The 107,317-nt window shown below is 43.4% G+C and overlaps 4 protein-coding genes across 10 annotated transcripts; 2 read left to right on the forward strand and 2 right to left on the reverse strand.

The window, feature by feature from the left end:
- Nucleotides 1-15,194: 15,194 nt before the first annotated feature.
- LOC112069026 (echinoderm microtubule-associated protein-like 1) lies at nucleotides 15,195-28,274 on the reverse strand. Of its 3 annotated transcripts, none has more exons than XM_024136277.2 (7): nucleotides 28,062-28,274; nucleotides 24,894-25,079; nucleotides 18,583-18,727; nucleotides 18,305-18,421; nucleotides 17,745-17,773; nucleotides 16,841-16,867; nucleotides 15,195-16,146 (listed from the first exon to the last, which is right to left on the reverse strand). In XM_024136277.2, the coding sequence occupies exons 1-7, from the start codon at nucleotides 28,210-28,212 to the stop codon at nucleotides 15,854-15,856; spliced, it is 948 nt and encodes a 315-aa protein (XP_023992045.1). In that variant the 5' UTR covers nucleotides 28,213-28,274; the 3' UTR covers nucleotides 15,195-15,853. The 3 variants fall into 3 exon arrangements, with proteins under 3 accessions (XP_023992045.1, XP_023992046.1, XP_023992047.1); XM_024136278.2 differs by having other exon boundaries at nucleotides 18,583-18,724; nucleotides 28,062-28,271; XM_024136279.2 differs by lacking the exon at nucleotides 28,062-28,274 and adding an exon at nucleotides 25,932-26,581.
- Nucleotides 28,275-32,636: 4,362 nt separating this feature from the next.
- LOC111954164 (bromo adjacent homology domain-containing 1 protein) lies at nucleotides 32,637-68,886 on the reverse strand. 4 transcript variants are annotated; one of them, XM_024136282.2, is made up of 8 exons: nucleotides 68,458-68,886; nucleotides 43,999-45,792; nucleotides 42,898-43,187; nucleotides 42,535-42,694; nucleotides 41,297-41,376; nucleotides 40,833-40,924; nucleotides 35,385-38,133; nucleotides 32,637-35,337 (listed from the first exon to the last, which is right to left on the reverse strand). In XM_024136282.2, exons 2-7 carry the CDS (start codon nucleotides 45,770-45,772, stop codon nucleotides 37,944-37,946), a joined length of 2,586 nt encoding a protein of 861 aa, XP_023992050.1. In that variant the 5' UTR covers nucleotides 45,773-45,792; nucleotides 68,458-68,886; the 3' UTR covers nucleotides 32,637-35,337; nucleotides 35,385-37,943. The 4 variants fall into 4 exon arrangements, with proteins under 4 accessions (XP_023992050.1, XP_023992048.1, XP_070294475.1 ...); XM_024136280.2 differs by having other exon boundaries at nucleotides 32,637-35,321; nucleotides 35,413-38,133; nucleotides 42,898-43,256; XM_070438374.1 differs by having other exon boundaries at nucleotides 42,898-43,256.
- ora6 (olfactory receptor class A related 6) lies at nucleotides 54,753-79,787 on the forward strand. The gene is given in 8 exon segments (XM_070438371.1): nucleotides 54,753-54,833; nucleotides 60,259-60,314; nucleotides 68,950-69,046; nucleotides 77,194-77,440; nucleotides 77,443-77,546; nucleotides 77,821-77,910; nucleotides 77,913-77,971; nucleotides 77,973-79,787. Coding segments are annotated over 8 exon segments (867 nt in total). The 3' UTR covers nucleotides 78,106-79,787.
- A 4,118-nt stretch (nucleotides 79,788-83,905) lies between these two features.
- On the forward strand, nucleotides 83,906-104,716 carry magl (MAX dimerization protein MGA-like). Of its 2 annotated transcripts, none has more exons than XM_024136283.2 (24): nucleotides 83,906-84,165; nucleotides 85,449-86,794; nucleotides 86,954-87,707; nucleotides 87,878-87,956; nucleotides 88,169-88,273; nucleotides 88,406-88,522; nucleotides 89,357-89,927; nucleotides 90,179-90,404; nucleotides 90,489-90,717; nucleotides 90,852-91,042; nucleotides 91,244-91,405; nucleotides 92,683-92,722; nucleotides 92,835-93,076; nucleotides 93,280-93,516; nucleotides 93,769-94,048; nucleotides 94,256-94,615; nucleotides 94,715-95,604; nucleotides 95,738-95,832; nucleotides 95,937-95,982; nucleotides 99,618-99,800; nucleotides 100,001-100,112; nucleotides 100,267-100,410; nucleotides 101,080-101,217; nucleotides 101,460-104,716. In XM_024136283.2, exons 2-24 carry the CDS (start codon nucleotides 85,548-85,550, stop codon nucleotides 103,028-103,030), a joined length of 8,019 nt encoding a protein of 2,672 aa, XP_023992051.1. In that variant the 5' UTR covers nucleotides 83,906-84,165; nucleotides 85,449-85,547; the 3' UTR covers nucleotides 103,031-104,716. The 2 variants fall into 2 exon arrangements, with proteins under 2 accessions (XP_023992051.1, XP_023992052.1); XM_024136284.2 differs by lacking the exon at nucleotides 83,906-84,165 and adding an exon at nucleotides 84,204-84,523.
- Nucleotides 104,717-107,317: the final 2,601 nt, after the last annotated feature.

Raw genomic sequence — 107,317 nt, forward strand, 5'->3', positions numbered from 1 at the left:
GTGGTTACGAGGGACTGAGTCTGTTGTTGTGTGTGACGAGGTACTGGAGTCAGTTGTTTGAGTGTGATGAGGGAATGACTCTGTTGTTGTGTGTGGACGAGGGACTGACTCTGTTGTTGTGAGTGACGAGGGACTGACTCTGTTGTTGTGTGTGACGAGGGACTGACTATGTTGTTGTGTGTGACGAGGGACTGACTCTGTTGTTGTGTGTGATGAGGGACTGACTTTCTTTTGTTGTGTGATGAGGGCTGACTCTGTTGTTGTGTGTGATGATGGACTGATTCTTTTGTCGTGTGATGAGGGACTGACTCTGTTGTTGTGTGTGATGATGGACTGAGTCTGTTGTTGTGTGTGATGAGGGACTGACTCTGTTGTTGTGTGTGATGAGGACTGAGTCTGTTGTTGTGTGTGATGAGGGGACGTCTGTTGTTGTGTGTGTGATGAGGTACTGAGTCTGTTGTGTGTGTGATGAGGTATGAGTCTGTTGTTGTGTTGATGAGGTACTGAGTCTGTTGTTGTTGTGTGATGAGGTGCTGAGTCTGTTGTTGTGTGGTTGTGTGTGATGAGGTACTGAGTCTGTTGTTGTGTGTGATGAGGTACTGAGTCTGTTGTTGTGTGTGATGAGGTACTGAGTCTGTTGTTGTGTGATGAGGAGAAGCTCAGGTTATCCCAGAGAGGTTCCTCCCTCACCAAACTGCTCCCCTGACAATAGAAGGCTCCTGTAATAAATGTCTTGGTCTCAAGCCACACACATACAGACACACTACAGCAGCTAGGGATCAGCTAGAAATACAACCTTTCAACTATATTGGTTCAAGCTGAGCCAATACTTCAGTCCAGTCTGCCACCGTTTCTCTTTATTGAGCTAACATTTCAACCATACTGGTCAGGTAGTCTCGTATCCAAGCTGAGCAGACAATCCCTCTGTCAGTCTGCCATCCTTTCTCTTTATTTATTGAGCTAGTAGTAATACAACATGTTGAACCAAGCTGATCACTGAGCATCCTAACCTTCTGTCAGAGGGGAGTATGTGTCCAATCAGAACCAAGTGATGTGTGACTGCTGACAGTGAACTCTCTATGTGAAGGCAATGGGTCTAAAGACATGATGTAGTCTTTAATAGTGTGTCTGGTGGACACCCATAGGGCCGCAAGTGTTTCTATGAGTTATGACAGAAAGAGAGGGAGGCCAGGGCCTCCACAATCACCTGACCTCAACCCAATTGAGATGGTCTGCGATGAGTTGAACCGCAGAGTGAAGGAAAAGCAGCCAATAAGTGCTCAGCATATGTAGGAACTCCTTCAAGACTGTTGGAAAAGCATTCCTCATGAAGCTAGTTGAGAGAATGCCAAGAGTAATTCATAATTTGATTTGTTTAATACTTTTTTGGTTACYACATTATTCCATATGTGTTATTTCATAGTCTTGATGTCTTCACTATTATTCTACAATGTAGAAAATAGTACATATAAAGAAACACCCTGGGATGAGTAGGTGTGTCCAAACTTCTGGCTGGTACTGTAGCTTCCACAGATCACACAGACACAAAGAATTAGAAAACAAATCAAACATCGATAAACTCCCATATCCGTTAGGYGAAATAACACAATGTGCAATCACAGCAGCAAGATTTGTGGCCCGTTGCCATGAGAAAAGGTCAATAAGTGGAGCWCAAACAACATTGTAAATACCACTAATATCTGTCTGTTTATGTATCTTCCCCCACTGTTCGTACTGCAACTATTTTCACATTGCTAAAACAGTGTACATACTGGAGCTGATAATATAACGCTTGAAATGCCTTTATCTTTTTTAAACTGTTTTAAGTGCAAAGTTTACTGGTAATTTCGAATAGTTTTTGGTTGATGTTATTAAATTTGTTTCTTCTCACTTTTATTTATTACTTATTTCCCATGCCAATAAAGCCCCATTGAAATGAATTGAAAGAGAGGGCAAGAGAACAGGTTAGAAAGGGAAAGACACAGACAGATGGAGAAACAGGTAGAGAGAGGGGAAAGCCAGGATGGACTGGGCAGGGAGAGAGAGAAATAAAACATAGGAAAGAGGGGAAATCGAGAAAGAGAGAGAGAGAGAAAAGAAACCCTGCCATGGTTTGGTTGCATACTGGGTCCCTCCCCCCACCTCTCTCTCTTTTTGCTCTCTCTCTCTCTCTCTCTCTCTCTCTCTCTCTCTCTCTTCTCTCTCTATCTGGTTAGTGGTTGGCTGCAGATTGCATTCTAATCCTTAAAGAGACACACCTTCATTTGGTCTGTGAGAGAGAGAGAGAGGGTCTGTATTTGTGTGTTGTTCCGTGTGCGTGTGTGTGTCGGAGTGCTAACAGCCAGTCCATTAAAATACTGCAGGGGAATAGCCATCTGTCTGACACATACCATGAGATGGAGGGAGAGAAAGAGGTAGAGAGTAGAGAGGGAGAGAGAGGAAGAGATAGGGAGGATAGGGAGAGAGAGAGAGAGAGAGAGAGAGAGATGGAAAGATAAGGGATGGATAGCGAGAGAGAGAGAGAGAGAGCGAGAGAGAAAGAGAAAAAGGGAAAGAGATAGGGAGGATAGGGAGCGAGAGAGAGGGAGAGGGAGGATAGGGAGAGAGAGAGAGAGGGAGAAGGAGAGAGAGAGAGGGGAGAGAGAAGATGGAAAGAATAGGGAGGATAGCGAGAGAGAGAGCGAGAGAAAGAGAAAGAGGGAAAGAGATAGGGAGATAGGGAGAGAGAGATGAAGTGAGTCAGTATACAGGAGAGACAGCAGGGGGAGTAAGAAGAGAGAGGGAAGAGTATAGAGAGAGGTGACAGAGGGTGAGAGTGTAAGGGCCAGGGAAGTGACGGGAGGGAGGGAAGTGTGTGTGTGTGTGTGTGTGTGTGTGTGTGTGTGTGTGTGTGTGTGTGTGTGTGTGTGTGGTGTGTGTGTGTTTGTGTTGTGTGGTGTGTGTGTGTGTGTGTGTGTGGTGTGTGTGTGTGTGGTGTGTGTGTGTTGTCTCGCAGCTGGTGTCTCTAAGCGCTGATCTCTGGTCAGGTTCAACGGCGCTCTCCAAGGTCAGAGACCGGGGAGCTGTGGAATTGGCAGGAGTGACAGCTGCAGCAGCCAATCAGATCCATCGCCAGTCAAACCCCTGCCACAGCGATTTTTCAAAACTCTCATATGGGGGAGGGGCAACATCAGGTTTAGAGCAGACGCCTTTTGCTTGTGCGTTAAATCCAATACAGAAACCTTCATTCCTATCTGCTTCATTCATTTCTCCACCACTATATTAATGGCCTGGTACACTAACTGGAACCAGAGGGGTCTGCTATGGGGACAGCCGAAGAACCCTTTTGGAACCTTTCTTTCTAAGAGTATAGGAGTGTGGAGCAAGATGAGCCCATGTGAAAAAAAAGAAATCAGCCAAGACCTCAGAAAAAAATTTGTAGACCCACAAGTCTGGTTCATCCTGGGAGCAATTTCCAAACGTCTGAAGGTAACACGTTCATCTGTGCAAACAATAGTACGCAAGTATAAACACCATGGGACCACGCAGCCGTCATACCGCAAGGGAAGGAGACGCGTTCTGTCTCCTAGAGATGAACGTACTTTGGTGTAAAAAGTGCAAATCAATCCCAGACAAACAGCAAAGGACCTTGTGAAGATGCTGGAGGAAACAGTTACAAAAGTATCTATATCCACAGTAAAGTCCTATATCGACATAACCTGAAAGGCAAGGAAGAAACCACTGCCGCAAACCGCCATAAAAAAAACAGACTACGGTTTGCAACTGGACATGGGACAAACATAGTACTTTTTGGAGAAATGTCCTCTGGTCTGATGAAACAAAAAAAGAACTCTTTGGCCATAATGACCATCGTTATGCTTGGAGGAAAAAGGGGGAGGCGTGCAAGCCGAAGAACACCATCCCAACCATGAAGCACAGGGGTGGCAGCATCATGTTGTGGGGTGCTTTGCTGCAGGAGGGACTGGTGCACTTCACAAAATAGATGGCATCATGAGGAAAGAAAATGATGTGGATATATCAAAGCAACATCTCAAGACATCAGTCAGGAAGTTAAAGCTTGGTCGGAAGTGGGTCTTTCAAATGGACAATGACCTCAAGCATTCTTTCCAAAGTTGTGGCAAAATGGCAAAAGGACAACAAAGTCAAGGTATTGGAGTGGCCATCACAAAGCCCTGACCTCAATCCTATAGAACATTTGTGGGCAGAACTGAAAAAGCATGTGCAAGAAGAAGGCCTACAAACCTGACTCAGTTACACCAGCTCTGTCAGGAGGAATGGGCCAAAATTCACCCAAATTATTGTGGGAAGCTTGTGGAAGGSTACCCGAAACATTTGACCCAAGTTAAACAATTTAAAGGCAATGCTACCAAATACTAATTGAGTGTATGTTAACTTCTGACCCACTGGGAATGTGATGAAAGAAATAAAAGCTGAAATAAAGCATTCTCTCTACTATTATTCTGACATTTCACATTATTAAAATAGTAGTGATCCTAACTGATCTAAGACAGGGAGTTTGTACTAGGATTAAATGTCAGGAATTGTGAAAAACTGAGTTTAAATGTATTTTGCTAAGGTGTATGTAAACTTCTGATTTCAACTGTACATGTATTAACAGAAATGTATGTAACCAAATGCCAGGGATTAACGACCGATATTACAAACGGTAGGCTACCACATTCATTAAAGTGCATTGTRGGCCGACACTGTATAGCCTAGGCTACTATTCTACTTGGGGATAGGAGGGTGGCRTGTCGGCCAGGACTGGGCTGATAACTTAAGAAAATATTTCGCATTAAATGATTCCATGCCAGGTTGGAGGTGATTGGAGCATCGTCCATTTGACACAACATTAGCACATTATAGGCCTCAGAAGTAGAACAACCGTGTCGACCGCTGTTGAATAATTCATGAATAGTCAGACACATCCAACCCTTTTTAAAAGACTGATTGATATATTTACTAGCAAGCAATGAAAATGTGCATTGTATAAAAGAAAGTCCACAGAAACAATYGTTTTTACTGAAGTGCCATAGTGCTATACACCCCCGTGCATCTAGCATCTAGCACCTAGCATCTAGCACCTAGCATCTAGCACCTAGCATCTAGCATCTAGCACCTAGCGAAGTAGCTGCTGTAGCAGGACAGTTGGAAAGAAGAGGAGACGTGAACACTTTAATAGACATACTAAGTTAGCAAGAACAATTGCTTATAATCATTAGTAAACACTCCCTCTATTAGGTAAAGTTTACCTACATGAAAATAAAGTTAATAAAAATAAAATAAATGATACATGAATGTAGGCCTATTTAAATGGTTTGGACGGTTATTTTATTTTCATGACTGTCTTCATCCTTAACCATCAGTTACGTGGTTATTCACAGCCCAAGTGCTCAGCCCTCCATTTCCTGTAGTCCACGATCAGCTTCTTTGTCTTGCTGACGTTGAGGGAGGGGTTGTTGTCTTGGCAGCACACTGCCAGATCACTGAATGGCACTATGGGCACTATGGTGTTGAACGCTAAGCTGTAGTCAATGAACAGCATTCTCAGCTAGGTGTTCCTCTTGTCCAGGTGGGAGAGGGCAGTGTGGAGTGCAATAAAGATTGCGTAAAGAAATAGAAGATTTCTTCCTAGGTTTTGGCCTTTCTAGGAAGTTTTTCCTAGCCACCGTGCTTCTACACCTGCATTGCTTGCTGTTTGGGGTTTTAGGCTGGGTTTCTGTACAGCACTTTGAGATATCAGCTGATGTACGAAGGGCTATATAAATACATTTGATTTGATTTTGATTTGATGAATTCGAAAGATACAAATTCCACAGCTTGGAAGTGTACTGTATCTCTCAGCCATGCCTCTGCTTCATTTCTAGGAGTTAAAATTTTCCAACAATGAACTATAGTTTACTTCAGAGCACACAGCTGTGGAACTACAAAGCACTCACCTGTGCCAGTTAAAAGTGCACAGTGAATAGATTCCACCTGGAACCAAGCCTTACAGTAAACCTCAAAGGACCAAGAAGATCCATATAATTCAGCCGCAGGGTTTGAATTACAGGGGTGCTCAGGCTAGGGGTAAAGGCTTGAAAGGTAGCATCATGGTACCATAAGCAAAGGATATTCCAGAAGCAGTGAATATAAGCCCAATAGTTTCAGGGTCTCTGTGCTGCATCGAGTAGTGAGGGGGCTGCCATGGAACTGGAGTTACAGTCACTTGAATTATACTTGGTAGTCACCCCTAACCCAGCTGAAACACACACACACACACACACACTCACACACTCACCAGCACACACACACACTCACACTCACACACTCACACGCACACGCACACACGCACACACACACACACCACTAACCGCACACTCCAATACACATCAACCCAAACCATTACGCTTCGGGCTAGATCGATGGCCCGCATGCTTTCAGTGCTAAATTACATTTCAGAATTCTCTCACAGGGAGGTTTAAGTGCATCATTTATATATATATATATATAAATCAACTACAGCTGGCTAGAAGCGTTAGGCTATTAATGGGACCTGCTGGAGACAGAGAAATGACCTAAACCTGTCTTTTTCATAGTATGTATACTGACACCAACACTACCTAAAATCTGTCTCTTCTATACTCCCTTCTATACTTCCCAGCAGTAATGAGTGAGTCTATTCTCATGTTAGTCTGTGGTTAATGGTTGGCTTACTCGTTAAATGGTTTAACTCACCAGTGTGAGAACAGCAGATTAATTCGAGACGACACTGCTGCTGTCTGATCACAGTCACAGTAAAGACTATCAATTAGAGGTCGGCCGATTAATCGGGATGATTAATTAAGGCCGATTTTAAGTTTTCATAACAATCAGTAATTGGCATTTTTGGACACCGATTGTGGCCGATTACATTGCACTCCACGAGGACACTGCGTGGCAGGCTGACACGTCAGCACGCAAAACTATGTCCACCACATACCCACACATCCTGAGAGAGCCACCTTCTCCAACACGTTCACATCTCACCTTAATACACATAATGTTACTACTCTAACTGATAACCTGCTAATAGACTTAACATGTAATAACATGCCTCAATCTGGTCTCAGAGAATTTCGTATTATTCTGTACGTAAATCCAATARAGTTTATTTAGTATGATATGTTGGGGCATCCGGAAAAAAGCTTGTCCGGAGAAGACAAGGTGAGCGCTACCATCAGTCCTGTGTCATGTCAACAGTAAAGCATCCTGAAACCATTCATGTGTGGGGTTGCTTCTCAGCCAAGGGAGTGGGCTCACTCACAATTTTGCCTAAGAACAGAGCCATGAATAAAGAATGGTACAAACACATCCTCCGAGAGCAACTTCTCCCAACCATCCAGGAACAGTTTGGTGACGAACAATGCCTTTTCCAGCATGATGGAGCACCTTGCCATTTGTCTAGAAACAAAACATTGACATTTTGGGTCCATGGCCAGGAAACTCCCCAGACCTTAATCCCATTGAGAGCTTGTGGTCAATCCTCAAGAGGTGGGTGGACAAACAAAAACCCACAACTTCTGACAAACTCCAAGCATTGATTATGCAAGAATGGGCTGCCATCAGTCAGGATGTGGCACAGAAGTTATTTGACAGCATGCCAGGGCGGATTGCAGACGTCTTGAAAAAGAAAGGTCAAAACTGCAAATATTGACTATTTGCATCAACTTCATGTAATTGTCATTAAAAGCCTTTGACACTTATGAAATGCTTGTAATTATACTTCAGTATTCCATAGTAACAACTGAAAAAAATATCTAAAGACACTGAAGCAGCAAACTTCGTGGAAATTAATATTTGTGTCATTCTCAAAACTTTTGGCCACGACTGTACTTATAGCTTAGCTACCCCTTCACCGAACCCTAACCCTAACCTTACCCCTTCACCGAACCCTAACCCTAACCTTAACCCTTTAACCTAACTCCTAAACTTAACCCTAACTTTAACCCTAACCCCTAATCCTAACCCCTAGCCTAGCTAACATTAGCCAGCTAGCATACATTAGCCACCTAGTTAGAATTGTCACGCCCTGACCGTAGAGAGCTTTATATGTCTATTTTGGTTTGGTCAGGGTGTGATTTGGGTGGGCATTCTATGTTCCTTCTTCTATAATTTGTATTTCTGTGTGTTTGGCCGGGTGTGGTTCTCAATCAGAGGCAGCTGTTTATCGTTGTCTCTGATTGAGAACCATACTTATGGTAGCCTTTCCACCTGTATTGGTGGTAGTTGTCCATGTTTAGTTGCCTGTGAGCACTACGTTAGCTTCACGTGTCGGTTGTTGTTTATTGTTTTTGTTGGCGACATCGTTAAATAAACAAGTATGTACGCTCAAAACGCTGCGCCTTGGTCCACTCCTTTAAACGGCCGTGACAAGAATTTGTAGCATATCATACATTTAGCAAATTCGTAACATATACATTTCGCAAAGTCGCAACATATAATATGAATTATAATTCCTAACATATTATACAAAATGGGTGATGGACATCCACAAATGAATACATACCATACGAAACGTAACATATACTAAATGGATGTTGCTCGGATTTATATACTGAATAATACGAAATCTCTCTGAGACCAGGTTCCATGACTGGGGCACAGACTTAAATATTATCATGCCTTATTTTAATATAATCCGTCCCACCCCCCTCAACACACCCTTTGGGAAGTTTAATTCAGATAATTAATTTATTTGGTTCCATTTAAGCAAAACCCATACACTTGGTAAAATAGAAACTCTATTAGTGATGTGAAATTCACCATGAACGTGACTGATGCAGTTCAGTGTGTGACAAAGCTTTTAGTCCAGTATACTGTAGGTTAACTCTGAAAGGAAACAGTGTCTGCACTCCAAATGGCACCCTATTCCCTATGTAGTGCACTTTATAGGGAATAGGGTGGTATTGGGATGCAACCAGTGAGGTTCTGAGTCTGTAACCTTGACTAATGTATGTTTGACCTGTAGAGATGACTTCATCTGGTTAGAATCAATGGCCATTAAGTTCCTGTTAGAGAGACCAACAATCACTTACTGGCCTACACACATAGCATGGAGAGGCTCACATGTTGAACATTTGTCAACAATACACAAACACACAGAGACACAATCAATCAAGAGCATACATGAAAGTGCATGCACACTGACACGCGCAAACAACCACGCGAACACACACTCACACCCTAAAACACCCATACACATTACTACAGATGAAGAATAATTGAACCACAGTCAATGTTGCCACCTACTGTACAGCTCTATAACAGTGTAGGCTACATGAGTTTACATCCCCAGCCAGACATATGTGACGGTCACAGACATTATATAACCATTGAAGTCAGTCAGTTTGTTAGGGTCAGCTTGGGTTAGCTAATGGCACAGTAAGCCTACAGGGTTCGAGCATACAAAAACACTTGATGAAAAGTGTCTTAGGTAGGGTATATGCTATGCTCAATGCCAGGGTGGCAGGGAAGGGGAGAGGGTAAAGGAGAGACAGGGTGCATGGGAGAAAGGGGAGGAGATGGGGGAGAGGGAGCAGTGTGATAATGGAGGGGGAAAGAGTAGGCTGGAGTCCTAGGTGAAAGAAGGGGAGACAGAAGGAGAGGTGAGGAGAGGACAGGGAATACTGCCCTGTGGGCATAGATAGAGAGCACTGTCTGACTGTGGGCATTCTGGCACACTCCCACTCTGACCTTGGGAGATACGCCTAGACACACACACACACAACACACCACACAACACACACACACACACAACCACACACACACACACCACACACACACACACCACACACACACACACACACACACACACACACACACACACACACAGCACAACAAGAAAGAGAGAGATGGCTGCCCAAACACTGCCAACAACAATTAGCCTCAACCTGGGGTTCCTCTGCCTGCAGCAGACCTGTGCCAAAGGCTGGCAGTCACCACAGAGCGACAGTAAAACCTTGGCGGATTGGCCACGATCAGTGCTGCACTACAGTAAGGCCAGTTCTGATTGGGTTGGTGATCTGATTCGCAGGAAGAACTGTCCCTATTGGTTAGGGTGGCTGTGTTCGGTGTGAGATTTGATAGAACAACTGAGTTCTGGGTATGGCTCAGTGAGATAATACTGGAACTGGCTCAGTGAGAATATACTGGAACTGGCTCAGTGAGATAATACTGGAACTGGCTCAGTGAGATAATACTGGAACTGGCTCATTGAGATAATACTGGAACAGGCTCAGTGAGATAATACTGGAACTAACTCAGTGAGAAAGACTGGAACTAGCTCAGTGAGATAATACTGGAACTGGCTCAGTGAGATAATACTGGAACTGGCTCAGTGAGAAAGTACTGGAGCTAGCTCATGAGAAAGTACTGGAACTGGCTCAGTGAGATAATACTGGAACTGGCTCAGTGAGATAATACTGGAACTGGCTCAGTGAGATAATACTGGAACTGGCTCAGTGAGATAATACTGGAACTGGCTCAGTGAGAAAGTACTGGAGCTAGCTCAGTGAGAAAGTACTGGAACTGGCTCAGTGAGATAATACTGGAACTGGCTCAGTGAGATAATACTGGAACTGCTCATGAGATAATACTGGAACTGGCTCAGTGAGATAATACTGGAACTGGCTCAGTGAGATAATACTGGAACTGGCTCATGAGATAATACTGAGAACTGGCTCAGTGAGATAATACTGGAACTGGCTCAGTGAGATAATACTGGAACTGGCTCAGTGAGATAATATGGAGCTAGCTCAGTGAGAAAGTACTGGAACTGCTCAGTGAGATAATACTGGAACTGGCTCAGTGAGATAATACTGGAACTGGCTCAGTGAGATAATACTGGAAACTGGCTCCAGTGAGATATACTGGAACTGGCTCAAGTGAGATAATACTGGAACTGGCTCAGTGAGATAATACTGGAACTGGCTCAGTGAGATAATACTGGAACTGGCTCAGTGAGAAAGTACTGGAACTAGCTCTGTGAGAAAGTACTGAACTGGCTCAATGAGATAATACTGGAACTAGCTCAGTGAGAAAGTACTGGAACTGGCTCAGTGAGATAATACTGGAACTGGCTCAGTGAGAAAAGTACTGGAACTGGCTCAGTGAGAAAGTACTGGAACTGGCTCAGTGAGATAATACTGGAACTGGCTCAGTGAGAAAGTACTGGAACTAGCCTCAGTGAGAAAGTACTGGAACTTGGCTCAGTGAGATAATACTGGAACTGGCTCAGTGAAAGTACTGGAACTGGCTCAGTGAGATAATACTGGAAACTAGCCTAGTGAGAAAGTACTGGAACTGGCTCAGTGAGAAGTACTGGAACTGCTCAGTGAGAAAGTACTGGAACTGGCTCAGTGAGAAAGTACTGGAAACTGAGCTCAGTGAGATAATACTGGAACTAGCTCAGTGAGATAATACTGGAAACTAGCTCAGTGAGAATATACTGGAACTAGCTCAGTGAGAAAGTACTGGAACTGCTCAGTGAGAAAGTACTGGAACTAGCTCAGTGAGAAAGTACTGGAACTGGCTCAGTGAGAAAGTACTGGAACTGGCTCAGTGAGATAATACTGGAACTGGCTCAGTGAGATAATACTGGAACTAGCTCAGTGAGAAAGTACTGGAACTAGCTCAGTGAGAAAAGTACTGGAAACTAGCTCAGTGAGAAAGTACTGCTAGGAAGCTCAGTGAGAAAGTACTGGAACTGGCTCAGTGAGAAAGTACTGGACACTGGCTCAGTGAGATACTACTGGAAAACTGGCTCAGTGAGATAAACTGGAACTAGCTCAGTGAGAATACTGGAACTAGCTCAGTGAGAAAGTACTGAAACTGGCTCAGTGAGATATATACTGGAACTGCTCAGTGAGAATAATAACTATGGACTGGCTCAGTGAGATAATACTGGAACTGGTTAGCTCATGTGAGAAAGTACTGGAACTGGCTCAGTGAGAATACTGGAACTAGCTCAGTGAGAAAGTACTGGAATGCACTGGCTAACGGCAGTGAGAAGTAATGGAACTGGCTCAGTGAGAAAGTACTGGAACATGGTAAATTATTTTGAACCAGTAGGAGCTGCTGGTCACAAAACGGAGACCACAATCAACACAAGACACAGAGGGGAAAGCATTCCCTATATTGGAAGTAAACACTGATCACAGACCAGTTGACCTGGGTCTGTGTGTCTTGGGTGTGTGTTCACCTGATCATGTTGCAGGATCTGATGGCCTGATAAAATTACATTTGTAGGTTATTTTTGGTGATAAGAAATCCTATGAGTTATGAGTTAATGTGTGCCCTACAATCCAAAAAGGCCCATAGAATCAAAACCATAGAATCAAAATTCCAATTCCATGGCATTCTGGAACCATTTATAACCCAGAATATAATTAGAATGGATTTAATTATATTTATATGTTAGAGCCACCACTTATAACCATGTTACACATGACGCACGTGTAGTCTGGTTTCTATGACAACAGATCCATCTGCAGACTACTCCCTCCGTGTTGGTGACACATCACAGAGATTGTATGGGAGCACGAGCAAGAGCTGGGTTGAGACGTTTGCTGCTTGTGTGTTTTATCAATGCTTTCTCCCCTGTGTCTATGGCCATGCTCGTTGCTTTTTGACACTGAAGCGGATTCCTTTTCCCCTATTCACATGGATAATTCACAGCCCCACCTCATAGGCTCAAATAAAGGTAGAGTCGCCGGTCATCCTAAAAACAAAATGTGACTATAATAAAAGCCTGGCTTTCATTTTAAGAGCGGTATATTTGCTAAGTGCGTCCTCGACAGCACGAATAAAATGTTATACTATGAATTTGATATTTTCGGTTTATCCGACTCTATCCCGTACAATCCCATTCAATCCGTCCTCGAATCTCATCCAGCCTTGCAGTAGCAGCAGCGGCAGTCTCTCCGTGTGTGTGTCGTTCATTGTGCATTAATAACGCGGACGGGCTGTATCAAAAAACCAGAGCATGCTTTGCTTACCTCATCTTCTTCTCTCCAACGTAATGATAAATGAAGAATGACCTGTATTCAATATGTCACCCTTTCTGGACGATTCTCTCAGTCCAGAATATAGTCGATGTAAATATTATMATATGTATTATCTAGCTATAGCCTAGGCTACGCCAATGCTACGAAGCCGATATGCAGAGCAAGGCAGATGCTAGAAAGGCGACAGGGTGGGGTAAATGCCACAAAACGATGCCACAGTTTTAGTCTCTTTTAAAGTGTATCTCTAACCAGTCCCTCTTGAGGTCCTGCCAGTGTTTTCGGTGCCATTTCAGAACGCTACGGAGAACTGTCCTGGCGAGAGACCGGTCTGTGCGGCTGACAGCGGCTTCTGGGGTGCCATCTTCCCTTCGTCCAGCACACGGAGAGTGGACGCGCGGGAGGGAGGGATATAGAGAGGGGGGGGCATTCACAGTGGCTTCGTTCCGCTGAAGGCCTACAGCTGCTGTAGCTACTGTAGGCTAAGTCCATACCACCCTTCTGTTTCCTCTCCAAACCAATGATATTCAATGGTCGTCGGGTTCAAACTGATGTTTCTTTTTTGAAGTGTGACCACTAAGCCTGTGACCCTGACAACACCACCAGGTAATAATGTAACATGTCTAGCACTTAATGAAAAACAGTATTAGGCCTACTTAAATCCATGATGAGAGGAATTGGATGTCCATGTGATATCCATCCTTGTTGAACCCATCTTAGTTGGCTACACTACAGRGAACAGCTGTTCCCCTCGGACAGGTAAACAGATGGGGTTGTAAGGTCAAAAGTGAATGCCTTTCCCTTTTGTAGGCTAGGTTTTGGGTTAGGACACCTCAAACCTATTTTTATTTTATTTATTAATTTAACCTTTATTTTACACGACTAAGATCTTCTGACCTGCATACAGACAAAGTACAGGGCCAAGGACATAACATCAATCGACATCGACGGAATCATTGAACATAGCCTGCAAGATGGCAGGTGTGAATGATCTGTACCCAACTAAGATGTTGGTGTGGTCACAGACTTTCACTTCCGCTGTCTAGCCTTGATTTTCAAGCCACATATTCTTCAGATACCATTAAAGAAGAAATATCCTTGAAGTTGAGCCCACTTAAAGGGGCATTCCAGTTAAATTGTGATTTTACAGTTTTTTCTTAAATTATATTTCCACACAATGAGGTCGAAATAACACTGAAATTGTGAAAATTATGATAATGTCTTTTTTGTTTAAGAGCCTGGAATTTCAGCCTGTTCAGGTTGAATGGAACTTTTGGCCCACATCATGATATTCACAATGTGACCTGTTTATAATAGGCCAATGACTGTTCATCTGGGAAAGGGGTGGGCTCTAGACCATCCTATCAGCCAATCAGGTCTGTGCATGTAAATATTTTCTATTTTGTTTCCTAATGCCTACACCATTAGACCGAGCGTTTCAAGGGCCAATGAGGCTCAGGGAAATGAAGTTGTTTTATTAGACATACAGTGAAGATTTAAAAATACATTTACAAAGATTGCATGGGGGCTTTAAAGTGTCTGAGAAAGGAAACAGAGGCCCAATTATCTTCTGGCCAGCAGAGAGCATCCCTTACCCACTTGAACTCCATGTTGCAAGTGTGAAGACAACACACTAAGTTCAAGGGGGGTGCATACGCAATTTAGATAACTACTGAAACTAGCCTACCCAATGTCTTGTTGTCACCGAGTTGGATAGCATACATCTAGCCTTCTGACCCTCACGTACACTGAGGCCTACAGTTTCTGTGAGCCGACGGCAGAGATTTCTGCCCCACTATGCATCTCCATMGAGGTTTCTAACAGAACTTTTCCACAATACTATGTACAAAACACACACACACACATTCACTCACACAGAGTAAAACTCCAAACACCATGGACATATCTTGTAATAATTTGTTATTACATTGTTATTATTACAGCAGGCCATAGGGGGCGCCAGGTAGCCTAACGGTTAAGAGTGTTGGGCCAGTAACCGAAAGGTCACTGGTTTGAATCCCTGAGCCGATTAGGTTAAAAATCTGATAATGTGCCCTTGAGCAAGGCACTAAACCCTCAATTCTCCGGTAAGTCGCTCTGGATAAGAGCGTCTGCTAAATGACTTAACATTTGTGTTGTAAGAGAAAGGAGAAAGAAAAAGTAGTCGAAGCAGGTGATCACTGAAATGTTTATTAATGGCTGTCAACAGAGACAGAGATACACACAGAAATCGAATAAGAGAATCCACTCATACTGTACATCCCCCTCAAAGTCAGGGAGATTTAAATGAAAACTCATACATCCATATTTTACTGACATAAAGCTACAAAACAAACAAAACTGCTAAATTACTAAAATGTAAAACATAAATGACACATTAAGACARAAAGAACCAGCAGAAAAAAATAGAGGCTTCCAGTTGACAGAGACAGAAATATGTAAGAAATTACAGAGAACAAAGTGAAGAGGACTATGGTCACTGATGGTGCTAGGAAATTCAACAAAACAATCAAATAAACTCACTATTCTCTTGTCTGGTCAAACAAAAACCTCAATACCCAAACTTTGTAACTATGAGTCCATCTCAAACATTACTAAAGACAACCTCCACTTCTACAGTAAGTACCTCACATTGCTATACATTTTCAAACATCTGGAAAACCGATTTCCCTTACAGGCCTACACTTGTAATAGCCCAAATATAAGTTGCCCTTAACCACAGATCTAGGATCAGATTATCCAACCCTAAMCATTATGAGGATTAGAACAATATCTCACCCCAGACCTGTGTTAAGGAGCAACTTCTACATCCTCATAACCTACTCTATTGCCTAGTAACAGATCTGGAAGTAATGGCTGGGGGATTTGAAGGGGCTTTTGTAATTGAACGTGTCCAGAGGAGAATACGTATTTTGATTGGTGCTTTTCTGCAGGGGGAGGGTGAAGGCGGGGGGTGTTTTGCATGTCTCGGGCTTAGTTCGGTCTGAGGTGGGGGGGCCTCCTTTGGTCTGAGGAGGGGTGGGGGTTCTGGTGGGTCTAGAGTTGGGGACCGTGGGGGCTGATTTGGCCCCTTCAGAAGACCCAGTCCTTTTTGTTTGGGGGCTCAGATAGATCTGCATAGTCACTAAGTGAAGAGGTGAAATGAGGGGTAAAGGTTGAGGGTGAAAGTAGGGGACGAAGTGATGTATGTTAGTGTGAGCAGATGGTGAGGGGTTGAAGTGTTGGGGTGTGAGGGAGCAGGTGGTGAGGGGTTGAAGTGTTGGGGTGTGAGGGAGCAGGTGGTGAGGGGTTGAAGTGTTGGGGTGTGAGGAGATGGTCAGGGGTTGAAGTGTTGAGGTGGGAGGGAAAGGTGTGGATGTGTCGTGGAGAGGGAATGGGAAGGGAAGAGAAGTCATGATGATACATGGTGAGAAAATGAGAGACAAGGATAAAACAAGTGTTCAAATACAGTGCTTACTTGTACTTTAGAAACCAGAAGATGTATTTGCCACAGATTAGATTTGAGCTTTTAGTAGATATTATTCCATAAACTTGACAAACTTGACAGACGCTGTCTCTTCTGAGATAGATAATGCATGGGATCAGTAACAGGCGGTGGAGAATACAGTCATAGTATGTAGAACTCAGTGGAGGCTGCTGAGGGAGGACGGCTCAAAGTAATGGCTGGAATGAAGTCAATGGAGTGGTGTCAACAACATGGAAACCAYRYGTTTGGTACCATTTCATTGACTCCATTCAGCCATTACTAGGAGAGCTAGACTAAGACATATCCAGTTGAGGTTAACAATGTTATTCCAGGAGGTTGGACTGAGRCCTACCTTTACAGTGCGTCACATGCCTCGACCCTGTAGAAAACAAACACAGAAACAGAGAGAGCAGGTCACTCTATGTGGGAGTTATAGTAGCCACTCTAACCATTTGTCAGTGGTGTAAATTACTTAAGTAAAAATACTTTAAAGTACTACTTAAGTCGTTTTTGGGGGTATCTGTACTTTACTATTTATATATTTTTGTCAACTTTTACTTMACTACATTCCTAAAGAAAAGAATGTACTTTTTCTCCATACATTTTCCCTGACACGCAAAAGTACTCATTACATTTTCAATGCTTAGCAGGACAGGAAAATGGTCCAATTCATGCACTTATCAAGAGAACATCCCTGGTCATCCCTACTGCCTCTGATCTGGCAGACTCACTAAACACAAATGCTCCGTATGTAAATGATGTCTGACTGTTGGAGTGTGCCCCTGGCTATACCTAAATAAAAAAACAAGAAAATTGTGCTGCCTGGTTTGCTTAATATAAAGAATTTGAAAAGATTTTTACTTTTAATACTTAAGTATATATTAGCAATTACATTTACTTTTGATACTTAAGTATATTTAAAACCAAATACTTTTACTCAAGTAATATTTTACTGGGTGACTTTCACTTTTACTTAGTAATTACTTTGTCATTTTCTATTTAGGTATCTTTACTTTTACTCAAGTATGACATTTGGGTACTTTTTCCACCACTGCCATTTATCAATGGTATGTTACAGTAGGATCAATCTAACCAACAGCTTGTTTCCCATTTCATTAACCTTAAATAAAGTTTAAATAAATAAATACAAATATTAAACCTGGCCATTACTCTACCCAAGCCCTGTTGTCCATCTTAGTGCTGCTCCCTGCTAGTGGGAAGAGCACACTACAGTAGACATTAAAKAATTGTCTTACCTACACTGGCTGCAGGCTCCTTGGTTTTGCTGCAAGGAGAGAGTGAGAAAGAAGAAGTTAGGCCCCATCCCACAAGCATGGAAATGTTTCTCAATCTCACATCTATTCTCAATCTCACGCTCGTCTAGAACAAGGATGGACAACTCCAGTCCATGAGGGCCACAGTTCTGATGCTTTTAGTTTTTACACCAGGTTACCAGATATAAACCAGTKTCTGATTGACGAACTAGGATGGAAACCAGCAGACCTTCAAGGACCAGAGTTGTGACTCCTGCTCTAGGGATGTATTTGAAACTACGTAAGAGCCTTATAGACTCAGTACAGAACAGTTATAGCCACGGGAAGATGTTTGGGCATGGGGCTGCCGCTAATGCAGGACTTAAAGGCCCACTGTTGTGAGAAATCCCAACAAAAATGTCTTGTGATTTGTTTCAGGGCATGCTACAGCCCCCTCATCACCCTTACTTTCCGTGGCTATGTTCAGAACACATTTTAACACCCCTTCCCTCTTACTGACACAGACGTCTAAGTTCCTGTGSAGTATCTGCCTACTAACATACCTATCGGCTTTCTTACTGCCGGGGGCCGCTGTTGAGCCTGAGGGGCCAGGTCGGGGGCCGGGCCGAGCTGTCTTAGAGGTACAGTCCTTCAGACTGCCTGCTGAACTCTTCACAMCACTGAGGGAGAAAGGGGGAGGGGAGAGAAAAAAGAGAGAGGCGGSGGAGAGAGTGGGACAACAGCAAGTGTATGATTAATTTGTTAAAATTTATCTAGCTAGAGTTACAGTAGAGGTTTAGTAATCATACTGTACCTCTCTGTTAGTGATTGTGTACTGTACCTCTTGGCTGATGCTCCTGGTAAGGGGCTGTAGTTCCGTGTGGTGGAGGTAGAGGGCATTGTAGAGCTTGTGGAGCTTTTCTTCAGAGAGGCAAGGCTGTTCATTGATGGTCTGGACAGCAGGGCAAGAGACACAGGCCTAGCTGCTGATGCATAGGGGAAATGTGGGTGAGGAGGGTGTGTGTGTATGTAGCATTGCCTCAGAGCTATACAAAACATACTATACACATTTCTGAGCACCTCCAAGACATAGGATACTGATGTACTAATGATTTTGTTACTTTAGACAGAAACAAAAGTAGGGTGGTTGGTCGTGAGGGATGGGTGGGTGTAATCAACGACTGTCTATCAATCCAAAGGTTGTGTTTTCGAGTCGCGTTGGGGACAACTGTAGCATTTTAGCTAACCCTTATTCTAAACCAAACCCAATTCACTTAACCTTTCACGTAAATTCACCTAACCTTTGTCTTAATTCTTTTAATGAACCTTTACTTAACTAGGCAAGTCAGTTAAGAACAAATTCTTATTTACAATGACAACCTAGGAACAGTGCCTTGTTCAGGGGCAGAACGACAGATTTTGACCTTGTCAGCTCAGGGATTCGATCTAATTCTCCCCATAATTCTCCTTTGTTGTTATGACGCAACAAGCAACTTGGTCTCAGAGAAAGACGCATAATACTATACATCCTCCAAGATCTATGTAAGTTACATCATCCAATTCTTGCTATTGTACAACTGTAAGACGCATGATACTGTACTTCCTCTAATTCATATGATATTGTGTGACCCCTATTCCATTCATAATGTAACCTAACAATGTAACATACAGTATCATACTATTTTTTTTATTTCACCTTTATTTAACCAGGTAGGCTAGTTGAGAACAAGTTCTCATTTACAACTGCGACCTGGCCAAGATAAACCAAAGCAGTTTGACACATACAACAACACAGAGTTACACATGGAGTAAACAAACATACAGTCAATAATACAGTAGGAAAAAATGTATATACAGTGTGTGCAAATGAGGTAGGTACCAGTGGGACGCTAGCATCCCACCTCGACAACAGCGAGTGAAATTGCAGGGCGCCAAATTCAAAACAACAGAAATCCCATAATTAAAATTCCTCAAACATACAAGTATTATAGGAAAAAATCTATATACAGTGTGTGCAAATGAGGGAGGTACCAGTGGGACGCTAGCATCCCACCTCGACAACAGTCAGTGAAATTGCAGGGCGCCAAATTCAAAACAACAGRAATCCCATAATTAAAATTCCTCAAACATACAATTATTATACACCATTTTAAAGATAAACTTCTTGTAAATCCAACCACAGTGWCCGATTTCAAAAAGGCTTTACTGCGAAAGCACAYCATGTGATTATGTTAGGTCAGCACCTAGTCACAGAAAACCATACAGCCATTTTTCCAGCCAAAGAGAGGAGTCASAAAAAGCAGAAATRGAGATAAAATGAATCACTAACCTTTGATGATCTTCATCAGATGGCACTCATAGGACTTCATGTTACACAATAGATGTTTGTTTTGTTCGATAAAGTTCATATTTATATCCAAAAATCTCAGTTTACATTTGCGCGTTACGTTCAGAAATGCATTGTCTCAAACAAACATCCGGTGAAAGTGCAGAGAGCCACATCAAATTACAGAAATACTCATCATAAACATTGATAAACGATACAAGTGTTAAACATAGGAATAAAGATAAACCTCTCCTTAATGCAACCGCTGTGTCAGATTTCAAAAAGGCTTTACGGCGAAAGCACACTTTGCGATTATGTTGGGTCTGCGCGCTAGCCCAAAACAAGAGTCCTTTTCCTACCAAAGGAGAGTTGCACAAAAGTCAGAATAGCATTAAAATTTATCACTTACCTTTGATGATCTTCATCTGGTGGCGCACCAGGTCTCCATGTTAGACAAAAATGTTTTTTTGTTCGATAATGTCCAAAAACTCCTTTTTGTTTGCACGTTTTGTCCAGTAACCTGAATGCTCAAGGCGCGGCACCAAGTCCAGACAAAAGTCCAAAAAAGTACAATAAAAGTTAGTAGAAACATGCCAAACGATGTTTAAAATCAATCCTCCGGTTGTTTTTGTCATAAATAATCAATAATATTTCAACCGGACAAAAGCTYCGTCAATAGAAAAAGAGAAACAAGAAAGGCGCGTTCCCGATCAGGCGCAGGACTCATGGCTGGAAATGTCCACTGGCCACTGAAAGTGCTGTATTTCCCTCATTTTTCAGAGTAAAAGCCTGAAACAATGCCTAAAGACTGGCCACATGTAGAGGAAGCCACAGAGCTCGTGAATTGGGTCCTAAGTCTTTGTATGGTGGATAGGCTTTCAATGGAAAAACAGCCTTTCAAAATAATAGTACTTCCTGGTTGGATTTTCCTCTGGTTTTCACCTGCCATATCAGTTCTGTTATACTCACAGATATTATTTTAACAGTTTTGGAAACTTTAGAGTGTTTTCTATATATATGCATACACTAGCTTCTGGGCCTGAGTAKCATGCAGTTTAATTTGGGCAYGCTTTTCATCCAAMATTCTGAATGCTGCCCCCTACCCTAGTGAAGATAAGGGAGGTAAGGCAATAAATAGGCCATGGTGGCGAAGTAATTACAATATAGCATTTAAACACTGGAATGGTACATGTGCAGAAGATGAATGTGCAAGTAGAGATACTGGGGTGCAAAGGAGAGAGATAAATAAATACAGTATGGGGATGAGGTAGTTGGATGGGTTATTTACAGATGGGCTATGTACAGGTGCATTGATCTGTGAGCTGCTCTGACAGCTGGTGCTTAAAGCTAGTGAGGGAGATATGAGTCTCCAGCTTCAGTGATTTTTGCAGTTYGTTCCAGTCATTGGCAGCAGAGAACTGGAAGGAAAGGCGGCCAAAGGAAGAATTGGCTTTGGGGGTGACCAGTGAGATATACCTGCTGGAGCGCGTGCTACGGGTGGGTGCTGCTATGGTGACCAGTGAGCTGAGATAAGGCGGGGCTTTACCTAGCAGAGACTTGTAGATGACATGGAGCCAGTGGGTTTGGCGACGAGTATGAAGCAAGGGCCAGCCAACGAGAGCATACAGGTCGCAGTGGTGGGTAGTATATGGGGCTTTGGTGACAAAACGGATGGCACTGTGATAGACTGCATCCAATTTGTTGAGTAGAGTGTTGGAGGCTATTTTGTAAATGACATCGCCGAAGTCGAGGATCGGTAGGATGGTCAGTTTAACGAGGGTATGTTTGGCAGCATGAGTGAAGGATGCTTTGTCTGCGAAATAGAAAGCCGGTTCTAGGTTTAATTTTGGATTGGAGATGCTTAATGTGAGTCTGGAAGGAGAGTTTACAGTCTAACCAGACACCTAGGTATTTGTAGTTGTCCACATATTCTAAGTCAGAACCGTCCAGAGTAGTGATGCTAGGCGGGCGGGCAGGTGCGGGGCAGCGATCGGTTGAATGTGTTTAGTTTTACTTGCATTTAAGAGCAGTTGGAGGCCACGGAAGGAGAGTTGTATAGCATTGAAGCTTGTCTGGAGGTTAGTTAACAGTGTCTAAAGAAGGGCCAGAGGTATACAGAATGGTGTCGTCTGCGTAGAGGTGGATCAGAGAATCACCAGCAGCAAGAGAGACATTATTGATGTATACAGAGAAGAGAGTCGGCCCGAGAATTGAACCCTGTGGCACCCCCATAGAGACTATATGGAGTGTCACAGAGTTACATACAGAATAATACGAAGATTCTCTGGTCTGATGAAACCAAGATTGAACTCTTTGGCCTGAATGCCAAGCGTCACATCCGGAGGAAAGCTGGCACCATCCCTATGGTAAGCATAGTGGCAGCATCATGCTGTGGGGATGTTTTTCAGTGGCAGGGACTGGGAGACTAGTCAGGATAGAGGGAAAGATGAACTGAGCAAAGTACAGAGAGATCCTTGATGAAAACCTGCTCTAGAGCACTCAGGACCTCAGACTGGGGCGAAGGACAACAACTCTAAGCACACAGCCAAAACAACGCAGGAGTGGCTTCGGGACAAGTGTGAATGTGAATCTGAATGTCCTTGAGTGGCCCAGCCAGAGCCCGGACTTGAACCCGATCAAACATCTCTGGAGAGATCTGAAAATAGCTGTGCAGAGACGCTCCTCATCTAACCTGACAGAGCTTGAGATGATCTGCAGAGAAGAATGGGAGAAACTCCCCAAATACAGGCTTGTCAAGCTTGTACTGTCATACCCAAGAAGACTCGAGGCTGTAATTGCTGCAAAAGGTGCTTCAACAAAGCACTGAGTAAAGTGTCTGAATACTTATGTAAATGTGATATTTCTGATTTTTATTTTAAATAAATGAACAAAAATGTCTAAAAAMCTGTTTTTGCTTTGTCATAATGGGGTATTGTGTGTAGATTGTTGAGGAAAAAAACTATTTGATACATTTTAGAATAAGGCTGTAACCTAACAAAATGTGGAAAAAGTCAAGGGGTCTGAATAATTTCTGATGGCACTGTATATACTGAACAAAAATATAAACGCAACATGTAAAGTGTTGGTCCCATGTTTCATGAGCTGAAAAAAAAGATTGCCGAAATGTTCCATGTGCACAAAAAGCTTATTTTCCCAAATTTGGTGCAGAAATTTGGTTACATCCCTGTTAGTGAGCATTTCTCCTTTGCCAAGATAATCCATCCACCTAACAGGTGTGGCATATCAAGAAGCTGATTAAACAGCATGATCATTACACTGGTGCACCTTGTGCTGTGGACAATAAAAGGCCACTCCAAAATGTGCAGTTTTGTCACATAACACAATTGTCACGCTCTGACCTTAGTTCCTTTTTTATGTCTCTATTTTGGTTTGGTCAGGRCGTGAGTTGGGGTGGGCATTCTATGTTTTGTTCTATGTTTTGTATTTCTAGGTGTTTGACCTGGTGTGGTTCTCAATCAGAGGCAGCTGTCTATCGTTGTCTCTGATTGAGAACCATACTTAGGTAGCCTCATCCCACCTGTGTTTTGTGGGTTGTTGTTTCCTGYTGTGTGTCKGCACCAGCCAGAACTGTTTCGGTCGTTATTCTTTGTTATTTTTGTTATTTCAGTGTTCATTTAATAAATATGGACACGTACCACGCTGCACCTTGGTCCTCTTCTCCTTCTCCCGACGACAATCGTTACAACAATACCACAGATTTCTCAAGTTTTGAGGGAGCGTGCAACTGGCTTGCTGACTGCAGGAAGGTCCACCAGAGCATTTGCCAGATAATTTTATGTTAATTTCTCTACTATAAGCCACCTCCAACGCTGTTTTAGAGAATTTGGCAGTATGCCCAACAATGTAGCATTTACAAAAATATAAACACAACATTCAACAATTCAAACGATTTTACTGAGTTACAGTTCATATAAGGAAATAAGTCAATTGAAATAAATTCATTAGGCCCTAGTCTATGGATTTCACATGACCGGGCAGGGGCCATCCATTGGGGAGCAAGGCCTAGCCAATCAGAATTTGTTTTTCCCCACAATATGGCTTTATTACAAACAGAAATACTCAGCTGTCCGGGTGGCTGGTCTCAGACGATTGTAAATAAGAATWGAATATATTTCTAAACACTTCTACATTAATGTGGATGCTAACATGATTATGGCTAATCATGAATTAATCATGAATAATGATGAGTGAGAAAGTTACAGAGCGTCAAAGATCATACTCCMAAGACATGCTAACCTCCTCTGTTATTGGTAATGGTGAATTGTTAGCATGTCTTGGGGGTATGATCTTTGACGCTCTGTAACTTTCTCACTCATCCTTATTCACGATTCATTAAGGATGACCCGTAATCATGGTGTCTTCAGAAACACATTCTATTCTGATTTATAGTAAAAGTGACTCCAAAATGACACAATACATGACTTACTAATTGGGCACAAAATAATCTGAAACACAACCAAAACAAACTGCAAATACATTCAACAAGTTTGTAGAGTCACAAGCTTGATGTAGTCATTGCTTGCTAGGAATATGGGACCAAATACTAAACCTTTGACTACTTTATTTATAAAGAATCCTTAGGGGTGTCAATCATTTTGACTCCTACCATTTTGAGAGAAAAAAAGATTACTTGTTAAACATAATCTCTTTCTCTGAGCAATTGTATTAGTATAAAACAATATCATTTCCCAAATTCTTTTTGGATACAATATAGCTCATTATTTGAATTATTTATTTTATACAGTCATTATTGCTCATCTTTATCAAGGGTGTCAATCATTTTGGACCCCACTATGTGTGTGTACCTTTCTCAGCAGGTCCTTTCTTGGCGTTGGTGGCCTGGTGTTCCTCTGAGATGTTGAGTCTCTTGAGGACGTCTGCCAGGGCCATCTTCAGAAGCTGGATCTCATCATCCTGTATCTGCATCCGCTGCTCCAGGTATGTCAGGCGGTCTGCTACATCTATCCCGCTCGCTGCAGAGCTGCAGTCATCTGGGGAGCACAACCACACASAGAGTTAGCCCACTGAGCTAAAGCCACTGCTTCAGGTACATCAGATGGTTCACTATATCCATCCCGCATGCCACCAAGCTACGGTAACATAGACAGCTAAAGCCATTTGTACCCAACCAGCGCCACTAACACTGTCTTAGCCCACTGAACTAAAGCCACTGGCCATTGGGCAATTCAAGACCATGTTAGCACACACACACACACACAGCGTTACTGATGCTTCCAGGTGATTGATATAGACTCAAACAGATTCATTAAAAAAGACTGAACAGTCAGACTCAAACAGACTGAATATTCACACAGATTCATCAAACAGACTGACCAGTCACAGACTCAAACAGACTGAATATTCACACAGATTCATCAAACAGACTGACCAGTCACAGACTCAAACAGACTGACCAGTCACAGACTCAAACAGAATTCTTCACATATCACACAGACACCTTACACAGTAACATAAATACTGTAGACATAAAAGCTAAAACAAACAATAGCACATRCACTATAATTCACACATAACAAACACCACACACACATGCCACAGACACACACATCACTCAGATAAAAACCAAGAGACAATTTTCTATAAATTACATCAATAGGAAGAACACTCCTAATAAATTGTATCATTTTGTATATATATATAAAAAAATTACTAAACCATATGAAAGCACGACCACAGAGATCAAATGAAATACATCTGCTACTACAAAGACCAAGACAATAGGTGCCATCTGTGTCCTTTTAGTAGACTCTAATCCCTATGASAGTGATGCTAGTAAGTGACTGGTGGAATGGTAAACAAAAAGAACAGAAGCTGTCGTATACCTTTGGAAACCCTGTGCAGTGAGGAGATGTCATAAAGATTCCTCATACTGGGTAACCCTTCCTCCACTCCAGAACTCCTCCTCCTCCTCTCTTCCACTGTCTGACAGACAATATCTTCCTCCATCCTAGTGATTGCCAGCTCTCTCCCTCTCTTTTTCTCTTTGTTTTCCACTGGCTGGTGTTCTCATCTCCACTGTTCCATCCTCTGTTCCAGTTCTGTCACACAGTAGAACACGGAGCTCCCTTCCTCTCCGCTCCAGCCAGCCTCACACCAAGATCACAAAATGTATATCACAACAACTGTTCTCTTACATTTTACATTCTCTCTTCCTGTCCTGTTTTCCTCTGTAACAGCATCAAATCCAGGTCACAAAGACTTTGAGTCCATGGTGAGGTTATGAAACATTATTAAGGGTTTTTTCTCTCGGTCTCTCCTTTATCACGCTCCCTCTCTCTCTGGGTGGTGTCTGCTGTTGTGGGGCATGCTGATGTTTACAACATTGCTTCAAGCCTTGATCTGAGGTTGCGTGTGCATGTGTGTGTGTGTTAGTGTTTGATCATGCCTATACACTCCTATCCTCTCCAATTCGGCCTAAAGTGAGGTGTTTGTGTGTTTGTGTGTGTTATACAATAGCACAATGATAATCCCTCAGACTGAGCCTCTTTAGGCTAAGAGAACCCCACCCCACCTGATTAACCTTCTGTCAGACTGACAGACAGAAAGAGGAAGAGATTAGGAGGGAGAGGTGGACAGAAAGAGAGAGCTGATAAAGAGGAGGAAATAGAAAGGGAGGGAGAGAGAGGTGGACAGAGAGAGAGAGAGGTGGACAGAGAGAGAGAGAGCGACGGTGGACAGAGAGAGGAGAGAGAGAGAGAGAGAGAGAGAAGAGAGAGGAGAGAAGGAGAGAGAGAGAGAGAGAGAGAGAAAGAGCAGGAGTGGAAGAGGCGGACAGAAAGAGAGAGGAGGAGAGAAGAGAGAGGGTAGAAGAAGAGAGAGAGAAAATAATACAGATGGAGAGAGAGACTATGACAGAGAGAGAGAGTTAGACACAAATAGAGATGTAAAGTAAGAACAGAGAGAGCGAGAGACAGGTTGCATGGCCTTGTATTGTTCTCCTGTAAGAAGCTTGTCCAGCTCATTGATCACCCGCTCTTCCAGTCTTTTATTTACAATAGTACAGGCCACTCTGACTGATGGAGGCTGAACGTTACACACAACACATGCTAATACACCAGCAGTGACTGACAAACCATGCCAAGTGTCAACACATCTCATTTATTTAGGAGAGTGAATATGTGAGGATATACCATAGCATTTAGCAAATACAGGTTATTTTAGGCATAGTCTAGCCATATATGCAGATAAGCGTAGTCTGCTATATTTGGCATTGTGACCCGGTGTACTCTCTGACTTAGTGTTTCTCTTCCTGTTTTTGGCTGTGACATCAGGCCTGTGCCACCTCCAGAAACCTAATGTGGGATTGGGATTAGAATAGCCTGTAATCCCAGCCCTGGAAAAGGGAATTAGTAGCACCCAGCTCAAATCTCTATTGCTGCACTAACTCAACTATACAAAACCACAAACCCAGCCTTCACACACATACGCACAGCCTACAAACACACGCAGTCTACACACACACACACACACACGCAGCCTACAAACACACAGTCTACACACACACACACACACACACACACACACACAGTCTACACACACACGCTCAAGCTAACAGGATTGTGTAATAGAATCACACTACACAACATAGAAACAACCCTAAAACAAACATTTAGAAAACCATAGGCCTATAGCAATTATGTTGATGTAGAGGGCAGTAATTTGATATTCTCCTTTCCAAGATGGTGTGCTTTGAGAATGGCAGAATGAACATGTGTCTATTCATATCCCAAATTCACCACCCTCCTTGCATACCCACACAAACCCTCTGACAGACACCAATACCCCCCCATCACACAGTCAGGCCCCCAATTACTAGAGGTAAAGTGACACTTTGTAGCAATTGGAATTGCCCCTTCCCCCCAAAAATAATGTATGTTCAGAGGAATCTTCCCTTTCGTTGCTTTACCTATATGAATTGTACCCCACCCCGCCATCCCCCACACATACAGTACCGGTCATGAAGTCTGTGTCTGGAGCCAGCAGGGAGTCTTGGTGGTAGGTCTCCCTAAGAGAGGGCCTCCTCAGTCCCATCTCCTCCATCCCCAACCCCTGGTCCACCAACTCCTCCATGGGACTGTCCTCCATCGACGTCCCAGACGCCATGCCTACCCACCTCTGTGTGTGCGAGTGTGTGAGGGTGTGATCCTACAAAAGGGTTGCTTACACTCCTCCTCTTCCACTGAGCTCAGTCAATCACCTTCCCTTATCCGCTCCCCTCCCTCCCTCTTTCATCCCTGGTTCCAGAGCCATAGCGGAGAGTAGATGGAGCCTAGAGGGAGATGGGTGGGAAGATGATGTCATTAAGGAGAGATTAAAAGGCCCTGGTAAGCCATCTCAAGCCCTCAGCCAAGAACGACAGGACAGTGGAGTGATGGAAGAAGAGGGGGAGGAAGGTAGAGGAGTGGAGTGCTGGAAGGGAGAGAGGGGGGAAGAGGTGAAAGGGCACTTGGTCTCAAACAAGTTAACTTCAGCTTCCACCAGAGATGTGGGCAGGGGTTGCTATGGCTACCTGGGTTTGTGTAACAACACTCTCAGAGCCAAAGTGAGAATAGTTAACAAACACACAATTCATATTCCTCAACAAAGATGTATTGGTCTTGCACTGATACCAAACTGCTGATGTTTTCAAAATATGTATCCATCCACCCACACTAAAGCAAAGTGCTTGCATCAGACTGCCAGCTGGTCAGGCTGCTGCATCGTAGGCCAAGTAGGGCTGATGAGCTACAGAAGATTAGGAGGAATCTTGATTAATTAATTAAAGGCATCACAGGGACAATAAGCTGACCATGTTAATTATAATTATGGGGAAGGCAGCTCCGGATAAAAGTTACCCACTGATCTACGATCAGCTCTAACCCTCCCCAATCCTATCCTTAATCATTAGGGTGGAAACACTCAAACATACCTTATCAGTGTCTAGGGGTAAGTATATCCTACTATGCAGTAAAGGAAGAGTTGAACAACAGATGAAAGGGCATTAGGGTACACAAGGGCCTCACCAATAAGACCTAGAGTAAGCTTCTTCCTTTGTCTATTTTGCACTTTACTAGATTGGTATTCAAGCAGATGGTCTGCCATCCCAAGTGTGCTGCACTGCACATTATCAGTATGTTTGCACTGCCCACTGCTGATGTAGCGTAGTTAGTTTCAGCTAGTATTGCACACACACACATGTAGTGGCATCACCTTCCATTAGGCATGTGATAACACCGGTACCGGTCACCCTCATAACTGCGTAACTGTCCCCCATAGACAGCCCCCGCTTTCATTTTCCTAATAGCAGGCCTAACAGTACTGATGGGAGTGGATTGTGGGTGCTTGGAGGCTACAGTACTGATGGGAGTGGATTGTGGGTGCTCCGAGCCTACAGTACTGATGGGAGTGGGATTGTGGGTGCTTGAGGCCTACAGTACTGATGGGAGTGGATTGTGGGTGCTTGAGGCTACAGTACTGATGGAGTGGATTGTGGGTGCTCGAGGCCTACAGTAACTGATGGGAGTGGATTGTGGGTGCTCGAGGCCTACAGTACTGATGGGAGTGGATTGTGGGTGCTTGAAGGCCCTACAGTACTGATGGGAGTGGATTGTGGGTGCTTGCGGCTACAGTACTGATGGGAGTGGATTGTGGGTGCTTGAGGCTACATCTGATGGAGTGGATTGTGGTGCTGAGGCCTACAGTACTGATGGGAAGTGGATTGTGGGTGCCTTGAGGCCTACAGTACTGAATGGAGTGGATTGTGGTGCTTGGGGCCTACAGTACTGATGGGAGTGGGATTGTGGGTGCTTGGGCCTACAGTACTGATGGGAGTGGATTGGGTGTTGAGGCCTACAGTACTGATGGGAGTGGATTGTGGGTGCTTGAGGCCTACGTACTGATGGGAGTGGATTGTGGGGTGCTCGAGGCCTACAGTACTTGATGGGAGTGGATTGTGGCGGCTGAGGCCTACAAGTACTGATGGGAGTGGATTGTTGCCGGCTTACGTCACTATGGGAGAGTGGCTCGAGCCTACAGTACTACTGGGGGCGTGGGATTTCGTGGAGTGCTTCGAGGGCCTACATAGTATGGATGGGAGTGGTATTGTGGGTGCTTGAGGCTACAGAGTACTGATGGGAGTGGATGTGGGGTGCTTGTAAGGCTCAGTATGATGGGAGTGGATTGTGGGTGCTCGAAGGCTACCAGTACTTGATTGTGGAGTGAGAAGTGTGGGTTGCTCGAGGCCTACAGTACTGATGGGTAGTGGATTGTGGGTGCTCGAGGGCCTACAGTAATTGATGGGAGTGGAATTGTGGGGCTGTCAGAGTGCCGTACCAGATACTGACTGGAGAGTGGATTTGTTGGCGTGCTCGAGGCCGTACAGTACTGATGGGGCAGTGGATTAGTGTGGTAGCGCTCGTCTGTGGGGTGGATTGTGAGGGCTGAGGCAAGTACTGATGGGAGTGGATTGTGGGTGCTCGAGGCCTACAGTACTGATGGGAGTGGCTGTGGGTGCTGAGGCCTACAGTACTGATGGGAGTGGATTGTGGGTGCTCGAGGCCTACAGTAACTGATGGGAGTGGGATTGTGGGTGCTCGAGGCCTACAGTACTGATGGAGTAGGATTGTGGGTGCTCGAGGCCTACAGCACAGTAAATGCGGAAGTGGATTGTGGGTGCTCCGAGGCCTACAAGTACTGATGGCGTGGATTGTGGGTGCTATGAGGCCCTACAGTACTGATGGAGTGGAGTGTGGGTGCTTGAGGCCTACAGTACTGATGGGAGTGAGATTGTGGGTGCCTTGAGGCCTACAGTACTGATGGGAGTGGATTGTGGGTGCTTGAGGCCTACAGTACTGATGGGAGTGGATTGTGGGTGCTTGAGGGTCACAGTTACTCGATGGGAGGTGGATTGTGGGTGCTCGAGGCCTACAGTACTGATGGGAGTGGATTGTGGTGCTGAGGCCTACAGTACTGATGGGAGTGGATTGTGGGTGCTTCGAGGCCTACAGTACTGATGGGGTGGATTGTGGGGCTGAGGCTAAGTATGATGGGAGTGGATTGTGGGTGCTCGAGGCCTACACTACTTGATGGGAGTGGATTGTGGGTGCTTCGAGGGCTACCGAGTACTGATGGGAGTGAGGATGCTGGTGTCTTCATGCCAAGACATTAGGTTTATGAGCTGGGTGCTACTCAGAAACAGACTGGCCATAGKGCAGTTCAGGCAAATGCCCACTGGGCTGGTCCACCTTTAGGCCAGTGGGCTGAGCTCATGGGAGAAAAACATTTTGGTTGAAAAAAAAAGAGAAATGACGTGTGCCCATGGTTGTTAATAAATATTATAATGATTTTGGAGCAGAATGATCATAATTTAGATAATTGGTTGCTGTCCCATTTCATAAACGCTGTCCCATAAAAAAAAATCGGCCAGTGTTTCAGAAATGCCCGGGACRATTTCTGGTCCCAGTCCATCCTTACTGCTACTAAATGTTTGAAGTTTGAAATCAAATCGTGAAAGCCTGCTGGAGCTGTTGAGTTGTCAGATCCTCCACTGTAGTGTTCAGTGATCCCGCTCTGTACTGCCTGTGTGTCTAAGTCTKTGGGATGGACACCAGTAGCTATGCTGTGCTAGTGTCTGGCCACATAGAGCACTGCACATTCCTAATGCCCTGAGCCGGATTAAGCATTGTACAAAGATGAGCCGAGGGAAATATGTCTCTGAAGAGGAGGCCAAAGTCCTGAACCTGTAGTATATCTACTGTCACCTTGTGGTCGTTGGTTGCAACTTACATACCAGTATACCTTCCAAAAGCCATAATGACACACACTCACACACACACACGTGGCCATCTGATTGTTAGTTTTGCATTCAACTTTCAAAGCAACATATGGCAGAATCACAATAAAGAACACACCAAAKATTTTTTTCACAAAGGACTTAAACTTTATAAATAGTCTTTCAATGGAACATTAAATCAGCAGGGATTCTAGAATTCTTACCAAAAACCCAAGAGATTTTCAGAGAGCATGACAAAGTGACAGTTATCTGATACACACATCCTTTATCTACTCCAAAAATATCTAGACTTTTAGATCCCTCATTGTTAAATATATCAAAATATATGCTGACACTTAGCAGTAATACAGAATACCACAAAAAGCAGAGTTTCAGGCATTGGTCGGGTGATTAGTTTCGATTGGTGCAGAGATAAAAACACTTCCTGGGTAAGTGAGAAGTGGAATGGTGGAGATCAGAGGTCAGGAACATTTGACCCATGTTACCATGGAAACCATAGGTACACATGATATATCATGACCATGTCCCAATAGCCCAAACATAATATACYATCTCCTTTCCTCACTTCTCTTGCCATAGGACTTTAAATGTTTGACAGTTAAATATCACACAACACCTATACTATATAATTTCCCCCTCCTCAGTGACATAAATGAAAGGAGATGAGGAAAGTAAATGTTAAAGAGCTTTGGGACATAGCCAGGGTGTTCTATTCTGAAGTTGTCAGTGGGACACCCCATTTCTGTTCATGTAGTGCCCTCTACGGGCTCAATGCTGTAAATACACGTCTGGGAGTAAAGCCATGGTGGGTCTGTGTGCTGATGGTGCAGAACAGCTGATCAGGTCAAGTCTGGAGCTTCAACTCTCTCATGTGAATCTACCCATGAAACAATGTGACTAAGTCAAAATCCAAAATGACAATTTACGACGTCACAAAAAATATCAGCAGCAAAACTCCACTAGACAGAAAACTGCCGCAGAAAGATAAAGTTTATCGTCCTATAGCCAGGCCGTCTCAGGTGTAGAATGACTATGTCCTCTAATTGGATAGATCGATGAGGGGAGGGCTCAGGTGACCCCCGTTACCATGGCAACCTCCCAGACGTCAAACCCTAAGGTCAGACATGTAGACACTTCACTCCATAAACCACAGATCTAGGATCAGCTTAGATTCACCCTCCAACCACAACTCTAACCTTAACAAAACAGGGGGATGAGGACATATCTGATCCTGGATCAGTGGTTAGAGTGTAACTTCTACCTCCCCTAACTTTGTGTCAGAATGTGCTTTGGTCTTCTTTACCCCTGATGCCAAGTGGCACCTCTAGATAGAAACCAGCTCTGGTGCCAGTCTGTTTCTGCTGCAGCCAACCTGGCCTTGCCATTGTCTGGCTGGGCAGTAATATAGCATTGTTACAGAAACAACCTTCTACACCGCTAGCTATATAAGTACAAAATACTACAACCTCTGTGAATCTCCATTCAATCATTTCATCTCCAAACTCATAAATTACTAATAACAAGAAACCAATCGTTTTTCATTATTGACCACAAAAGTCTTATTAGCAAGAGGGCTTTTTTCAATTAATTAAACACATTATCCAAATAAGTTAAATTGAAATCTTTATATATTGTATTGGTTTACTCCATTTAAATATTTATGTATTCATTTTTAAATATAATCATCAGCTACAGGTCTTGCAAAAAAATACTACTACTGCACTGTGCAATTGCTGTCTACAGAGGGTCAGGGGTCACAGAGTCAGGGTTCAAATATGTACACTTAATAATTTCATAAAACTCTATTTACAGTCCTCTTTTAGCTGGTATTTATATAGTATTCAGAAAGATATTAAGTGGTAACACCACAGCAGAGTACAGAGTAGGTCACGTCTCAAATGGCACTTCTGCCTTCTGGTTATTATTTCAAAGAATTCAACTCAGGTTGGTAACTACTTGGTACCAAGTTATACTTTTTCCAATGAATCTTTAAGAAACTAAAATGTAATTACTAAGTAAATATTAGGTAACTAACTGCCATTTAACCATGCAAATTTAAAGTAAATACCAGGGCCCAGATTCACAAAACCTTTTTAAAGAAGACATTTCTTCTTAACTGACACTTTTTCCTTAACTATAGACTTAAGAAGAAAGTTATGCCAAGTTGCTATTCCTCAAAAAGGTTCTTGCACAATKTCTTATGTTTCTCCTTAAGTAAAAAGTTAAGAAATTAGATTCTTAAATAAAATTATTGGAAATGTTAATTCTAAAGATAGCCAAACCCTTGTCTTAAACTCAGGGCAGTGAGAGAAAAAGCTCATGAAAGCAATTGAAAATGTTTAATTCACTCACAAACGTATTATTTTAAACCCMAAAACATGTTTTAGAACAGTAATCTCAGGAAGAAATATGCTAACATGATTGGCATACAAGCTCGATAGCTAGTTAAAACGGTTTCCTTGCAACAAACATTTTAAGATGATTTGTAAGAAGATATTTGAGAAGTTCGTAAGAAAATCATTAAATCTTAAGATATTGTGGAGGAATTGCACTTACGACAATCTTATGAAGTGTTTTGTGAATCTGGGCCCAAGTGAATACTGGACTGTAAAATAAAGTRTAACCAACATCTTTTAGGTAGGGACCTCAGATCTTGCACCAACCCTTATAGTCAGAAATTAACCAAAACATAACCTAACCCTTCCCATTTCTCGTCTTCCAGGTTTTTGGTCAAATCTCAATTTATGACTTGTGATTCAAATTCAAAACTAAGCTAAAATAAAATGAAAAAGTTTTACTTCCTCGATTTACACATACATTTGTCAAAAATAGTCCCTCTGAAAAATATATTGCATATGCCATCTTAAGAAATTGACATAATAAAATATTTTTGATAAGGAAAAATTGTAAAGTAGGAGAATATATATATTTTTTTCAAAGAATCTGGGCACCACTAGCAACAAAATACCTATTGATAATATTTAAATTTAAACCTTTATATGATTTATCCGATACAAGCTTTGTTTAGTCGCTATTTTGGGGTATGATTCAAACTGTTAAAATGGAAAATGTTTCAGATGGCTTTTGGGTATTATTCAAAACTTTGCAGATTAGGCACAAAGTCCAGCAATAGAACATTTGCACAGTAAGAAAGCAATCCAAGGTAGTGTTTTAAGAAGTACTAACTCAGTCAGACACTGCCGCTTGTCTAGGACTACACGTGACGGACAGACACTTCTGCAGAAGGTTACAAGGCAATGTTGAATGATTGTGGTTAAAAACCAACACATCTCAATAACGCGTATCAAAAGGACATTTTTCAGAGATTCCAAGCCAAACCTTTGGAACATCACATTACGTCATTCCGCACAGCGAGTTACACCAACATGCCAACTCACCTGAACCCCCCTGGACAGCGAGTTACACCAACATGCCAACTCACCTGAACCCCCCTGGACCTGTCTCTTATACACATCTAGATGTGTATAAGAGACAGATTCCGCACAGCGAGTTACACCAACATGCCAACTCACCTGAACCCCCCTGGACAGCGAGTTACACCAACATGCCAACTCACCTGAACCCCCCTGGACAGCGTGGATGAACAACAATAATACCAGTGTGGAACCACAATCTACAGGAATGATTTTTCATTGTACATATTATTTCATTAGATGATATGACAGGTTGGTTGGATAGCAGGTAACATATAAACCAGAGGTGACCACCACTCCTCCTGGAGATCTACTGAATATGCAGGTTTTTGCTCCAGCCCTGCTCCGACTAACACACCTGCTTTTACTAATCAGTTGTTAGAGCAGGGCTGGAGAGAAAGCCTGCATACCCAGTAGCTCGCTAGGAGTAAGGTCGTCCACCCCTGAAGTAACACATAGATAGTATGCTGGCGGATGTCTCTAATAGTAAAACACATAAAGTAGTTATGCATTGATAAAAGTTGCCATGACACAGCCTTAGTTTCCATTCTCTACTAAGCGCACAGACAGTGATAATACACAGTATTGTCCCCAGTTATAATATAACATATTAGTAGCTTAACATAAATCAGAACACAATCATAGACGTTGTAATTAAGTAATGGATTAGTGCAATCTAACAAGGGAGGGAGGAGACGAGAGGAGGGAAGAGGACAAGAGAAGGAGAGGAGTGGTGGTGCTCTGCTTCGTGACATCCTTTGGTTTATCTTGGAGAGGGCGGAGCTTCGAAGGATGGAAAGGGATGGGGGGATAGAAGTAGAATGAGTAGAATGGACAAAGATCCACAACATGTGGACCAGCAGCCATATTGGATGTACCATGTTGTAATGTTGAATAAAATGCTTATCACTCGGAATTTCTGAGGAAACCAAGCCTTTCTCAGTATTCTACTCAAACAACAATGGCAAAGTGTTGACCGGGGTGAAATCTATGTGGATTTTGTCTGTGGTTTTATACTTTTTCCATTCTACTCATCCAATTTCTCATTRGGTGGGACTAGCTGCCTAAAGCTCTACCTGCAAGTCATAAGGCAAGTCATGGGAACAACAGGGTYGCGTTCAGGAGAGTGCAACATTACAGAAAGTTAAGATGGACATGTATAGTAAGCAATGGTCTCTGCAATACGTTACATTTCCATTTGAACGTTCTGGAATGTTTCAGCCTTCTGAACACTCCAAAGAGGTGGGCACTGACATCAACAACCCTCCTTCTGATAGGCCAATGCAGAGCATGTGAGAGGTTAGCCCTCCACAGTAAGGGGGCTCTCCATTGGACCGTTGGACAAAAGCATGACGACAGTCCTGTTCTTAGGAACAGAAAAAGGGGGTCGGGGGGATTTCATCTCACATGACCCTATTCTTCATATAGTGCCCTGTCTTTGACCAAAGCCCTATACAGCAGGGGTTCCCAATTACATTCAGCCGGGGACAATTTCTTCTTGAGCGGATGGTCGGGGAGCCGGAAGATGGTTATAAATTATTTGTACCCTGCAAATTGACCACATGTATCCCAAACAGATATAGTATTTGACAAAAACATAATTTCAAACCTTGATTCCACTGGGATATGATCATCTCCATTCATGCGCGGGAATACTTGACAGATTTCCTAAATTAAAATCACTTTGAGCTGATTTCACTGTTTTTTTATGTCCCACAACAACCATTATTTAAAAATAAATAAATAMAAATAATTTTGTTCAGAAAACTTGGGGGGCTGCCTATTGGGGAACCCTGCTATACAGTAACATTTATCTGCCAAGTAATGCACTTTATGGGGAATAGGGTATGATTAGAGACTCAGCCAGCGCTGAGGGTACTTCAGAATAGTGTGTCGTGTTCTGTTCGGACAATGCAGGAGGGGAAGGTGAGACTTCCACTTCCTTTGTGAACCTGCACCTGTGGTTTCACTGTAGCCAACAGACTGAACACACACACACACACACACACACACACACACACACACACACACACACACACACACACACACACACACACACACACACACCACACCACATTACTACATACAAATAACCTAATTGTGTGTGTGTTCAAGCTGCAAGTGCCCTCTCGATCACAGCTGCCTCAGAGACAAACACAAATGAAGAAGAACGTTGTCATCACATCAGGCTCTAACATCATCGTCATGACGAGCCCTGTACGGCTCTGGTAGCGCAGTTCTTCCTCTTGTTAGGTCACCAACATGGCTGTCCATGCACATGGTGATGAGCCCTGGTATAGCAGGACATGGTTAACCAGGACAGCTAGCAGATCTCTCCCTTCTGTCCAAGCCGGTACAGTTCTAGTTCCAGTTGAGGGGGTCAAAACTTCACCTCCCTAGTAACAGTTGTAAAAGGGGGTAAGGTACTTCAGTACCCACTCCTTCAACGCCATTCTGGGGATTCAGATATCAGTGGTCCCCCTCCAATACTTGATTCTTCAGCAGCCCTCCCTCTAGTTCAGGGGACCCCCAAAACCCTTCAGGGGTTCCCCCTCTCATCCTTCAGCCCCATGTGTAGGAGTGCGTGTGCTCCACTACGGTTGGTCTGTCTGCCTGTCCTCTGCTGTCCCCTACTGCAGGTTCTTCAGGATGCGTCCGTAGCGGAAGTCGTAGACGTGGCGGCAGAGGTACACCAGTTCAGGGTCTATGTCGGCGGGCACCTGGCGGTGGTCGGGGGGGTCAAAGTCTGAGGGGCAGGGGACCACTCTGGCAGCGCCAGGGGGCACACCCTCTGCACGCCGCTTCACCAAGGCACAAAATCTATAGATGGAAAATCAAAGTGAATTTTGAATGCAGTCGCGCCTTTTCTTCTCCCTACTTTACATTCCTACCTCCAGTCAAGTGAACATGCTCCAGTAAGGTCTCTCCCTAAGAGTGCTTCTAGTGTCAGTGATATTACCCACTAAAGAATGCCTTGACGATGAAAGGTGTAAATTCAGAAGCATCTTACCCTCTGCACTGGGCTAAAGAGAACAGCAAGGAGTTTCACCTACATTTGAAGTCGGAGGTTTACATACACCTCAGCCAAATAAATTTAAACTCAGTTTCTCACAATTCCTGACATTAAATCTGAGTAAACATTCCCTGTCTTAGGTCAGTTAGGATAACCACTTTATTTTAAGAATGTGAAATGTCAGAAGAATAGTAGAGAGAATGATTTATTTCAGCTTTTATTTCTTTCATCACATTCCCAGTGGGTCAGAAGTTTACATACACTCAATTAGTATTTGGTAACATTGCCTTTAAATTGTTAACTTAAATTGTTAACTTAACTTGGGTCAAACGTTTCAGGTAGCCTTCCACAAGCTTCCCTCAATAAGTTGGGTGAATTTTGGCCCATTCCTCCTGACAGAGCTGGTGTAACTGAGTCAGGTTTGTAGGCCTCCTTGCTCGCACACCACACGCTTTTTCAGTTCTGCCCACAAATGTTCTACTTGATTGAGGTCAGGGCTTTGTGATGGCCACTCCAATATATTTGATTTTGTTGTCCTTAAGCCATTTGCCACAACTTTGGAAGTATGCTTGGGTCATTGTCCATTTGGAGACCCATTTGCGACCAAGCTTTAACTTCCTGACTGGTGTCTTGAGATGTTGCTTCAATATATCCACAAAATTTTCTTTCCTCATGATGCCATCTATTTTGTGAAGTGCACCAGTCCCTCCTGCAGCAAAGCACCCCCACAACATGATGCTGCCACCCCCGTGCTTCACGGTTGGAATGGTGTTCTTCAGCTTGCAACCTCCCCCGTTTTCCTCCAAACATAATGATGTCATTATGGCCAAACAGTTCTATTTTTGTTTCATCAGACCAGAGGACATGTCTCCAAAAGGTACGATCTTTGTCCCCATGTGCAGTTGCAAACCGTAGTCTGGCCTTTTTTAATGGCGGTTTTGGAACAGTGGCTTCTTCCTTGCTGAGCGGCCTTTTAGGTTATGTCGCTATGGACTCGTTTTACTGTAGATATAGATACTTTTGTACCGGTTTCCTCCAGCCTCTTCACAAGGTCCTTTGCTGTTGTTCTGGGATTGATTTGCACTTTTCGCACCAAAGTACGTTCATCTCTAGGAGACAGAACGCGTCTCCTTCCTGAGCGGTATGACGGCTGCGTGGTCCCATGGTGTTTATACTTGCATACTATTGTTTGTACAGAATGAACTGGGTACCTTCAGGCGTTTGGAAATTGCTCCCAAGGATGCAACCGACTTGTGGAGGCTCACAATCTTTTTTCTGAGGTCTTGGCTGATTTCTTTGGTTTTCCATGATGTCAAGCAAAGAGGCACTGACTTTGAAGGTAGGCCTTGAAATACATCCACATGTACACCTCCAATTGACTCAATTATGTCAATTGCCTATCAGATGTTTCTAAAGCCATGACACATTTTCTGGAATTTTCCAAGCTGTTTAAAGGCACAGTCAATCTACACGGAACCACAAACCGTCTGCGCACGTGCGCCATCGTGCCATAAATTTATTTTGCCCCCCACACCAAACGCGATCACGACACCCGCAGGTGATAAAATATCAAAACAACTCTGAACCAATGACATTAATTTGGGACAGTGCGAAAAGCATTAAACATGGTATGGCAATTTAGCTAGTTAGCTTGCACTTGCTAGTAACGTTAATTTGTCCTATTTAGCTAGCTTGCTGTTGCTAGCTAATTTGTCCTGGGTATAAACATTGAGTTGTTATTTTACCGAAATGCACAAGGACCTCTACTCCGACAATTTAATCCACACATAAAACAGGCCAACCGAATCGTTCTCTAGTCATCGTCTCCTCCGTCTCCAGGCTTTTTCATCTTTTGAACTTATATGGTGATGGCATCTAAACTTTCATTGTAATACCCGACAACCGGCAACAAAGTTCATCTTTCAATCACCCACGTGGGTATAACCAATGAGGAAATGGCACGTGGGTACCTGCCTCTCTATTAAACCAATGAGGAGATGACTTTCAGCGCGATCTGCGTCAGAAATAGGAACGGCTTCAATTTTAACCCTTGGCGCTCGCAGACGCTCATTGGCGCGTGCGAGCAGTGTGGGTGCAATAATTGAATAACATGGATTTCTAAACTTTAATTTGCGACGCTCGCGCAGCGCGACGTGCGTGCTGGTCTGGTCAGCACTGTTAGTGTATGTTAACTTCTGACCCACTGGAAATTGTGATAAGCCCGAATTATAAGTGAAATAATCTGTCTGTAAACAATTGTTTGGAAAAATTACTTGCGTTCATGCACAAAGTAGATGTCCTAACCGATCTGCCAAAACTATAGTTTTGTTAACAAGAAATTTGTTGGAGTGTTGGAAAGGTTTTAATGACTCCAACCTAAGTGTATGTAAACTTCCGACTTCAACACTGTACAATGGTGTGTGTTAATGATGGATATACGGTCTTTCCTCAGTCGTTGGTGTGTGTCTGTGTAATATAATATTTTTGGGGGGGGGGGGTTTCTTACCGACAGTACTGCGCTAGTGGGAGAACATAGCATCGGTCTTCGATGCAGGCCACACTGTTCTCGTCTTGATGCCGAGATGCAAAAATCTCATTCTGAAAAGAGAGAAACAGACATAGAAATATGAATCACCACACAATCAAAAGGTACAGAGACAAGATGGATGAGAGGCACGGAATCTCATTATTCTTCTCATGTCTTGCATCTGCACTGATGGAGAAACAGAAGACAGGTGAAAGCAATAAGGTAGAAGCCTACTGGAAACCTGCTTCCACCAGTTATGTCAGCACACATCAGTGCAGATGAAGGAAAGGAGACAAGGAGAGGGCTCTAGGCTACTGAAATTAAGGAAAGGAGACGAAGAGAGAAGACAAGGGGAGGCCTCTTCAGACTACTGAGATGCAGCCAGAGTTSAGTAGAGTAGAGTTATCCCGAGTTGTTCTGTGGAGTCAGAGAGTTGTCCTCACCTCACAGTGCATGCTGGGGTCTCGGACTCCCTGTGTGTGTTCAGGTCGATAGTACCAGAACAGGCTCATCATCAGCTCTCCTGAGGAGGAGACACACACCCACACGGTCAAAACACCAGACAGGGTGACACTCATTCGCACGTGCACAAACACAAACAAACACTCACACCCACGTGCACACACAGCAGACAGTGAAACAACTACAGAGGATCAAAGGACCAGCCCAGTCTTTAACCAGCCAGACATAAGCAGCATTTCAGACATAAACAACCATTCACAGCACACACACACACCAGGGATTCCATTAGCCGGAAATAGACGTTTTTTGACACACCAAAAAATGAAAAGCTGATAAATAAAACTGTTGCAGGCCAAAATGACTGGTAGAAGAAGGAAAAAAATCCCATTGCAAAAGAATGCTTTTTATTAATTTATGGAAATACCAGTCGATGTAAATTAATTTGACCGTCATGCTTATCGGTCTATAGTTTAATTTGCATAACTTATTGGAATTAAATTGGCCTGTGTATTTTCATTAGTCATCATGTATCTTATTCATTCAACACAACTATCACACGCGCACAGCATACAGAGCCTATTCTGAGCAGGATTGCTCCTGCAGAGCCTCAGCTGGGTGCTGCTGGAGTAAAACTTGGGCTTTTACAAGCCCGTTCATTGCACAACAATTCTAAATGCAATCGCGTGTTAAAAACAGTTTTGGTGCACAATTAAAGAGATACTATTTTTATTTCTCAAATGGTAATTGAAGCGCGCCACCCATTCCCAAATAGGCATTAGCCTACGAGCTATTTGAAACAATCCACAGCTATTTATTTAAATAACCTAATGATTCCCAATTCCTCTGTGGCTAAGTCATGCTTTCTGTAGAAGTATTCTGTATAGACAGGAGTAATTATAGAATTTACATTTACTTCCCTACTGGACCAACCACTATGCCATTTCTCTACTGTTCTATTGGTTTTCATATCAACTTTCTTTTGTTGCCCAAAAGCCAAAGGCACAGTCCTAGTCAAATTAGCAACCCATCCTGCTGCATCTTTAGATTCCCCCTCTTTCTAAGTTTCTAACATATGGAACCGCTATMAGGTGCGCTGTTTAGAATGGTGTTTAGAAAATATTCAATCTTCCCTACCACGATGTCCGGTGCCGGAAACCCTGACACACACACAATTATTATACCCCAACAACAGGTTCAGACATCCTGCTGTCTCTCTCACCAGATTTGGGGTCCTCCCATAGCGCTGATATCTTGGCGACGTAGGGCAGGGACTTCTTCCGGGGACCGGCGCGCAGCAGCACTGTGTCTCGGACACGTATCACTTCGCCGTCTCTCTGTACTCCTTCATAACACTGCCGTAAGGCCGTCTCGTCCTCCCCCTGATACACACACAGTCAAAACACACTTATCTTTATTCTCCAGTCACTGGCGACATCAGCAGTATTCTATCAGAAAGGTCTCGGAACACATTCTCATTAACAACAATGAGCCAATTGAAAGCTAGGGATGATTAGGTTACCATGGTAGTATGAGGGAAGTAAACTCTCAGTACCTCAACACACACAAACTTGATCCCACATACCGCAATGAACACTTCTTTCTCTGTGGGCACTCCTACAGGCAGCCACCCGTTGGTGGCCCGTCGGTGGCTGACCCTCTTCTGCTTGGYGGGGGATAGACTGGGTGTCGGAGCTGGCTGTTTCTGGGACAGCCTGGTTCTCCCCATGGACAGAGAGCCGTTAGGGGGCTTGGAGCCCTGAGGGCACTCCCTGGCCAGCTTCAGCCTGGCCTGGGGCACACTGCGGTCAGACAGGGGGGTGAGGAGACGGGGCTTGGCCTGGGTGGAGGACGGGGTGGTAGGGAGGGGACAGCCTGAGAGGGGGAGAGAGGGAGAAACCAGGAGGGAGGGGTTGTGGTCACCCTGGGGGGAGGAGTAACCCTCTGGAGGGAGAGCGAAGGGAGGAAGAATAGACTAGTGTTTACTCCATAAACAATGCTACATAGGCCTCACTAGATGTCATGATACATAGGCCTAACTCGATGTCATGATACAATAGGCCTAACCGATGTCATGATACATAGGCCTCACTAGATGTCATGATACATAGGCCTCACTAGATGTCATGATACATAGGCCTCACTAGATGTCATGATACATAGGCCTCACTCGATGTCATGCTACATAGGCCTCACTAGATGTCATGATACATAGGCCTCACTCGATGTCATGATACATAGGCCTCACTCGATGTCATGATACATAGGCCTCACTAGATGTCATGATACATAGGCCTCACTAGAGGTCATGATACATAGGCCTAACTCGATTCCTATGTCATGCTTTTCTCTGATTCCCTGTAGATACTGTTTGTTTACTGCAATGTACTCAATGTCTGGGACAGAGAGACAAAGATATGTCTTCCTCTTGTAAGAAAATTAACATAATTCAGTCACGATCACGCCAAATGGCGAGAACACACAGGTGATAATAACACATCCTCATTTGCAATCTGAGAAGCATAAACAATGGATGTGCCTTTGAGTGTGTGCTCAATGAGTTAGAATTCCCTTATAAAATATATTWACAGTACATGCACTACATAATTCCAAACTACCACTACTTTTTAAATCAGCATATAGGGGCCTAGTCAGTAGGCCTACATTCCCCGTGTCCTCCTCTTACCTGTCTTGATGCTGTGTGTACACCCGGAGCAGCCTGTGGAGAAAGAGCACCCCCTGCTGTTGACCGGCTGCATGGCTCTGTATGTGTAGCCGCTGACCCGGCAGGCCTCGCTGTAGCAGGGAGTGCCCACTGAGCCACAGAAGGCAGGATGGGACAGCGTCGAGGAATGGGACACCGGAGGACCCAGCAGCTTGGAGCCAGACACCCGGCCGGGACACAGCGTCGAGGAGCCAAAGTTCAGAGGTCGTGAGCTGAGGTTGGCTGACGGAGCTCCAGRGTGTGTAGGATGGGCGATGTGGACGTAGTAGCTRGAGAAGCAGGCGGGGTCGGCGGTGCAGAGGCAGGGGYGGGGGCTGAGGGTCAGGGCTGCGTGGGAGTGGGGATGGGAGGGTGACGTCACTAGGCACTCCCGTTTCACAGAGGTTAGGGCAGAGTTTAAAGGTCGTTCTTCAGAGTCGGCGTAGGCCTGCTGACCCAGGAACAAGGCCAGGCGATGGCAGTACTCCACAGAGCCCTCTGGGGGGCAGCAGTAGTATGGGCTCAGCTCTGCCTCCACCTGCTCCTCTTTGACGACGGGCTTCAACGGGTAGGCTAGCATGCTGCGCGACTGGTAGCCTGGTTTGGTTAGCCGGTGGGTGCACCCGCCAGACTCCCACTCCACYTTGGGCTCAAAGTTGGACTTCTTGCAGGCAGAACAGCCTACCTCTTCTGGAATCAACTGCCTTCCCTTCTGCTTAGGCTGGCGGCTGCACGGTTTAAGATTCGGTCGCGGTTGCGGCTGCTTTTGCTCCACGTCAACTGATGCGGTGCTCGTAGCCTTGCAGTCCATCGTCGTAGTCGTTGATGTCGTTTTCACTCGCTGTTTGCTAGTCGCCGAGGTGCTCGTTAACTTTAGCAGCGCRGCAGCGTTGAGTCCAGCTAGCCGTCGGGGAGCAGGGGTGTGTAACATCTGTAAAGTCATCATCTCTTTCTTCTGTCCTCTGTCTGGTTTGGCTGGTTTCTTGGAGACCTTCTTAGTCTTCCTGGAGCTTTGGCACGGGTCAGGCTTGTGCGATGCGGAGGCCTTGCTGCTGGTTCTTGGAGCATTAGGACCTCCGGTCACCCCGCGCCTGGCTGGATCTGTCCCCAGGAACGACTCACCGCTGGTATGCTCATCCTGCTGTCTCCTGGCCTGTTTAGAAGCCGGCTGGGTCTCGTTAGGTCTCTCCAACAGCAGACTGTTCACGGCCTCAGCGTTGAGAGAAGCTAGCCGTCGCTTACGCGGCTCTGGAAATGGCAACCCCTGCTCATCACTGGTGGTTTTTGATTTAGTTTTTGGTATCATCTTCTTTGCCAGGAGTTTCCCCTTGGCTTTGTCTTTTCCTTTGTCCAGTTTCTTGCTCCGGGATTCAGGTTTGACGGGCGGTTGAATTGGCGAATCATTCCCCCTCTCACTGGTGTCCTCCTGCTCCTGGATGTCCTTCTCCAGTCGGGTGAGCAAAACGTGACAGCTAAGACCCTCCTCCTCCGGAGCACCTCCCCTTCCTCGTAAGGGATAAGATTTCCTGCTCCGCCTCCTATTCCGCTCCGGAGTCTTCTCCCTCCTGTCCATCATCTCTTTAACCCCGCCCCTTCCTCGCTTAGTCCCGCCCTTCTTCATGGTCCTGCCGAATCGCAGCGTGCGCTCAGGCCAGGCCCCGCCCATGGTCTCACCATGTGACCTATCGGGGCAGTGTTCCCGCGTCACTGTGCTGCGACTCTGGCTAAGAGAACCTTTGTTCTGGGCGTGGGTCATCACATGCTGCACCACTAGGCCTGGGGAGGAGAGACTGTTAATGTCACTCCTAAAAACAGGGTAATATGGCCCGGGACGTATTCATTAGGCACCAAACGGAAGAAAACAGACAAGCAGGGAGGGACTACCTGAATTTGTCCAATAAAAAAAAGATAGTTTATTTTTGTATTTCTCATCGTTTCCGTTTTGCTACACTGTGTCCTAATGAATACAACCCTGGTATCTCTTTAATCCCTAGCCTATCACCTAAACCAGTGCCGAGATCTACCGCACAATTTGTTTTTAAACAAGACTTAAAGAATGTACCATTAACCTAATAAAAAGTTCTGTAACTGGCCTGCCCATATTGTTCTTCTCGACCATATTATATTTCAAAACTTGAGCTTTGATTACAAAATATATCAGCTGGTGTAGCACTTCCGAGGCACAGCTAGGGCTGTTGCGGTGACCGTATTACCGCCACACCAGCGGTCACGAGTCATGAAGGCAGTCAAATTACACATGACCGTTTAGTGACGGTAATTAGGCTTCTCCAAGCTCTGATGCTGCTGCTGGTCATTAGTAACCTACCAAACATGCTAACTGCCTGGTACTCAGCACTCTATTTTCCCTCTAATCACTGACATCAATGCAAACATATTCGATAATCTAATCAAACACTTCATGAGAGCCCATGAGCTCATGTTGCACAACATTTCTATAGGCTATGCAATTGCAGGAGAAAACAGAGTGATGGCTGCTAATAAAAAKATGAGGATCCCATCAGCTTTCTATAGGCTAGACCTACTGTATTTATTTCTCAACTCTCCTAATACTAAGCACATTGCTTATATTTACAACGGGAGTATATCCTAGCTGGCTGGCATGAAAATAAACCACAGGGAAAAGCATCGGAGGAAACACCTGGCAACCATGTCAGCGTGCATTGTGCCCGGCTCGCCACAGGAGTCGCTAGAGCGAGATGGGACAAGAATATCCCTCGAACCAGGATCTCTAGTGGCACAGCTAGCATTGCGATGCAGTGCCTTAGACCACTGCATCACTCGRGARGCCAATAACTTCTTAAAATGAAGTACATTAATCTGCTTTACAAGGAGTGTAGAGCATAACTGGCATATATAAGCAGCGCGTGAGCTTAATTTTCACCATAAAAATGCACCTTTATAATAAAATGCCCAATTGCATTTGCAGTCACTGTTGATAATACTACCATGAGCGCATTGCTGCGCCTATAATGTGAAGAAATAGCCTATAGTTTATAAACATTTAAAGCTAAACATTCTAAATCGGTTGTGTCAGCCACATTGCATAAAAAAGTTTTTTTGATGCTAGTGGTTTTATTAATTTGGGATCTAACGCATCCCACAACATGTTTGTAATATTTATTTATTGTACAGAATAGGTCGACTTTTGTACCATGGGGGATAGTAAATTGACATAGTCTAGTGCTTTTGCTGTTCGTTAGGCCTACTGATCTTGTTGGCTGACGGAAAGTAAAATGTGGACAGTTCTTCCAATATCTTCAATATGCACCTCGGAATTGGATAAGGACACGCGCAGTTGCGTCCCCGATGTGTCGGTCTTCACTTGTACCCTGTGAGTGAGAGGCGCTTTGGATTGCGCAGCATACCAGGGATCTTTGACACTTCTGTTTTCTCAAYGACATTCAAACTCAGCATTGAAAAAAGGCACAAGTTTGTTCCACCTGAGCGAGTCGGACCACAAGTCAGAGACCACTATGATGACACACCAAATGTGTTTGATGGAGCGCGGGAAAAGGGCAGGAATAKACTTTTGTAGGCTACAGTCCAAGCTATGTCATCCAATGGTGCGACTGCTGTCGGCATCTAAAGATTATCCAACTTGAATAAACGCTAGGAGGTAAGGACGAGAGCAGTGGTGTAGTCTACGGCGATACGGACATGACTTATTATTGATATCTACATAGCGCATGGATTTGAATCACACTGCTGCTCTCTCATTTATCTATTTGCGCCATACGGATTGTGGTTGTTGTGGATGGCTGTTCAGAAATATAAATGTGTATTTGAACCCAATAATGGTTGAATTTGAGAAGTTTAAGCTGCCTATCAATCATTGTTTTTGAAACCAGTGGACAGCCAGTGAAAAATGCGCTCTTGCAACAGCTGCATAATGCGGATCCCAGCCTATGTAATAAAAGCGGAGCTTTAATTGCTCAATCTAATTCCTGCTGATAAAAAAAAMCGATCYATAGGCCTAATGGACACATGCTCAAACTCGCACACTTTTGATGGACTTAAAGGGGAAATCTGTAGTTGCCACAAACATACCATAACATTAATGTAATGTAACATAATGTAACATTAATGTAATGTACATACATACATTTGAAGTCGGAAGTTTACATACACCTTAATCAAATACATTTAAACTCAGTTTCTCACAATTCCTGAAATTTAATCCTCGTAAAAATTCCTGTTTTAGGTCAGTTAGGATCTCCACTTTATTTGAAGAATGTGAAATGTCAGAATAATAGTAGAGAGAATTATTTATTTCAGCTTTTATTTCTTTCATCACATTCCCATGGGTCAGAAGTTTACATGCACTCAATTAGTATTTGGTAGCATTGCCTTTAAATTGTTTAAATTGGGTCAAACGTTTCGGGTAGCCTTCCACAAGCTTCCCACAATAAGTTGGGTGAATTTTGGCCCATTCCTCCCGACAGAGCTGGTGTAACTGAGTCAGGTTTGTAGGCCTCTTTGCTCGCACATGCTTTTTCAGTTCTGCACACAAATCTCCTATAGGATTGAGGTCAGGGCTTTGTGATGGCCACTCCAATACCTTGACTTTGTAGTCCTTAAGCCATTTTGCCACAACTTTGGAAGTATGCTTGGGGTCATTGTCCATTTGGAAGACCCATTTGCAACCAAGCTTTAACTTCCTGACTGATGTCTTGAGATGTTGCTTCAATATATCCACAATTTTTTCCCCTCAGTTTTCCACCATCTATTTGGTGAAGAGCACCAGTCCCTCCTGCAGCAAAGCACCCCCACAACATGATGCTGCCACCCCCGTGCTTCACGGTWGGGATGGTGWTCTTCGGCTTGCAAGCCTCTCCCTTTTTCCTTCAAACATTATGGCCAAACAGTTCTATTTTTGTTTCATCAGACCAGAGGACATTTCTCCAAAAAGTACTATGTTTGTCCCTATGTGCAGTTGCAAACTGTAGTCTGGCTTATTTATGACGGTTTTGGAGCATTGGCTTCTTCCTTGCTGAGCGGCCTTTCAGGTTATGTCGCTGTAGGACTCGTTTTACTGTGGATATAGATACTTTTGTACCTGTTTCCTCCAGCATCTTCACAAGGTCCTTTGCTGTTGTTCTGGGATTGATTTGCACTTTTCACAGCAAAGTACGTTCATCTCTAGGAGATAGAACGTGTCTCCTTCCTGAGCGGCTGCGTGGTCCTGTGGTGTTTATACTTGCGTACTATTGTTTGTACAGATGAACGTGGTACCTTCAGGCATTTGCAAATTGCTCCCAAGGATGAACCAGACTTGTGGAGGTCTACAATCTTTTTTCTGAGGTCTTGGCTGATTTCTTTAGGTTTTCCCATGATGTCAAGCAAAGAGGCACTGAGTTTGAAGCCTTGAAATACATCCACAGGTATACCTCCAATTGACTCAAATGATGTCAATTAGCCTATCAGAAGCTTTTAAAGCCATGACAGCATTTTCTGGAATTTTCCAAGCTGTTTATAAGCACAGTCAACTTAGTGTATGTAAACTTCTGACCCACTGGAATTGTGATACAGTGAATTATAAGTGAAATAATCTGTCTGTAAACAATTGTTGGAAAAATGACTTGTGTCATGCACAAAKTAGATGTCCTAACCGACTTGCCAAAACTATAGTTTAACAAGAAATTTGTGGAGTGGTTGAAAAACAAGTTTTAATGACTCCAACCTAAGTGTTTGTAAACTTCGGACTTCAACTGTATAAATGCCTCATCAGCTTAGTTCAACTGTCACACTTCATGAGAAGCCAAAATATAAGCTTGTTTATCTCCAATGTTTGTAAACATTGTAAATGTAAAAAAACACTGTGTAACCTTATAAYATGGTTAAAACTATAATTTTGATATCATTGATGGTCAGTCCTTGCATCCATAGCTGTCTATTAATCTGAGAGTGGTTACATTTCTCCAGGCCCATCGCTCAGCTTTATACCAAAACAGAGGCAGGGCGGCCCTTTTGTTACTATTTCATACGTAGATTTGCCCTATAAATATCTGTATATTATCAAGATATCAAAGTGTCACCAACAAAAAGGTAAACAATAGGCCCATAGCAAATGCATCATATGGCATTCATTTTTCACATGTAAATAGCACTTTTCAATAGTGCTCAAAGCATGCCATTCAATGAGCGCAGCATTTAATTTTAATTTCAACTCAAATCAATGAGCCCAATCAGTCCTCCATGACAACTAAATCATAAACAACAGAGTAGGGCTTGCTACGAAATCTTTAGTTTTGGGGTTATGCTCAGGTAAAACCATTTGRCTAGTCTATACTTCCATACTTTCAAGTCCTATTCTTGAAGATCAGGGAGTATAACATTTCTTGGAATAACTGGAATTTTGATACTTTGGGTTTTAATGTAAAGATATAATTTAATTGTATTATTATATGTAGTAGAAAGCGATGGGTTAGAAGAAGCCAATATAACCAACACATAAAGTAAAATTTAACATCCATATATGGTCAGCTATGTAAACTTTAACATTGATTTATCCTGCAATAGATGTCGTTCAATTGGTAACATACATTTTTGTCTTCATCTAATGCCTCTTAAGGGGAAAGTAATCTAAAAGTAACTGAATGTAATTAGTTTACGTTACTGAGTWTGGGTAATCGAAAAGTTACGTTACTGATTACAATTTTGGACAGGTAAATAATAACTGTAACGGATTACATTTATAAAGTAACCTGCCTGAGCCTTACAATGTATTAAAAATCAAAACATATAGCCCAATGTTTGTAGAACAACTAAAGTTACATTAATAACTCTAAATTAAGCATATAGGTGTACCTATTTTTTTGTTAACCGCTCAACGCAGAATAGCCGCATGTGCGCACTCCCTCCAATCGTTTGGAGAAAATATTTATATTTTAATCAGCTTTGTTCAATTGTATTCTTCATACTATAAAATAATACCAACAAATTATAAGCACATCTTGTCTGCTAAATGAACTAGTGTAGCCCACAGCCATTTGGCATAGCCACATCAGGACAACTCAGAGTACGCTATTATTTTCTTCTGAAATAGACTACATTTTCTTCATATCATGCTTCTTTAGACCTGTCTAGAATAAATAATGTACTTATTGTGAAGGTGTAGGCTATATTACATGGATTTATTAGACTTTTTAAAATGGCTTGCAGGCTGTGTGGAAGCAAGGAGATGCTAAATGTGTTTATGTTAGTTAACGGTCAATTACAGTGAGACCGACAGTTATTTGCTTGACAATCACCGGCTGAAGAAATTTTGTGACCGCCACAGCCCTAGGCACAGCTGAGCATAAACTGAAATAATTTGCTTTTTTATWATTTTTACTGGACTGATGATACCTGCACCTGATGGTCATGGTACTGAACAAGACAACTGGGAACTCTGGGAAAAAAACGAGGTCAAATCATGATGTCAGTGATCTTCAGGTCGGAAAGTCGGAGGTCTAGAAAGATAGAATTCTGAGTTGGATGACCATTCAAAATGATTTTTCCCCAGTCGGATCTCGCGCCCCCCCCACCCCCCAGAGTTCCCAGTTGTCTTGAACGTGGCATTAGTTTCAGTGGAGGGAGGGAGAGAGCAGCAGAGGGTATGCCTCTCATTGCTGAATATTTTGTTGTTGTTACATTAACTCACTCATAAGAACAGCAGCTCTTTGCTGTATTCTTTGACATTCTCTCTGTGGTCATGGTTTTAAAAGTTATTCGATCTCACGTAGGCCTGAATAAAACTTTGCTGTGACAGGGGTCAAGGAAGCGCTGTAGGAGCGGGTTTTGAGCTATCCGATTGGCCAGTGCAGTAAGCCTCGATTTAGCCACAGATTTCCCGGTCTGCCAGGTAGGCAGAGGTTTTCTTTTCAGACAAATGAAATGATTCAAAATGGGAAAACTTTGTTTACCTGGTGCACAAGGCTTCTGAATCAAGTGCACCTAACGTCAACGCCATTTTCAAGGCATTYCTAGTTGATTGACCGGTTGGTGACCACTGGTATAAACCCTTCCACATATATTCTGTATACACATATACTTTAAGTTTCCACTGATATAAAAGTACTGCCCAGTTCCATGTTGATCTCTAGTCCCTTATCCTAGCCATCCTCCTACCCATTTGAAAAGACTGAACAGATGAAAGCCCTATAGAAGCTCCACTTGTGGAGCTAAGGGTCTTGAAGAGCTAGATGGAACATCATTACAGTGTATTCGGGAAGTATTCAGACCCCTTCACTTTTTTGTTGTTGTTACATTACAGACTTATTCTAAAATGGATTCAATTCATTGTTTTGCTCATCAATCTAAAACACAATACCCCATAATGACAAAGTGAAAACAGTTTTTTTTAGAAAATACCTTATCTACATAATTATTCAGACCCTTTGCTATGGGACTCGAAATTGATCTCAGGTGCATTCTGTTTCCATTGATAATCTTTGAGATGTTTCTACAACTTGATTGGAGTTCACCTGTGGTAAACGCAATTGATTGGACATGATTTGGAAAGGCACACACCTATCTATATAAAAGGTCTCACAGTTGACAGTGCATGTCAGAGCAAAAACCAAGCCATGAGGTCGAAGGAATTGTCCGTAGAGCTCCGGRACAGGATTGTGTCAAGGCACAGATCTGGGGAAGGTTACCAAAATATGTCTGCCGCATTGAAGGTCCCCGAGAACACACTGGCCTCCATCATTCTTAAAGGGAAGAAGTTTGGAACCACCAAGACTCTTCCTAGAGCTGGCCGCCCGGCCAAACTGAGCAATCGGTTAGAAGGGCATTGGTCAGGGAGGTGACCAAGAACCCAAATGGTCACTCTGACAGAGCTCTAGAGTTCCTCTGTGGATATGGGAGAACCTTCCAGAAGGACAACCATCTCTGCATCACTCCACCAATAAGGCCTTTATGGTAGAGTGGCTAGACAGAAGCCACTCCTCAGTAAAAGGCACATGATAGCCAGCTTGGAGTTTGCCAAAGGGCACCTAAAAGACTCAGACCATGAGAATCAAGATTCTCTAGTCTGATGAAACCAAGATTGAACTCTTTGGCCTGAATGCCAAGCGTCACGTCTAGAGGAAACCTGGCATCAACCCCTACGGTGAAGCATGGTGGTGGCTGCATCAAGCTGTGGGGATGTTTTTCAGGGGCAGGGACTGTGAGACTTGTCAGGATCGAGGGAAAGAAAAACAGAGCAAARTACAGAGAGATCATTGATGAAAACCTGCTCCAGAGCGCTCAGGACCTCAGAATGGGGCAAAGGTTCACCTTCTAACCGGACACCGACCCTATGCACACAGCCAAGACAACGCAGTAGTGGCTTCGGGACAAGTCTCAATGTCCTTGAGTGGCCAAGCCAGAGCCTGGACTTGAACCAGATCTAACATCTCTGGAGAGACCTGAAAATAGCTGTGCAGCGACGCTCCCCATCCAACCTGACAGAGCTTGAGAGGATCTGCAGAGAAGAATGTGAGAAACTCCCCAAATAAAGGTGTGCCAAGCTTGTAGCGTCATACCCAAGATTCAAGGCTGTAATCGCTGCCAAAAAGGTGCTTCAACAAAGGGTCTGAAAACGTATGTAAATGTGATATTTCAGTTTAAGGTTTTATGAATATGCAAAAATTCCTAAAAACCTGTTTTTGCTTTGTCATTATTGGGTATTGCGTGGGGATTGATGTTGGGGGAAAATGATTTAATCCATTTTAGAATAAGGCTGTAACGTAACAAAATGTATAAAAAGTGGTCTGGATACTTTCCGAATGSACTGTATACTGATTACTCATTCTCTGCTATCCATTTCTTACAGTGAAGTGGTAGGGCCCCTAGGGGAAGGGCTTAGGGGCCGAAATGAAACAATGCCAACAGGAGCCACATACCACAAAGAAGGTGGGTATCTATATCCACAACAAGACATTTCYCACAGAAAGAACTGTGTATTCAAAAGTTGCCAAAAATGAATTCTACCATCTCATCCATTACCTTCACTTAAAGTCAAACATGATCATATGTATCAATCAATAGTCTGATAGAATCAGGAGTATTATTTTTTATAAGCAAACTCACTAAAAAGGGATGAATAAAATGCAATGTGCTTTACGAAGAATCCAAACAGCCATTACAAGAGACATTTTATTCTTAACATCCAACATTAGGGCTATTGATGGTTATTGACAATGTCTTAAGTGTTTGGAATTTTATACTGAAGCTGAAAAAMGTTGTCATTATGTMCACATTATGAACAACACAATTAAATACCCTATAATTTGTAGGGATGCACAATATATAAAATCGGTGAGCATATCAGAATCGGCCAATATTAGCTAAAAATGCCAACATCGGCATGATGTCTAGTTTAACGCTGATGTCCAAAACCGATGTCAAWGCTGACGTGCATACCTATATAACGTAGGCAGATGGYGTAWTGACGCCACGAAAAATACAGCGTTACACAGAACAAAAGCAGAAAAATACTAAGTGCACACTTCCAACAATTAAACAAGTTCAAGTCCAGCAGTCATTTGAAAGAGTAAGAACATTTCAGCGAGACAACTCAAAGGTGAAATCAATTAACGYCAAGATAATGGAATTCATTGGCCTTGACAATCAACCGTTCTCTGTCGTGGGTGATGTTGGCTTTCGTCGACCAAGAAGGCACTATTTTTCAGATGTTGCCCTACCGGAGTTACACAGTATTGTTGAAACACATCCATGAGCTACTTGCTATGGGGGTCACTGCTATTAACTTCACGACTGACATTTGGACCAGCGATGTCAGCCCCATGAGCATGCTGTCTGACAGCACAGTGGGTCAACAAGGATTTTGTACTGAGGAAAGCTGTATTGCATGCTCAAGAATATGCCGGTTCTCATACCACTGCTTCCATTTCAATGGCACTTGAGAACATGTTTGAAACTTGGAAACATGAACACACTCCTAGGGCCATTTTCTCTGAGCCTCTATACTGTGTAGACACCATGCCCGATGCTAGGTACAAGGACCGCTACTTCGATACAGACAAGAAACAGGGTTTACGTGAAATGTTAGACACAGCTGGACAAGATGGAAACAGACACAGTGACAGTGCGCACCGATGAAGAGAGGCCACGGACAGACAGAGCTGAAACTTCACTGCTTGACATGTATGATGAAATCCTGGTTGAGAATGAAACGACTGAAGAAATGAACAATGAAACAGCACAGCAAGTAAATGAAAAATAGGTTCTGATTATATTTTACTGGTAATGGGGACATACATACATGCGAACAAAATAACTTTGGTCAGAGTGTGTGTAACCTTTATTTAACTAGGCAAGTCAGTTAGGAACAAATTCTTATTTACAATGACGGCCTAGGAACAGTGGGTTAACTGCCTTGTTCAGGGACAGAACAACAGACTTTTACCTTTTCAGCACGGGGATTCGATCTAGCAACCTATCGGTTACTGGCCCAACGCTCTAACCACTAAGCTACCTGCCGCCGTAATGTAGAATGTTCATTTAAATTATGTTAACTGATGTGGCTCATGCAATGGAATGTATTTTTTTTTTAAATGCCAATTGAGCTGAATCAACAAATCACAGCCCATATTGATGGGTACACTTCCTGCTTTTACTTCCAACTTTGCTCCTATGGGTACACTCGCAATGTCCGCCACCCATTATGCCATCATTCATTTGAATGAGGATTCCTGTTCTATTCATTCTATTTCTATAGCAGTACATGCAGTCAGGACACATTTATTTTTTTTAATTATGTGTTCATTAAAAAAATATATAGATAACCAATGCGACTCAAAACGGTTATGACCGAGACCACGGTCATTTGGCTGGTCATTTTACAGYCATCCAAAATTCCATGACTGTCACAGCCCTACCTTCTAATACACAAATGTATATTTTAGTTAATAACATCAACACTAATCTACGAAATAATCCAATAAATCATGAAAATAGAGGTGTGTGTCAAAATATGACTAATCTATTTATGCTGAGCTGTGAATGATATCAATTTGGCCTTCTTAAGTAGTCACAAAAAWGGGATTCCTTGAAATTCACTTAACATCTTCAGCAGAGATCATTGACCCTTCCACAGCACGATCATGTATAATTGGGTCGAACTGCACTTCACACCCGCTTGAGAAAATGTGGCTCCTGGTGGGTTTCTTTCTCATTTACTACCAAGAAGCAGTAAACTTTCCACAATGTAGTCTATTCCATATGCTTCTTCTGAAAGAACGTTCTAGAATTTCTGATTCTCTGTAAAAATGAAAATGCGGAGATGCTAAACAATACTTAATAAAAGGAATGCAGCAAAACTGAAGCGCATGCCGACGCACTCAAAACAAACAATATTGAAGAGATGAAAATAGTCAAAACATGATTGGACCGTTATCGAGTACGTGAGAGGTCGGGGAGATTTCCATATGCATGGWGACAATCTGACACATCTGGGCATTTTAAACAGTCAATGAAATTCACCAGACATTCTAATCCAGCAGACATTACATTTCAGCAAACATTCTAAAATCAGCAGAAACCAATTAGACAATTACATATTATTTGTATGAAATAATTATTACATGACTGTAGAGCCCACTGCCACTGGTTTCATTTGGTAAACAAGTTACAAAACAAACAGTCATGTCCTGTGTTGCCTAGCCTACAGGCCATACAGACACCTAATAAGYATGTATCTATCTTGCCTACCATTTCTCAGAGCAAGCTACTCCACATTTAGACACAATTATTTCCAGAACCAGGCATTCACGCTGACATTAATCTATGTAATTACACCTTAACACCGTGTGAGATATGGGGGCAATGACAAGGGGACCGACAACTTCCCCAAAATAACCCACAGGGTAAGGTGTTTTGAACTGATGCAGGGGGGTATTTTGAACACTTTCGATGCCAGAACAAAAACAATAAACACGAGGCGTCGGCTTGTTTGTCATGAAATGGTTTTCAGAGGGTCTACTCTACAGTCCATCTAAATCGATTCAAGCGCTACATGGAACACCTGAGTTTCGCCCTGGTGACCTATTTGACTTGCTCAAACATACACAACGTCCTATAGCCTACTTGAGGACATCGGGGCCGACATAACGTTACAGTAGGCAGGCTGCGCCTCGCTCGCTAGACGTCTCTGAGTAGCCTGCCATCTGAAGTAACTGCTATCTACGGGGCTGTGGGCGACCCGAACACAAACCGCAGCCAAAATAATGGTGCCACAAACACTTTTTCCATGCTATTTATGAAAATAACATCGAAATAATGATCTATTATACCACTACTTAGTCTGAAACCCCAAGGATATCGTATGCTAGCAAGCTACAGCTATCGATTTTGCATGGCAGAAGGGGTTTCGTTCTCCGAAGCGAAAATAGGTTCTGCACTCCTTTTTGGACGGGCTCCGAACGCAACTTCAACACTCGGCACTCGAAAATCGTTAAGGAAGAAAGATTTGAGAGATATTAACTTACACACTCCGACGACTCCGTCATACTATGCCTGGAGAAGCGTCGAAATAGTGCTGGACTGGTGTGATGGCTGAACTGATCTCTGTACTGACTGGGGGAGAGCTGGGGAGTGGAGAGAGAGGACGGTGGCTGCCTGCGCGATGTGCTTTGCTCTTCCTGGTTCGGCTTCACGGATTTGCAGAAAACTTCATTTTAACCAATTGCTATACAGACGAGCCTCGCTGACATCCCAGTCTTCCAATAGCGAAAAGGCCTGGCGGTTAATTTCAAGACTAAAACCCCAAATATTTGTCGAATATGCGTCCCCCTGCGAAGTGTCTCGAATTAACTTGATTCAACTCGGTTAATTGCACCGGCTATGGAGCGATGTTGTCCGCCCTCAACGCCAGCCTCACCCTGTCATTTTGTCGTGACCAGACCACATTGAGTAAACCACTAGCTATATTTCCACACGTCTCCTGGTGTGTACAGCTATCACAACATTGTAATGTACACCCAAGAGAATGTAAAACATGCAGGGAAACACCAGTTCATTCTCATTGCCTGTGGTGGAATAAAATGAGAACGCTTTTCAAATAATAACCCTCCATTTTATTGGCCTAATTGATTTCTTAGCGTGCCCAAACAGTTAATTGGATATGGAAATAATTATAATTTCAATCAATATATTACAAAGCCTAACACTCACTAGTATAGGGTCCAAATGATTGAACCTTTGGACCAGGCATAAGCTGCTTCATGTGCATTAGGCTACCGCTATTACCGGTTTTATTAATCGCTTTATTACAGTATCTATTGCTGTATTATAGGTACATGCAAACACCACCCAGTCATATTGCAGAGGAAATTAATCGAGCGCATTAATAATATGCGGGCCTCCACACTCCGTGTAATAACGGGCAAATTAATATGATAAATTATAGTGATCAGGTCCTAGTTTTGTGTTGGTGTCAGGTGATTACAATGTAATAATGCATAGGCAGCAATTCTCAATAGTCTGGAGTTGCTTCCTCTCATTGTCTCCTTTCCTTCAGCAGCACAGATATGAAGGAACTGGACAGCTGAAAGCAAATCCCCAGTGGGTATCCACCATATTGCTTTTCCTTGGTATGGGTTTTCAGATATAAGCAGATGAATGAGAGGAAGCTCCTTTAGACTATCGAGATTAAGGAGAGGAGACAAGTAGAGGAAGCTGTTGAAGACTATTAAGATTAACCCTATACGATTTTAAATCCCCCACAACACCATGTGCATTAAGGTGAAAAATGTGTGATTTCAAGGCCGAGACATCTGGCCACGCGACCACCAATCGTCGCTCTTTCAGTTGTAGGCTGTGTTTCCAGAGTATCCATATTTAAGCCACGGTAATCTTTGTTTAAAAAAATGTAGTTGAATGTCTGTCAATTGCATCATTTCGGTCAGAAAATTGGTTGAGGAAAAGGATTTGAGCTGCAAACTGAACAGAATGTAAATTATCAGATGACTTGAAGGCTTCAACTGAAACAACTGACATTGCTTCTGTATGCCATTTCTATAGATAGAGCCATCTCGATATGTGTAACATCTGTCCTATATACAAGTTAAACATTTCACTTTAAATCACACAGCAACCATACATTGGATAATAATAACCAGTTAATAAACATTTTACACAGCCGTTCATATGACTGACAATTTGACATATTTCATTGATATGTCAATAACTGAGGGCACAATCAGTAGTCAACTCCTGAAAAGTGCACTTCAGCTAAGCTAAATGCACTACCGTTTTTCAGTTTCACACTGCACTGTCACAACAGTCCCAAGCCAGTAGCCTATCAGGAGTCCACTGCATTATAGGCTGATGAGACCTCTGTGATACAACAAAATTAAGCATAATGCAAACAAGAACAAATATCTTATTGTCACATACACAGATAGATGCAGTGAAATGTGTTGTTTTACAGGGTCAGCCATTACTGCGCCCCTGGAGCAAATTCGGGTTATTTGATTTTTCACCTYGTCGGCTCGGGTATTCGCCTTAACCACTAGGCTACCGGCTGCTTCCCTACAAAACTACAGCTAGTGACTGAATAACTTTTATATACTATAGCCAACTACAGTACCCTCTACCCCAGAGATTAATGTCTAATCGGCAATAAACCAGGGCGTCAAAGAGTAACTTTATCTGTTCACCCAAAGCCTTATAATCCTGGAAAATGGAGACAAAAATCACTTTAATAATATTAAAACAAAAACAAGGAACCAAAAATCCTTGCATTGCCAAGATTTAAACTACACAGTTTTAAGGTGATATATTAATCACAAACTCTATCCGTGGGCTGTTCACAAACAACATAAAGTCATGGAATTGTTTTTCAGCTCTGGTAATATGTAGCAGGAAGGAGAGAAAGAGCAGAGTGACTAATACAAAGTGGTAATTTCCCAAACCATTTATCTGATGACACTTCCATGCTGTMCCATCTTCCCCACCTAATGGCAAGGGAACATTTTTGTGCTGTTGTTTCCAGGGGAGTTTTATCACAGTCAGTGACACCYTTTAGTTTAGAATGACAAATACTTCCCATTCTCCTGTCCTCCATACAGGTCTGACTGGAATTGTTGTAATGATGTTGCACCCCAAACTTAATCTACACCTGTGAGAGATGGGCTATACTGTGTGAGGGGAACATCTGTAGAAGGGCAGTTTTGTGTAAAAGTCAACCTGAGTATGTGTAGCTCATGGGGATGTGTGAAACTTATTCCTCAGCCCAAGTGTCCCCACTTGCGCCTGCAAATAGMTAGCTTTTTGCGTGGCGCCGACAGGTAAGATGCTTCAGGAGGGCGGTCACGTGTGCTAGCAAGGCAGAGGTCCTGGGTCCGAGCCTCGTTGTGAGCCGAATCAGGAAGAAGCGGTACTGACTAAGCAAGAAGTGTGACGTCTTTTACACATTCACATTAAAGTTAGTCATTTCCATAATTATCCTTAAGGTCTACAGTATATGTTGGAGTTCAGGCTTTATTTGAAAAGTAGGAAATGTACTAAATTTGAACCATTACAGAGTAATCCAAGGCTATTAGAATGGGCTCAAATAGCTTGTTTTTCCACTCACAGCTGTCCCCCAGTGTTAGTTATGAAGATGAGATGTTAATGAAGCAATGCAAACCAAATTGAAGTGTCTTGAGTTTCGTTTGCGCGTTCTACAGTCTTATAAAGATAGCAGGTGACTGGGACAGGCAATGTTACAAAACATTTGTATGATTTTTTGTGGTAAAACATGCACCTTACATCAGATCTTGAAATGTTCTCTGTGAAGCTAACTTTCATCAAGGTTATATATGGTCTATAATTGGTTTCTCCCTTTTCATTGTCAGTATCCTTTTTCAGCATGTTGATATCTGTAACATCCGTAACAGCTGTGGATGTGATGGCTATTGAGATATGTATATATATATCACACACATATCATATACACACAGTGCATTCGGAAAGTATTCAGACCCCTTGACTTTCTCCACATTTTGTTACGTTACAGCCCTATTCTAAAATTGATTAAATTGCTTTTTTTCTCCATCAATCTACACACAATACCCCATAATGACATCACAATACCCCATAATGACATAGGAAAAACAGGTTTAGAAGTTCTAGCTAATTTATTAACAAATAAAAAAAAACGTACGTATTCAGACCCTTTACTCAGTACTTTGTTGAAACACCTTTGRCAGCAATTACAGCCTTGAGTCTTCTTGGGTATGACGCTGCAAGCTTGGCACACCTGCATTTGGGGAGTTTCTCCCATTCTTCTTTGCAGATCCTCTCAAGCTCTGTCAGGTTGGATGGGGAGCGTCGCTGCACAGCTATTTTCAGGTCTCTCCAGATATGTTAGATCGGGTTCAAGTCCGGGCTCTGGCTTGGCCACTGAAGGACATCCAGAGACTTGTCCCGAAGCCACTTCTGCATTGTCTTGGCTGTGTGCTTAGGGTCATTGTCCTGTTGGAAGGTGAACCTTCACCCCATTCTGAGGTCCTGAGCGCTCTGGAGCAGGTTTTCATCAAGGATCTCTGTATTTAGCTTCGTTCATCTTTCCCTTGATCCTGATTAGTAACCCAGTCCCTGCCGCTGAAAAACATCCCCACAGCATGATGCTACCACCACCATGATTCACCGTAGSGATGGTGCCAGGTTTCCTCCAGACGTGACGCTTGGCATTCCAGCCAAATAGTTCAATATTGTTTCTCAATGRTCGGAGATTCCTTTAGGTGCCTTTTGGAAGGAAGGACAACCAGAAGGACAACCATCTCTGCAGCACTCCACCAATCGGGTCTTTATGGTAGAGCGRCCAGACGGATGCCACTCCTCAGTAAAAGGCACATGACAGCCCACTTGGAGTTTGCCAAAAGGCACCTAAAGACTCAGACCATGAGAAACAAGATTATCTGGTCTGATGAAACCAAGATTGAACTCTTTGGCCTGAATGCCAAGTGTCACGTCTGGAGGAAAACTGGCACCATCCCTACGGTGAAGCAAAGTGGTGGCAGCATCATGCTGTGGGGATGTTTTTCAGTGGCATGGAAGACCAGTCAGGATCGAGGGAAAGATGAACAGAGCTAAGTACAGAGAGATCCTTGATGAAAACCTGCTCTAGAGCACTCAGGACCTCAGACTGGGGCGAAGGACAGCAATCCTAAGCACACAGCCAAAACAACGCAGGAGTGGCTTCGGGACAAGTCTCTGAATGTTCTTGAGTGGCCCAGCCAGAGCCCGGACTTGAACCCAATCAAACATCTCTGGAGACCTGAAAATAGCTGTGCAGAGACGCTCCTCATCTAACCTGACAGAGCTTGAGARGATCTGCAGAGAAGAATGGGAGAAACTCCCCAAATACAGGTGTGCYAAGCTTGTAGCATCATACCCAAGAAGACTTGAGGCTGTATTCGCTTGCAAAAGTGCTTCAACAAAGAACTGAGTAAAGGGTCTGAATACTTATGTAAATGTAATATTTCTGTTKTTTTTTTWTATATACACACTACCGTTCAAAAGTTGGGTCACTTAGAAATTTCCTTGCTTTCCATGAAAAACATGCATGAAATGAGTTGCAAAATGAACAGGAAATATAGTAAAAATGTTGACAAGGTTATAAATAATGATTTTTAATTTAAATAATAATTGTGTCCTTCAAACTTTGCTTACGTCAAATAATCCTCMATTTGCAGCAATTTCAGCCTTGCAGACCTTTAGCATTCTAGTTGTCAATATGTTGAGATAATCTGAAGAGATTTCACCCTATGCTTCCTGAAGCACCTCCYACAAGTTGGATTGGCTTGATGGGCACTTCTTACATACCATACAGTCAAGATGCTTCCACAACAGCTCAATAGGGTTGAGATCCGGTGACTGTGCTGGCCACTCCATTACAGACAGAATACCAGCTGACTGCTTCTTACCTAAATAGTTATTGCATAGTTTAGAGCTGTGCTTTGGGTCATTGTCCTGTTGTTGGAGGATATTGGCTCCAATTAAGTGCCGTCCACAGGGTATGGCAYGGAGTTGCAAAATTGAGTGATAGCCTTCCTTCTTCAAGATCCCTTTTACCCTGTACAAATCTTCCACTTTACCACCACCAAAGCACCCCCAGACCATCACATTGCCTCCCCCATGCTTGACAGATGGCGTCAAGCACTCCTCCAGCATCTTTTCATTTTTCTGCGTCTCGCGAATGTTCTTCTTTGTGATCCAAACACCTCAAACTTAGATTTGTCTGTCCATAACACTTTTTTCCAATCTTCCTCTGTCCAGTGTCTGTGTTCTTTTGCCCATCTTAATCTTTTCTTTTTATTGGCCAGTCTGAGATATGGCTTTTTCTTTGCAACTCTGCCAAGAAGGCTAGCATCCCGGAGTCGCCTCTTCACTGTTGACGTTGAGATTGGTGTTTTGCGGGTACTATTTAATGAAGCTGCTAGTTGAAGACTTGTGAAGCGTCTGTTTCTCAAAGTAGACACTAATGTACCTGTCCTCTTGCTCAGTTGTGCACCGGGGTCTCCCACTCCTCTTTCTATTCTGGCTAGAGCCAGTTTGCGCTGTTCTGTGAAGGGAGTAGTGTACAGCGTTGTACGAGATCTTCAGTTTCTTGGCAATTTATCGCATGGAATAGCCTTCATTTCTCAGAACAGGAATAGACTGACGAGTTTCAGAAAGTTTTTTGTTTCTGGCCATTTTGAGCCTGTAATCGAACCCACAAATGCTGATGCTCCAGATACTCAACTAGTCTAAAGAAAGCCAGTTTTATTAATTCTTTAATCAGAACAACAGTTTTCAGCTGTGCTACCATAATTGCAAAAGGGTTTTTCTAATGATCAATTAGCCTTTTAAAATTATAAACTTAGATTAGCTAACACAACGTGCAATTGGAACACAGGAGTGATTGTTGCTGATAATGGGCCTCTGTACACCTATGCCGTCATTTACAACATTAACAATGTCTACACTGTATTTCTGATCAATTTCATGTTATTTTAAATGGACAAAAAAAAAATGATTTCAAAAACAAGGACATTTCTAAGTGACCACTAACTTTTGAACAGTAGTGTATACATTTGCAAAAAGTCTACAAACCTGTTTTTGCTTTGTCATTATGGGGTATTGTGTTTAAATTGATGAGGGGAAGAAAACAATTTAATCAATTTTAGAATAAAGCTGTAACATAACAAAATGTGGAAAAAGTCAAGCGGTCTGAATACTTTCCGAATGCACTGTATACCTCATCTTCAGAAGCTTGTGCAGTCACCACTTTGTGTGCTTATATTCTTCAGACTTTTACTGAAGCAATTGCCGATATCTCTAAAATTGTGTTCCAGAGAAGATTATTTTGTCAAATGTATGCCGAAATGCATTTCTGACACATGGCAATACTGTTTTTTTATTTTAAAAATCTGTGAAGAGTCCTGGGGCCTCATTTATCAAAGGTGCATGCGCACCCAAAAGTGTGCATATCTCAAAGTACAGCTCAGACCACGCGTACACAATTTCTGGGAGTTGATCAGTTGTATTGCAAGCAAATATTGTTCTTATGGGGAATTTGAAGCGTTCGATGCACAGGAATTATAATAATGGTAGGCTAACAAAAACTTTCAAACGTGGGCCTAATGATAAAACAGATGCATTTGGTTAGGAGATTGCATAGCAGCATGTAGCCTAATGTGTTTACTTTACTTTATAGGCCTAAATCATATACTGCAGGACATGTCTCTCCTTTTCTGACATGACTGGGTTATTCCAGCTGCACAACAAATATTAGGCTACTATTTATCCATTGCTCATTCAATAGCCAAGTATGCRCGAAAGTAAATAAACCAGTAGCCTTTTGACAGTATATGCTAGTATTGCTGTGTGGTAGGAGCACGAAATCATGGCCTATTTAATCTCAGAGACTATTTTTATTTTACCTTTATTTAACTATGCAAGTCAGTTAAGAACAAATTATTATTTTCAATGACGGCCTAGGAACAGTAGGTTAACTGCCTTGTTCAGGGGCAGAACGACAGATTTTTACCTTGTCAGCTCGGGGATTCGATTTTGCAATCTTTCGGTTACTAGTCCAGCGCTCTAACCACTAGGCTACCTGCCGCCCAAAGGCAGGAGATAGAAACACAATCATGTCCTGAAAAAAAATATTGAACAACAATTTGTCTTTTGCATAGAAGTGTGGGCTGAAGCATTTACTTTTAAATTGTTGAAAAGACAATCTTGCAGAATGCGCAGCCAGTGTTTAGCACTCGCTATAGGCGGCATGCATTTTAAGTTGGAAAAGTCACTGCAAAAGATTACCACATTCTGCCCACACCTCTACAGAACTGTAATACATTTTGCCATTGCGCTTTAGAAACCATCATGGCCCAGTTCCAACATCTCAAAATCATACAGCAAATGAGAGCGTTGTTGTTAGCATACAAGGTGGAGAGAGGGCGTTTTCCAGGCAGGGTTGTACCAATGATTTAAATATACACTAGATCACTGACAGGGGGCGCTTTATTATGAATATCTACATTTGTTTTTGCCACGTTTATTCTATTACAGAAACCTTAAATGCATACTTTTAAATTATGTGAGCTAAACATACAAAGAAAAAATAAACATAAAACATCTTCCTTAAAGTGTACTTTAAAAAAAAGTTCTAATGTTACCTTCCCCCACCACAACAACAAAAATACATGTCATTTTGTCCTTGAAACATTTAATTGAAATACTGTAGAAGTCAATGAATTCCTATGGAGGACTGGTCCTTCTGGGGAGTGCCAGTAAGGCTGATCGGTGGCTTCAAAGCCTCTCACTGGCCAATACACCGCATCAGCCATCCAGGGTTTATATCATTGGTTGTTACGCTTGTTCACGAGCGTAGAAATATAGTATGGCTCTGATCTATTAATGAACACATGCGCATGTGTTGCGTGTGACAGTTTGATAAATCCCAATCATTTATTGCGCACGCAAATCCTAGAATCTCCACATATGCAAGAATTTTGTGAGAAATTTACACGGTTGATAAATTAGGCCCCTGGAGTCTTTTTCAAATTAAAGCCCCCCAAAATATAATGACTTYATCCAGTGTCTATTAAAGTAGATTGGCAGTATAGGCACATGTAAGACCTATATGGTCTCATTTGCATATTTTGATATACACTATATATACACAAAGGTATGCGGACAACCCTTCAAATTAGTGGATTCAGCTATTTCAGCCACACCCATTGCTGACAGGTGCAATCTCCATAGACAAACATAGGCAGTAGAATGGTCTTACTGAAGAGCTCAGTGACTTTCAACATTGAAACATCATAGGATGCCACCTTTAACAAGTCAGTTCGTCAAATATCTGCCCTGCTAGAGCTGCCCCGGTCAACTGTAAGTGCTGTTATTGTGAAGTGGAAATGTCTAGGAGCAACAACGGCTCAGCCGCGAAGTGGTAAGCCACACAAGTTCACAGAACGGGACCGCCGAGTGCTGAAACGCATAGCGCTTAAAAATCGCCTGTCCTCGGTTGCAACACTCACTACCAAGTAGTAGCTGGCTCTGGAAGCAACGTCAGCACAAGAACTGTTCGTCAGGATCCTCATGAAATGGGTTTCCACGGCCGAGCAGCAGCACACAAGCCTAAGATCACCATGCGCAATGCCAAGCGGCGGCTGGAGTGGTATAAAGCTTGCCGCCATTGGACTGGGGCAGTGGAAACGCATTCTCTGGAGTAATGAATCACGCTTCACCATCTGGCAGTACAACGGATGAATGTGGGTTTGGCGGATGTCAGGAGAACACTACCTGCCCGAATGCATAGTGCCACCTAAAGTTTGGTGGAGGAGGAATAATGGTCTGGGGCTGTTTTTCATGGATCGGGCTAGGCCCCTTAGTTCCAGTGAAGGAAAATCTTAACGCTACAACATACTATGTCATTGTAGACGATTCTGTGCTTCCAACTTTGTGGSAACAGTTTGGGGAAGGCGCTTTCCTGTTTCATAATGACAATGCCCCCATGCACAAAGCGAGGTCCATACAGAAATGGTTTGTCGAGATCAGTGTGGAGGAACTTGACTGGCCTGCACAGAGCACTGACCTCAACCCCCTCGAACACCTTTGGGATGAATTGGAACACCGACTGCAAGCCAGGCCTAATCACACAACATCAGTGCCCTCCCTCACTAATACGCTTGTGGCTGAATGGAAGTAATTCCCCTGCAACAATGTTCCAACATCTAGTGGACAGCCTTCCCAGAAGAATGGAGGCTGTTATAGCTGCAAAGGAGGGACCAACTCCATATTACTGCCCATGATTTTGAAATGAGATGTTCGGTGTCGTACGCACACACACCATGAAACTGACTCAGAGAAACATGCGACAAAGAACATAACATAAGTTAAGGAAGCACAAAGCTTAATACATGTGTTATAAAGGATCATAAGGATAAAGTTTTAAACTAAACTAAATGTTATGCTCGTTGTTGAGTCATGCATCCAGGTGGGTTAGCAAGCTAATAATAATTTGATTTGTGAAATAGGACAAATAAGCACATATGTGCATGTTTGTATTCACAAGCACGTGATGAATTTGAAATATGTTTTTGTGCAGATCCCACTCTCCCTAGGCGGAGTGGGGTCACGGCCAGGTTCTACCAATGACGACCCTGGAGCAATTAGGGTTTAGTGCCTTGCTCAAGCGCACKTCGACATTTTTCACCTTGTCGGATCAGGGATTCGAACTAGCGACATTTCGTTTACTGGCCCAACGCTCTAACTGCTAGTCTACCTGCCACCATATAAAATAATAATATATTAGGCTGTAACATTGCCTAATTGTTGTATTTATTGAAGACTAAACATCAATTTATTGGTAACTACACCAGATTTCAAAACTAATTGCACGCTTTTGAATCACAACATCGACTCTATTGCTCCGAATGCTCACTTCTTGGCTAGCACGAGTAGCAGTGACACAGTAGCACAGTGGTTTCCAACCAGGGGTACTAGGACTCCTGGGGGTACTTGGCCTATCCACAGGGGGTACTTGAGAAGACTCATGAGACCATAGGCTTACTGGTAAAATGCACATGAGTGGTTACTTCAGGGGTACTCCAAGCAGAGYAAAGTTCAGATGGTGGTACAGTAACCGAAAAAGGTTGGGAACCACTGCAGTAGCATACACGGGCTGGAGTGGATGACCACTATACATCGCGCACGCTTTTAGGCTAGCAGCACAGCCAAGTACCACTCCCCGAAACAATTTCCTATTTTCATGGCTACTTCACTCATTAACGCACACACACACGACTCGAAACAAACACAGCAAACGCAATCGCCATCACTGGAAGAACAGCGAAATAGTATGGGCTAGTTTAGTGGCATTATCTAGCTAGCTAGCTACCTAGCTACTCCACGAACGAACCCATGAGAAAAGAGGCAGCAACGCAAGCTACTCACCCGTATGGGTCTCCGTGGCACTCCTGTCCTAATTGGCACGCTAACAATCTGCAATCTTGGTATAATACTCTCCAGGACACCTTGTTGTTTAACAGAGGTGGATAGCTAACAACTACGAACTATCTAGCTAGCTAGTTGTCCGATGCTGGGGCTGCTGGATTCTGCTCTTTACTTGAAGTGCTTGTCTCAGCGAACGTCAATGTCGCCGAATTAGATGTGGCTTCCTCTAGCCTTTCCACACTCTTTTCGAGGACCCCCCAAAAACAATCGACGAAAGAAGTAAACAACTCCAAGCATCATCCTATTCGCCGAAAGGTACTCCCTAGCGTTAGCTACATCAACTCAAACACGGACCTATTTCCACACACGAGTTGATACCGTTGATTGGGGCGGGCTAAAGTGTAGAGATACACGTCGCTTTATCCGTTATGGCACTGTGCAACCTAGCTGCACTGTGTGGCAGTTTTCAGTTGCGCACCAGTGACAAATAAGGCTGCTCGCCAGAAACCCAAGTGCTGTAGCTAAGCTACTCTGTTGCACTGGCTGTGAAAAGTGTACCAATCCTCAGCAGACCCGGGCTTCAACACAGGTAAAACATCTCAGAACTGTTTTCTTCGCATGTAAAAAATATATATAATTTTTTTGGCCGTGTAGCGTATTTTACATAACAGCATCACCCAGGAGGGGTGTGTGTCCGATCACATTTGAGGACAACATGGAGATACTTTTAAAAGGGGCACCAGCGCTTGGTCGGCAATCGTTCAACAGCAATATARGGCCTTTACGGGTCCGTCCTCCAGGATGCAACTTTTTATATAGCATAGCCTAAACTTGAGTTAATGAACATGCATCCATTTTAGACAAGGCTACCACAAAATKAACAGGTGGAGACACTCAAACACAGGCTATCCTCCTGCAAATGTTTCTATTATTTAGCATATTTGAGGAATCACAGGCCTAAACAACCACGGATCTGAGCATCTTTGTATATGAGATCTGGAGACTACCACTGCAGACGACATAGTAAATGGCCCAACAGCGTTTCAATTAGTTCATTCATGCACGGCTACCTACTCAATTGTCTTCACAATCCTTTTGGGGCAAATAGAGGCTGGACTTCGCTCTAATATTGCCTTTGATATTGGGTGCGTTCGTAAATTCAATCTGGAGTGCCAGAGAGCGCTCAGAGTGAGCTCTGTGCGTTCGTAAATTCAGAGCGTTGTCAGATTGTCTGCTCGTAAATTCAAAGCGTTTCTCACAATGGCAGTCAAGCACCCAAGCTAACTGGCTAAAGTTAGCTAGCTTGCTAGCTATTTCCAGATATTAATGAGCGAACTCCTCACTCTGGCCATTTTACCTGCCCATAGCAGGGCTGTTTTCATGTTATCCAGAGCGTTGGTGACTGTAACTGTGCTGCCGGCAACAATTTAATTAAGCTTTTTTGCCGATTTTTACAACACCGGCCATATTCAACTGGTGTTGAGCGTCCTTAGTCAGCAACTGTTGTTGCAGAATGTGAAATGCATTGGTTGCCATGGTTTTCAACCACCCCTAACCAACCCTAATCACCTAAATCAAGATTCGGTATTGAAAAATCATTAGTGACCCTTAACTCAGCAAAGTGGCATAAACCTCCCTGAATACTAGAAATTGCTTTCTTGCCTAGCAGTAAGGAGCGTGAGACTGTAGCCAAAATGTGTTACTCTCCAGCAGCATTTCATTTAATAGGTGGAGTTATGATGCATTCTATATTATTGTAGTCATCCTCGCTGTATGAGCCACGTTAAAATTCCCAAGCKGGTTAACCCTATTGGTGAGATGCGTAGGGTGTTTGCCTTTCACGCCTGGGATCCGTTCGCTACATTGGTGTCAGAAGTGAGATGGCAGCCGTGAGGGGGMAAACGGACGTGTGAGGGGGGCCGTGGCAGGTCGAAGCATGGGGAATTGCCTTYCCGTTCGGAGGGTGCAGTGTAGCAATCCTCTCGCTATATGAGCCACACTACAATTCCCATTAAATGGGTTAACCCTATTGGTGCGATGCATATGTTGATTGCCTTTTACACCAGCAACTTGGGTTTGCATCCCTGTCCCTCCATTCGCTACATTATAATACCAAAGCCACACAACTGCAGTGGGATCTGCTTCTACAATATAGCTCAAATTTTCTTCATTTTACCCTCAAAAGAAGTTCGGCGTCCGGCTGAAATCGTTATCAGTGTGCTAGCTTAGMRGGATTAGCTTCCTCCCTCTCTGAATACAACTCGGGGTAAACGGTCTGAACCACAGTTCGAACCCAGTGCCCTCGGCCTCACTAACACAGATGACTGCCCTCCTTGACAACATACTAACCAGTTGAGCTATGGAAAAGGATCCAATTCAGCAGTTACATTGGCGACATTTTCAGCTAGCTGTGGAGTAGAGCTTTTCACGGGTCCTGGTGGGAACTAATTACCCAGGACCCGACCGGGACCCCATTGGGTTTGAGTCCAAAATTCAAACTTTTCCCTCAGGTCTGGGTCGGGTCCTGTTTTATTGTCATCGGGTCTCGGGTCTATGTAACCTAAGCTGATAGACCTGAGTGAACTCGAATGGACCTGACCACGGCTCTGCATAGCCTATAGCATATTTATTTTCTAATAAGATTAATTTACTGACTCCTAGAAGGCCTAGCACACATATAAATACCTATTTGTTTATCAGAAGAGCAACTTGGCTGATAAACATAATTTTTTTGTCACTCGGGTCCAATCGGTTTTGATCTAGACCCGGACCCATTAGGGTACGGGTTGGGTCTAGGTCTGGTTGTCCTCGGGTTCATTCGGGTTCGGGTCCCCCTTTAATAAAAAATATCAGGTCCATTCATATCCGGGTCTGATTGTCCTCGGGTCTGTTCGGACCAACTTTTTGAACCAGAGAAGACCTCTACTGTAGAGTGAGCTTACGGCATGTTCACGCACCCCCTCTAAACTCGCTTCACAGCGACCCCAGCTGTTGAGCTGAGCACTACGCTTACGGCGCGTTCTTGTCTCCGTTACACAGTGACATGCCCCTGGTCACTGTATAATCCGCTGTGTTTTTCATGTTGGTTTATTTTATTTTAGGCTCATAAGAAGTGCATTGTCCGGATACATGCCATAGGCCACTTTATATTCCACTGTGTTTTGTATTTTTGTTTATTTGTCCGTTTACATTTTTTTATCTTGGTAACCAGAGCAACAACAATGTCACAACGCATATGATGGAAAATTACTTAATTACCCATAATGCTTATTGACTTAACATTCCATTGTAATTCCAATTACCATGGCAATTATGTGTCACAATACTAATTATATTTATATGCTGTATGGCAGGCCAGTGACTTTTGCAACCAAATTATATGACTTTGTCCAATCGCACACAGGCTTTTATGGTCACACAAGGTGCCACCTATGGATTCAAAATGAGTAGCCTTACAATTATTTACATGGCCCCAGTTCCATTTGCAACCTAATACGTTTTTAGAAAAATAACCATAACATTTCAAATAGATACGAAATTGTAGTTCTCAAAGATGCAATTGCAAATGAATTAATCAAATCCAATGATTTACTAACAACTATAGACAACCTAGATGGGAAACTATTGAGAATGGTAGCAGACTGTATTGCCACCCCTATTTGTCATGTCTTTAACCAAAGCCTAAAGGAGTGTGTATGTCCACAGGTGTGGAAGGAAGCGAAAGTAATTCCACTTTCAAAAAATAGTAAAGCACCCTTTCCTGACTCAAACAGCCACCCAATCAGTTTGCTGCCTGTTCTTCGTAAACTGATGGTGAAAATTGTGTTTGCGGTATCCCTCAGGGAAGTTGCCTTGGGCCGATGTTTTTATCTGTTTTTTTTAAAGCTGAACTTGCTTTTTGCCTTAGTAATCTCTGGTGGCATAGCATTCCACGATTACTTTATACGTACAGTGCCTTCAGAAAGCATTCACACCAAATTTTGTTGTGTTACAGCCTGAATTTAAATTAGATTAAATTGAGATGTTTGTCACTGGCCTACACACAATACCCCATAATRTCAGTTATTTTTTATTTTACAAATTAATAAAAAATGTAAAGCTGAAATGTCTTGAGTCAATAAGTATTTAACCCCTTTGTTATGGCAAGCCTAAATAAATTCAGGAGTAAACATTTGCTTAACAATAAGTTGCATTGACTCACTCTGTGTGCAATAAAAGTGTTTAGCATGATTTTTCAATGACTACCTCATCTCTGTACCCCTAACATACAATTATCTGTAAGATCCCTCAGTCGAGCAGTGAATTTCAAACACAAAGGCCAGGGAGGTTTTGCAATGCCTCACAAAGAAGGGCACCTATTGGTAGATGGATAAAAATGTAAAAGCAGACATTGAATATCCCTTTGAGCATGGTGAAGGGATTACACTTAATTACATTTTGGATGGTGTATCAATACACCCAGTCACTAAAAAGATACAGGTGTCCTTCCTAACTCAGTTGCTGGAGAGGAAGGAAACAGCTCAGGGATTTCACCATGAGGCCAATTGTGACTTTAAAACAGTTACTGAATTGAATTGCTGTGATAGGAGAAAATGTAGGATGGATAAACAACATTGTAATTAATCCACAATACTAACCTAATTGACAGAGTGAAAAGAAGGAAGCCTTTACAGAATAAAAATATTCCAAAACATGCATCCTGTTTGCAACAAGGCATTGAAGTAATACTGAAAAAAAGGTGGCAAAGCAATTCACTTTTTGGCCTGAATACAAAGTGTTATGTTTGGGGCAAATCCAATACAACACAATACTGAGTACCACTCTCCATATTTTCAAGCATAGTGGTGGCTGCATCATGTTATAGGTATACTTGTAATCATTAAGGACTGGGGAGCTTTTCAGGTAAAAAAAAGTAACTAAATGTAACTATGCACAGGCAAAATCCTAGAGCAAAACCTGGTTCGACATTGACTGGGAGATTAATTCACCCTTTCAGCAGGACAATAACCTAAAACACAAGGCTAAATCTACACTGGAGTTGCTTAGCAAGAAGACAGTAAATGTTCCTGAGTGGCAGAGTTACAGTTTTTCTTGAAAATCTATGGCAAGACCTGAAAATGGTTGTCTAGCAATGATCATCAACCAATTTGACAGAGCTTGAAGACATTTTAAAAGAATCATGGGCAAATGTTGCACAATCCAGGTGTGGAAAACTCTTAGAGGCTTACCCAGAAAGACTCACAGCTGTAATCTCTGCCAAAGGTGATTCTAACGTATTGATGGAGTGAATACTTATCTAATCAAGATATATTATGTTATGTTTTATGATATGTTGTATTTTTCATACATTTTGCACAAATGTAATACTTTTTCTTCCTCTTTGRCATCAGAGTATTTTGTGTAGATTGTTGACAAAAAGTGACAATTAATTCCATTTTAATCCCACTTTGTAACACAACAAAATGTGGGAAAAGTCAAGGGGTTTGAATACTCTCTGAGGGCACTGTAAAAAGCTAACCAAAGTCCTTTGTAGAATATGTATGAAGCCATATCATATCTCTATTAAAACATTCAGTTCTAACAGTAGCATTAGGTAAAGCCACTGGAGCATGTTCAGATTTTTGGCCCATGCAGTCTGGCGTGCTACTGTTAGAACACTTACTATATGTGGCGGTCAGTCAAGTGGCCATTTTGTCCTGTTTAGGTCAAAAGAGATAATGGCAAATGGCCAACAGCGAGGGCACAAGGAGCATAGCCTAGTAGTCTCTAATACGCAACGAATGACTCGTCTTTATGATTCTTGTTTGAGGTACTGTGTTTGAAGGCATTAAAAGCCCCTTGGAAGTAACCCGCTTTATTCAGATAAAATAAAAGCACACACTTGGAGGACAAAGGGGGAATTCAATGTTCCAAAGCGTTATTGTCCATTTCAGGGTAAACATTTCTATTCCATTTTGACATGGTTTCCACAGTAGACACATAATACAATTGATGATTAAAAGCTGATGCAGGAGGGAAGTGGGTCTGTTTGTAAGAGAGTAGAGGAGAAGTAACGGGTTTAAACAAGGCTGTGTGGTGGTAGCTGGAGACCTCGTTTGGAGACTGTTGGAACAAACAGACAAGATGGGACATGATCTAATGTGCTATGGTGTTAGAACAGCAGGGCTGAGGACATTTTATCTCTTCACTCACGCACCAGCAGACACTCACTTACCCATTCTGGGTTGCTGGGGATACATCTCAATAGTCTAAAGTGGTTTCCTTTCCTTGTCTTCTTTTCCTCAGTTACGCTTTAAGGCCACTTAAAGGAAAACTCCACCAAAAAACTATCTTTTGGTATTAGTCCATTGTTGATATAGTCCCAAAATGCTTTGCATGACAGAAATCAAGTATTCAAGATACAGTATATAACTTTCAAAATACAGAAATACAGCAGGTATGAYGCATTCCTCCCATCGTCTCCTGTCCTCACCACCAGGCACTCACTCACTCTCTGTATGCATCTCAATCCACTAATTGTTTCCTCTCCTTGTCACTTGTCCACACTCATAACCACTGGGCACTCTCTCTCTCTTTCTCTCTCTCTCTCTCTCTCTCTCTGGTCTGACTGCATCTCAATCTCGTTCTAGTAAGTTGACCCTTCCCTTCTGCTCTCGTTCACTCCCCTTTGCAGATCTCAAATGAGACCGGGTAAGTGTTAAAGACAGACCTGTCAGTGCTGATGGAGGAAAAGAGATGTGCCGTGAAATAACACTGTCTACCTGTGAATCATAGACTGCCTGCTGAAATTGGCAAAAGCTTTTCATCACGATTTTACACTCCTCCCTCACAATTCACCAGTGTAGTGATATTGTGTTATTACAGATTTCCGCACTCTGTACTRTCCACTGAGAATCAATCCCCACATCTTTACTCGCTGTCCTATTTTGCTGAGTGTGTCTTGCTTCATGAAGGCTTCCTTACAAACAAGAGAAATGAGAGAGGGGGTGAAGAGATGAAATAGTGAGGGTGAGGGGGTAGAGGAGTGAAAGATGGAGAGAGTATTACAGTAAGAGAGTGAAAGTAAGGGAATGAGAGATTGAGGACAAAGACRCGAGGGAGTGAGCATGAGGTATTAAAGAAAATAATAAAGAGAGATGGTGAGATAGAAAGAATGAGAGTCTGAGGGATTGAAAGAGTGATGAGAGGAACGGGGAAGAGTGTGAAAGGATGAGTGAATGTTTTTCACCTTGAAAAAGGTGTGTTTTACGTACACCAAATCCAAATACCTGTATGCTGTACTAATTATAATTGTGCCTACATTTTATGCTCTCGCTCCATTTCCTGTTAATCTCTCTATTAATCCACACTGTGTAACCGCTGACAACCTAGAAACTTAACCCATTTTCTATTTGTTGTCCTTACAGGAAGGGCCTTATATGGAACTTGTCTGACTTCGGAGTAATTCTAAGTGGGAGGAGAGGTTTTGTTTAGGCACTTTTACATCCTATGTCTGAATTAAACCCATATTATAATCATCAGAATTTAATGAAATTCAATTCTTAGAGGTACTGATTTTTTGCTTCCATATGATTTTAGGTGACACATGTTTGCAATGGAAGTAATAACTCAGAGGAAGATTGTGTGAGTCGAGTTGAATGGGTAGAAATCAACCTCTACCTTGTTACGCAACAACCCAATTTAATTATGCCAGCTAATTAATTTGTGCCATGCAGTGGTATAAATGTTGAAAGTTAGACTCAGTGTTCTCATCTCAGAGTTGAGGCTGTCCAAATGAAGCTCCAAGGTGCAATTTAAGGGACTCCCAGTCCCAGGCCYCTGCTTTTCCAGCATCCTCTGCTTCCTTGTCACCTAATGATCTTAACCAATCAGCAGTCTGGGTTCAGATGCCTTTGAAGGCATGACAACAGAGCTTGAGGTCACTGAGGCAGAAAAGTAGAAAGAAGTGGAGAACAGATCAACTATAAGCTCACACACAAGAAGTGTATTGGTGTGTGGAGAAGGACAGAACAACGGTTCTTCAATCAATCAAATTTGATGTGTATATTTACTTTTGCAAATAATCTGAGCCTATAGATTCCCAACCAGCAAGCAGAGGCGACAGTGGCAAGGAAAAACCTGCAGAGGCACCAGGCTCAAGAGAGGCAGTCCATCTTCTTCTGGCTTGCCAGGCAAGGGGTTCTTACAAGCACATTGGCCAAGTTTCCAACAGATCTTCATTTCCATCGTGGGCATTATGGGTAATGTAGTCCTGTTCCTGTCTTTAATAAAGAACCAGATCTCCCATCTGAAAACATTTGAGGTGTTTCTCCTGAGCCTCGCTACCTCCAACCTGGAAGAGCTCCTTGTCGTAAACATCTGCAACGTCATCATGTTCTGTGTCTGTCCTCACCCTCTTGTCCTGCCGGACGCTCAAGTTCCTCATGGTGAGAGTAAAGTAGAGTACAGTATATGTAGCAGCGGATGGCTAAAGTGCTACTGCCTTCCCAAGTCCTAGAAGTACTGTCACCCTGGATCTCGAAATTGCTTTTGTGGCTCAGTGGTAGGCTATTGACAGTGCTTTTTGTTGTGTTACAGCGTGGAGGGTTATATGAGTTTGTGCTCTGGTTGGGCGGAATTTACACAGTCTCATAAGTACAAATGTASTTAGAAATCATTCCTGTCAGAAACAAGTTGACAGCAGCTGAGATAATTGTATAATGTGATAATTTATTGATCTATTCGTTTGTAATGTAGGTGTTCGGCGAAATCGGCAGCATCCTCTTCACATTCCTCATCAGCATCTTCTGGTACCAGAAGCTCCCAGATGCTGAGACTGGGGGCATCTTGCCCGTCTTTCTGGACAACATCTGGTTGGCCTGGGCTGTGAGTGGGCTGTGTGTGATGCTAGCCATGTTCCTGGGAACTCCTACCTATCTCATGAACATGGATGGTCATATGGATAACTATACGCAAGACGGAGGCTGCCCTCCAGACTTCGTCCAGTGAACTGCCCGACCATTAACTGGGTCTTCAAGTATATTTTCATCCTGCTCTGCAACCTGCTGCCTCTATTCATCGTCATCGTCACCACCTGTCTCATTGTAAAGGTCTGTAACCACCTTGGAGTCGGTAGAGGTTGCCCCTAACCACATCCCTCTAATAGTTAATAAGGTTAGTTTTGAGGGTAGAGTGATCGGATTCTAGATCKGTGGATAGTGGCAATGCTCTGTCTGTGACCACTTGTTTGCTTAGGGTTGTCCAGTTGACAGACACATTGTCTTGGTATGTTTTGTCTCCCCTTCTTTAGTTGAACACACCTACCGTATTATAACTCGTTATGTATAGAAGTTTTACTGAATGACTAGAATGTTGGTGCACCAGGTGCTGCTGGTTCAGAGGAGGATGGTGGTGCCAGCGCTGAGTGCAGCAGGGGCGCCAGTGGAGCAGCCTCCCAGGAAGAAGGTCTCTACCTGGGGATCGATAGGAACACAGTGGGCATCCTGGCTGCCATGGGGGTGTTCCAGGTGGAATGGATCCTTCAGTCCCTACGACTTCCCCTTTTGGACCGAGGTGGAGTTCTTCATCACATCGTCCTATACCACAATCAGCCCTTATGTGTATGGGATAGGGAGTAACCTGTTTACTGTGAAACAATTTAAGAAGTAATGTAAGAAATAATTTTTAGGTGTCAGGTGTAAGCAATTTTCTGTGCAGTATGATTATGGGATAAGGGAATAACCTCTTCTCTGAAACATGTAACGAAGTAATTGTGGTATATTTATAAACGCTCTGTGTTAGATGYAGGTGATTCTCTATTTTCTTGGAAGTAATTTTAAGAAGTCAAAGCCCGGTTTTTAGACGTAAACTACCCGTCAAAAGTTTTAGAAAACCTACTCATTCCAGGGTTTTTCTTTATTTTGACTATTTTCTACATTGTGGAATAATAGTGAAGACATCAAAACTATGAAATAAAACATATGGAATCATGTAGTAACCAAAAGTGTAAAACAAATCAAAATATATTTTATATTTGAGATTCTTCAAATAGCCAGCCTTTGCCTTGATGACAGGTTTGCACACTCTTGGCATTCTCTCAACCAGCTTCATGAGGTAGTTACCTGGAATGTATTTCAATTAACAGGTCTGCCTTCTTAAACGTGATTTTGTGAAATGTATTTCCTTCTTAATGCATTTGAGCCAATCAGTTGTGTTGTGACAAGGTATACAGAAGATAGCCCTATTTGGTAAAAGACCAAGTCCATAATATGGCAAGAATAGCTCAAATAAGCAAAGAGAAATGACAGTCCATCATTACTTAAAGACATTAAGATCAGTCAATCCTGAAACTTTCAAGAACTTTTAAAATKTCTTAAAGTGCATTCGCAAAAATAATCAAGCGCTATGATGAAACTGGCTCTCACGAGGACTGCCACAGGAAAGGAAGACCCAGAGTTACCTCTGCTGCAGAGGATAAGTTCATTAGAGTTACCAGCCTCAGAAATGGCAGCCCAAATAAATGCTTCACAGAGTTCAAGTAACAGACACATCTCAACATCAACTGTTCAGAGGAGACTGCATGAATCAGGCCTCCATGGTCGAATTGCTGCAAAGAAACCACTACTAAAGGACACCAATAAGAAGAAGAGACTTACCTGGGCCAAGAAACATGAGCAATGGACATTAATTAGACCAGTGGAAATCTGTACTTTGGTCTGATGAGTCCAAATTGGAGATTCTTGGTTCAAACCGCCGTGTCTTGTGAGATGCAGAGTGAACGGATGATCTCTGCATGTGTGGTTCCCACCGTGAAGCATGGAGGAGGAGGTGTGATGGTGCTTTGCTGGTGACACTGTCTGTGATTTATTCAAGGCACACTTAACCAGCATGGCTACCACAGCATTCTGCAGTGATACGTCATCCCATCTAGTTTGTGCTTAGTGTGACTATCATTTTTTCCCCCAACAGGACAATGACCCAAAACACACCTCCAGGGTGTGTAAGGGCTATTTGACCAAGAAGGAGAGTGATGGAGTGCTGCATTAGATGACCTAGCWTCCACAATCACCTGACCTCAACCCAATTGAGATGGTTTGGGATGAGTTAGACCACAGAGTGAAGGAAAAGCAGCCAAAAAGTACTGCTTCAAGACTGTTGGAAAAGCATTCCTCGTGAAGCTGGTTGAGAGAATGCCAAGAGTGTGCAAAGCTGTCAAGGCAAAGGGTGGCTACTTTGAAGAATCTAAAATATATTTTGATTTGTTTAACACATTTTTTGTTACTACATGATTCCATATGTGTTAATTCATAGTTTTGATGTCTTCGCTATTATTCTACAATGTATAAAATAGTAAAAATAAATAAAAACCCTTGAATGAGTAAGGTGTTGTCAAACTTTTTGCTGTTTGTGTGTGTGTGTTGTGTGTGTTGTGTTGTGTGTTGTGTGTGTGTGTGTTGTGTGTGTGTGTGGTGTGTGTGTGTGTGTGTGTGTGTGTGTGTGTGTGTGTGTGTGTGTGTGTGTGTGTGTTGTGTGTGTGTGTGTGTGTGTGTGTTGTGTGTATATATATACACCTCAGCCATACATTTAAATTCTGTTTTTCACAATTCCTGAAATTTAATCAGAGTAAAAATTCCCTGTGTTAGGTCAGTTAGGATAACCACTTTATTTTAAGAATGTGAAATGTCAGAATAATAGTGGAGAGAATAATTTTTTTCAGCTTTTATTTCATTCATCACATTCCTAGTGGGTCAGAAGTTTACATACACTCAATTAGTATTTGGTAGCATTGCCTTTACATTTTTTTACTTGGGTCAAACGTTTCGGGTAGGCTTCCACAACCTTCCCACAATAAGTTGGGTGAATTTTGGCCCATTCCTCCTGACAGAGCTGGTGTAACTGTGTCAGGTTTGTAGCCCTCCTTGCTCACAGACGCTTTTTCAGTTCTGCCCACAAATTTTCTATAGGATTGAAGGGCTTTGTGATGGCCACTCCAATACCTTGACTTTGTTGTCCTTAAGCCATTTTGCCACAACTTAGGAAGAATGCTTGGGGGCATTGTCCATTTGGAAGATCCAAGCTTTAACTTCCTGACTGATGTCTTGAGATGTTGCTTSAATATATCCACATAATTTTCCAACCTCATGCAGCCATCTATTTTGTGAAGTGCACCCACAACATGATGCTGCCACCCGTGTGCTTCACGGTTGGGATGGTGTTCTTCGGCTTGCAAGCATCCCCCATTTTCCTATAAACATAACGATGGTCATTGTGGCCAAACAGTTCTATTTTTGTTTCATCAGACCAGAGGACATTTCTCCAAAAGGTACAATCTTTGTCCCTATGTGCAGTTGCAAAACGTAGTCTGGCTTTTTTTAATGGCGGTTATGGAGCAGTGGCTTCTTCCTTGTTGAACGGCCTTTCAGGTTATGTCGATATAGGACTCATTTTACTGTGGATATAGATACTTTTGTACCTGTTTCCTCCAGCATCTTCACAAGGTCCTTTGCTGTTGTTCTGGGATTGATTTGCACCTTTTGCACCAAAGTACGTTAATCTCTAGGAGACAGAACGCGTCTCTTTCCTGAGCGGTATAACGGCTGCGTGGTCCCATGGTGTTTATACTTGCATACTATTGTTTGTACAGATGAACGTGGTACCTTCAGGCGTTTGGAAATTGCTCCCAAGGATGAATCAGACTTGTGGAGGTCCACAATTTGGCTGATTTCTTTTGATTTTCCCATGATGTCAAGCAAAGAGGCACTGAGTTTGAAGGTTGGCCTTGAAATACATCCACAGGTACACCTCCCATTGACTCAAATGATGTCAATTAGCCTATCAGAAGCTTCTAAAGCCATGACATAATTTTCTGGAATTTTCCAAGCTGTTTAAAGGCACAGTCAACTTAGTGTATGTAAACTTCTGACCCACTGGAATTGTGATACAGTGAAATAATCTGTCTGTAAACAATTGTTGGAAAAATGACATGTCATGCACAAAGTAGATGTCCTAACCGACTAGCCGAAACTATAGTTTGTTAACAAGAAATTTGTGGAGTGGTTGAAAAAACTAGTTTTAATGACTCCAACCTAAGTGTATGTAAACTTCCGACTTCAACTGTATATATAACATTGAACTTTGTCTATGATTGAATGTATGACACAGAGTGCACATGACACTTGACAACAATGAAAATAAGTCTTGACTTTTTTGTTTATGTAACCTCAACAAGTTTTGTATATGTATCGGTTGCCTGGTGCAACATTTTATGTATTTTAAATTGTTAAATAAAATCATATTGGGAACTATCCACCATGATGTGTTAGGAGTGCAATAACTGTATGGAATAGGGAATATTCTATACTTCTCTAAAACATTTTCAGAAGTATTTAGGAAATGGATMTTTTGTGTGGAAACCAGGGTCAAAATGTTTGTAAGAGGATAGCTTTACTAGTAACACGTTTTTATGTTTGTTTGAAACAAATCTGATCAGTAGCACACTTGGAGGAACAACTGACTATACTCGTTGTGTAAATATAAATATTTGACATGCATGTTGTTACATTCTAAGCAATTTTAACTGGTGATGAATTGCATCTCAAATAAATAAGGAATAGAGTGATTTTAGATTCATTGATCTGTCCATAGTTACAGGAGTTAGAGGCTGTACTGTGCAGAAAGGGTAAAGGCTCAAGTCATCTCATTTCTCACTCCACTCACAAATAGGTTTTCAACTCAACATGATAATCTAAACTACATCACAGTCATATAAGATCTATTGTCAGACAGGGAATTTTAATTAACAAAAAAAACGTATGTCGGCTTCAGACTCGTTTTAACTCAAAATAACTGCTCAAATCCTGTTGAAATAATCAGTGATTAATCATCAATAGTAGTGATGATTATTGATTGATAATCATGAACGATTTATTTCAATTGACACATTTATTTAGTTCAATGCCGAATTACAATAGAATAGACTAGCCTAGTCTACTTGTATTTCCCTAATGCGTCTTGATGTTGTTATTGTTGTTGTGAGGTTTATGCCATACACACGTCGCCACTATTATAAGACCACTCATTCGTTTTTGCTTCTCATGATTCCTCATTCCCGATATAATTTAGATGCAAATATTATTTTGATATTTCGTAGATCTGAAATGTCGWTTTTGTCTTTTAAAACATTCATCAAACGTGCGGGTGAGGCCTGTATGTGAGTCCAATAGGGAAGTGTTTAAGCATGCTTATACCGACACTCGAAATGTTATAAACGATTGACTATTCGAAGCATTCACAAAATAGCCCCCAATAGTCCGAAAGGTGTTTGCCGGCTATTTATTTTAGGATGACAGGATGTAAATGTCTGAGGCAGGATTTTGTCTCTAATTCCTTTTAGTGTTCTAACCTAGAAAGAAAATTGTTGTTGCGGCCCTCACAGCCTGTCGAAGGCGGCAATAGGTTGTAATACTCTGCTGGCCCTGGAGTCCTGTGTCTGGGCTCCTTGTCCTTCACTCCCCCCGAGGTGGGCTGAGGAGTCAGGAATCACGTTGTTGATGTTATTCCAGTGCGAAAAAATKACAACAATGGCGCATATAAGAGCATATATAGGATAGAAGTTACAAATTGAACACAAAATATGAACCATTGTCACTCGCGCTGAAATMACATTAACAAAATGTCATATTTGGTACTGATATAAAAATACGGGGCATAAACCATGCAGACTAACGCGTTCACATAGGGCTACAATTGTTGCTAACTGTTTGGGTGGTTTAAGTTGTAACAATTTGCGCTGTGAGCTTTTATATTTCACAGCAGTAACCATGGACGGGATTGATAGACTGGATGGTCAATATTGACTTTTAATAACTAGGCTATTTGACAAATCGCATCATTTCTATCACACTAGCCTAGCCTACTRTAACATTGTATTTGGCTACATTTGGAACTTTCTGACATTGCAGTTTGGCTACAACAATGTAACAACTTAAACACTTTGACATGGGAAAATAATRGCATAGGCTGTCTATTGGCTCCTGTCCCATATGGTAAATATGTTTATATGTATTATTCAGTGTATTGATGGCATAGCCTATGGTTTATGGTTATAACCACAGCCCATAGGCCTATCAAGTTGAGGGTAGACTATAGCGTACTAGTGAAAATATAACGTGTAACTTAGCTGTTGACAGACAGACCATCATCAGACAGACAGATCAAGACAGAGATCATAAGTCAAACAGGCAGACCAAATATCAGGCAGACGTCCAACCATCAGACAGACAGGCAGATAAACACACACACACACACAAATAGGCTACAGCAGGAATACAGGCTAAAATTGCCATTTCCCCCARTGGAGGTGTTCAAAACAGAGCAGATAGGCTAAACGTTTTTTTCCGCGTTATCAGCTGTACTAAAGATTGAATCGTATTTTATGCTTTTTTTGTGGCGGCTGCACGGAAGAAATAACTGCCCGCTAAACCTCTGGAGGGAGCCTGCGCAACACACACGGACCGAACCTGAGTGTGTGTGCCGCCATGGTGACTTACGTCACACCCCGAGCACGGATGTGTGTGTTTTGAGTGTGTGTGTGTGTGTCTCCGTGGAGTGAGAATGTGTAGATAGATGTTCGAAAGGAGTGAGAGATAGCCTGGAAGTGGACGGACATGCACAAGATTCGAAGAGTCACAACAGACAGTTCGCTATCCGATTCCTGCACGATTCACAAAGGTAGAGTCAATTTGTGTATTTGTTATTTATTGCACAGACTTTTCGCCGGASTTGTTCGAGGCCACGAATTGGACTCGAGGTGGCAGAGATCCTCGGGATGGACTCCCGCTTTTCCTCGCGCTGGCGTGGGAAATCACGCGCCATTGAGGGTTGATGTTGTGCATGCGCCTTGGTAGCCTGTGTGCATGGTCGATGCTAGGCTACATTGCGTGGCTTCGGCGGCCTCCATTTGCGAATTTATGTGCACGCTCGAAGATTATTTCGAGGCCTTTTGTTTCGACGACGGCACGCAACAGTTGGAGTTTGCACTGTTATTATTGCTCTCCAAACAGCGCAACACGCCATACGGTGGTGGAAGGTAGGCGTCAGTGAATGTCCAACTTTTTAACTTGCTGGCTAAATATCTGGAGGCCTACAACAACGCTTGGGGAGGAGAGGACGAGGGKTGTTGTCAAGCAACTTTTATACTCGACACTGGCATGTGTTTTTGAAGAAATACACGATTTAAAGCCCATGGAAAATAATACTGGTTTGATTGTTGAGATGGAAATATTATTTGGAATAACCATATTTAACAAATAATAACGGTAACACCTCCAATAAACACTTCTATAGGCTACATGAAAGGAAGTCGTGGTATTTGTATTGTTTCTGAACTTAAATTGACAAGGACATTCCAGTTAATGTCATAATTGCATTTTAACCTGCACAGGGAAATATTGTTGTAACGTTAGCCTAAACGTTTAGCTAGGCTAATTTAACCTAATCAGTTTAGATAACGTGTTTTAATATAGGCCTAGCATCTATGTAACTTAAGCTAGTAACTAGGCTAATCAATTTTGTTCCATAGGACCCAACTCAAGACTGTGTTATCCATCTGAACTAAAGCCTATGGCAAYTTACCATTGAAGAGAGCCTAGTGAGCTGACCAACCTCATCTGCTACACTTGAATGACACATTGCATGAATACAATGCCATTGTTCAAGAAAATTCCAAAAACAAGCTGATAAACAGAAAATGTATGTGATGTGTGGTCTCGGATAAAGTCCAAGCTTTAGGGATCGGCCTACTGCTTTTGGGTGACACTAAACTTCACATGAAAGGTCACACATCTGAAAACAATGTATTTTGATCAATTCAAATCTTATTTCATCTCCATGTTTTTCTTACAATTTTCACAACATATATATTATGCTGTAATAATTAATTTAGACATGTCCTTACATGTTGTTAGTTGGTTCACTATCTGGCCATTGACATGAGACATTTTTCTTTATTCCAGGATGTCAACTGAAAATAACCATAGTTCAACTTGAGGTGCTTTAAAAAAAAAATGTTTAAGTGAAGAAGAATAGTATACACCGTTTACTCTGTCCCATCTATGGAGGACCCTACTGTAATGGAGGAGAGTGTAGAGGACTCGGCCATTACTACCTCTGTCACCACATCAATCCCATTTGACAGCGTCACCATGGAGCCAGGCCTGGCCAACGAGGATGGGGTGGAGGACCRAGCTGTAGCCATGACAGACAAGGATGCAAGCTTAACCAGCATAGCCATGACTTCATCCACTGACACCATAACAAACACTGAAGTCAACCTAGCTATGGCATCATCCATACACAGTGACGTGAACTTAGCAATAACATTATCCACTGATGCCATTACAAACAAAGAAGCGAGTGGAACCATAGCCGTACCCATAGATAGTGGGATAAACTCTGATGCTAAGCCAGSTAACCCACCCATAGCATCAGCATCTTTATCAGCAGCTGCCACCGTAACAAACACTGGTGCCAACCCAGCCCTCCCCTCACCATTTTCATCATCTGCTGCCAGTGGCCCAGCCCCCGGAGGCCTGCAGCCCGAGGAGGGAGGCCTCTCAGCGATAAGCTCATGTGGTAGTGTGGGGGTCACTCTGGAGAACAGCAATGTCTGGAGGGAGTTCCACTGCTGTGGAACCGAGATGATCCTCACCAAACAGGGCCGGCGCATGTTTCCCTACTGCCGCTACCGCCTGACGGGTTTGGAACCAACACGTCGTTACTGCCTGGTCCTGTCAATCACCCCCGTCGACACGTACCGCCATCGCTGGAACCTGAAGGAGTGGGAACCCAGTGGTCCTGGAGAACCACACACCCAGGCCTCATGCCGACTCTTTCCCCACCAGGACTCATCAGCCCTGGGGAAGGTCTGGATGGCCAGCCTGGTCTCCTTCTATAAACTCAAACTGACTAACCACTGCCTGGACCAGGAGGGACATGTGTTGCTGCACTCCATGCACCGCTACAGGCCCAGTTTACACGTGATCCCCGTCGCAGATGGAGACGACCTTGGCTTTGACCCTAAGCTGCTTGACCTCCAGCTCCTCGGCCCGGAGGTCATGACCTTCACGTTCCCGCAGACCGAGTTCTATGCAGTGACGTCGTACCAGAACACCAGGATCACCCAGCTGAAGATAGATTATAACCCCTTTGCTAAGGGCTTCCGGGAGGACAGCGGCAGCCCGCGCCTCGCAAAGCCCAGGCCGGGAGATATCCGCTCCCCTGGTCGTAGCTCTGTTAGGTCCAATGGTGGTGAGGGGACTGAGCATATTGTGACTGTAAACGATATTGTGGCTGATATCAGGTGAGTGAAGCTTTCTGTTATCGTGTTGTACTATAATTCCAGTGTTTTCCTTACAATTCACTGAATGTTAGTGTTTTACTGTTGCTATTCTGTTTTCCATTCGTTCTTGATACACCGCTAATATATTTTTGTTCATCTGCACCCCCTATTGTCTTGTAGCATGAAGAAACGTTCTCTCCCTACAACTCACCCTGTGGGGGCTGAAGTCTCAGGGAAGTTGAGGAAAGTAGCTCCTGGTACAGCAGATTCAGACGCCAATCAGACTAATGTGTCTGCCAGTGAAGAGGGGATAGATCTGGACTACAGTGACAGTGACCATGTCTTCCACAGGCAGTACCTCCGAGCCCAGCTAGCCCTGCCCTCAGGAGCCTCCAGGCCAGAGAACAGCCCRGGGGCTGGGGGGGAGAGACTGGGTGCTGGGATGGACCCCTCCATACAGGCCAGCCTGACTGCTAACCCTCAGAATACTTCACAGTCTACTGTGTTACACACCAACAGCTGTTCAAAGCCTTTAAAACCTTCCACTGTAGAACCAATGGAGTCTGAGGTTCCGCCTTCACAGAAGGTTCCGCTTGTAGAACCAACCATGACCGCACCCATTTCGCTTACAGAAACTCAAGAGGACAAGGCTGCGAGCTTAACCCCTAAAACATCCAAACCTCAAAAGATTGCACCCAAGCCTTCTCCTACCCCCTCACCTCTGACCCCCACCGCGTCCCCCTTTGCCGTCCCTAAGCCATGGAAGAAGGGGCGTAAACCGGGGGGCAATCGGTGGGGCAGTGTCGGAAAAGTCTCTAAGGGTACTAAGGCGGCGACAGCGGCTGTCACTGCAACTAGCAGCCCGRTATCTGTTGCTATGCAACCGGAACTGGATGACGTGGAGGGTCTACTTTTYGTGTCCTTCACTTCCAAGGTAAAACACGACACTTGTGTGCGGTCAGAGTTATGGGAAATAGGAATTTCAGACATCCGGAAATGTTMATTTAGAAACCCCAGAGTCGGAAATATAGGAGGGAAACTTTGTTTAACTTTGCTGAAGGTGCAGACAGTATTGACACGGTCATCTCTTCCTCTGTGTCACAGGAAGCTCTTGGTGTCCATGTGGAGGACATGCCATCCAATAACACATCACCAGTCACTCAGGAACAGCCAGAGAAAACTGGTAAGTGGGAGCGAAGAAGTTCTATTCTACTGGGGCTTGTCAATTACAGTGTACTTGGCAACAAGACCTGCTGGAGACACAAAATAGAACATCAACACCCACTACTGTTTTCACTGATTGGCATTCACAATACAGCATGCATTTCTGAAAGTCTCCAATAATGATGACACACCGGTCTATTCTATTATTTTCTAACCTGTGTGTGTGTGCAGTACTGGAGAGTGTTGAGGAGGAGATTGCAGGTCTGCAGACTATCTTACTGCAAGACCTGAACACACTCAAATACAGACAGGTCATCCACCCTGTCCTACAGGAGGGTGAGTGGACAACACACACTCACGCATGCACTCTGTATTTCTCTCTCTTCCTCCCTCTCCATCTAAGATAGTTAGATATTTCACAGTAATGTTCACCATTGATAATGTGTGTGTTATTCCCCTTACCTATAGTTGGGCTGAAGTTGAGTTCCCTGGACCCAGGCCTGGCCATCGATCTACAGTATCTGGGGGTGCGTCTACCGCTGTCTCCGCCTGTGTTCACTGGGCTGGGCAGYGCTACCTCCACTGGTGAGTCACACTTAAGTGATGGGTAATTTACTAGCGATGTAGGCCTCATACAGGAGCAATAAGACCTGCAAAACAGCAGTGAGATTACTGGTTGTTTCTAAAAATGGTTGAAACTCATATCTTAAAGCTCTCCAGTGATCATTATATGGGACACCAACACAAAACGTATTATTTACTTTCACTGAGTTATTACTGGTTTTTGAGTAGAGCCATAGGTAGAGGCCGTAGGGATGATGTCGTGGCGGCCGTAGGGATGATGTCGTGGCCGCCGTAGGGATGTTGTCGTGGCGGCCGTAGGGATGTTGTCGTGGTTGCCAACAAGGGGACGTATTAATAGACATGTTATTATTTCCTGATTGAGAAATGTGACTGCCTAGCCTAGTAGTAAATGAATTACACTTGAAAGATGATAGCGCTTTTTCAATTGCATGGCTCAGCTAGTTTAATACATCAGTCACTGACCACTTCATAGCCAGTTTACTGTCATCATCCACATTGAACCCCCTCGTCAGTCAGGCAGATAATAAGGCAAGGCAATTATGGGATTTACATCAACTTAAACACTCAGAATTAGCCCTAGTAATGTGACTCCCACCACTGTGGTAGAATGGGGGAGTGTTAATGGGTGAGGTTATTATTTGGTCTGATGATAACCCACAAGCCCCAATCCTGTCAGTATTTGCAGATCTGAAGGGACTGGATAAGTGCAATATGATGATGGCTCTACTTAGTCTCCAAACACCAGAGAGGTAGAGGCTAGGTGAAGGGTCTAGAGGTTGATTTGGAATTGGGACCGTATCTCTTCTTTAACGGTCTTGTCTCTTCGCTGTGCAGATGGAAGCAGGTCCTTTGTCTCCAGGACGGGGAAGACCAGTGACCTGACCAAGATCAAGGGCTGGAGGGACAAGTTCATCAGGACCAAAGAGACCTCTAAGAACCACAACCCCAACCGCTCGGCCTTCTGCAGCGAAATGCTCGACCAATACCTGGAGAGCGAGGCCCAGCGAATCAGCGACCGCGCTGCTGCCTTCTCCCACAAACCCCTGGGCTCCGTGGCCTATCAGCTGCCTGTGACCAGCACCAGCTACGTGCGGACCCTCGACAGCGTTCTGAAGACACGTGCCCCCCCGCCCCCCGCCTTCTGTAGACCCTGCCCCCTCTCTCGGAAACCCCTCCTCTACGCAGCTCTAAAGAAACCCCCTCCACCCATCAACAGGACCCCTCCTAAAGCAGCCAAACCCAAACCCACACCAGCACAGGGCAAACAGCACCATATAACACCAGCCCAGGGCAAAGCCAGATCTTCCTCTGTGCTACGGCCCATCCAGGTCACCAACAGTAACAAAACTACTGCTGCTAAAGCTACAGCTGGGGTTAAAGTCACCAGCCCTCCTACTGCGCAACGGTAAGGAAATGTCACTAAAGACATGCTATACCCATGCCAAATCATATCGTTTACACATCTATATTTGTTGKTGTCCCAAAGCAATATGAAATAGGTCTGAAATGCCAGTAATGTCAATTGTTTTTCATAGTTTGGATGTTATGTAGATATTTGGGATTGAACCTGTCTAATGTAAGCCTACAACAAGTTTCCTTTTTTACCCTAAAATGGACAATAAAGCCTTTCATTAAACATTTTCCTCGTACCTCCAGGTCTCCTCCAGGTCAGGGGGCCGTGAGAAGGGACTCCAGCCCAGGGAGAGGCCTCTCCAGCGGGTTGACTGGCCTCTCTAAGAAACAGCTCAGACTGGTTGGTCTCTCTAAGATCCAGCTGAGAATGATGGAGATGGAAGATGCCACCTTCTACCAAGGACACGATAGAACACACATCACTACTGAGAGAGTGGAGAGAGCCCTGATGGCACTGCTCACTGCGCAGGTAGGACTTAGTTTATAGACACACACACATAACACGCACACACATTTTCTGATGGTCTCTCTCCTCATTGTCATTGCCCTCCAGGGTCTCCCTAAGAGCCGTGCCCCCCAGGCCAGTCCAGTGGACAGTCCAGAGTGTGGTTCTGAGTTCTGCAGGCTGGGGTGTGTGTGTTCCAGCTTGGCCCGGGTGTCCAGGGGTCCGCTCCACTGTTACAGACCTGACTGTATGCTGGGCTGCTCCTGCTTTAAACGCAGGATCACCAAACAGACCACAGCAGCAGAGAACGGCCAGCACCAGACACTGCCTGTTTACAGTAAGTTCATACCCAGGGTGCAATTGGGGACTTGTGAGAGTTGTATTATATTCTCTATTGACCAAATGAATAACACATTGCACCAACTTGAACAAGCTAATGAAAGTGTCTTCTCCTCTCCTCTCCCTGCCCAGCTGTGTCTAACGTGGMGCATGAGGTCCAGCCCAATCGAGGCGTCTGTGTCTCTACCCTGTGGGACTGCACATCAGGGGTGGACCCCGAACCCCTCTTCAGCCCCAAACCTGCCCCCAACATACCCATCAAGCCTTTAACCAGAATCTACAACCCTGGTCCCAAGCGCTACGTACCTCGTCTCACACCCGAGGTAAATTCCTCTGTCATAGTATACTGTGGGCCCTGGTAGTGCACTATGCAGGGAATGGGGGAACATTTGAGACACATCATATAGTGTCAAACTACCACTCTAAATTACTCAACTGTAGTGATATGATGGAAACCTTGATTTGACAAAAGTTGTATATGAAAAAGTTATGAAGGAATGTGTGTGTGTGTGTGCAATCTGCAGCTGCGAGAGGAGGACAAGGACCCAGTCTACAAGTACTTTGAGAGTATGATGACGTGCGCCAGAGTCAGAGAGTTTAACAGTCAACCGCCGCCCCAGGTGCTGCCGCCACAGGTCCACCTCTTTAAGGACAATAATAGTTCCATCATCCCCAGCAGCAGAAAGGTGAGGAACAGGACACACACACACTAAATATTTATTGTCGGAGTAGATGCATTAAGGAGTGCGATCGACTGGTCAATCTTCAAGGCATTCCTAGTCAGTCATCGAACATTTCTGTAGAAAAGCCCATGATAAAGTCTTGTGCTCCTATAATTTGTTTTCCTGTCTTGCGCTGTTGGCCGTAGGTGGACTTGATTCAGAAGCCCTGCACGCTGGGTAGGCAAAGTGTTCCCATTGTGAACCATTTTAATTTGTCTGAAGGGACAAACTCAGCCTACCCGGCGGTCCAGGAGCGCTGTGACTAAATCAAGTGTGCCTACTGTGCTGGCCAATCAGATAGCTCAAATCATTACGCCTACAGCTTCCATGACCCCACACCGAAGTTTGATAMTAGCCTACGTGAGATTTCAGAACTTTTTAAAACCATGACCAGAGAGAGATTGTCAAAGAATACAGCAAACAGCTGTTGTTTTTATGAGTGAGTTCATGTTTTTATTCAGCACTGTCAACACTGTTTTTATTGAACACTATTGCGAAACATAAAACACGCTTCTCCCTACTTCWACTCGCTCTGCAGCCAAGTGTATCGATAGGCCTGCGTTTTTATTATTAGCAGCTCGTCGTGTCTATTTAAATATTGAGGAATATTTCACTTTCTCTGGTCATAAGAACAACATGAATTTGTGCATGAGGCAGATGCAGTGAGACTCCATCATCAGGTGGAAGACGGTGTCCCCTCTGGTCAGTCTCACTGGAGGAAAGAGGAGAGCAGGGACCGTGAGAGGCAGACCCTMTGCTGCTCTCTCTMTACCTCCACCGAGACTGACCATCAGGTACCATCAGTCCAGTAAAATAAAAAAGCTTGTTTAAATTTATGCTCCGCTGTGCCTCACCAACTGATCTATTTTGTTATCAAAGCTTGAGTTTTGAAATATAATATGGTTTGAGAAGAACAATATTGGCTATATGCCTGGCCTGCCAATATGCTGTGATAATGTATTAGGCCTACTGCACAAACCTCATTCCTACCTAAGTGTTTTATTAGGTTAATGTTGCATARGCTTACATTTTTTAAAGTCATGTATTAAATCAATTCTGAGCGGTAGATCTCGGCTTGCTTTTTGACTGCGAAAATGATCTTGACTCAGAAAAGGTTGGCGATCACTGATTTAGGARGTTAATCTAGTCACTAGGGGCAGACAAACATTTTGTCTATCTTGTTGATGTAAGACTGAGTCCCTCTCAGTTAATGTCATTTATAAATGTTCTTGTCTTTGCAGAAAATTATCGCTGCCATCCTCTCACCTCCAAATAAACCAGGTAAGATGGAACACATAATCACTGCTCACCACAGTTCTTAAGAGGCCGTTCAAGATGTTGTGTTTTAATCTGTTTACCCATAACCTGTGACATCTGACCTTTCCCCCTGTAGTAGTACGAGTGAAAAGTCCCTCCACCCAGGCCAAGAAGCCTAAAGTTCCTGAGCCCACTAGGCAGCTGGAGATCCAGTCAGAGTGTAACTGGGACCAGCACCGGAAACTGGTCCTGGGGGTTCTGTGTCGACGTATGACCCAGAACCGTCTGTCCGAACCCTTCAACATTGGCCCCTACCACGTCCGCCTCCTCTCAAACACACACAAACGCAAGGCTGAGAGCACCATCATCATATTCAAGGTAGGGGGGATAATAACCATTTAGAATGAAGCAATAAACATGCCATTTCCATTCCTGTCTTAAAGAAGCAGTTATTTGGACCAACTCATGCTGTCATACATAATGTTCAGAAATGCTCCATGTTTCAGATTTAAAATCCATAACTTGATCAGTGACAAATGAATGCTCATTAGTGTGATTTATTATCATCCACTTCCTTCAAGGTCTGCATCAGTAAGGCTGAAGACGGTGATACCGATGATAGTGATGAATCTGATAGTGAAGTCACAGACAACAGTAGTGAYGACAGTGATGAAGACGAGGAGGAAGAGGGCATCCCTAAGCCTGAGGAGCCGGAGATGCAGGTTGGAGTGACTCCCTTCCTGACAGGAGTAGTGCCAGCAGGCAGACTGAAAGCCAGGAAGAAACAACCAACYTGCCCTGCTGTAGGACTAATCCAGGTGGGTTTATTAGGTTCACTTTACCTCCATTTTGGACATTTTTAAAATCCATTTTTGAAAAGAGACCTAGCCATAAAGTGTAGTTTGTAGTGGTTTGTTTTTATTGAGGAGCTCTGAGTTATTTCTAATTTAACAATTGTACCTAGATTTTGTGAAAAGCTCTATCCTCCACAGGGAAGCTGTTCTTTATGTTCATCTGTTCTGCCTATATTATCTCCATTCTTTCTCTTCTTTMTTTTTCTTYCTCCCCAGGTGAACGGTAAATCCTACTCCCAGGCCAGACTGCTGCTGGGGCAGATGGGAGCTCTGCACCCGGCCAATCGGCTAGCTGCGTTCGTCACAGGCAGGTTGCGCTCTGTAGCCAAGGCCCCTCAAAAGTCTCTAAACTGCTTCCCCAGGGCGAAGAAAACACCTGTGGGTGCTGGGCACTTGAAGACCGCAGCCACTGCTGTTGCTCCTCAAGGCAGTAGTAGCGTTATAGCTATGGCTAAGAAAGTAGCTTTGGCCCAGAAAGTATTCCAGACACCAGCAGGTAAGATCCTTTCACTGCTCCTCAATAGAGGCTTGAAGTAGAAGTTATCAACTTAACCTTTACACTTGCACATTTTGTTGTACTGTATTAATTATGATGTAATTAGACAGTAGAGTAACCGAAGCCTGATGGTTCAAGGATGRCGATAGTTCTGTATTCTCTCAGAAAAGGCCTCTCTTTCTTACTGTCCCTGCGGTCTGTTTCCAGGGAAGAACAGGCTTCCTCCGTACAGACCACCATGGTCCCTAGGTGTCACCAAATCTAAAGGCAAAACCTCCACCAGTCAAACCACCACAAACCCTAAAGACCCAGTCGGCTCTCCCCTGCTCCTGGTACCTATGGCCCCTCCTCCTGCCCCAGGCACCTCCCAAGGCTCGCCCCCTGGTGTATCGCCCCCTGGTGTATCGCCCCCTGGTGTATCGCCCCCTGCTGGAAAGATGCTACTACAGACAGTCTCCTCCTCCCAGGGCTGTAAAATGTATCGTCAGCCCAATGGACAGTTGATCAAGCTGGTACCTCTGAATCGTATGCGTCACATAAAGGCCAAGAATCAAGACAAGCCAACTCGTGAGTTCATGTACTGATGAATGTACACACGCACACACACATGCACACACGCACAACCACATCCTCAACACCCTCTAATGTCTTGTGTTGTCCCAACAGGTTTTGCTACCAAGCCGTCCACTCCCAAGACATTCCCACCTCCCCCCCCTCTCACCTCCATCCACCCCCCTCCCCACGCTCCCCTCATCAAATTCATCATGGGCCAGTTGGGTGCCATCACCCCATCCCAGACCTCCTCCTCTTCCTCCCCCTTGTCTCTCACTGTCTCCTCCTCCCTGAAGACCCCCAGCTTCCTGGGCCAGACTGGGACCTACTCCTTCAGGATCTGTCCTCCGACTGCAGGGGACCAGGGCTCTAGGGGTCCAGGCCAGGGCACCGTGGGAGGCCCAGCTGGAGTGTCCCTGCCTGGGGGCTTCACCCTCATCCAGCTCCCTAAGCCTGGAGGTACTGGAGGAGGTGCTCCCCGGCTACCTGAACTAATCAGAACCACAGCCGTGGGTTCTGCTGGACCTGGAGAGGTAAAGGCACAGAAGAACCCAAGAGGAACCTCTTCTTCCTCTCCCTTGCCTCTGGCATTGACACCAGTTAAAACCGAAGACCACTCCTACACCCCAGGGTTAAATACCAATACATCTGACTCCAGATCAGCTCTAGCCCAGAAAAAGCAGAGTTTGACTCAGTCAAAGGACCTTAAATCTGACTGTAGATCAGCCAAAGCCAACACCTCTTGTCCYGTGGAGCCCAATGAGCTGACCTGTGATGAGCAGATGCTGTCGGACGAGAGTGATGCAGAGAGAGGGGAGGTGGGGGAGGGCTCGGGACTATGGAGCCCAGAATCATGGAAGAAAGACACTGAGTTCAGTCGGTTTACCACTCTAAGAATGCATGAGAACGGACATCCTGATTTTAAGGTTGAGGACTCTGATTCGGACAACTCCTCGGACGATTCCTCGGATGACTCGGATTCCGACAGTGATGAATATGCCAACGTAAGCGAGCTTAATTTTTGATGGTTTGAATTTTGTAATTTTTGTATTTTGTGTGTAAACATTCACTGCAGTTGCACTTGTTTGAGTTGTGGTGTAGTGTTTTGTAAAGCCAGATTGTTGTCTCTCACCCCAGGAGGACGAGGAGGAACCAGTGGACATCGAGACAGTGGAGGAGAGGAGACAGGGAATCACCATCGCTCAGATGAGGGCCGCTGTCAAACACACACAGTAAGACTGGAGTGTGTTTGTGTAGGCTATTTAGCTGTATGATTTTGCGTGAGACTGTCTCAAGGAAGCTGGGGTTAATAAAAATGTATATTTTTTCCTAACAGAAAAAACAGTCAGGATGGGGAAATGGCACCAAAACCAAAAGAAAAGGTAAGACTTCTCCCATCTGTCCATTACAACTGCAGAGTAACATCTTGTTTTGCAGTATTCTTAGGCCCTCTTACGGAACTGTCTAGTTAAGTTCTTAGCTCTCATGTATTGCAAAAAACATAGTTTAAAAGGGAATGAAAGCACTAGGCTTTAAGAACACCAGCTAACTGGARTTGTAAATTGGCATTGTTGCATCACTTGCAGGATTTCCCAAAAATGGCTGAATCCCAAAAATGTCTGAAAGACCATGAACACTGCGTGCGTTAATGAGCTAAATTGACTGGTTTCCAACCATAAATTAAAACATCACAGCGACGGCGGCTGAATGTCTGGGGCGAAAGTTGGTTGGAATTGTCAACAAAGCAGCATGACAGAAAATATGATGCCAAGTTTTCGAACTACTGATAGTWTCTTTAAGATATGTAACGCGATCTGTGCATTTTTCAAATCAAATCATATTTTATTGGTCACATACACATGGTTAGCAGATGTTAATGCRAGTGTAGCGAAATGCTTGTGCTTCTAGTTCTGACCATGCAGTAATATCTAACAAGTAATATAACCTAACAATTTCACAAAAACTACCTTAWACACACAAGTGTAAAAGGAATGAATAAGAATATGTACATATAAATATATGGATGAGTGATATCCGAACGGCATAGGCAAGATGCAGTAGATGGTATAGAGTACAGTATATACATTTGAGATGAGTAATGTAGGGTATGTAAACATTATATAAAGTGGCATTGTTTAACGTGACTAGTGATACATTTATTACATTAAAAAAAATGTATTACGTGGCTAGAGATTTGAGTCAATATGTTGGCAGCAGCCACTCAATGTTAGTGATGGCTGTTTAGCAGTCTGATGGCCTTGATGGAAGCTGTTTTTCAGTCTCTCGGTCCCTGCTTTGATGCACCTGTACTGACCTCGCCTTCTGTATGATAGCAGGKTGAACAGGCAGTGGCTCGGGTGGTTGTTGTTCTTGATGATCTTTTTGGCCTTCCTGTGACATCGGGTGGTGTAGGTGTCCTGGAGGGCAGGTAGTTTGCCCCCAGTGATGCGTTGTGCAGACCTCACTACCCTCTGGAGAGCCTTACGGTTGTGGGCGGAGCAGTTGCCGTTTAACAGCATAAATACACCTGTTTCACTTTTGCATGTCGARAACCCAATGACYAGTGCTGCACATGCTGCCACTGTTTTGAACAGATTCGATTATACTATTTAGAACGAGCAGCCAGCTCACGAAAGAATGTCAATGTCAAAGATTTTACTGAGTTACAGTTCATATAAGGAAATCAGTCAATTGAAATATATTCATTAGGCCCTAATCTATGGATTTCACATGAATGGGATTACAGATATGCATCTGTTGGTCACAGACTTTTATTAAAGTAGGGGCGTGGATCAGAAAACCAGTCAGTATCTGGTGTGACCACCATTTGCCTCATGCCTCAGCGCAACACATCTCCTTCACATAGAGTTGATCAGGCTGTTGATTGTGGCCTGTGGAATGCTGTCCCACTCCTCTTCAATAACCTGTCGGCCCAGAGCATCCCAAACATCCTCAATGGGTCACATGTCTGAGTATGCAGGCCTTCTATGCAGGCCATAGAAGGACTGGGACATTCTCAGCTTCCAGTAATTGTGTACAGATGTAGACATGGGACCATGCTGAAACATGAGGTGATGGTGGTGGATGAATGGCATGACAAGGGGCTTCAGGATCTCATCACGGTATCTCTGTGCATTCAAATTGCCATCGATAAAATGCAAATGTGTTCGTTGTCTGTAGCTTATCCATGCCCATACCATAATCCCACCGCCACCATGGGGCACTCTGTTCACAACGTTGACACCAGCAAACCGCTCACYCAGACAACGCCATACACTCCTGTCAGCCTGGTATTGTTGAAAAGGGGATTAATTTGTGAAGAACACACTTCTCCAGYGTGCCAGTGGCCATCGAAGGTAAGCATTTGCCCACTGAAGTCAGTTACAAAGCCAAACTACAGGTCAAGACCCTGGTGAGCATCCCTGAGACGGTTTCTGACAGTTTGTGCAGAAATTCTTYGGTTGTGCAAACCCAGTTTCATCAGCTTTCCGGGTGGCTGGTCTCACAGGTCACGAAGCCGAATGTGGAGGTCCTGGGCTGGCGTGGTTACAAATTGTCAATATGGTMATTTTATTTTGTACAGTTACATCAAAAAGACAAGACAAGATAGGAGCTAAATCAACTAGCTAGCTACCTTCAAAAAGAAAGGAGGACCAAGGCACTCTTCATATAATTAATTAAAATGCCTTTATTAGTATGGCAATGTCAATAGAAACAAAGTTGTTTAAAAACCGACGCTTTCGGCTGCATGGCCTTCGTCAGGGAGTACAGAAAAAGGAGAATAAAATGTCCTCTTTTGAAAGGCTTTTCCAATTAGCCCTAATTAGAAGAGGGAGTGGTTACCAAATTGGACACACCTAGTAAGCAATAATATACACATGAAAGGTGAAATACTGTAGCTATGTTATCATGAGCATACAACTCCAAGCTAGAAGCATCAGAACACCCAGAGAGGCAGTTCCAACCCTAACCATGCTGGAGAAGTGTCCAGAACAAGAAAGCAATATATTCCACAGTACTCCAGAGTACTGTGGAAATGTACAAATTACTTCTCCTTCTCCCAGTCATGGTTAGGGTTGGAACTGCCTCTCTGGGTGTTCTGATGCTTCTAGCTTGGAGTTGTATGCTCATGAAAAATAGCTCACAGTATTTCACCTTTTCATGTGTATATTATTGCTTACTAGGTGTGTCCAATTTGGTAACCACTCCCTCTTCTAATTAGGGCTAATTGGAAAAGCCTTTCAAAAGAGGACATTGTATACTCCTTTTCTGTACTCCCTGACGAAGGCCATGCAGCCGAAACGCGTCGGTTTTTAAACAACTTTGTTTCTATTGAACATGCCATACTTAAAGGCATTTTTAATTAATTATATGAAGAGTGCCTTGGTCCTCCTCTTTTTTGATGACCAATTTACACCTTTTACCAAAGAGCACCTCTCTATCTACCAAAATATACTATAGTGTACCTTGAGTGCCTTCCCTTCCTCCTCTTTCTACTAGCTAGCTACCTTGCTTCGTTTTAGCTGACTGTATAATTGGCTTGTTGGCAAGTCACATACTCATCAATTGGAAAAAATACTCTAAAATGTACAAATTATCGTATACAGTTTCTTACCTTAATATTGTTGTCCTGATCTCAATGACAAAGCTGTCAAAAGTTGTGAGAAACCTTTCAGGTCCAGTGGGGTGAGTCGCCTCCTGGTGGCAACATTCACTTTCAGTCCCATGCTAAAACTCACAATTTGCTCAATTCTGCCAATGACGCATTGGTGTCAATCGCTACTATGGCAATTCAAGATGGCGCTACCCATAACTAAAATAAACATTGTTCAATATCAAAATCCTAAAAATAGAGGTGTATATGTCAAATGCACATGTTTAATATTAGTGGATGGAATAAATCTCTTTGCTTAGTTTTACTTCCTAAAGTGTTTCCATTCCCCTTTAAGAGGTCTAAGAATACCTTGGAATACCCAATAACTCTCAACCCTTAACCTTTGACTCCTGTTCCCTGCAGCATCAGAGGGATATGAGAGAGGAGGAGGGGTCTGGGTCTGGTGAGGGAGGGGGTCGTAAGAACCGCACCCTGACCGAGAGGCTGCGTCGCGGCGAGCACCAGAAGCTCTTCACCAGACTCAAACAGGTGCTGTTCATGGAAGAATTGGACCCCAAGGTCTCCAAGCTACACCTCCTCTCACAGGTATGGGACAGTATGTTATGTGGCTGTGTAACCGGCTATTTGTTTTGGTTAATTTTGTCCTGTGCTGTACTGTGGTAGACACAAGAACTATACATTATTTTCATATCCTTTTAATGAATAAACGCAACTTTTTCATGGTCGCATTTTTTGGTATAGATGGTTAATAATAAAAAGGATTTTAACATGTATTATTTCATCAGGCTCTGAAGGAGATTCGTACCCTGTCGGTGGACTCTGAGTCTCTGGAGGAGAAAAAGAGGATGCTGACTGAGATCCAGACTGTCTATGTCAAGGAGATCGCATACATGTCTGGTGCGTTTGACTGGAGCTACTTATCACTTACTTATTTAATCACTTTCTTACTTAAACATTACTTAACACTGACTTACTTGAGATGCTTTTATTATGTGATTGCAAGAAGCATATTAATGTGAACTCTGGTGTATTTTTTTCATTTGTATTGTAGGAAAGCCAGAGGAGCTGATCAAGGCCAAGCTGAAGGAGATCTGGGAGAAGAAACGGACTCTAGCTGCCCAGAGGAGAGCAGCTGTCCCCCCTACCTCTAGCCCCACCTCCTCTACTTCCACCCCTAGTCCCAACACCATGACAGGTAATAATAACCTGCTTCTTATGTCTGACAACAGGAGGTATAGCACTAAGCTGGATCAATGAAGTAGCCAGCTAACTTAAATAAACATTCAGATATACGGCTTTGGATTTGTGACACCTTTTAATAATGATCATTTTACTGCAKCGGGCTAAATCAGRGTGTTTCTTGGTAGTCTTAAACAAATCTACTTTGAAACTAAAGTATACACATCACACACATGGTTATGGTCTTAAAACAAAGAAGACACATTTACCATGTCATAGAGTTTAAATGTATTACATTTTTGAGGTTTCATCCCAATATTACACTTTCTATACATCACAGAATACAAAATATAACAAAACCGTTTGACATAGAAACACCAGATTTTCTGCACGTTTTTTGAAATGTTGATTAATAATGTTCCACCCATGAGGCCACTAGAGGGCAATTTGRTCATTTGACTGCAAGAAAGGCTATGAGGTATGGCCATGCCAGCCCCCCTAGATAGCTAGTGTCTGCAGGCTTTTGTACCATCCCTACACCTATGCACCTGATTCACCTTTTTCTGTGTCCCAGTGTCCCAAGGGAGTATGGACACTAAGCAGGATCAATGAGTTAGCTAGCTAACTTTGATAAACCATTTAGATACAGCTCTTATTTATAAATATATTTATCTGTATATCCCAGTGTCCCAGGTGTCTCAAGCTAGCTCTCTGGGTCAGGCAGGAGCMGCTAGTGGCTCTGTGAAACCAGTGGCTGCTGTTTTACGCACCAAGAGCGGCAAGATCATACTTCCTGCTTCCATGCTTCGTGCTTCCAAACCAGGTGAGCGCATACAGGAACAGGACACCCATATTTGGTCTCACACTCTTGTTTAATTGGTTATCCAAGTTCTATATCTAGATATGAAATATCAACGATGCTGATTTRGAAGAGCGTAATAACTGTTTTGAGGTCCACTATATGGGTAAAATGTGCCAMGGGTTATGATCGTTAGACTGGTATTCTGACTAGAATATGTTGTTGTGAGTCTCATTCTAACGGTTGAGTATTTCCTTTATCYACAGCAGGAAGATCAGTCTACACACTGAAAGTTATGAAGAGACCAACAGTCACCTCCCTCTTAACCCCTACCTCCTCAGCAGCCAAGGAGGTTGTGGAGAAGGAGAGAGCTGCCTCTGGCCCAGAAAAGGACCAGGGGAGAGTGTCTGGGGAGGCTGAGCAGCCCTCCGACAGCCCACCAGCAGAGAGGCCAGAACTAGGTAAGGAGGAACCACAGGCCCCTGTCTGTAATGGATCCATGGAAGAAGAAACTTCCACAGAGAAGGATAACAGCTCAACTCCCAAAAAGAAGAAGTCACTAATCAATAAAAACTCAATCAAGAGGCTTTCTGGTATGAAGTGTCCCCTTGTGGAGATCGCTCCCCTAAACAGTGCCATCTGGAGGCCGTTGGAGGAACCGCAGATGGGGGGTGAGAGTGAYGCTGGAGGCTGGGGCCTGTCTCTGACCARGGGAGAGGCAGCCATACTGGTGAAGGCGCTCTCTGAACACCAGGGCATAATAGTGGGGCGGAAGGGCAAGGATAGCCCGGTCCAACACAATGGAAAGAAGAGCTCTGTGACACTAAAGGGCAAGGATAGCTCAGAACTACAAAAAGAACAGGATAGCACGGTGTCTCAGAAAGAAGCTGATCRCTTGGTCCCACAAAAAGGAGAGGATAGCTCAGTCACACCAAAGGAAAATGATAGCTCGATCATTCAGAAGGCAGAGGTTGGCTTGGTGACATCAAAGGAAAAKGATGGTTTGTTGACACAAAAGGGAGAGGGAGGCTCGACAGACAGCTCAGAGGCTCAACTACTAAAGAGAAAACGTGGAAGGCCTCGCTTGGAYATAAAAACACCACAAACTGACATCRGAACACCACCAACTGGAGATATCACTACTAACCCTGCTCCGCGGGGTCGGCCCCGTAAAGTATCACGGATTGGGGTGAATATCCCTGTGGTAATGACCGGTGGCAATGACCAGGCCAACGTGACACAAACCACAGGTAGTGCTAGTAACCCTACCTTAGTCACAAGAATACCCCCAGGTCGAGACACTAACACTGGGGGTGGTGAAATCCAACTAACACCAAGGGAACGTAGCATAAGCCCTACGAGGCGGGGTAGAAAACCTAAAGTATCACAGGTTGGGGTTACTACTAGCCCTGTGGCGACGACTGGGCCTGGGGGTAGCCCAGCCAGAGTGACTCAGGCTGGGGGTAGGCCTGTGAAGAGTGCTGCCGGTAGCCCTGCAACTTGGGGTAGGCCACCCAAGGTGCGGAGAGCTGGAGATGGTTCTAGTCCGGCCAAGGTGRCTAGGGATGCGGTTACTAGCCCTGTAACTCGGGCTGGGTTAAACCCGGCGAGATGGACTCGTGCTGGGGGGGGTATCCCTGTGGTGAAGACTGAGGGCAGCCCAACCAAACCTCCACGAGGAGGGGCTGAGGTTACTAGCCCTGTAGCGACGACTAAAGGAAGCCCAGGTAAAACGCCACAGGCTGTGGCTCGGCCTGGAACACGACATGTGACCCGCGCTGTATCGGTGAAGGGCCTTGTCAGTGGGAAGAGGACAACAAGGTCTGATAAGGCCTAGTGAAACTGAGACTAAGGCTGCATTTCCACACTGTTTCCATTGGTGCATCTCGATACTGTAGTAGTCTAAAATGGCGTCCACAACTTGTTTTCGCTCCTTCCACTCCGATGACGCTGCATTTCAGCCTAGCTCTAACCAGAGGAGCAAGAGAATCATTYTCCTAGCAGATGTGCCATTAACTGTCATTTAAAGCTAGAATCCTTAGTTGCWGCATCCATTGATTCTTGAAGAATATAACTTATAATTAAATGCCTCATGAGCTTAGTTCAACTGTCGTACCTCATCAGAACCCAAAATATAAGCTTGTTTTACTCCAATGTTTGTAAACAAAGTAAATGTAAACAAACCCTGTATAGCCTCAACACGGTTAACATTTTTTATGTCTTGGATGGTTACTCATTGCATCCATAGCTTTTTCTATGAATTTGAGTGGTTACATTTYACCAGGCCCGTCCCTCAGCTGCTTTTTTTATTTTTACAAAAACAGGCGGGGAATCGCTTTGTTATTGTTTCAATTAAGGATTCAAGCTTTAATTTGTGGAAAGAGGTCCTGAAATCCCATTGAGACCACCGCATGTGCCTGTTCACAAATCCAAAGGACCCTGGACAGTTATGCCTGTGTGAGTTAACCCTCTCTTAGCTTTAGCACTCATCTGCCTTCTCTGGAACACAACAAAGTAGACAATAACTTACACCTAAAGGACAGTCCGTTTTCCCAACATCTTAAATCTTTGAGCAAAACATTAAATTAATGTACTGTATGAATGTACTGCAGGTTTGACTGCTGTTTGAGCCGTTGTACAGGTACATAGGACGTTAGCCCCATATTGGGGTGAATGTGACACGTCATGCATTTTTGATGAAGTCTATTATGTTCTGGAAAGTTGATTTCTTGTTATTTAATCATCAAACCACTAATCTTTGAAGATTACGGTGTAGAGAAGGTCTGTTTTTTTTTTCTTCTTCAGTATCACGGTTTGTTCATGACTTCACTCCCTGTGTCTTTATTAATGTAGGGGTGTGTTGTCTTCGATTTAACCTACAAAATAATGAGCATGCATGAACATGACAACAAAACAGATCAATTACTTTCTGGCCCAATTAGACATTATCAATAGGCCCTGAAAATCATTAATTTGAGATGTACAACATTCATGTTTGTTCATGTCAAAAACACTGTAAATGTTCTTTCTATGCCACTGTAAAGACTTTTTGTATTTTAGCTGTGGTTGGTGCGTCCAGTCTTTCAAATACGCTCTTGGTTCCCAGGACTATGAATTTAAAAAAATCTGAATTAGCACTTTAAATCTTCTGTAACTTCTACACTGTCACAACCATGTTGAATATTTTGGTTTGCCTTATGGATTGCTTCCCCATCTTTTTTTCAATGATTCCTATGTCTGAATTTTGAGGAACTTATGCATAACATGTTAAAAAAAAAAAAATGTATTTGTAGTCAAGACATTTGTATTTCAACCTCGTGTGTGTGACTCATCATGACTCAATCTAAGCTATACTGTAATCTATGAAAATAACCTTTGTAAATATGTTTTATTTTTTATAAGTCTGTCTTGTTGTATAATGTTCCTCTTTCCTTTTTTTGTAAAGAAATTACCATTTTACTTCAGTCACTCAGATGTGCTGGCAAGATACTGTGGCCTTGAAAATAAATAAACCTGTACATGCGTTTCTTTGCTGTGGCAGTTGTCTTAACCTCCATGAAACCCAACCAATTCACAATGTGATGGTGTAGGATATTATAGAAGAATCATAATTTGACTAGTCATTCTAGCTGTAATTGGCAAGTAATTATTATTATTATTGGTTCTAATGGCACAATGCTTAAACTGATGTTTTAAACGTCTGTTACACTGGCGAATACGGGTAATGATTGCATTATAGCACAGATTATCCATTCTATTGACCAGATACTCAAGTGGCTCTAACAATGAAAAGTAATGTCTTAAATGGAAATCAGTCGGGAGGAGGCAAGATCAGGTGGGACCATTCTAGCCAATTTTTTATTTAACCAGGTAAGCCAGTTGAAAAAAGTTCTAATTTACAACTGCGACCTGGCCAAGATAAAGAAAAGCAGTGCGACAAACAGTTACACATGGAATAAACAAATGTACAGTCAATAACACAATAGAAAAGTCTATATACAGTGTGTGCAAATGAAGTAAGATTAGGGAGGTAAGGCAATAAATATCAAGATGGTATCTCAAGTGGCCGTCATATACTAATCAAGAGTAGGGGGCTTAGTATTTGGTAATTCAGTCCGGATTTCGGTGGTGCCAATGCAAGATCATAGTGTGACCATTCTAGGACCATTTTTCATAGTTAACCAGGATAAAGCCCTGTTGAGAAAGTTCTATTTACGAAACGTGAGCGACCCTGGGCCAAGATATAAAGTAACAAGATAAGCAGATCGCGAACGAAATATGCAGCTTAATCATGTGGAATTAACATGTAAGTCGCAATAACCAATAGAAAAGTCTAGTTGATCTACAGTGTGGTGATATGCGTGCTCGGGTTGGGATGCTGCTTAGTCTGTGACCATTGATCTCGTAGATTGGAGGTCGGAACTTTTTACCTTAGCCAATAGACTTATTAGGTGGTGAACCTTGGAGGCGTGGGGTTTTGGCGCGAATATAAAGCGAGGGCCAGGGCCACCAGACAGTACAGATCCGATGGTAGGGACATCCAGTTCCAGTCTGTGTAGGTGTGCAAATGAAGTAGATTAGGAGGTAATGCAATAAATAGCAGTAGTGGCGAAATAATACAATTTAGCAAATAAACACTGGAGTGTAGTGCGCAAGTATAGATACTGGGGTGCAAGGCGCAAAAAATACGAAATATGGGATGAGGTAGTTGGATGGGCTATGTCAGGTGCATGATCTGTAAACTGCATCTGTAAGCGGATGCTTCAAGTTAGTGAGGGGGAGATTATGAGTTCGCAGCTTCATGGTTTTTGCATTCGTTCCAGTCATTGGCAGCAGAGAACTGAGGAAAGGCTGCGGAAACGAGGAATTGGTTTTGGGGGTGACAGTGAATATGCGTGCTACGGGTGGGTGCTGCTATCTGTGACGCTGGATCTGAGATGAGGCGAACTTTACCTTAGCAAAGACTTATAGATGACTTTAGGCAGTGGTTTGGCGAGCGAATATTAAGCGCAGGCGCCAAAGCCAACGAGAACAATACAAGTTTGCGAGTGAGTGGGTGATATATGGGGCCTTGCTGACGAAATGATGGAAGCTGCTGATAAGGACTGCATCCAATGTGCTGAGCTAGTAGGAAGTGTTGAGGCATATTTTGTAAGATGACATCGCCCGAAGCATAGGGTCGTAGAATAGTCAGTTTTACGGAGGCGATGTTTGGCCAGATGAGTGAAGGATGTTTCAGGGCTACTCGTTGTTGCGATAATAGGAAGCCGATTTAGATTTAATTTGGTTGGAGGATCCTATATGTCGAGTCTGGAAGGAAGAGAGCTTACCAGCGCTCTACCAACACCTAATGCTTATTTTGTAGTTGTCCGACATATTCTAGTCAGAACCATCCAGAGTAGGCCATGCTAAGCGGCGCGGCCAGTGCGGGGCAGCAGATCGGTTGAATGCGTTTTGAGTTTAATATGCATTTATCAGAGCGTTGGAGGCCACGGGAGACAAGGAATCAGTGAAGTACTATAGATTCGAAGCTCGTAATGGAGGGTTAGTAACACATATGTCCAATAGAGGTACCCGTAATAAGGCCGTGTGGCTGCAGCAACTGGTGTTTAAGTGTTTCTTCTAATGTTCACGTGTCCCGCTACCTATATCAAGTTATCATACGTAACACCAAGCCATAGACCCATATGGGCAACTGATAGGGGTGGGCCACAAAGCAAAACAGAAACTCATCATGTGGGCATGCAGTGGCGCTGTAGCCACACCATGAGCCCACTTGCGAACAAACATTTGAGGGACTTTTAAAGTTAATTCCTGAAATTCCTACTCATTTATGCCATGGGCTGTGCCAGAGCCGAATGTTGCAATTATACACTAATTTACTGAATTCTACTTACTTTTGCTATGGGAAGGAAATAAAAAATGTCTGCTTTTACACCTATTTCTTGAATGTCTACACTAACATCTGACATAAGGTTGGAAGGAAAATTGTTGCGTTTTATAATATGATAACTTGCTATGATCAATGGGCCTCCCATTTAGGTCGTTTTTACTAGAGTTTGCTTAGCTGGCCGCTAGACTACCTTTACCAATCAAGACGTTAAAAATAATTGCTGAATGGGCG

Source organism: Salvelinus sp. IW2-2015, unplaced genomic scaffold (assembly GCF_002910315.2).
Source record: "Salvelinus sp. IW2-2015 unplaced genomic scaffold, ASM291031v2 Un_scaffold861, whole genome shotgun sequence".
NCBI classification, from domain to species: domain Eukaryota; kingdom Metazoa; phylum Chordata; class Actinopteri; order Salmoniformes; family Salmonidae; genus Salvelinus; species Salvelinus sp. IW2-2015.